We start from the raw sequence: 144,179 nt of genomic DNA, 5'->3' as shown, positions 1-144,179 counted from the left end.
CCCATTCTCAGCTGTGACACCATCCCTCACTACTTATTTTTGACAACCTTTTAAACCGCTATTTTAATTGCCATTTTAATAAATTAACAGCAAATATACGACCTACCTTTTATTAAATTTATACCAATTACTAATAAAAATTCTATTAAAATCAGCTATAGAGTGCCTGCCTATTTTTTACTTACTACATTTCATTACTTGCTAGTGGTTAGGTGAACCACTACAGACAGAGCACCACTCCAGGGGAAGAACTGGGAGAGCCACTATTATTCTCTTGTTTCAACTTCTCTTAACCCCTTAGGGACACAGCCTTATTTCACCTTAAGGACCAGGCCATTTTTTGCAAATCTGACCAGTGTCACTTTAAGTGCTGATAACTTTAAAACGCTTTTACTTACCCAGGCCGTTCTGAGATTGTTTTTTCGTCACATATTGTACCTCATGACACTGCTAAAATTGGGTCAAAAAAGTGTTTTTTTTAATAAAAAATTACCAAATTTAAAAAAAATTGGAAAAATTAGCGAATTTCAAAGTTTTAGTTTCTCTACTTCTGTAATACATAGTAATACCCCCCAAAATTGTGATGACTTTACATTCCCCATATGTCTACTTCATGTTTGGATCATTTTGGAAATGATATTTAATTTTTTGGGGATGTTACAAGGCTTAGAAGTTTAGAAGAAAATCTTGACATTTTTTTAGACATTTTCAAAAACCCAATTTTTAGGGACCAGTACAGGTCTGAAGTCACTTTGCGAGGCTTACATAATAGAAACCACCCAAAAATGACCCCATTCTAGAAATTACACCCCTCAAGGTATTCTAAACTGATTTTACAAACTTCATTTACCCTTTAGGTGTTGCACAAGAGTTATTGGCAAATGGGAATGAAATTAGAGAATTTCATTTTTTGGGCAAATTTTCCATTTTAACCCATTTTTTCCACTAACAAAGCAAGGGTTAACAGCCAAACAAGACTGTATCTTTATTGCCCTGACTCTGCCGTTTACAGAAACACCCCATATGTGGTCGTACACTACTGTATGGCCACACAGCGGGGCGTAGAGGGAACGGAGCGCTGTGTGGTTTTTGGAGGGCTGATTTTTATGGACGGTTAATTTACACTGTGTCCTGTTTTAACCCCCCTGATCAGGGCCGGTGTCATAACCCGGCATCCCCGGGCAAGTGCCGGGGCCCAATGCTCCTGGGGGGGCCCACTGAGCTGCTATGAGCACTTCCATCAATACAGATGGGAGCTCTCACTGCTGTCATTTCACTTACGCAGTACCCCCCTGGTTGGCCCTCTGAGCTGTAGAGACTCAGAACACGCCCCCTCTACACAGGACATGCCCCTCTACACAGGACACGCTGCCTGAGTTGAGAGACCGCAGGGCTGGAGCAGAGAAGTGTGAAGATAGTCTGTGAGTGAGCCTGCACTGTGACTGTCTCTTGTCTGTGGGATAGAAGGAAAGGGGGGGGACTCTTCGATCTGCTGCTGCTTCATTCTATTTAGTTGTTTTACTGTTTCATTAAGCAGTTTGTCTCCATGACACCTTCCCCCCACCCCACATATCCTGTCCTATCTCATCCTCATGGAGCCCCTGCTGTCTCCTTTCCTCCCTCATGTATCCAGAGCTCCTGTCCCACCCTCCTATCTCCTGTTGCTGCCTTGCACAGACCTCCTGCCACTACTTGTATGAATCTCCCTCAGAGCCCCTTCCACCTACTTGCTGTGTCCACCCCTCCTGTCCATCCAGGGCCCCTGTCTCACTCCTCTGCCTCTCATTATGGTGGCATCTGAACAGCATTCACCATAAGGACCTTCTAACGTCACAGGGTCATGTGCCTGTGCCCCCCACCCCGTACTGTGCCCCTTTATACCCTGCATTGTGCCCTCTTACCACACCCTGTGCAGTGCCCATAGTCATTCCCTGTACTGTGCCCTCTTATACCCTTTTATCCGGTCACTGTATGGTGGTTTTATCATTGTATGGCGGTGTTATCACTATATGGTGGTGGTATCCAATAACTGCATGGCCATAACTGTATCCCCTTCCATGCCCACACCACTTTTTTTAGACCTGGCATGAGCAGGAAAAGATACAGATTGCGGTGCTAAGGACCTTTGCACCACAATCTGTGTCAGAAATACGCCTAATATAGACTAATTTCTATATAATAAATGACCCCCTAATTGTATTATTATTCGGGGGTAGGGCTAATATCTTTATAGTATATAGATTCTAGTGTATTATACTGTGCCCTGTATTTCCCAGTAGATAAATGATCCTTGGGAAGCACAGCCCTCACCCCTGACCACCAGGGCCAGGTAGCGCTCTGTCAGTACATGGCGGCCTCCCCTCTCCGCCATACTGCTCCGCTGTGTACTGGGGCTTATTCTGACACTAGGGCTGGGTTCACATCCCATTTGTGCCATCCATTTAATGTATACCAAAAATGTATGCGTTACCAGATGCCTCAGACTGATGCCGTACAGTGGCGTCCGTTCACCATACAATCCTCAGACTGATGCCGTACAGCGGCGTCCGTTCACCATACAATCCTCAGACTGATGCCGTACAGCGGCGTCCATTCACCATACAATCCTCAGACTGATGCCGTACAGTGGCGTCCGTTCACCATACAATCCTCAGACTGATGCCGTACAGCGGCGTCCGTTCACCATACAATCCTCAGACTGATGCCGTACAGCGGCGTCCATTCACCATACAATCCTCAGACTGATGCCGTACAGTGGCGTCCGTTCACCATACAGTTCCATTGTAAAAAAACATATATGTTAACGTCTGCATTTTTTACTTGACTCTGCAGGATACAAAAACTTGGAGTGCTGCACATTTGTATACATCAAACCGATAGGAAAAACGTGATGTGAACACACATGGGGGGGAGGGGGGCGTACTAAAATATGCTGTGGGGCCCAGTCAGTTCTAGCTACATCACTGCACATCTCCTTCTCTCCTCCAGGCCTGGCTCACTGCTGCAGCGGCCACCGGAGAGAAGGAGCGCAGGGAGCTGCAGTTAGTGAATGACAGGACCACCAGCTCCCCTGCAATGATAGGTACAGGTATGTGAGGGGGCCACTGGGGGGTCATTCATCACACTGTGAGGGCCCCTTACACAGTATAATGACTCCCAGTGCCCCCCATTTAGTATAATGATCCCCATTGACCCTCCATTAAGCATAATGACCACCAGAGCCCCCATTAAATATAATAACCCCTCGTGCCCCCTCCATACAGTATAACCCCCAGTGTGGGGGCGACTGGGGGTCATTATTCTGAATGGAGGGTCACTGTACTGTCATTATACTGTGAGGGCCATTTACATAGTATAATGACCTCCAGTGTCCCCCATTTAGTATAATGATCACCAATGACCCTCCATTCAGTATAATGACCCCCAGAGCCCCCTCCATACAGTATTCCCCCAGTGTGGGGGCTACTGGGGGTCATTATTCTGAATGGGGGCGACTAGGGGTTATTATTCTGAATGCAGGGCCACAGGTGGTCATTATACAGTGGGGGGGGGGGGGGGGGTTCATTATACTGTGTGAAGGGCACTAGTAGTCATTATACTGTGTGAAGGGCCACTAGTAGTCATTATATTGTATAGGGGCCACTGGGGGTCATTATACCGTGTGGGAGCCACAGGGGGACATGTCAATGTAAAAAAATGCCTCATGGGGGCCCACTGGGATTTATCGCCCAAGGGCCCACATGAACCTGGAGCCGGCCCTGGGAAGACCGATTAATAATGATTTACAGTATTCAAGACAAGACTGGATTAGAGCAACAATTAGAGATTTTTGGTTTCCACACCAAGAAAAGGTTGAACTCTGAAGATGTTTTTGAGATGCAGGCGGCATGAGCAGGCAAATGATTGAATATAGGGGGTGAAGAAATATCAGCATCAAACATGACCACAAGACAGTGGGCAGTGCCACACACTGAGATGAAAAAATAAGGTTTCAGTAAGTTAGTACATTTTGGAAAGTGAAATACAGGAAGTTCAGTTTTTGAGAGACAAGAGACAGTTTCAGATAGTGAGAGGACCTGATATAACAGACAGGGGACATCACTGGAGTTTTGTAGTTGTTCAGGGGGTTAAAGGGTGAATGACAGGGAAAAACAAGGACAATGACCTTAGGTTTAGCCCACAGTCAAACTGGTTAGTTGGCACAGAGGGTCCACACTCACTGTCCATAACAATGGTGTTATCATTAATGGAGCGTTATTCTTAGATGGTAATCTTAAATTGGACCATGCCCATGTGGAATTTGACCTACTTCATATATCTGCTATGAGTCTGACATCACATATATCCTCAAGGTCCACCTCCAATAGTAGGTACTGTGTCTTATCATGGTTAAAGGGAGTCTGTCACCTTCTTTTTCACCAATATAACTAAGATCACTGCCCCATAGAAGATTGCAGACACATCCCGAACATACCTGTGTGCACTTTGTGCCTTTATTTCATGTCCAGGAAAAGCACTTTTATTCTGCTGGCAAACATCTCCTAAGTGCCCAGCTTTGCTGCTGCAAGTGCCCAAAGCAAACCAGACTGAAGAGGGGAGGGCTGCTTTAGTTGCTCATATCTTGGGATTGGTACCAGCTAGAAATATGAACCTGACCTTGTTTAAAGGTTCTAAGAAAAAGGGGGTCAGTCAGCACATCCCAATGCGCAGGTGCACACTGCCATGGCTAGAAACACAAAAAAAAACAACACAATGCAACAGCACTCTGCAAACCAAATAAAGTACAATAATACCATATTAATAGAATATATTCTGGTGCTAATGCTACGCTTATTTTGTAAATTTGGGATTCTGGCAAATATATTTTGTACAAAATTATTTGGGTCCGTCTGCCAAGCGTCAAGGCAATCTCTGTAAGACAGGAACCTAACACTAAATGCTACCTGTTATGTGCAATAATGACCACCATAAAATTCAGGGAGTGCAGGTTCCACATGTGTAACATCCCGAAGTATGTTACTAAACTCTCTTTCCCTGCTACAACATGTTAAGTGTAATTTTATTGTAACTATATTGTCATTAATGTCATTTAATGTATTTCTAGGCATGTTGTATATTATGCTGTAAAAAAAACAAAGTTTAATTCATATGCAAATGAGCACTCGCAAGTGCCCAAGGGCGGCGTTCGGCGCGGGATTTCGGCCGGACTGAAGGATGACGCAAGGGAATAGGAGGGCGGGCATAGGCATAGGCTGGGGCGGGGAAACAATGAAAAAATGCAAAGCAGCCTGGGCCCCAACACAGTGAATGCTGCCCCTGGGCACTTGCGAGTGCATACAAATTAAACTTCATTTTTCCAGCTTCTGCAAGTGTAAAGAAAAAGACAAAGGTACTATTACATTCATGTATAGGTGTGCTAGAGGACAATGTAAGCACTGTATATGGCCATATGGAGGAGCTAATTCTGGATTTTAGGAAGAAGAAACGAAATGGACACCATCCCATTAGCATTAAGGGTGGAAACGTGGAGATAGTTCAAAGTTTCAGATTCTTGGGAGTTCATATTAGTCAGGACCTGTCATGGATAAAAAACACAACAGAAATTACCAAAAAAGGCCATCAGAGGCTTAATTTTTTGAGGAGTCTGAAGAAAGCACAACTCCCAAAACAGCTGCTAGTCAATTTTTACAGGTGCACCATAGAATCTGTTATCACATACTGCATTAAAGTGTGGTACTCCGGCTGCTCTTCCGAGGACAAGAAGACCCTCAAGCGCATCATCAGAATGGCTGGCAGAATCACTGGTACTCAGTTACCATCACTGGATGACATCTTCACTGCTCGCTGCAGCAACAGGGCAAAAATTATCTGCAGGGATCCAACTCACCCCGGCCACAGCCTTTTCACTCCCCTACCCTCTGGTAGGTGTCTTAGAGCCCTACATGCCCGCACCACTAGGCTGAAGAACAGCTTTTACCCCAAAACAATCAGTCTCCTAATTGCTCTGAGATTATTGCCCCTTCCTAGGATAGAAGCTACCACAGACTGAAAGTGACTGCTGCATTCATGACCCCATGATGACCTCTTGTCTGAAGTGGTGTCTGAATCAGTGTATATATACTCACAAGCACTTCCTACTTTGCTCTTGCTATATATATGATGTGAACTGAATATGCTTGTAAGCCTACAATCAGTGTACCCTGCTGCCTCTATACCGCCATGACCAACTTAACCAGCACCTACTGTGTCCTTCTCCCATACCATGTAGATTGTAAGCCCTCACGGGCAGGGCCCTCTCTCTTTCTGTACCAGTTTGTAACTCATCTTGTTTATGATTAGTGCAATTGTCTGTATTATGTATGTGCATCCCTTATCATATGTACAGCGCTATGAAATAAATGGCGCTTTAATAATAAATCATAATAATAACTGTGAACTGTGAATAGTAATGCTTTCTAGTGCAATGTTTTTTTTTTTTTTCTTTACCATGCTGGGTGAGAGAAATATCTTGGCAAAAGACAACATTTCCCATTTTTTTATACAAAGTTGGCATTTGACCAAGATATTTATCTCACCCAGCATGGGTATATGTAAAATAACACCCCAAAACACATTCCCCAACTTCTCCTGAGTACGGTGATACCACATGTGTGACACTTTTTTGCAGCCTAGGTGGGCAAAGGGGCACACATTCCAAAGAGCACCTTTCAGATTTCACAGGCCATTTTTTTTACACATTTTGATTGCAAACTACTTCTCACGCATATGGGCCCCTAAAATGCCAGGGCTGTATAACTACCCCACAAGTGACCCCATTTTGGAAAGAAGACACCCCAAGGTATTCCATGAGGGGCATGGCGAGTTCCTAGAATTTTTTATTTTTTGTCACAAGTTAGTGAAATATGAGACTTTGTAAGAAAAAAAGTAAAAAATAAAAAAATAATCATTTTCCGCTAACTTGTGACAAAAAAAAATTCTAGGAACTCGCCATGCCCCTCACGGAATACCTTGGGGTGTCTTCTTTCCAAAATGGGGTCACTTGTGGGGTAATTATACTGCCCTGGCATTCTAGGGGCCCTAATGTGTGGTAAGTAGTTTGAAATCAAAATGAGTAAAAAATGACCTGTGAAATCCTAAAGGTGCTCTTTGGAATGTGGCCCCTTTGCCAACCTAGGCGGCAAAAAAGTGTCACACATGTGGTATCGCCGTACTCAGGAGAAGTTGGGGAATGTGTTTTGGGGTGTCATTTTACATATACCCATGCTGGGTGAGAGAAATATCTTGGCAAAAGACAACTTTTCCCATTTTTTTATACAAAGTTGGCACTTGACCAAGATATTTATCTCACCCAGCATGGGTATATTTAAAATGGCACCCCAAAACACATTCCCCAACTTCTCCTGAGTACGGCAATACCACATGTGTGACACTTTTTTGCAGCCTAGATGCGCAAAGCGGCCCAAATTCCTTTTAGGAGGGCATTTTTAGACATTTGGATCCCAGACTTCTTCTCACGCTTTAGGGCCCCTAAAAAGTCAGGGCAGTATAAATACCCCACATGTGACCCCATTTTGGAAAGAAGACACCCCAAGGTATTCAATAAGGGGCATGGCGAGTTCCTAGAATTTTTTTGTCACAAGTTAGCGGAAAATGATGATTTTTTTTCTTTTTTTCTTACAAAGTCTCCCTTTCCGCTAACTTGGGACAAAAAATTAAATCTTTCATGGACTCAATATGCCCCTCACGGAATACCTTGGGGTGTCTTCTTTCCGAAATGGGGTCACATGTGGGGTATTTATACTGCCCTGGCATTTTAGGGGCCCTAAAGCGTGAGAAGAAGTCTGGAATATAAATGTCTAAAAATTTTTACGCATTTGGATTCCGTGAGGGGTATGGTGAGTTCATGTAAGATTTTATTTTTTGACACAAGTTAGTGGAATATGAGACTTTGTAAGAAAAAATAAAAATAAAAATTTCCGCTAACTTGGGCCAAAAAAATGTCTGAATGGAGCCTTACAGGGGGGTGATCAATGACAGGGGAGTGATCAGGGAGTCTATATGGGTGATAACCCCCCTGTCGATGATCACCCCCCTGTAAGGCTCCTGTCACGGACGGTGTACAGGAAACAAGACAAAGCAACATGCATATATGACTCACTGGATCCAAAGCTAAGGAACCATAAGGGAGACCCCTGCACAAGACCTGAGACTTTCCCTGGCTGCTCAGCCTATGCAACGATCCCAGAGGTGGATGGTTGCATATCCACGTACCTCGACTATATAACCCCTGAACACCCTACAATAGTGAGGGGACACGACCACTGGCTCCCTACACCAGACACGAAGGGAGTCAGGGTCACCTGGGATCCAGCAAACAGAAAATAACAGATAAATGTTCAGCACTTAACTTTGTAGCAGACTGGAAAACAAGATCAGCATGCACACACACTCCAGGAAGTAGTATAAGCCGCCCAGTAATGCATTATGGGGCGGAATTTAAAGGGATGCAATCAGTCCAACTACATGACAGCTGAGAGAGGCTAACGAGATGAGGAACTGAACACCACAACAAAGAAAACTCAAGGAGGAAGTTCTGAAAGGCTTCTGTCAGAGCTTCTCAGCTGTCTGGTTGTGACAGTACCCCTCCCTCTACGAGTGGACTCCGGACACTCAGAGCCCACCTTCTCAGGATGGGACCTATGGAAAGCCCTGATGAGACGAGAGGCCTTAATGTCCATCACTGGGACCCACATCCTCTCCTCAGGACCATAACCCTCCCAATGAACAAGGTACTGGAGAGAACCGCGGACAAGACGAGAATCCACAATCCTAGAGACCTGAAATTCAAGATTCCCATCAACCATAATCGGAGGAGAAGGCAAAGGCGAGGGTACAATGGGTTGAACATAAGATTTCAATAAGGACTTATGAAAAACATTATGGATCTTCCAAGTGTGAGGAAGATTAAGACGGTAGGCAACAGGATTGATGACAGACAGGATTTTGTAAGGCCCAATAAACCTAGGACCCAACTTCCAGGAGGGAACCTTCAATTTGATATTCTTGGTAGACAAGCACACCAGATCACCAACATTCAGGTCCGGACCAGGCACACGTCTCTTATCTGCCACACGCTTATATCTCTCACTCATGCTCTTTAGATTATCCTGAATATTTTGCCAAATAGATGACAAAGATGAGGAGAATCTGTCCTCATCAGGTAAACCAGAAGACCCCTCTCCCGAGAAAGTCCCAAACTGCGGATGAAACCTATATGCACCAAAAAATTGTGACTTATCAGAGGACTCCTGACGACGGTTATTTAAAGCAAACTCAGCAAGGGACAAAAAAGAACACCAATCCTCCTGATTCTCCGCCACAAAACAGCGCAGATATGTCTCCAGATTCTGATTGACGCGCTCCGTCTGGCCATTCGACTGCGGGTGGAAAGCAGAAGAGAATGACAACCAAACCCCCAGGCGAGAACAGAAAGCCTTCCAGAATCTGGAAACAAACTGCGTGCCCCTATCAGAGACTATGTCTGAAGGAATACCGTGCAATTTGACAATATGATCAATAAATGCCTGCGCCAGCGTCTTAGCATTGGGCAAACCAGGAAAAGGGATGAAATGCACCATCTTGCTAAAACGGTCCACCACCACCAGAATCACAGTCTTCCCCGAGGAACGAGGCAGGTCCGTTATGAAGTCCATGGACAGATGTGTCCAAGGACGGGAAGGAATGGGTAAGGGAAGGAGAGGACCTGATGGCCGTGAATGAGGGACTTTGGCACGAGCGCAAGTCTCGCAGGCTGCCACAAAACCCTCAACCGACTTACGAAGCGCAGGCCACCAGAATCTCCGAGCGATGAGATCCAGTGTGGCTCTTGCCCCCGGGTGCCCAGCAAGGACCGTATCGTGATGTTCTTTAAAAATCTTGTGTCTTAAAGCGAGAGGCACAAACAACCTCCCAGGAGGACAAAGATCAGGAGCCTCTGACTGGGCTGCCTGCACCTCTGCCTCCAATTCAGAAAAAAGAGCAGAGACCACCACACCTTCGGCCAAAATGGGACCCGGGTCTTCAAAATTCCCGCCTCCCGGAAAACAACATGACAGGGCATCTGCCTTCACATTCTTAACCCCAGGGCGGAACGTGACAACAAAATTAAATCTTGAAAAGAACAAAGACCATCTGGCCTGTCTCGGGTTCAGACGCTTGGCTGACTCCAAGTAGGCCAGATTTTTATGGTCAGTAAACACGGTAATAGGGTGTCTGGCTCCCTCTAGCCAATGGCGCCATTCCTTAAAAGCCAACTTGATGGCCAACAATTCCCTATCTCCCACATCGTAATTTCTCTCTGCGGAGGAGAGTTTTTTCGAGAAAAAGGCACACGGTCGCCATTTGGCAGGAGAGGAACCCTGAGACAAGACCGCACCCACACCCACCTCAGAAGCATCAACCTCAACTATGAAGGGTAAAGAAATATCAGGTTGCACCAAGATGGAAGCGGAAGCAAAACTCTCCTTGATATTAGAAAAGGCCTTACGCGCCTCTACCGACCAAGAAGAAAAATCTACCCCCTTTCTGGTCATATCAGTGAGTGGTTTAACAATAGAGGAATAATTCAAAATAAACTTCCTGTAATAATTGGCAAAGCACAAAAAACGCATCAGCGCCTTCTGATTCTCAGGAAGCTCCCACTCAAGCACAGCGCGGACCTTCTCGGGGTCCATGCAAAAACCAAAAGCGGAGAGAAGAAACCCCAGAAATTGAATTTCTGGAACCGCAAACACACATTTTTCCAGTTTCGCATATAATTTATTCTCCCGCAGGATGAGCAAGACCTGACGTAAATGTTCCTTATGAGTTTTGAAATCAGGAGAAAAAATCAAAATGTCATCCAAATACACTAATACAAATTTTCCCATCAAATGATAAAAAATGCTGTTCACGAAATGCTGAAAAATGGCTGGGGCATTCATCAAACCAAAAGGCATAACCAAATTCTCAAAATGGCCCTCAGGGGTATTGAAGGCCGTCTTCCATTCGTCTCCTTCTCTGACCCTGACCAGGTTGTATGCCCCTCTTAGATCTAATTTGGAAAAGACTTTAGCCCCAACAACCTGGTTAAACAGGTCCGGGATTAGAGGAAGCGGATAAGGGTCACGAATAGTGATACTGTTCAGCTCCCTGAAATCCAGACAAGGTCTTAAAGAACCATCTTTTTTCTTAACAAAGAAAAAAACAGCGGCAACAGGTGACTTCGAGGGTCGTATGTGTCCTTTTCTCAGACTCTCAGAGATATAAGCACGCATAGCGATCCTCTCAGGTTGGGAAAGATTGTATAAACAAGATTTAGGCAGTTTGGCGCCTGGGATGAGATTAATAGGGCAATCGTACTCCCTGTGCGGGGGCAAATCCTGAACTCCACTCTCAGAGAAGACATCCGAAAATTCAGAGAGAAAAGGAGGTACAGTCTTAGTTGCAACCTCAGAAACAGATGTCGTGAGGCAATCCTCTCTGCAAAAGTCACTCCAACCATTTATTTGCCTCGCCTGCCAATCAATGGTGGGGTTATGTTTAGTGAGCCAGGGTAGCCCCAACACTAGAGGAGTAGGCAAACCGCTAAGGACGAAACATGACACATCCTCAACATGAGCATCACTCACAATTAAACGGATATTGTGAACTATGCCCTTTAATGATTTCTGAGAAAGTGGAGCAGAATCAATAGCAAAAACAGGAATATCCTTTCCCAAAGTGCGCGCCTGGAAACCATGAGTTATTGCAAATTGATTATCAATGAGATTGACAGCTGCTCCACTATCCACAAAAATCTCACAAAAAATGTTCTTGCTCTCTAGCGCCACCCTAGCCGGCAGGACAAAACAGGAACTACAAGCAAACGGAAAACCTTCAATCTCCGCCTCAACCCTGCCAATAGTAACAGACGGAAAATTTTTCAAAGATTTTTTCCTCTTTGTTTCTTTATTACTCCCAGAAAACTGCCTGAATCTCCTAGAAGGACAAACATTTGCCAAATGATTTATACCTCCACAACAAAAACAAACCCTCCCATGCGAGCTGAATCTTCTATTGTCAGAAGCAATCAACCCCAGCTGCATGGGCTCCTGCTCAGCAGGGGCTGACAGCGACCGAGACCCCTGCGCACAGAATGAGACCGCTGCACTGTCCTGGGACTGAGTATGACAGGAAGGGGACATCTCTCCTCTCTCTCTAAGACGCCTGTCAATACGAACGGCCTGAGACATAGCAAAGTCCAAAGAAATAGGCCTCTCATGAAAGGCAAATGCATCTTTCAATCCCTCTGAAAGACCATGGCAAAATTGACTTCGGAGTGCAGCATCATTCCAACCAGTATCAGCTGCCCATCTCCGAAATTCTGAGCAGTATATTTCTGCGGATTGTTTACCCTGGCATAATAGACGTAGTCTAGACTCAGCCAGAGCAATACGATCCGGATCATCATATATCTGACCCAGGGCTAAAAAGAATTCATCCACTGAACGGAGAGGCCGTGCCCCCTCCGGCAGCGAAAAGGCCCAAGACTGAGCGTTACCCCTGAGCAGTGATATAATGATCCCCACCCTCCGTTCCTCATCACCAGAGGAATGGGGAAGATGGCAAAAATGGAGTTTGCAAGCCTCTCTAAAACGCACAAAATTCTCACTACCCCCGGAGAACGTATCCGGGAGCGAGATCTTAGGCTCAGAACAAACTCCATGAACGCAAGCTGAACTGGTCACTTGAAGCTGAGAAAAAGTCTTACGGAGATCAGCTACCTCCAATGAAATACCCTGGAAGCGTTCAGCCAAAAGTGAAACCGGATCCATGCTTGAGACGGTTTTGGCGGCTTATAATGTCACGGACGGTGTACAGGAAACAAGACAAAGCAACATGCATATATGACTCACTGGATCCAAAGCTAAGGAACCATAAGGGAGACCCCTGCACAAGACCTGAGACTTTCCCTGGCTGCTCAGCCTATGCAACGATCCCAGAGGTGGATGGTTGCATATCCACGTACCTCGACTATATAACCCCTGAACACCCTACAATAGTGAGGGGACACGACCACCGGCTCCCTACACCAGACACGGAGGGAGTCAGGGTCACCTGGGATCCAGCAAACAGAAAATAACAGATAAATGTTCAGCACTTTACTTTGTAGCAGACTGGAAAACAAGATCAGCATGCACACACACTCCAGGAAGTAGTATAAGCCGCCCAGTAATGCATTATGGGGTGGAATTTAAAGGAATGCAATCAGTCCAACTACATGACAGCTGAGAGAGGCTAACGAGATGAGGAACTGAACACCACAACAAAGAAAACTCAAGGAGGAGGTTCTGAAAGGCTTCTGTCAGAGCTTCTCAGCTGTCTGGTTGTGACAGCTCCATTCAGACGTCCGTATGTGTTTTGCGGATCCGATCCATGTATCCGTGGATCCGTAAAAATCATACAGATTTTATTTTTATTTATTTTAGATTTTAGATTTTATTTTTAGGACATGAAAAGGCTTAGAATTTTAGAAGCAATTCTTAAAATGTTGAAGAAAATTTCCAAGACCCATTTTTTAAGGACCAGTTCAGTTCTGAAGTCACTTTGTGAGGCTTACATAGTAGAAACCACCCATTAATGACCCAATTTTAGAAACTACAACCCTCAAGTTATTTAAAACTGATTTTATTTATATTTTTCTGTCAATCGTCTTGTTCAGAGGCTTGTTTTATGCAGAAAGAGTTGAAATTTTTATTGGTACTATTTTTGGGTAAATATGATTTTTTGATCATTCAATATTACACTTTATGGAGCAAAATGATCAAAAAATGTGTTGTTTTGGCACGTTTTTTTATGTATTTTTACGGAATTTAAGTTTTACATTATGTTTTAGTGTCTCCATTTTCTGAGAGCCATATTTTTTTTATTTTTTGGGTGATTGTCTTATGTAGGGCTCATTTTTTGCGGGATAAGGTGGTATGGTTTGATTGGTAATATTTTAGGGTACATATGACATGACTTTTTGCGTGGCATTGCACTTTTTGTGATGTAAGGTGACCAAAAAAAAATTGTTTTTTTGGCACAGTTTTTATTTATTTATTTTGATGGTGTTTATCTGATGGGGTAGATTATTTGATATGTTTATAGAGACTGTCGTTACGGATGCAGTGATACCTAATTTGTGTGTTTTTTCTTCGATTTTTTTATTATAAAAATAAGCGAAAGGGGCATTTTTTTAACTTGTAATGTTATTTTTTATTATTAAAAATACTTTTTTAACTTTATTTTTGTCCCGCTCTGGGACTTCAACTTTTGGTGGCCTAATCTCCTCTGCAATACATTACAGTACATCTGTATTGTAATGCATTGCCTGTAAGTGTATTACACTGTGTAATACACTAACGGTTGGCTAGAACACCCAGCCAAGGGCTGGATATTCTAGGCTTCCATAGAAGACAGACTCCCTTCTCATCCATCAGGTCTCCGTCACCACAGAGCGGGGACCCAATGGGAACTGTCATCTGCCGCAAACAATTTCTATCCCACCAAAATGAAAGAAGAAAGACCGCGCTGCTCAGGAAATTCACACGGTATCCAAATTATAATGAAGTCAGGCACAGCGTTCAGATATAGACAAACATTGAAAAGACCAGAAGAGATACCTTTTGCCTTCAATTCATTCATTCTATAGGAACCAAAGGTTGTGCAAATAGTGAAGACCCATCAAGGATAAAATAAACTTTTTTATTATACTCATAAAAGTGACAAGGTAAAAGGCATATCATAAAGGCATATCATAAAACTGTGTGAACCTCATGCAACCTTTGTGTCTCTACTTTCTGAAAGCCATATTTTATATATTTTTTTCTGTCAATCGTCTTGTTCCGGATCTCGATTTATGCAGGAAGAGTTGACATTTTTATTGGTACCATTTTTGGGTACATATGATTTTTTGATCATTCAATATTACACTTTATTGGGCAAGTGTCACGGCTGAGGATGGGGAAAACCCTCAGCCGTGCGATGCCAGAAGATGTTAGGCTGCTCAGCCAGGACGACAGGATTAGGGAGCAGGTCACCTCCTAAAGCATCCCTAACCTGACCCTAACTCCTAGCTGCATGGGCCGACCTTGAAGGTAGGAGGGCCCATGCTCAGGAACCTCGGATCCCTAACTCACCCTCCGACCGGTCCCTGAACTAGGAGTCAAGGTAAGACGGCCTGTTCCTTCTGGACACGGAGGAACAGGGGTCTCACTGGCCAAGCTACAAGGAATGGGGAAACACATACAACATACAGATATGACAGGCGAACTACTAGTTCCACACGTACCTGTCAAAGCCATGCTGACTGGAACCCATGCATGCACTACTAATGTCCACAGAACAACTAGAGGACACAGCACACATAACACACAGGTAACCAGGACATCCATAGTTGCAAATAAACAGAGACAAAGGAAAACATCAACTGAACATCAAGACATAAACTTCACAGATAAACCTATGACCACAAGGGTGGCCCCCACTGGCAGATGATATACACAGGAGGCTGCTCCAGCTAAGCATGGCTGAAGCAACCCACTGACACATGCCAAACACTGAGGCTTTATAGGCCTAAGAGGCCACACCCACACAGACACACCCAGTGTCTCACACACACAGAAAGGGAGTTAACCCTTCCAACACCAGGGAAGGGAAAACACCACTTAAAGGGGAAGTGTCCAAACCAAGATCACACTGTGGCTGTTGCCGCAGGCAACGACATGGGTGGCAACCATGTCCTGGGAGTCAGCCCGAAGGCCGGGACACTGCCACCACATATACACATTCAACCAAACGTTGCCACAGGCAGCCACAGTGAAGGGAAGAGTCCTAGTGCACACACAACACAAAACACAGTGCACACCAGACAAACAAAAACAACACCCAACCTGAAGGTTGTTAGGTGCAACCGCATGCCATGCAGCAAGCTGCCCAGCACCGCTCAGGCTGCTCTGCTGAAACCAACACCATACAACTAGTTGCCCGCGGCAACCACAAGTGAGGCCACACACCCGCGGCCCTCACCTGTGATTGAACACAAAAACCAAACCGCAGGCAACCGCCTGCGGTTGAGGAGTCACGACCATAACCGTGGCCATGACAGCAAGGTGACCAAAAAATTGGTTGTTTTGGCACAGTATTTTTTTATGGTATTTAAGTTTTACACAATAAAAGCATTTTTGAAACAAAAAAAACTTATGTTTTAGTGTCTCCATTTTCTGAGACATATTTTTTTTTTATTATTTGGGCGATTGTCTTATGTAGGGGCTCATCTTTTGCGGGATAAGGTGAGAGTTTGATTGGTAATATTTTAGGGTACATATGACTTTTTGCGTGGCATTGCACTTTTTGTGATGTAAGGTGACAAAAAAATAGCTTTTTTGGCACAGTTTTTATTTATTTATTTTTACAGTGTTTATCTGACAGGGTAGATTATTTGATATGTTTATAGAGCAGGTCGTTTTTTTTTATTTTTTTCACATTTTTTATTATTAAAATAAGGGAAAGGGGCATTTTTTTGAACTTGAAATGTTATTTTTTATTATTAAAAATACTTTTTTTTTTTACTTTTTTTTTGTCCCCCTCTGGGACTTCAACTTTTGGTGGTCTAATCCCCTCTGCAATACATTACAGTACCTCTGTATTGTAATGCATTGCCTGTAAGTGTATTACACTGTGTAAGGCTACTTTCACACTAGCGTTTTTCTTTTCCGGCATAGAGTTCCGTCACAGGGGCTCTATACCGGAAAAGAACTGATCAGTTTTATCCCCATGCATTCTGAATGGAGAGTAATCCGTTCAGGATGCATCAGGATGTCTTCAGTTCAGTCATTTTGACTGATCAGGCAAAAGAGAAAACTGTAGCATGCTGTGGTTTTATCTCCGGCGAAAAAAAACTGAACACTTGCCTGAATGCCAGATCCGGCATTTTTTTCCATAGGGATGTAATAGTGCCGGATCCGGCATTCAAAATACCGGAATTCCGGACCCGTCCTTCCGGTCTGCGCATGCGCAGACCTTTAAAAATGAGAAAAAAATAAATACCGGATCCGTTTTGCCTGATGACACCGGAAAAATGGATCCGGTATTGCAATGCATTTTTCTGACTGATCAGGCATTTTTCAGACTGATCAGGATCCTGATCAGTCTGAAAAATGCCTGATCAGTCAGAAAAATTACATGCGTTTGCATACAGTTTGCCTGATCAGGCAGTCAGTTCAGGCAACGGAACTGCCTGCCGGAATCAAACAACGCAAGTGTGAAAGTACCCTAATACACTAACAGTTGGCTAGGAGACTAGCCAAGGGCTGGATCTCCTAGGCTTCCATAGAAGGCAGGCTCCCTTCTCATCCATCGGGTCTCTGTCACCACAGAGCGGGGACCCGATGGGAACTGTCATCTGCCGCAAACACTTTCTATCCCACCAAAATCAAAGAAGAAAGACCGCGCTGCTCAGGAAATTCACACGGTATCCAAATTATAATGAAGTCAGGAACAGCGTTCAGATATAGACAAACATTGAAAAGACCAGCAGAGATCCCTTTTGCTTCCAATTCCATCCTTCTATAGGAACCAAAGGTTGTGCAAATAGTGAAGAACCATCAAGGATAAAATAAACTTTTTTTTATTATACTCACAAAAGTGACAAGGTAAAAGGCATATCATGAAGCTGTGTGGACCTCATGCAACCTTTGTATCTCTACTTTCTGAAAGCCACATTTTATAATCAATCATCTTGTTCAGGGTCTCGATTTATGCAGTAAGAATTGACATTTTTATTGGTACCATTTTTGGGTACATATGATTTTTTGATCATTCTATATTGCACTTTATTAGGCAAAGTGGTTGTTTTGGCACAGTATTTATTTATTTATTTTTACAGTGTTTATCTGACAGGGTAAATTATTTGATATGTTTATAGAGCCGGCAGTTTTTTACATTTTTTTTTCCAATTTTTTTATTATTAAAATAAGGGAAAGGGGCATTTTATTAACTTGAAATGTTATTTTTTATTATTAAAAATACTTTTTTTTTTACTTTATTTTTGTCCCACTCTGGGACTTCAACTTTTGGTGGTCTAATCCCCTCTGCAATACATTACAGTACATCTGTATTGTAATGCATTGCCTGTAAGTGTATTACACTGTGAAGTCAGGCACAGCGTTCAGATATAGACAAACATTGAAAAGACCAGCAGAGATCCCTTTTGCTTCCAATTCCCTCCTTCTATAGGAACTAAAGGTTGCGCAAATAGTGAAGACCCATCAAGGATAAAATAACGTTTTTTTTTATTATACTCATAAAAGTGACAAGGTAAAAGGCATATGATAAAGCTGTGAGTCACAGCTTTATGTTATGCCTTTATGATATGTCTTCTCCCTGCAGCAGGAGCCCCACCAACACCAGCAGCACCACGACCAGGGTCACATCCCTTATTTGATGTTCTTCTCATTCTTTGAGGGCACCCACAAAAATAACAGACTAATTAACTTTTTTATTACAGGGTGACAGATGAAAAGGAGGTGTTTTACGCCCCAAAAAATGGGTTTATGTCACCGACAGAAATAACAGACTGATCTGATGAAAGGGGTTATTCAAGGTCTATAATGCCCCCTTTCCCCCTATGTCCGGGCCGCTCACAGAGGTTGGACTTACCTCACTTTTTATGGTGTTTATCTGACGAGACGGTCATTACGGATGCGGCGAAACCTAATTTGTGTGTTTTTTCTTTCAATTTTTTTTATTATAAAAATAATCGGAAAGGGGCATTTTTTAAAATTTAAAATGTTATTTTTTTATGATTAAAAATACTTTTTATTTTTTCCTTTTTCCTTTATTTTTGTCCCACTCATGGACTTCAACTTTTGGTGGTCTAATCCCCTCTGCAATACATTACAGTACATCTGTATTGTAATGCATTGCCTGTAAGTGTATTACACTGTGTAAGGCTACTTTCACACTAGCGTTTTTCTTTTCCGGCATAGAGTTCCGTCACAGGGGCTCTATACCGGAAGAGAACTGATCAGTTTTATCCCCATGCATTCTGAATGGAGAGTAATCCGTTCAGGATGCATCAGGATGTCTTCAGTTCAGTCATTTTGACTGATCAGGCAAAAGAGAAAACCGTAGCATGCTACGGTTTTATCTCCGGCGAAAAAAACTGAACACTTGCCTGAATGCCGGATCCGGCATTTTTTTCCATAGGGATGTAATAGTGCCGGATCCAGCATTCAAAATACCGGAATTCTGGACCCGTCCTTCCGGTCTGCGCATGCGCAGACCTTTAAAAATTAGAAAAAAATAAATACCGGATCCGTTTTGCCTGATGACACCGGAAAAATGGATCCGGTATTGCAATGCATTTTTCTGACTGAAAAAATTACATGCGTTTGCATACAGTTTGCCTGATCAGGCAGGCAGTTCAGGCAACGGAACTGCCTGCCGGAATCAAACAACGCAAGTGTGAAAGTACCCTAATACACTAACAGTTGGCTAGGAGACTCAGCCAAGGGCTGGATCTCCTAGGCTTCCATAGAAGGCAGGCTCCCTTCTCATTCATTGGGTCACCGTCACCACAGAGCGGACACCCGATGGGAACTGTCATCTGCCGCAAACACTTTCTATCACACCAAAATCAAAGAAGAAAGACCGCGCTGCTCAGGAAATTCACACGGTATCCAAATTATAATGAAGTCAGGCACAGCGTTCAGATATAGACAAACATTGAAAACACCAGCAGAGATCCCTTTTGCTTCCAATTCCCTCCTTCTATAGGAACCAAAGGTTGCGCAAATAGTGAAGACCCATGAAGGATAAAATAAACTTTTTTATTATACTCATAAAAGTGACAAGGTAAAAGGCATATCATAAAGCTGTGAGTCACAGCTTTATGTTATGCCTTTATGATATGTCTTCTCCCTGCAGCAGGAGCCCCACCAACACCAGCAGCACCACGACCAGGGTCACATCCCTTATTTGATGTTCTTCTCATTCTTTGAGGGCACCCACAAAAATAACAGACTAATTAAATATTTTATTACAGCGTGACAGATGCAAAGGAGGTGTTTTACGCCCCAAAAAATGGGTTTATGTCACCGACAGAAATAACAGACTGATCTGATGAAAGGGGTTATTCAAGGTCTATAATGCCCCCTTTCCCCCTATGTCCGGGCCCCTCACAGAGGTCGGACTTACCTCACTTTTTATGGTGTTTATCTGACGAGACGGTCATTAGGGATGCGGCGAAACCTAATTTGTGTGTTTTTTCTTTCTATTTTTTTATTATAAAAATAATGGGAAAGGGGCATTTTTTTAAATTTGAAATGTTATTTTTTATGATTAAAAATACTTTTTTTTCCCTTTTTCCTTTATTTTTGTCCCACTCATGGACTTCAACTTTTGGTGGTCTAATCTCCTCTGCAATACATTACAGTACATCTGTATTTTAATGCACTGCACATAAGTGTATTACACTGTATAATACACTAACAGTTGGCTAGGAGACTCAGCCAAGGGCTGGATCTCCTAGGCTTCCATAGAAGGCAGGCTCCTTTTTCATCCCTTTTCATCTCCTATGAAGCCAAAACTTTATGAATCTGGCATGGACAAGTCTTATTGATGTTTGTATGTGTGGACCTCATGCAACCTTTATATCCAATGATCCAGATGCTGGTAAATATCTGTGTTGAGGAGTAAACGACTTTGAAAAAAGATCCCCTCCCCATAAGTAAGAACGTATGCTCTCTGATTGATAAGGGGTGACAACATGACCCAAAGTCTATATTAATCCTCAACATGAGGTCAGCTAAAGCCTTACAGGGATGGGATGATCACTGATCATTCTCCACTCCCTGCATGCAGCTAGAAATTTCCCAATTGGCCACTGCCTCTTGTAACGGATCACCTGGCACCCCGACTGAGTGCCTCCGTTGCTAGATGCTCCTAGTGCTTTCCGAGGACTCCAAGCACTCCACTTGACACCGTACGCACTGCAGACCCCACGAACCGCCGTAGCTTGGTTGGGGTCTCACCGTCCTCCACCCACGCTGGACCTACTACAAGGCTCCAGTGGGTGAACCTCTCCTACAGCCGGAGAGCAGGAACAGCTCTTACAAGAGCTAGTAGTTATGCCAGGGGAGTATAGCAAATCTTCAGCGTATAGCAATCCCCCAGTTTGATCAGTTATCCAAACACCAGTCTCAACATGATGAAGGATAAAACAGGAACACTTTATTGAGGGCTACCCGCCCGTATTTATGCAGGTCCCCATCTGGTGGACACGCCCCCAGGAGACCAGAATGGAGACTGCGACACACCGAACAGATACAACACATCCCCACAATGCATCATGGTTTCCTCCTCTCTGCCCCAGAGACAACCGAGGGATAATCCAATTATCTCTCAGGACAAAGGGGAGATCGCCAATACACATGTGGGGACAACAGGACAGAAATCACCATTTAAACACACAATGTCACACCCTCCCAGCAACCACAGACATTTAACATATTCCCAGATAGCTCAAGTCTGAGTGCATATCATTAGGTGAATGGCACTCAGACCACACGAATACAATTAAACTAGCCATCTGGGTACCCTCACATAACAAAATACAATTCCAAAGACAGATTTAAGCTGTGCGGCCGGCCTGTCTTCTTTAAAGTTAGTATGGGCCATAATCCTGAGGCAGGAGGCTGGCAACTAGCCCCCTCCAAAACACAGTGGCGAGGTTGGTTTCGTCACACCTCTATTTTTTCATACAGACTAAATTTGCAGATCCCACTTTGACCTGCGGTAGCTCAGGCTAGATTGTGGCTAGAGTCACAGTAAACTCCAAATTAACTACTTGCTTTTATGTCATCGTCATCTGATCTGTTCCCTTTCTAGCCTGTTGAGGGCAATACCCAGGGCAACCGGCCCATTTATATTTTAAGTGATCCAGTAGACTATTTGTTATCTTCGTTTTAATGTTCCTGTCGGGCAGTTAAAGTAGATTGTGATTAAGCCACAATACTGGCCTTTCTTTGCCAAGATACGTCCTCATCCAGGGGCTTGTTCCCATGATCTTTTAAGATCTGCCTACAACTTTTACTGAAAAGATACATCTTGATACCGATGTTTCATGGAAAACAAAAGTGTAGTCTGCAATACTGTTCATCAATACCACAAAGCAGGAATCTGCTAAAGTACACATTTTTAACAATGTGTAAAAAGTCAATGAGTTATTGATGCATTAATTGTTTGCAGGTCCAGACTACTCTGTTTCTTTCCATAGTGACACCATCTACTCTTTCTCTACTGAACTGATCCTTTAGCACTGGTAAACATTAGTACAAATGTTATATGGTAGGAGGGAAATAAATGTATGCTCTGTTTCATACACTTCCTTGGGCAACACATGCAATAGTTAACCCCTTCAGGAACATGCCATTTTTCACCTCAAGGACCAGGCCATTTTTTGCAAATCTTACATGTGTCACTTTATGTGGTGATAATTTTTAAACGCTTTTACTTATCCAAGCCATTCTGAGATTGTTTTCTCATCACATATTGTACTTTATGACAGTGGTAAATTTAAATTAAAATATTAAATTAGTTTTTTTTAAATACCAAATTTACCCAAAATTTTGAAAAATTAGCAAATTTCAATTTCTCTACTTTTATAATAGATAGTACTACCTTCAAAAATAGTTATTACCTTACATTCCCCATATGTCTACTTCATGTTTGGATCATTTTGTGAATGCCATTTTATTTTTGGGGGACGTTCGAAGGCTTAGAAGTTTAGAAGCAAATCTTGAAATTTTTTAGTTCAGGTCTTAAGTCACTTTGTAAGGCTTACATAATAGAACACACCCAAAAATGACCCCATTTTTGAAACTACAACCCTCAAGGTATTCAACATGGATTTTACAAACTTTTTTAACCCTTTAGATGTTCCACAAGAATTAATGGAAAATGGAGATTAAATTTCAGAATTTCATTTTTTGGGCAGTTTTTTCATTTTAATCCATTTTTTTACAGTAACAAAGCAAGGGTTAACAGCCAAACAAAACGCCATATTTATTGCCCTGATTCTATAGTTTACAGAAACACCCCATATGTGGTCGTAAACTGCTGTACGGGCACACGGCAGGGCACTGAAGGAAAGGAACGCCATATGGTTTTTGGGAGGCAGATTTCACTGGGATAACTTAAGCTGCCATGTCACATTTGAAGACCCCCTGATGCACCCCTAGAGTAAAAACTCCAAAAAAGTGACTCCATTTTAGAAACTACACTCCTCAAGGTATTCAAAACTGATTTTACAAACTTTGTTAACCCTTTAGGTGTTCCACAAGAATTAATGTAAAATGGAGATGAAATTTCAGAATTTCACTTTTTTGGCAGATTTTCCATTTTAATTAATTTTTTTCCAGTAACAAAGCAAGGGTTAACAGCCAAACAAAATTCAATATTTATTGGCCTGATTCTGTCATTTACAGAAACACCCGATATGTGGTCTTAAACTGCTGTACGGGCACACGGCAGGGTGCAGAAGCAGAGGAACGCCATATGGTTTTTGGAAGACAGATTTTGCTGGACTGTTTTTTTGATACCATGTCCCATTTGAAGCCCCACTAATGCACCCCTAGAGTAGAAACTCTAAAAACATGACCCCATTTTGGAAACGACGGGATAAGGTGGCAGTTTTGTTGGTACTTATTTAGGGTACATATGATTTTAGTTGCTCTATATTACACTTTTTGTGAGGCAAGGTAAAACAAAATAGCTGTTTTGTCACAGTTTTTATTTTTTTTATTTAAAAAATTCATCTGACAGGTTAGATCATGTGCTATTTTTATAGAGCAGGTTGTTACGGACACGACAATACCAAATATGACAACTTTTTCTGGTTGTTTGTTACAGTTTTACATAATAAAGCATTTTTGAAAAAAAAATATTTTTTAGTGTCTCCACATTGTGAAAGCCGTAGTTTTTAGTTTTTTTTTTAACTGTCTTATGTAGGGGCTCATTTTTTGTGGTATGATATGACGGTTTGATTGGTACTATTTTAGGGTGCATAGGACTTTTTAATTGCTTGATATAACACTTTTTGTGATGTAAGGTGACAAAAAAATGGCTTTTTTGACACACTTTTTATTTTATTTTTTTACGGTGTTAATCTGAGGGGTTAGGTCATGTAATATTTTTATACAGCAGGTTCTTATGGACACGGCGATACCTAATATGTCTACTTTTTTGTTTATTTAAGTTTTACACAATAATATCATTTTTGAAACAAAAAATTTTGAAACAAAAAAATCATTTTATTATCTCCATAGTCTGAGAGCCATAGTTTTTTTTTATATTTTGGGCGATTGTCTCAGGTAGGGTATAATTTTTGCGTCATGAGATGACAGTTTGATTGGCACTATTTTGGGGTGCACTTGACTTTTTGGTCACTTGCTATTACACTTTATGTGATGTAAGGTAATAAAAAAAGGCTTTTTTGACACCCTTATTATTATTTTTTTTACGGTGTTAATCTTAGGGGTTAGTTTATGTGGAATTTTTATAGAGCAGGTTGTTATGGACGCGGCGATACCTAATATGTCTACTTTTTTTATTTATTTTTTACATTTAACACAATAAAAGCATTTTTGAAACCAAAGAAATCATGTTTTAGTGTCTACATAGTCTGAGATATAAATAGGTCTGGCAGCACTCCTGTTTCCAAAAAATCTGCCAATTTGGAAAGTCCATGCACTATACCTTAACCACGGTAGTATTGGTGCCAGCAGATCGGGATCCTGGCTGTTGATCCACCATCAAATAGCAATACGAAAAAATCCGCAGCACTCGTCGGTTTGTGGTAAATAAAGTGGATTTATTCCATAAAAAACAGCAAGGGAATGCGACGTTTCGACCGTTCCCGGTCTTTTTCCAGCAATAAAGTGAATACAGAAACATGTGTTTTATATAGTGCCTAGTCAATTGCCTAAACCCTCCCCCAGGTACATCCGTTCATTACATTGGTGCATATACATAGCCATTAATCAATGGCATCCTTGTGCAATATATCTTAAATTCCGTTACCTCTCCTCCAGGGAAAATGTCTATGGGGTCTACTTTCCTCTCTTCCGGATCGTCTTTAGAACGAATTTTGTTCGGCGTCCCGGGGTCTCCAATGCGCATGCGTCCCCTTTGATCAATAGCAAATAGAAAAAATTCTTTTAACTGACGTCACCAGTTGTCAATGGCGCCGAGGCAGACTTAGCTCCACGTCATTGTAGCGCATCCATTCTGTCCCTTGTTAGTGACGTAGGTGTCAGCATGGAGACGCGATCAGTTTACATAGCGCGCGCGTCACTCGACTCCTCCTCCTGCCATTATTCCAATGGTCTCCGGACACATCCCTGTAGGATTCACAGCTCTCTACAGCCACATTTTACTTGATATGTTTCCTCCAGAGTAATTGCCGTATCTCCTCAGCAATACACCCCTCTGAGGTCACCACATCCCAAACTGTCCATTCCTTTATGAAGGCAATCTTGTCTCATCAGTATCACTTGATGAGGCAGACGCCCTCCACTAGGAATTTTTTAGGGTCTCGTAGAGCAAGAACTGGCATTGTTAAACAAGGGTTTATCTTACTGCCCCACTATGTTTATTGACTGGTTTGAGTATGAGGTGGATCTGTACCGTTTCTTTAGACGCTTAAGATTGAAAGGCTTCTTTTCAGGGAAAGAGAGTGATACTATGAGGAGTGAGGGGGAAAGTATACATAATATGATGACCCTCAAAAAATATAACCTTTCCCTTAAAAGTAAGTTTCAACCAGCGCCTAACATCAATGTGATTGAGGCATATATATCGTTAGTCCAAAGAGACATACAGCAGCTAAGAGAACGGTCACAGATTAAGTTTAGATCTAACCTGACAAAAATGGAAAGAGATATATTAACAAGATTGAGTAACAGAGATGAAATTACTATCAAGCCGGCTGACAAGGGCGGGGCAATTGTCATTATGGACACTGTGAAGTATGAATGTGAGATAAAAAGACAACTCGATGATACCTCAGTTTACCATATGATTGATCATGACCCAAAGTTTGAAATATCTAGGAAGATCAAACTTTTGGTGGACGAGGCGTACGCTAAGTCTGCCTCGGCGCCATTGACAACTGGTGACGTCAGTTAAAAGAATTTTTTCTATTGGCTATTGATCAAAGGGGACGCATGCGCATTGGAGACCCCGGGGCGCCGAACAAAATTCGTTCTAAAGACGATCCGGAAGAGAGGAAAGTAGACCCCATAGACATTTTCCCTGGAGGAGAGGTAACGGAATTTAAGATATATTGCACAAGGATGCCATTGATTAATGGCTATGTATATGCACCAATGTAATGAACGGATGTACCTGGGGGAGGGTTTAGGCAATTGACTAGGCACTATATAAAACACATGTTTCTGTATTCACTTTATTGCTTGAAAAAGACCGGGAACGGTCGAAACGTCGCATTCCCTTGCTGTTTTTTATGGAATAAATCCACTTTATTTACCACAAACCGACGAGTGCTGCGGATTTTTTTGTATTGCTACATAGTCTGAGAGCCATAGTTTTTTTTATGTTTTGGGCGATTGTCTTAGGTGGCCCTCATTTTTTGTGGGATGAGGTGACAGTTAGATTGGTATGATTTCGGGGGGCATACGCCTTTTTGATCGCTTGGTGTTGCACTTTTAGTGATGTATGGTGACAAAAATATTTTTTTTAGAACAGTTTTTATTTTATTTTTTTGACAGTGTTCATCTGAGGGGTTACGTCATATGATATTTTTATAGAGCCGGTCGATACAGACGCAGCTATACCTAATATGTCTACTTTTATTTTTGTTCCCTTTTTAAAAAAAAATTTAAACTTTATTTTGGGAAAAGGACACTTTTTTTTTACTTGAAACTTTTTTAGTAAAACTTTATTTTTTAACTTTTTTTTACACTTTATTTTTTGTCCCACTCTGGGACTTCAACTTCTGTATTGTGATGCATTGACTGTAAGTGTATTACAGACTGTTATACGCTTACAGCCTGCTTGCCTGTGAGATCCAGGGGGCTGGATCTAACAGGCTCTCCCAGAAGGCAGCCACGATGCCTACGAAGGCATTGGGCTGCATTCCTTGCCATCAGGTCCCCATCACAGCAGCACAGAGACCCGATGGAAGCTCCGATCCCCGCACGTACATCGCATGTGCCGCGGTCAGCGCTGACCACGGCACATCAAGGGTTAATGCGCTGGCATCGGTGATTTCATCGATGCCAGCGCATTCAGCAGGGATCCGGCTATGAGTGACTGCTAGACCCTTGCCGCGGATCAGGCGGGCGCGTCTCCTGCACCCGCCCGATCACAGCTCTGTACATTTACGGCGCTGGTCCTTAAGTCACAAACATCTGCGCCGTACATGTACGGCACGGGTCCTCTACGGGTTAAATAAACAGGCATACCTGTAAATGTGTACCTTTTAACATCAAGTCTGTTTTTTTAGGTCCATGACTGTTCTTATTAACTTCTTAAAGGGCTGTGCCACTATTACCTTCATTGTAATTAATTATGTAGAACCCAGTATTTTAAAAATTTTAGAAATTTAGAACTATTAAAAATATTGCTTATTTGCAAAGTTAGGCCGAAGCCGAGAGCAGGAGCGCACGGCGTCATTGGTTGCTATGACGCCGTGCGCTCCCTACGCGGTTCCACGGACCTCTCATGGCCGTTAAAAAACGGCCGTGGGCATTCGGCCTTAACCACCTTTTATGCCAATGATGGGGCTCGCTTGTACTATTTTATTTATTAGTTCAATGCATAAACGGGAATGCAATATGCTTCTGAGTCCAACAGATTGTGCCTTTCTTGTTAAATCCATTTGTATTACAATTTCTTAATGTTATTATAAGTGTTTTTTGTAATTAGGGAATTATGCTAACTTTTATTAGAAAACTAAATCTAAAGTGTTTCCATAGCAACCCTATAAATGTTCCTAAGGAATTTCCACTTTCAATGTTTACTGAACACTAACTGTAAGTTGCAGAGGCAAGCTTCTCAGCCTGTCTCTCCTCTCCCTGCCCTATCCCTGCATCCCTACATTTGTAATATGTTACTAAAAAATATAATTTTACAAGCTTGCCTACATATTTTTTCTGCTGTCAGCTGTGATCACTCTTCCCTCTTTCTTTCCAGGACATCCCTGGTTAGTGCTGGGATGATAGTGAGGAACGATCATGCCAGATTATTGCTGGCAGCAGCGTTCCTCTCTATCATCCTGGCACTAACCAGGCACATGTAGGAAAAATAGAGGGGAAAGTTGCTGTCAGCAAATCAAATATACAGGGAAGCTTGTAAAACCATAGTTTTTTAGTAACATATTATACATGTAAGAAAAAAGTGACTTGGGTAGGAAAAGGAGAAGCAGGTTGAGAAGACTATCTCAGCATCTTACAGATAGCTGTCTTCAGCATTCAGTAGACACTGAAGACAGAATTTCCATAACAATGCTTACTTTATGAATCTCTCAGATCTAGTGAGCAACCAGTGCCTTGACAGTGATGTAGGTGGGGGTCTAAATTCATGACTTGCAGTCTTCTATAATGTGCCCACACTGCTGTTGCTACATAAATTACAGCAATAGAGAGAGGATGGCAAATCATTGCAAACTGTTATGTTACACTCAGATCAATAGCATTGTACCTTTCTCATTATTGAACAAGTCAGATCAATAGCATTCTACTGTTATCATTTTTCCTATAGAAATTAGATGAAGACAGGTGTGCTCAATGTATAGCAGCTCCATCATCGCATTCTGGTCACATAATAAGTTTTATGAACCTGTTTCTTTACAAAGTTGTGGATTCTCTAAGCCAAAATCAGTTTGCTATACTGAGGTGCTTCCACAATGGCAGTTTATGCCGCTGCTGTCCTGTGCGCACAGGCGTCGGCTACCTGTGTGTGAATTGGGACTATTATATCATGTATCGTTTGGTTGCAGTACTGCTAAGGTTAATCCTCCTTTGCTCTGTGTGCACGCGCTAGTTGTGTAGCACTGATTGCTTTGCTATATATTCTATGCTGTGTGTCCATCCCTTGCCTGATCAACAGGTTCTGTTAGCTTCTGAATGACCTTGCAAAACTATTGTAGGCCTTTGCCTCCTCACCGTTCTGACCCTGTGCCACCTGCTCTGACCTCTGGACTGAATTATGTATTTACACAAACTCTGCCTGCCCTGACCTCTGCCAGTTTCCTTGCCTGATCTATTAGTGCTTTGCTCTGGTGTCTATGATCCCCCTGGGTCAGCAGGCATCCACATCAGTGGCTTGACACAGTGATTCCACATCCACAGCCGTGACTGGTGCAAAGTCTAAGGAATCTGCCTTTTTCCTCCCTCCCTTTACGCTTAAACCCCACAACAAGGCATGGACTTCCCAGCTGGACTTGGAACAGTCAGTGAATCATGGCAGTAGCACTGATGGACCAAAAGAATTAGAACCAAGAGTTATCACTAGAAATGCCAGTGTCAACCTGTGGAACTCCATGCCATAGTCAAGCACTATTTTGTTATTTCCCATCAAAGATGTATACATATATATATATATATATATATATATATATATTTATTTATTTATTTATAGCGTTGGTTGACTTGACACTCACGGCACTTTAAAGAAGCAGTTGCAGATTATATTTATCTCAGGTTTTTTGCAATTGTTGTGTTAAGTGTCAAGGTCAAAATATATAGTTCTGTACACCAATAATCTTGTCTAATTAGACACTGGGTCTTGCTACAAACGGGCATAAAAATGCTTCCACTACGGCCCTATAAATGCTCTAGTTTAGACAGTATAGTTCTTGGTGATTGTTAACTGCTAGACATGTCTCTACAACATGTTGCTCAGTTGATGGTGGAGGCAAATCTGCCATAAGCAGGGCAGAGCGGAGGATGGAAGCGGTAGTGGCTCTGGCTGCAATAGTTATTCACAGTGACAATCAGGGGCGTTGCAAGGTTAAAACACTAGCGGCCTGGGCCCCTGAGGTTTTGTCCCAGGCCCCGAATGTCCTGCCTGCCAGCTAGATACAACTGTATTGCCATCCTCAGGACGGCAATACAGTTGAATCTAATGCACTGGAAGATCTGAAGAACCTGTGATGACATCACAGGTCATGTAACCAGCAAAACAGGCAGTGGTTGAGAAGGACCTGGGATGATGTCATCATCATGTGACCAGTGCAGGAGGCGACGGCAGTGAAGAGGAGAAGAAGCTGTGGTGATGTCTGCTACATGAGGAGAGGTAAGTGAAGGGAGAGGAAGAGCAATGCTAGGAGATGTGGTTATTTAACTGGGACTGTATGTTAGGGCTGAAGGTAGGGAAGTTATTTACATGGAACTGTGTGTTGGAGGTGGCTTGGGGAGAAGGTCATGTTATTTACATGGGACTGTATGTTGATGATGGCTGTAGAAGGGAGTGATCGTGACAGGAGGGAAGGATGTTATTTACATATTTGTTGAGGGGGTGATGTTTACATGGGATTGCATGTTGGAGGTGACTGGGGAGGATGCTATGTTATTTATATGGGACTGTATTTTGGAGGGGGCTATAGATAGAGAGGGATGTTATTTACATAGGACTTTATATTGGAGGGGGCTGGAGAGATGGTGTGATGTTATTTACATGGAACTGTATGGTTGAGGGACTAATATAACGACAGGGGGCACTGAAGGGGGCATTATAAATACTGGGGGCACGGGGCGTGGCCTGCACGCTGATGGCGCCGGTCGCATAGCGCTATTACTCCTGCAATCTACCGCAGCATATTGAGGCTCCACAAGGTGCTGCAGACATGGGGAAGGTCAGAAGGCGCCCTGCTCCAGCAAAATTGACCGAATTCTTCGGCAAAATGACTCCAGTAGAGCCCGGCCAGAAAGGGACTCCACCTCCGGCATGTACGTCGGCCTCACCAGCGGGAACGCCATTGCCATCTACGCGCGGCTCTGCTGATAGACGCAGGACTGAGCGGGAAACCTTCGAACCTACTCAGCTCACAGCGGACATTATGCGTTCCATGTTGGATAATCTGTGCTCCTCTATGAAAGAGGACATGCTGGGGCTCTTGAAGGACCTTCGAAAAGATATTCAAAGCATTTGACCTCCAAGTCCCACTTGGAGGTCAAAATGGCCGAGTTCGCTGCATCCCATAACACCCTTATCGATGCCCATGAGGCTATGGAGGATGATATCGCTAAACTTACAGCCAAACTGCAAGACCTGGAGGACAGACATAGGCGGAATAACGTTAGAATCTGCGGGATCCCAGAGTCTGTCGAGGCAAATGAGCTGGAACACCTCCTGCAACAACTGATTAAAGCAGCGCTTCCTGAGTCCACGGAAAGGGACTTAATAATTGATCGCATCCACAGGGTGCCTAAGCCTAAGGGGCTTGATTCATCTCTCCCCCGTGATGGTATTGCCCGGATTCACTTCTATACCATCAAAGAAGCGTTCCTAAGGGTCTTGCGGCAAAATCCGACCCAACGGAGGAGTTTACCGGCATAGCGGTCTACATGGATCTTTCTGCAGCTACCCTTGCGAAAAGGAGAGAATTTGCCCCGGTCACCGCATTGTTAAGGCAAAAGCAAATAAGATACCGCTGGGGGTTCCCAGTGAAGCTTCTGGTCACCTATAATGGAGGTCTGCAGATTTTCAACTCACCTCAAGTGGCGAATCGGCATCTAATCGAATGGGGCCTCATCACCGAAGATTCTCATCAGGCAAAAGGAACCGCCCCACGGCCAGACAAGATTCCTTCGGACTGGGACGTCGCCTGATGCGTGAGTTTACTCCGGTGTTGGGAGTAGTCGTGTGTTTGACTGCACTCATTGGTGGCAGGGAGCTTGGTTCTCTGCCCCACCTGGACTTTCTCTGTTTGGTCCCTTGACCGTTTATTACTTGGTCGGGCTAGTTAAGCCTTGCTGACCATGCTACAATTGCATTTAACTTTTCTTTTTCTTTTCAATGTATTTCGTTTAATTTTTTGGTTGGTTCCTGTGAGTACTACATGTTTACTATGTGCTATGTGTGTTCTAGCTTTCTGGAGCTTTTACGATGCAGTAGGGCAATGCGTGTTGAAGGGTAATTACATGTGTAAATTATGGGGGTAAAAATCTTCTCTCTCAATGTACGGGGGCTAAATACTCAATTTCGGCGTACGCAGCTCTGGTCTGAAGCCCTTAAGGCTAAGTGCGATGTGCTCTTTATTCAAGAGTCGCACCTGATGGAGAAGGATGCTTTTAGATGTAAACACAAAAACTTCCCTGTGATTCATCACTCCCATACTAAAAAGAAGAGGAAAGCAGGGGTATTCATTGGAATAAAATCTACGATCACCTTCTCCCTGAAGAAATGTGTAAAGGATTCAGCAGGGAGATATATTATTTTAATATGTACGTTAGATGGTAAACCATTCACGTTGGTTTCAGTGTACGCCCCCAATGTCGGACAGGTGGCCTTCTGTAGGAGGTTTTTCAACAAAGTGGAGAAAATGGCAGAAGGGGAGGTGATAGTGGGTGGAGATTTCAACATCCCGATTAATATCGAGTTAGATTGCAAATCCGCGCAGAGATGCCGCCGCGCAGAGTTACAGACGACTCTGTATGAGTCCGCCTTCCATGATATATGGAGGTATCAGCACAGTGATGAGCGAGACTATACTTTTATATCTACCGCACATTTATCTCAATCTCGTATCGATTACATTTTAGTGTCCAAAGGCCTTCTGCATAGGGTCACAAGGTCTGACATTGGGGGAGCGACGTGGTCAGACCACGCCCCAGTGAGTATTGTTATTGAAGATGGTCTCCCTAATCTCCCAAGTCCTCAGTGGAGAATGAATACTTACCTGCTTAAGTGCCCACCCAGCCGTCTGTTGAGTCAATCTCGGCATATCTAGCTTCTCTTAAGCTCCCCACAGTGTCTTCAGATGATCTAAGTGTTCTGATCAGACCAATTACCGCTGCAGAAATTCTCACTGCGGTTAAGACTACCCCATCTAATAAAGCCCCAGGACCAGACGGACTCCCAGTGGAGTACTATAAAACATTCCAAAGCACATTGCTTCCCCACTTGACTAAGTTGTACAACGCATTCTTGACTACTGGAGATATCCCACCTGAGATGTTAACAGCCATGGTAGTTACTTTACCTAAGCCAGGCAAGACTCTTGATGCGCCCGAGAATTTCAGATCAATCTCCCTGTTGAATGCGGACCTTAAGCTGTTTGCTAAAATAATAGCCTCCCGCCTTAAATGTTCTGGACTGACATTCTGCTGTTTGGCCACAAGATGCCGCTATTTCCTAAACACAGCTACAGACTGCACATATATCTCCTGTAACTGATCTCCTGGCACCCCGACTGGGTACCTCTGTTTATGGATGCTCCTAGTGCTTTCCGAGGGCTCCAAGCACTCTGCTTGACACCGTAACTACCACAGGAACAAGGATCAGGAACAGCTCTTACAAGAGCTAGGGGTTATAGCCAGGGAAGTATACAGCGTATAGCAATCCCCACACACATGAGAGAAGGCTCCCTCTTGAAGGTAAAACAGATACTCACTTTATTGAAGATCAACTCAGTATATATACAGTTCAAGAAGTCTAACAACATAAATCAATCAACCATGAACAACATGCAAACAGACATCTTCAGGGAGAGAGGAGACACATGTGATGGGATTATCTCCTGAGTGTATCATAGGGTGATCTACTCATCTAGGAGTCGGCTGCTCCTAGAGTCACCTATCTTAATCCAATCACTAACACAATCAGTGGGCGTCTCAGTGCAGAGTTAACCTTTTTGTGTTGCTAAATTCACACCCTGCACCTGGGAAATAGGAAATATGTGGCCTATAAATTCCACACATAACTCAGGGTTCATAGTTGCTTGTAACCCCAAAAGGTCTGAGGGGGTCTCCATAGTTCTGGATCCATAGTCCATAGAAAAAAGGCTGGCCCTCAGGCTTCTCCAGCAGCCCCAGTGACGGTTTAGTCCGTCACATTTCTCCCCCCCCCAACAGTAGACTAACCAGGTACCTGACCTACTGTCGGGCACCGGGGGTCCTGGCCCCGGTGGAGTAAGAGCCGGAAAAGTGCATTTTGCAGCGGTTATGCTGTTAACACAGCCTATCCGGGCCGGCTCTTACTGGGAGCAGGCAGATATACAGGTGGTTGCCTGTCCCCCCACGGTCCAGGCCAGGTTTTGCAGGGAAGGATTAAAACCCGAACAGCAACAAGGGTGTGGTGCGCAATGTGGAGCTTCTTTGTTCTCTGGCTGTGAAAGTGAGAAGTGAAGGTGAGCTGGGCTGTGTGCTGAGGCCTGTAAAGGAGTGTGCGGGAACCGGCAGCTGAAGCCAAGAGGGATCCGTGTTCCGAGGCTAGAAGCTGGACCCAGGGACTTACTTCACCAAGGAGAAAAAGGTGACATTACTCCTGGCTTTAAATAGACTTTGCTTTAAGTGACGGAAACAGGCCTCAAGTAACCTGCAGCAGGGATTTGCTGTGTTTGAACTATTATTTTGCTGTTGTGTGTGACCACCCTCCCTGTGAACTGCACCCTTATTCACTTGTATGCACCGTGTGAATAAACAAAGCATCGTGTTTTACACCAAGACCGGTCTGTGTTGCCTCTATACTGCACTCGCTACCACTGCCTACCAGAGCGGATCCCCACAATTAGTGGCTTGCAGTGGGCATACTGCAGTGAGGCTGGCCAAGAATATTTATCCGGTTGGTGCACGGCTGCATATCATACATTAAACCAGCCAGCTTGGTCATCTGGGACAAAATGGAGGAGCTGGTTAAGCAGTTGGTGCAGAGCAATGCACAACAGCAACAAACAGTTTGCTGGTACAACAAATGGCGCTTATGCAAGAGGCTCTGCGTGTGTCCCAGCGAGAGACCCCACCGGCAGTGATTCCATCGCCGTCGGCTCCCAGGGATAAAGTCCGTTCAGCATTAAGGAAAATGGCTCTGGAGGACGATGAAGAGGCCTTCCTGAAGTGTTCGAGAGGACCGCGGAACTGGAGAACTTACCGTCGGGACAGTGGGCTGAAGTGGTGGTGCCATTCCTAGTCGGAGACGCCCAAAAAGCGTACTTCGACCTCAGCAGGGAGGATGCCCAGAACTATGGGAAGCTGAAGGCTGAGGTGATGGCGCGCTTGGGGGTTACTACCTATGTGCGAGCGCAGAGAGTACATCGGTGGGCGTTTTCTGAGTCCAGACCCGTCCGGTCTCAGGCATATGACCTGGTACATCTGGCGAGGAAGTGGCTCCAGCTGGAAACTTTGAGCCCCTCCCAAATGGTCGAGCGAGTGGTCATGGACCAGTTTAGTGCGGACACTGCCACGGGCCATACAGCGCTGGGTTGGTCAGGGAGACCCCGGCAACCTGGATCAGTTAGTAAGCCTAGTCGAGAGGTATGTGGCGACCCAGGATTTGGTGCGGGACTCAACGCAGGCACGGAAAACCCGTCAGGGTCCCTCTCAGGCTAGAGATCTGGAAAAAGGGACCCAACCACAAAGGGGGGGGGAGGCTAGTCCTACTCCGGGGAAGAGAGACCGGTGACGGACCACGGGGATCCAATGTTTGCACTGCCATGGCCTGGGACATAGGGCAGCGAACTGTCCTCAAACACCTGAACCCATGGACTGCGGGTTCGCTCGCCGGTCCTCTTTCTTTGCCCGGCCTGTATGTACTGCGGATGCCCGGCCGGCCGCCGATATGCCGCCTCTGTGCCAAGTCTTGGTCGATGGGCATCCGATTAATGCTTTGCTGGACTCTTGGAGCCTGGTAACCCTAGTGCATGAGTCCTTAGTGTCTGAGACACTCGCAGAGAAGCAAACCCTGTCCATTGTCTGTATCCATGGGGACCGCCGGGAGTACCCCACTGCCAGGGTTACCATGTCTGTGTTGGGCCAAGAGGTGCAGCATGTCGTCGGAGTGGGACGCCAAATCCCTTATGCCACCATACTGGAAAGAGATTTTCCTTTGTTCTGGACTCTATGGAAGAGCGATATGCCTTCTCTTATACGGCATACATATTAGGACATCGATGTCCTAATATGTATGCCGTACTCTTAGGGCCAGACGACAATCTGGCCAAGTGCCCGAAGATCCCGATGCGGGGATATCAGCCGTAGGGGTCAACACATCACCTGTAGAGTGTCATCCCGATAGGGTTCCCCTAGAGGTGTTGGCAGGCGAATCCGTGCAAACCCCGCCCATCCCGGACCTGGAGGTATCCCGTGACAAGTTTCGGGACCGCCCAGCTCCAGGATCCGACATTATTGCGGGCGAGGTAAATGGGGTGGCTCAGCATCCAGGGGCCGACTCAGTGTTTCCCCATCTGGATTTTAACCAGGACCTGCTGTACAGGGTGGACAAAGTGCAGCAGGAGGTAGTGGAGCAGCTGGTGGTACCCCAGCCATACCGCCGTGTGGTACTGGACTTGGCCCACCTGCTGGGAGGACATTTGGGTGTAAAAAAAAAAACAAGAGCGGATTCTGCAAAGGTTCTATTGGCCCGGGGGTTTATGAGGAGGTCAAAAGGTTTTGCAAATCCTGTCTAGTGTGTCAGATGACGAGCCCCCAGCCCCACTATCACAGTCCTCTAGTACCCATGCCCATCATCGAGGTCCCCTTCGAAAGAATAGGGATGGATCTGGTAGGCCCCATAAACAAGTCGGCCAGAGGGCACCAGCATATCTTGGTGGTCCTAGACTATGCCACCAGATATCCTGAAGCGATCCCGCTACATCATACTTCGGCTAAGCTCATAGCTAAAGAACTCATGGGTATGTTCGCAAGGGTGGGGATTCCGAAAGAGATCCTGACCGACCAGGGAACCCCCTTCATGTCTAAGGTGACGAGGGAGCTCTGCAAGATTTTAGGGGTTTAACGGTTACATACGTCCGTATACCATCCTCAAACCGACGGACTAGTGGAGTGTTTTAACAAAACCCTAAAAACTATGCTCAAAAGAACCATAGCCAAAGACTGAAAGGATTGGGATCTGTTGCTGCCGTATGTATTGTTCGCAGTGCGAGAAGTGCCCCAGGCATCTACGGGATTCTCGCCCTTCGAGCTATTATACGGTCGTCGTCCAAGAGGGTTGCTGCACATCGCTAAAGAGATGTGGGAGCAACAGCCCACCCCACACAAGAGTATTATAGAGCATATAGAAAAGATGCAGGACCGTAATAGAGACAGTCCTACCAATCGTCCGGGAACACATGGAGGCCGCCCAACTGGCACAGAGCCGGGTATACAACCAGAGTGCCCAGGTCCGGACACCGGGTGACCGGGTACTGGTGCTAGTCCCCACCATTGACAGTAAGTTTTTGGCACGGTGGCAAGGTCCCTACGAGGTGAAAGAGAAGGTAGGGTGAGTGAATTACAAGATATCCCAGCCAGGTTGGCGGAAGCCAGAACAGGTATATCATGTAAATTTACTGAAATCGTGGAGAGATAGGGAGTGTCTCGTTGGGGACGGCCCAAGCACTGTCTTGTCTGCGAGGAAGATCCCATCTCCACCCGAGGTCCCGGAGGGCACCTCCGCGGTAAAGATAGCGGGTGGTCTGTCGACCAAACAAGCTCAGGAAGCCAAAGAGTTGGTGAGTCGAAATAGGGACGTGTTCTCTGAGCTTCCTGGTCGAACTTCGGTAGTCCGACATGACATTGTCACCGAGCCCCACGTCAGTGTACGGTTAAAGCCGTATCGTGTCATTTCAGAAGAAGTAAGGTCCATGTTGAGGTTAGGGGTTATTGAGGAGTCAAGGAGAGAGTGGGCCAGCCCCATAGTCCTCATCCCAAAACCTGACTGTACTCTGCGCTTCTGCAATGACTTTAGAAAGCTCAACGAAGTGTCGAAATTTGATGCCTACCCCATGCCCTGGGTAGACGAGCTCATAGAACGGCTAGGGAAGGCTTGCTATTTCTTGGTCCTCAACCTCACAAAAGGATATTGGCAGGTGCCTCTCATGGAGGCGTCAAAGGAGAAGACTGCCTTTGTCCCCCCCGAGGGGTTATTTCAGTACCAAGTTTTGCCCTTTGGCCTACATGGCGCTCCAGCCACCTTCCAGCGATTGATGTGCGTCATCCTACGGCCCCATCGTCCATATGCTTCGGCATATCTGGACGACATCATCGTGTTTAGCCAGGACTGGGAGAGTCACCTGCCCAAGGTACAGGGCGTAGTCGATTCACTTAGAAAAGCCGGACTGACGGCCAAACCAAAAAAGTGTTCCATCGGGTTCGAGGAGGTCCGGTACCTGGGATACGTCAAACCTCAGGTAGACAAGGTTGAGGCGATCAAGAGCTGGCCCAGACCTCTTACCACCAAGCAAGTACGTTTGTTCCTAGGGATGATAGGATATTACATGCGCTTTATCCCCAACTTTGCCACATTAGCGGCCCCGTTGACAAGATGTCATGGCGGACGTGCACTCAGTCTAACAGATAACGCACCAACCAGGCTCTGGACGAGAGACAGGGGAAGGGTCATCTCCTAGCTTATCCCTGACCTCTTTCCCTGCACTGCTCAGCCCACATGCAGACCTTTAAGGTAGGTGTGCTGTGTCCTCCAGCCTGGGCTGACAAAACCCTGAATTCCCTGAGATGGTGAAGTGGGGAAATAGGAGCAGCCTGCTCGCACAGAACCTGGATGGGATAGATGACACAAACAACCAAACTAGAAATGACACTTATCTTTGAGAGCAGGAACTGACAGCCAACCTTCCCTCCAAGCTTCCCAGACCACAATGATCAGTATAATCCACTCAGAGCACTTAGCTGGAGGACATTTAAACTAATGACGCCACCCAGTGCACCTGATGAGAGGCGGATCCAGCACCAAAACAAATTCTAAACTCGTGCTGCTATCCTGGCCGACCTCCGCACATCGTCAGAGTGGGGCATGACAGTACCCCCCCTTCTACGGGTGACCTCCGGACACCCCGGACCAACCTTATCCGGATGGGACCTATGAAAGACCCTCACCAGTCGGCTGGCGTTGACATCTGACGCTGGAACCCACATCCTCTCCTCAGGACCGTATCCCCTCCAGTGTACCAGGTACTGGAGGAAACCCCGAAGAACTCTTGAGTCGAGAATCCTGGAGATCTCGAACTCCAAGTTTCCCTCGACTAGAACAGGAGGAGGAGGCAATGGCGATGGTACCACCGGTTTAACATATTTTTTTAGTAAAGACCTGTGAAAGACATCATGGATCCTCCAAGTCTGAGGAAGATCCAGCTGAAACGCCACAGGATTGATCACCGCAGAAATTTTATACGGACCAACAAATCTTGGACCCAATTTCCAAGATGGCACTCTCAACTTGATATTCTTAGTGGACAACCACACCAGATCACCCACACACAGGTCCGGACCAGTCACACGTCTCCTGTCAGCCATTCATTTATACCTCTCACCCATCCTCTCCAAATTCCCTTGAATCCTCCGCCAGATAGAGGACAAGGCAGAAGAGAATCTCTCCTCCTCTGGCATCCCGGAGGAACCAGACCAAGAAAAGGTACCAAACTGAGGATGGAAACCGTATGTGCCAAAAAATGCTGACTTACCCGTGGACTCCTGCCTATGGTTATTCATTGCGAATTCTACTAAGGACAAGAATGAGGACCAGTCCTCCTGATTCTCAGCCACAAAGCACCTCAAGTAGGTCTCCAGGTTTTGATTGGTACGCTCCGTCTGACCATTCGACTGCGGATGAAAAGCCGACGAGAATGAAAGTTGAATGCCAAGCCGAGAGTAGAACGCCCTCCAAAACCTGGAGACAAACTGCGTGCCCCTATCAGAGACCACATCCGAAGGAATACCGTGCCATTTCACAATATTATCCACAAAAATCTGCGCAAGAGTCTTAGCGTTAGGAAGACTCGTTAGTGGTATAAAGTGAGCCATTTTACTGAAACGATCGACTACCACCAAAATCACTGTTCTCCCGGAGGAACTCGGCAGGTCCGTAATAAAGTCCATGGACAAATGCGTCCAAGGACGAGATGGAATAGACAATGGAAGAAGTGAACCAGGCGGTCGAGTATGAGCAACCTTTGACCGAGCGCAGGTTTCACAAGCTGTCACATAATTCTCAATCCTCTTACGTAACCCTCGCCACCAGAACCTCCGGGACACCAGATCACAGGTGGAATTACCACCAGGATGTCCAGCGAGAACAGTATCGTGATGTTCCTTGAACACCTTGTATCGTAGGCCCTCAGGAACAAACAACCTCCCTGAGGGACAAGAACCAGGAGCCCCCTCCTGAGCTCCCAACACCTCCATCTCCAATTCAGGGTACAGAGCGGAGACCACCACCCCATCCGCCAAAATCGGCGCTAGATCTTATGAATCACCTCCCCCAGGGAAGCTGCGAGACAAGGCATCTGCCTTGACGTTCTTGACCCCTGGGCGAAAGGTAACCACGAAATTGAACCTGGCAAAAAACAGTGACCCTCTGGCCTGCCTAGGGTTCAGACGCTTGGCAGATTGCAGGTAAGCCAAATTCTTATGGTCTGTATACACCGTAAGGGGGTGAGACGCCCCCTCAAACCAGTGACACCATTCCTCAAAGGCCAACTTGATAGCCAACAACTCCCTATCTCCAACATCATAATTCCTCTCGTCGACCGAGAGCTTCTTGGAGAAGAAGGCACACGGGACCCACTTGCCAGGAGAAGAACCCTGTGACAGCACTGCCCCAACCCCCACCTCTGTGCATCAACCTCCACCACGAATGGCTGAGACACATCCGGCTGCACCAGAATGGGAGCAGACGCAAAACGCTCCTTAATAGCCGAAAAGGCCTGCAATGCCTCATCTGACCAGACAAAGACATCGGCGCCCTTCTTGGTCATATCAGTAAGAGGTTTGACTAGGGTGGAATAATTCGAAATAAATTTTCTAAAATTAATTCGTAAACCCCAAGAACCGCATCAAAGCGTTCGATTTCTCCGGTCGGTCCCACTCCAGAACCGCCCAGACCTTTTCGGGGTCCATACGAAAACCGGAATCAGAAAGCATGTATCCCAAGAACGGAAGCTCTTGCACCGCAAACAAACATTTCTACAATTTGGCATATAACTTATTCTCCCGAAGGATCGTCAAAACCTGTCTCACATGATCCTGATGGGTCTTCAGATCAGGAGAATAAATTAAAATGTCATCTAGGTATACTACTATGAACCTCCCCACCAAGTGATGAAAAATGTCATTGACGAATCGCTGAAATACTGCTGGCGCATTCGTCAACCCAAAAGGCATTACCAGGTTCTCAAAATGACCCTCGTGCGTATTGAAGGCCGTTTTCCACTCATCCCCCTCCTTGATCCTGATCAGATTGTATGCTCCTCTCAAATCCAACTTGGAGAACACCTTGGCTCCAACAATCTGATCAAAAAGATCAGAGATCAAAGGCAGGGGATATGGATCCCGGACTGTAATACGGTTCAACTCCCGGAAATCCAAACACGGTCTCAGTGATCCATCTTTCTTCTTCACGAAGAACAAACCTACTGCCACTGGAGACTTAGATGGTCTAATATGACCCTTTGCCAAACTCTCGGCGACATACTTTCGCATGACCTCTCTCTCGGGTTGAGAGAGGTTGTAAAGCCGAGACTTAGGCAACTTAGCCCCCGGAATGAGATTCACTGGACAATTATAGTCTCGATAAGGGGGCAATTCCTGAGCCCCACCCTCCGAAAAGACATCCGAAAAATCTGAGAGATACTGAGGCAAGGCCGTAATGGACACATCAGAGATAGATGTGACAAGACAATTATCCGAACAAAACTTGCTCCAAGCAATGATTTGTCTCGCTTGCCAGTCTATAATTGGGTTATGTCTAGACAACCATGGCAACCCCAAAACTATTGGAGCTGGCAAATCCTTCATGACAAAACAAGAAATAATTTCAGCATGTGAATCACCCACCCTTAAATGAATACCATGAACAATGTGAGTAAGGCTCCTTTGAGAAAGAGGGGAAGAATCAATTGCAAAAACACGAATCTCGTTCTCTAACGTGCAAGTACTTAGTCCTAGGTCTTGAAGAAAAAGAAAGTCAATTAGGTTTACCCCAGCACCACAATCAAGGAAAACATCAAAAAACACATTTCCAGACTCTAGCGCCACCATAGCTGAAAGGAGAAAACGGGAACTGCGGGGAGCTTGCATACCCGTCTGCTCCACCCCACCATTCATACTACCAAGTGTGAGGGGATTTTTTTTTTCTTTTTTCTTTTTCTCTTCCACCTGTGGTTTAACATAAGGACAAGAAAAAATAAAATGACCCCTCTTCCCACAATAGTAACATAGATTGTGCACTTTTCGAAATTCTCTACTATCAGAATGGCAAGATATCTGACCTAGCTGCATGGGTTCCTCCCCTACCCCAGAGTAACAAACAATATCACCCTGGGCAGCTGGTGAAACAAAACCACACGCGGGAGGAATCCCCTGCACGGAGGGACCCTTACACCTCTCTCTGATACGTCTATCCAAACGTATAGCCAAAGACATTGCATTCTCCAAAGTATCTGGGTATTCATGAAAAGCCAGGGCATCTTTCAACCTTTCAGATAACCCCTGACAAAACTGACTACATAACGCGGGGTCGTTCCACCCCGACTCAGTAGCCCACCTCCTAAACTCTGTGCAGTAAACCTCAGCAGTATGTTTACCCTTTAGTAAGTTACGTAATTTTGATTCTGCCATCGAGACTCGATCTGGGTCATCGTAAATCAATCCCAGGGCTTTGAAAAATTCCTCCACCGACCGGAGGGCCAGAGAACCGGGCGGCAGATAAAAAGCCCAGGATTGCGCGTCCCCTTTAAGCAAAGACATGATGATACCAACCCTCTGAACTTCATTACCTGACGAAAATGGACGCAATCAAAATTACAAATTGCATGACTCTTTGTAGTGGAAAAAATCATCCGTACCCAGTGTAAATTTCTCGGTAAGAGCGCCTTTAGGCTCCCCAACAATTTGACCTGTACCTGATGCCAGAACCCTCTGACACTGTGTGACCGAACTACGCAGATCCGCAACCTCTAGGGATAAACCCTGCATGCGGTCAACCAGTGCATCAATTGACGCCATCACAAAAGCGCTGAGCAATGGCAGTCACAGTATGGCGGATCCAGCACGGCACCAAAACAAATACTAAACTCGTGCTGCTATCCTGGCCGACCTCCGCACATCGTCAGAGTGGGGCATGACACAAGACTTTTAAATGAGAGGAAGATGGTGATGGTCCGCTGGGATGAGCAGGCGGAAGAGGCGTTGTCCCGTTTGAAGTCGGCTCTGTTTGGGTCCCCGGTTTTGGTGACACCCGACTTCACACAGGAATTTGTCGCTCAGACGGACGCCTCTGGAGTGGGCCTAGGAGCAGTACTCTCTCAGAAAATCATTGGGGAAGAACACCCCATTGTCTTCCTGAGTCGCAAACTCACCCCAGTGGAAACCAGGTACAGCATGGTAGAGAGAGAATTCCTGGCCATTAAGTGGGCCCTCGAGTCCCTTAGGTACTATCTGTTAGGGAGAAGGTTCCGTCTGGTGACTGACCATTCCCCTCTCCAGGGGATGAGCCAGGCCAAGGAGGGGAGTGCCCGGGTCACCAGATGGTTCTTGCCCCTCCAGAATTTTAAGTTCAGTGTCGAAAACAGGGCATGCCGCTTACAGGGGAATGCCTATGTCCTGTCCCTGGTACACTGTTGTACATGTGTCCAACCTCTCAGGATTGAACAGGGTGTGTAACCCTTCAGGGTTGAACAAAAGGGGTGGGATATGTAGGAGAGTATCTGGGGTGGTGGTAGACGGGAGGTACGTGCCACCGGGGGTCCTGACCCCGGTGGAGTAAGAGCCGGAAAAGTGCATTTTGCAGCGGTTATGCTGTTAACACAGCGGATCCGGGCCGGCTCTTACTGGGAGCAGGGAGATATGCGGGCGGGTGCCTGTCTCCCCACGGTCCAGGCCAAGTTTTGCAGGGAAGGGTTAAAACCCGACCAGCAACAAGGGTGTGGTGCGCAATGTGGAGCTTCTTTGTTCTCTGGCTGTGAGAGTGAGAAGTGAAGGTGAGCTGGGCTGTGTGCTGAGGCCTGTAAAGGAGTGTGTGGGAACCCGCAGCTGAAGCCAAGAGGGGTCCATGTTCCGTGGCTAGAAGCTGGACCCATGGACTTACTTCACCAAGAAGAAAAAGGTGACATTACTCCTGGCTTTAAATAGACTTTGCTTTAAGTGACGAAAACAAGCCTCAAGTAACCTGCAGCAGGGACTTGCTGTGTTGGAACTATTATTTTGCTGTTGTGTGTGACCACCCTCCCTATGAACTGCACCGTCTTTCACTTGTATGCACCGTGTAAAAAAAAAAAAGCATTGTGTTTTACACCAAGACCGGTCTGTGTTGCCTCTATACTGCACTCGCTACCACTGCCTACCAGAGCGGATCCCCACACCACCCATAAACAAACACTGGTCCTGTTGAACTCTGGGGCCTGGCTCTGTTCTGTATGTCCCCAGCTGTTGAGTGGGCGTCTGCCACTCCTTGCTTCATTGTTGTTCTCTAGCTTGGAGCTGTGGGTACTTGGTAGGCAGAGGCCAACTGCGCTCTGCCAAGATGCCAGTTCTTACGCTGGGGTAGCCTGTGGAGAGTCCACCTCTGGACAAGAGGATAGGGGAGAGCAGAGGCCAACTGTGCTCTGCCCAGATGCCAGCTCTTCCGCTGGGGTAGCCTGTGGGGAGTCAGCCTCTGTACAAGAGGATAGGGGAGGGCAGAGGCCAACTGTGCTCTGCCCAGATGCCAGCTCTTCTGCTGGGGTAGCCTGTGGAGAGTCCGCCTCTGGACAAGAGGATAGGGGAGAGCAGAGGACAGCTCTTCCGCTGGGGAGCCTGTGGGGAGTCAGCCTCTGGACAAGAGGATAGGGGAGGGCAGAGGCCAACTGTGCTCTGCCCAGATGCCAGCTCTTCCACTGGGGTAGCCGGTGGGGAGTCAGCCTCTGGACAAGAGGATAGGGGAGGGCAGAGGCCGACTGCACTCTGCCTAGTTGCCAGCTCTTTTGCTGGAAGGGGGTCAGTGGGTATAAACGTCTCCTCCACTACCCCCAGGACTCGGTTGAATAGCTGCTGCTGGAGAGGGGGACCAGTTGTCCCCTCTCTCTGTAACGTACACGGTCGCTGGGGAATGGGACTGACTGTATAGACTCCGGGTAATGCTGCTTGGGGATTAACCGCCTGCTGCTGCTGGAACGTGGGACCGACAATCTCCTCTACATGAAATCCTGTCTGCCTCTGGGGAGAGAGACCGGTTGTCATCTCTCCCTGTAAGGTAAGCTGCCGCTGGGGAGTCAGACCGACTGTCGGGACTCCGGGTAACACTGGCTGTAGTTTGGGATCTGGGCTGGCTGCCCAGCATCCCTGTAGGGCCGGTGGAGAGACTTCGGTCCCATCTCTACCTGGCGTCGGGAGGTCTTCCCAGAACCAGTCCATGAAGTTCCCTACTTTGGGAGTTGGTAGAGAAGCAGGTTGTATCATTGCCAAGTCTTCCCAGCTGTAGAAGGGCAGATTTGGCTCTGCTTGTCGGGTAGGTTGGGGATAAACGGAGCTGAGCAGGTGTTGGTAGGTCTGTTCCAGCTCCCACTCCCTTTTTACCAGGTGGGTCATGTCTTTGCTCACCTCCCATCCGTCAGCATAAACATGCACGCCCATCCAGTAGTCGTAGATATCCCAAAACCTAGACTCCTCTATGCTGCCGAGATTAATGTCCTCCTCCAAGGCCTCCCATAGTAACCCAGGTCCATCATAATCCTTCCCTTCAGGTAAGTCGTGCTCGGCTGTCCAGGGGGAATGCTGAATGACATGCCACCTTAAAGCCCGGTATGCATCCTCTAGCCAAAGCTCCTTACATACCAGGCTCTGGAGCTCTGCTACCCACTCATCCAGGGGCTGCTCACCCAAGAAACACATCCGCATCGCCACACGCTTCTGTAGCCGCTGCTCATAACTGGGGAGACTCTCACCTCGCCACTGCTGGGCATTTTTTAGGGCATCATACCAGACTTCCTTTCTGTCTGCATCCCTGTAGTCCGCGGCTGCCTCCTCCTCCTCGCCATGGAATGCTGACCGAAGACTAGTTGATTCCATCGTGCTGTATACAGGGGCGCTGTACGAATATTAGCATTGCCCTCAATATACTCCATGAACGGTGTCTCCGAGCTGCTTCTCCTCGCACTAGGACGCCAACCCACTGCTTGCCACCAATGTAACGGATCTCCTGGCACCCCGACTGGGTACCTTCGTTGATGGATGCTCCTAGTGCTTTCTAAGGGCTCCAAGCACTCCGCTCGACACTGTAACCACCACAGGAACAAGGAACAGGAACAGCTCTTACAAGAGCTAGGGGTTATAGCCAGGGGAGTATACAGCGTATAGCAATCCCCACACACATGAGACAAGGCTCTCTCTTTAAGGTAAAACAGGAACTCACTTTATTGAAGATGAACTCAGTATATATACAGTTCAAGAAGTCTAACAACATAAATCAATCAACCATGAATAACATGCAAACAGACATCGTCTCCCCCTCCATAAAAAATGAATAAGGAGAGAGGAGACACATGTGATGGGATTATCTCCTGAGTGTTTCATAGGGTGATCTACTTATCTCGAAGTCGGCTGCTACTAGAGTCAGCTATTTTAATCCCATCACTAACACAATCAGTGGGAGTCTCAGTGCAGAGTTAACCCTTTTTGTGTTGCTGAATTCACACCCTGCACCTTTAATGGTCAATAGGAAATATGTGGTTCATAGTTCCTTGTAACCCCAAAAGGTCTGAGGAGGTCTCCATAGTTCTGGGTCAATAGTCCGTAGGAAGGAGGCTGGCCCTCAGGCTTCTCCAGTGACGGTTCAGTCCATCACATCTCCATATTCATGAGTCTGCAGAGAGCAGCCATCTTAGAGAGAGGTGAAACTAAGGAGCTGTGTGAGCAGAGAATTTGATGGCATCCAGGTGTGAGAGCATCCTTCAGTGACTAGAGCTGCAGCTAAGTTAAGCTGATCATGTCCAAGATCCTGATTCTGTCCAGAGGAAGGAGGATTGCTTCCAGAAAAACTGATGAGAGCAGAGGAACAAAACAACATATACTGCGGTACCGCATGCTTGTTGGAGAGACCTTTGTTCTGTTCAGAGTCACCAGCAGATGCAAAGCAAACTGGGTCGGTAAGATTGTGCACGCATCTCATCACCGTGTTGGCGCCTAGAGACTGAGACTAGTCCTGTTGTTAGTTAGTTAGGATTTCTGTTTGTGTCAGGCTACAAGTGTTACTACTGTTCATTTCAAGGACTCCATAACCTAAAGTGACATTTCAAATTGGAGAGCTGATAAAATTCTCTGAAACTCAAGCCAGGCTGGCGTTTTCTTGCTCAGGGAGAATACTAAGGCACGTGCTACAGGACCAGTTATGGGAGGGGGAATACTGTAGAACTTGGTAAGACTGTAAGCTGTTGTGCTGCACCGCATGATCGCCCGTAACACACACCCATACAGTGGTTCTTGATTTTAGTATAATAACAGGTAAGGTGTGGCAGTTTAGTTGTGGCCGCCAGTAGGTAAATTACTGCACTTTCCTCCTTCATATATCGGAGGGCGCTGTGCTGTGCAGGCACAAGGGTCTTAGCCTTCGGGCTGGGTGTATGTAAATTGATTGTATGTTCCCAGCATTTGTGGTTGTGTTTATTGCCATATTTAAGTAAAATTCTGTTTTGGCAAAAGCTGGTGCTGGGGTTGCTTTCCATGTTCGTGACTTCACTGTATCCTGGGGAGCCCACCCCAGTACACGGCTTACAATAAACCCACTACTAAAGAAACCATCTCTTGACCCGACCTGTGCTGCTAACTACCGACCTGTTTCTAACCTCCCCTTCATCTCTAAACTCTTTGAACGTCTTGTCTACTCTTGGTTAATAAGCTATCTCTCTGCAAACTCTCTTCTTGATCCCTTACAATCTGCCTTTCGCCCTCTTCCCTCTACAGAAACTGCCCTTACTAAAGTGTCTAACGATCTCCTAACAGCAAAAAGAAATGGTTATTATCTACTGATTCTGCTGGATCTCTCTGCAGCATTTGATACCATGGACCATAAACTCCTCCTCACCATGCTCCACTCAATTGACCTTAAGGACACTGCTCTCTCTTGGTTCTCTTCCTTTCTCTCTGGCCGCTCCTTTAGTGTATCATTCGCTGGCTCTTCTTCTTCTCCTCTTCCTCTTGATGTTGGTGTTCCCAGGGCTCAGTTCTAGGTCCTCTACTCTTCTCCCTCTATACAGCTCCCAACGGACAGACTATCAGTAGATTTGGCTTTCGATACCATCTCTATGCTGACGACACCCAACTATACACTTCATCCCCTGACATCACCCCTGCTTTAATCCAAAACACCAGTAATTGATTCCTGTGCAACATGCCCGCTGTCTTGGAGCCACATTTGACTCTGATCTTTCCTTTGTTCCCCATATTCAATCACTTACATGCTCTTGTCTTCTGCACCTTAAGAATATCACCAGAATCCGCCCTTTTCTTATGGTGGAAACGGCAAAAACTCTTATTGCCTTGATTCATTCTCGTCTTAACTACTGCAACGCATTACTAATCGGTCTCCCTCTCACTAAACTCTCCCCTTTCAGTCTGTCCTAAATGCTGCAGCCAGGTTCATCTATTCATCCAACCGCTACACTGATGCTACTAGTCTGTGCCAGTCTCTTCACTGGTTGCCCATCCACCACAGAATACAGTTCAAACTTCTCACCCTCACCCACAAAGCTCTCCACTGTGCTACACCTTCATATATCTCCTCCCTCATCTCCCTCTACCACCCTACTCCTGCTCTCCATTCTGTTAGCGACCTAAGATTAATAACCTCTATAATTCGTACCTCTCACTCTCGTCTTCAAGACTTTACTCAAGCTGCACCTACTCTCTGGAATACTCTGTTCCAGAATATCAGGTCAATTCACAACTTCTCCACCTTCAAACGTGCCGTAAAAACACATCTTTTCAGGCAGGCTTATCATAGAAACATAGAATGTGTCGGCAGATAAGAACCATTTGGCCCATCTAGTCTGCCCAATATACTGAATACTATGAATAGCCCCTGGCCCTATCTTATATGAAGGATGGCCTTATGCCTATCCCATGCATGCTTAAACTCCTTCACTGTATTTGCAGCTACCACTTCTGCAGGAAGGCTATTCCATGCATCCACTACTCTCTCAGTAAAGTAATACTTCCTGATATTACTTTTAAACCTTTGCCCCTCTAATTTAAAACTATGTCCTCTTGTAGCAGTTTTTCTTCTTTTAAATATTCTCTCGTCTTTTACCTTGTTAATTCTCTTTATGTATTTAAAAGTTTCCATCATATCCCCTCTGTCTCTTCTTTCTTCCAAGCTATACATGTTAAGGTCCTTTAATCTTTCCTGGTAAGTTTTATCCTGCAATCCATGTACCAGTTTAGTAGCTCTTCTCTGAACTCTCTCCAAAGTATCAATATCCTTCTGGAGATATGGTCTCCAGTACTGAGCACAATACTCCAGATGAGGTCTCACTAGTGCTCTGTAGAGCGGCATGAGCACCTCCCTCTTTCTACTGGTAATCCCTCTCCCTATACACCCAAGCATTCTGCTAGCATTTCCTGCTGCTCTATGACATTGTCTGCCTACCTTTAAGTCTTCTGAAATAATGACCCTTAAATCCCTGTCCTCAGATACTGAGGTTAGGACTGTATCACTGATTTTATATTCTGCTCTTGGGTTTTTACTCCCCAGGTGCATTAAATTTTACTTGCCAGATATTTGACCATTCCTCTAGTTTTCCTAAATCCTTTTCCATTTGGTGTATCCCTCCAGGAACATCAACCCTGTTACAAATCTTTGTGTCATCAGCAAAAAGACACACCTTACCATCGAGGCCTTTTGCAAATTCGCTGATAAAGATATTAAACAATATGGGTCCCAGAACAGATCCCTGAGGTACCCCACTGGTAACAAGACCTTGGTCTGAATATACTTCATTGGCGACAACCCTCTGTTGTCTGTCCCTCAGCTACTGCCTAATCCATTCAACAATATGGGAGTCCAAGCACAAAGACTGCAATTTATTGATAAGCCTTCTAGGTCGGACATTATCAAAAACCTTACTAAAGTCTAGATAAGCGATGTCTACTGAACCTCCACCATCTATTATTTTAGTCAACCAATCAAAAAAATCAATAATTTGTATATTAACCAGTTACTTTTGTTTTGTACATGAACCCTATGAATTTGTAAAGCGCTGCAGAATATGGTTGCACTATATAAATAAATATTATTATTATTATCCTGTCACCATTGTACCCTGCTGTAAAAACAAAAAGGTAGTGCTACTCTTCATAACATTGATGCAATCCTCAGAAAATGAGCTAGCTAATAAAATAATAGCAATAAAATAGTACGATAATAAGGAACAGCATAATAAATATATGGTCTATCAAATAATGAGATGAAAATATAATCCATGCCTCCAGGTCAACAATGATCAAAAAAGCATTGTATCCAGGATGAGAATCTGGTGGCCGCCAACTCAGATGCAAAACCTCAACAATAAAGAAACAGTAAGTAAAAGTACAAAAAAAATACAGGGTCCCAAAAATTTCTCTAGCGCTCTATCATTCCCTCTTTCTGACCAGAAATATGGTCAATAATCTAAACATCTCAAATGTTTCTTATCATGGTCTACTTCAGTAAAGAGATTAGTACAAGGAGATCTATTCTCTTCTTCCTGATGGTATACATATGATTAGTTAGTCTTGTTTCTTGGTCACTTGTGGTTTCACCTACAGTACATGCTGTAGGTGACATGGACACCACTATACATAAAAAACATATTCAGAGTCAAAAGTAAGGAAATGCCTATACGGATGTAGTAGAGTTAACACTCATGATTTATGAGACGTGTTATCTAAACTAAATGCGTTAAGCAAACACCTTCAATTGCTTTTCAATGGCTTTTGTCTCAAGATAACGCAATGAGTTAAGAAATTTGAGTTAAGAGCTTGACTGCTAACCCTGCTACATCTGTAGGTATGAGAATGCATACTTACCAACACTCCAGTTGGTAAATTAGGGACAAATAGGCCCTGCCCTGGGAACACCCAAACCAGGCTGCCCACCCATTCATGTGTGGGGCTTACACAAGCTCTGCCCTCTTTTGGCCCAGAACAGCCTGAATTTTCAGGGACTGACTCTGAAAATTAGCGATGGCCCTTGCAAATATTGGATTATAGGGGTATTTACACATACTACCCTTATTAATTACGGGGCAATTGAAGACACATGGGACGTCAGCAGTTGGATCCACTACTAGTGGGCAGTGGAGGGCAAGTGGTTCCTGACTGTCAGGACAGAGGAGGCAGGGTGAGTGACAAGGCGCCTGTGCCCGTCTGGAGGAGCAGGACAGCGGTGGGCATGGGCCACTATTGCAACACAGCCCAAGAGATTGTTTAAAGGGCAGATTCTACTTATCCTCATATTTGAATTCACACTGCCTAAGAAAATGATTTAAAAAAACAAATCAAGGAAAAAAAACATGTGTTAAAACATTGTGCTGTCTGCTCTATTATATTATCAATACAGGCTCAAATAGGGAAAGGACCCGGGGAAGACAAACAGCTGAATCAAATATCACTATCTTCTCGCAAGTCAGCCAATTTGAAACAGCCTTCAGTATTGGTAGAGCCTTGGCACTGATTCTAGACTGGTTCCTACCATTTGCAAAAATTTGAAGCAACAGCAACAAATAAACCTACAAATACTGCACATTCACTATCACTAAACACAGGTAAACCTCACTTGTTCTACACCTTTTTGCATCACTACATACCGTCATTAGAAGATGGATCTGGGGGTCCATTCTCCTGATCTGTGCCTGGTGCTAATGGCTCACCAAGCATGGTGGACAATCCTGTTTAGAAGCTTGGTCAAGAGCATCTGGTATGAATACATACTAGTGCTGGATGCTTTGCTACTACACACCATCAGTTGCGGTTAGCTATACAAACGTGTTTATGTACTGACTTGCTGCTCGTAATGACGTCACCATTATGTAGGGGAAAAATAAGCACAGGCTGAACTCTACTTAGTGATTGGGAAAATTCATCTTTAGCTTCACATTATTGCACAGGGTAGGAACCAGTCATGGATCAACCAATATTGACGTGCCTCTGTGTAATTTTTTGCGGATCCGTCATGGATCTGCAAAAACACTTCCGTTACAATAATACATAGTGTTGAGCGCGAATACTCGAAAAGCAAATTTTTATCGCGAATATCAGCACTTTGAGAATTCACGAATATTTAGAATATAGTGCTATATATTCGTAATGATGAATATGAGTTTTTTTTTTTTTTTTAACACAGTACACATCAGGTGATCATCCCTCCCTTCTTCTAGCTTGTGGGCCAATGAGAAGACTTTGTCACAGCTTAGCAACATCCCTAGCAACCAATAGGAAAGTTGCCTACCCCTTAGTATATAAGAACCTCCCCAGCAGCTATTTTCTAAAGTTTATTGCAGTTATGAAAGATACAGCAGTGTCCTTGCTGTGCTCTGTGCTTTGTTGTATTACATTAGACAGTTAACTTATAGTTAGTGGGAGATAGTCAGTGTAGGTTAGACTGATCTATAGTGTAGCTGATAGGTTCCAGTGCAGGGTGTTAGGCAGTGTGATAGGTTCTGCTGTCCTTACATACATGCTACAGACATAGTGCTGTGATGTCTCAAGTTGCACGGATTGTGAAAAAATATGCGCATCATTAATTGCTGAAAATTCTCAAGCGCAAATATATTGGAACACTCTATTTGCATATAAAGCTATTGTAATGTTCTGCAGTGCCAACCATTTTCTCCAGTCTCAGGAAACTTATAGCAGTTTGAAAAATGTAGCATAAGTGACCCACGTCGGTATTTTGCGTGCATTGCGCGAATAATACATTGATGATTTTCGCAATCAAGAATATAATCTCGAATTCGCAAATATATGACGAATATTCTACAAAATATTTGCAAAGTATCACAAATTCGAATATTGCCCCTGCCGCTTATCACTAATAATACAACCTCATGCATCTGTCATGAACGGATCCGGTTGTATTATGTCTTCTATAGCCATGACGGATCCGTCTTGAACACCATTGAAAGTCAATGGGGGACGGATCAGTTTTCTATTGTGCCAGATTGTGTCAGAAAAAACGGATCCGTCCCCATTGACTTACAGATCTGTTTGGCTCCGCTTTGTCAGACGGACAGCAAAATGCTGCAGGCAGCCTCCAGAGCGGAATGGTGACTGAACGGAGGCAAACTGATGCATTATAAGCAGATCCTTTTCCATTCAGAATGCATTAGAGCAAAAGTGATCCGTTTTGGACCGCGTGTGAGAGCCCTGAATGAATCTCACAAACGGAAAGCTAAAACGCCAGTGTGAAAGTACCCTAATACAGATTCGTAGGCAGAGGAGCTTGTGTGAGTGCATAGCTAAACCCCCTGCAGTGAAGTGCAGATTTAACTTAGCAGTAGGAATATAGTGGTGATATTTGTTTCAGCTGTTTTCCTGTGTTCTTTCCCCACTTAAGCCTGAATTAATATTGGGACAGTGCAGATAGCTCCATGTTTAAACAAGTCAAATTGATTAAGCAGTTTATTTGCTTTGGCATTCATTCGCTAGTTAGATGTACTAGGTGAACTAAAGTATTTAAGCACCTACACAGGAGCATTTATGACATGCCATTCTAATTCCATAGACATTAATATCTCTAAAAACAGCTTCCTTTCTTCTGAGAAGGCTTTCTACAAGGTTTTAATGTGTGTCTGTGGGAATTTTCGCCCATTGATCCAGAACATTTGTTGGATTATAGGGTCTACCTCAAGCAATTAGATTAATTCCCAACATTCACAGTTTTAGGCTCCCTAAAAGCACATATTTTTAGGGTGGCCTAGTACATCCCCTATTATAATTTCTAAAGGATTTGAAGTGTGTCTGTGAGGATTTTGACAATTGAGCCAAAATAACTTTTGTTGGATGATAGGGTCTGGCTTGCAATCTCTGAGCTTCAGTAGTTCATCCCAAAGGTGTTGGGTGGGGTTGAGTTCAAGGCTCAGTGTGGATCATTGAAGTTCTTCCACATCAAACTTGCCTAACCTCACATATGCCTTTATAGGGCTTGCTTGGTGCACTGAGGCACAGTCATGCTCGGACAGAAAAGGACCTTTCCCCAAACTGTTCCCACAAAGTTGGAAACATACAATTGTCCAACATGTCTGTGAAGCTTCTCATTCACTCAGGTCACAGTATAACATTAGTAATAAGCCAGAGGAACTGAACTTGTTGTAGTTGTCCACTGGTCCACAATGACTTGGTATGCTGAAGCATTAATATTTCCCTTTACCGGAACCAAGGATCCTAGGCCAACCCCTGAAAACAACCATATAGTATTTTCTGCCTTACATTCCAGGTTGACAATGCAGTCATGCAGGTAAGGTTCTCCTGGCATTCACCAAACCCAGACTCCTCCACCAGACTGCCAGATAGAGGAGCCTGAGACATCACTCCACAGTACATGATTCCACTGCTCCAGAGTCCAGTGGTGCCCTGCTTTACACCACTCCATCCACTTGGCCTTGTGCTTGGTGATGTAAGGCTTGGGTTCTGCTGCTCGACCATGGAAGCCCATGCCCTGAGGCTTCCAATGTACAGTTTTTGCACTTTATCTAACTATCTATCTATCTATATATCTATCTATCATCATATATCTAACTGTCTATCTATCTATCAGTCTATCTATCATCATATATCTAACTGTCTATCTATCTATCAGTCTATCATCTATCTGTCGATCATTCTATCTATCTCTTTATTATCTATCTATCTCCATTATCTATCTAATCTATCCAGTTCCTTTTTTTTATTTTTATTTTCACAATCTTTCAGGCTCTAATGCCTTGGATGTCTTCCAGTTTGCCTTCTAAGATTTTATAGTAGTTGATCTTGGTCATGAGAAACTCATTACATTTATTAAAACTGGGCTACAAGCCAGAGTCAATTGCAACATAGGCGTGTGCACGGGGTGTGCCGGGTGTGCCTGGGCACACCCTAATCACACCTCTGTGCTCCTGCACCGCCGCCTGCCGCAGCTGCCTCTTAAACTCCGGCTGCCCCGCACACTCGCACAGCTTTAATGACATTTGCTCGACTGCTCCTGGGGAGTCCTGTGCTCCGTGTCCCAGCTTCATAACGTCACTCACTCCGACGTCACGCGCCTGCTCCGCCTGCTTCATTAATAAAGTGGGAGGAGCAGGCACGTGCGGCGTGAGTGACGTCACGTTACGCTGCCGCCGGCCTAGTTTGAATGTTTGAGCCCGCCCAGTGCCTGTGTGAATACTAGCTGGAGGGAGTCCCACTGTCCCAGTAAGTTAGTAATAGTATTACAACTACAAGTTTACAACACTTTGCCAAAGGAACGAGGCGGGGTCTATAGTTGCCGGCCTGAGGCATCCACCCCCCCCTGTTGGGGGTCACTATCAGGGACACTGTTATGGGGGGGGGGGGGAACTGTGGACACATATATAGCACAAGATGCTGCTATATATGTGTCATCCACAGATCCCCCCGGCCCCCCATAACAGTGCCATCCACAGATATCTCCTTAATAGACTGTTAAGGGGATATCTGTGGTCTGTGGATGACACTGTTATGGGGGCATCTGTGGAATATGACACTGTTATGGGGGCATCTGTGGATGACACTGTTATTGGGGCATCTGTGTGGAATATGACACTGTTATGGGGGATCTGTGGATGACGCACTGTTAATAACAGTGCGTCATCCACAGATGCCCCCATAACAGTGCCATCCACAGATATCCCTTTTAATTGACTGTTAAGGGGATATCTGTGGTCTGTGGATGACACTGTTATGGGGGATCTGTGTGGAATATGACACTGTTATGGGGGGATCTGTGGCTGATACTGTTATGGGGGGGATCTGTGGATGACGCACACTGTTAATAACAGTGCATCATCCACAGATGTCCCCATAACCGTGTGTCATCCACTGATGCCCATAACAGTGCATCATCCACAGATATCCCCTTAACAGTGCATCATTCACAGATGCCCCCATAACTGTGTGTCATCCACAGATCCCCTCCATAACAGTGCACCTGCGCACTGAGGAGAGACTGAAAGCAGGGGAAGATCCGCGGAAGCAAGCAGAGGACGGCACAGCAGACTGAATAGCTTCTTTTGTAAGTAAATTATTTTATTATAGTGCTGAAACAGCTTTAAACTCTAAAGAAAAGTTTTGGAGAGTGTTTCTCTCTTTCTCAGGTCTGAAGCAATACCGAGGAAGAAAGGAAAACTCTTGAAAGCTTGTCTTTTAAGTATTAGGATAGTACAATAAAAAGGTATCCCTGCATACCGCAATACTCTCGTATTTTGTAATCTTATTTATATGTACTTATTTGTTTTTTTTTCAGTAGTATGATTAAGTGGTGAAAATTATTAGTGCCCCCCCCCCCATTTTTGACTGTGGTATCTTATGTGCCCCCCCCTATATATTGTTCCTAGAGTCGCCACTGCGCAGAGGCGGAGTCATGGCAACGCTAGGGTATACATACACACGTGCGCGGGGTGTGTGTGTTTGTACTTTATGGTGCACACCCTAATGCAATAGGCTGCGCACGCCTATGAATTGCAACATTTATGTCATGGTCCTGGTGCTTGAAATTCTGTGCAGTCCCCATTAGTTTCACTCATTAACCTCTAATGATTAACAGGTGATTAAAGAGACAGGAACATCTAGAAATGAAAAGCACTCCTATAAATTAGACACTACAAATCTCTGTAAAGATTTTCTTTGTAGCAGAATATTACCAATATGAGGATAATTATTTTGGTATAGCACTCATAAGCTCAATAGAACAGCGGCGTGCTGGATATCGACATTGTGCTATAAATCCCCGAACAACTGCCCATCTGCCAAAAGAGCTTCTGTCATTATTTAATTAGGACAAGAAGCGCTAATATATAAGAGTGCAGAGGTAGAGCTTTTCAGGGCTTAGACAGTACACTTACATTAAGGCACCGGGAGCGCACACATGCAGGAAAGCGGCGCTATGACATCACCACTGACCGCTTACCTGTCAATCAAACAAAAGGTTACTGATCTCTCAGCAGACAAGAAGCTGGGCGATCTGATGCTCCTGAAGAGGTAAATAAAGGAGATAGACAACTCCTTTAATTTGGAGAGGGGTTAGAGCAATTCTATGCCATTTTAAAGAAAATAATGACTCCCAGAACCCCTGTTAACACCAAAATTGAATGAACTATACCAAAGTCATCTTCAAAAGTGAATGTCTTCAGCTGGACCGAGCCCTGCCTGGAGAAATGTTCATGGAGCATTTCATGACCAGAGCGAAAAAGATGAAGCATACTGTAGATTCCCAAGTGGGCCACTCCAACCAAGTTGAAATATATACTTTATATCTATATCATTGGCTTCCCAAACTCAGATGCCAGTTAGAGAATGACAAATACAATCAAAATAAGTTTACTTTTTATCAAGATAATCAAGCAATAATGTGTGTAATATTATATATTCATGTTTTTTTTCTAAAGTAGAAACGACACAAGCAACTTATCACAATTAATGGCTAAGGGTATTGTTAAGAAGAGCTCCAACTTTTTTGCTTTTACGTTCTTCCAATACTCATTGCTCAATAAAATGATGGACGCCTTTGTTTTTGTATTTGCAAGCCAACAAGAGATTGTTCTTTGAAATGTTACAATTCTAAAAAATGACACGGAAATATCTTACCTAATAACCAAAATTACGATTATCTCGCGGAAGACTGAGCAGAAAGAACCAGGAGGCAACTGGAAGTCACTGCAGTACCATTCACATCATTTACAATGTACATAGCAAACTATCAAACGGTTTATATCACTTAATACCAGTGAGCTGTATACTTTTTTTCAAAAAAAATCTCTGAAAATAATACGCTAACACAATAGATGCAAGCATTATATATGGACTAAGCCCTCATTCTGGTATGATAAAATCTGAGACTCTCAGCCAATATATTTTGATCAAAACACATCTGTGCCTGCCTACCAGCACCAAGGTGGTCTCAGTCAGGCAGGTCCTACTCTAAACCTGCCTATACTGTTGGGCATCTACATTCAGGAGTACATTCAGGAGAGCAGACCCTGCACATACTGTATAGTGTGTTGCTTCTTGTTACCTCTGCTTCTTGTTACCTCTATGTGCAGTAAAGCATCCAATGAGAGAAGGAGCACGCACAGCTATATGTACCACCTAATCAAGGCCGTCTGTGGGATATGCGTGGCAAAAGTGCACAAAAATGCTGCTCTTCCCAGATAAAATAGAGGCGCATCCACACTTGAAGGTACCACTCCTTCAAGAGTATACTACAAACTAAACAAAAATCACAGAGAAAGATAAAAAACATCCTGCACAATATGATAAATGAATATGCGGATGTGCATGGTTACATTTATGAAAAACAAATCACAGAAAATAATGCACTAACGCAATAGATGCAAACATTATATATAAACTAAGCCCTCACTCTGACATGATGAAATCTGAGACTCTCAACCAATATATTTTGATCAAAACACATCTGTGCCTGCATACCAGCACCAAGGTGGTCTCAGTCAGGCACAGGTTTAGAGTAGAACCTGCCTTGCTAAGACCACCTTGGCGCTGGTAGGCGGGCACAGATGTGCTTTGATTAAAATATAATGGCTGAGAGTCTCAGATTTTATCATATCAGAATGACGGCTTAGTTTATATATAATGTTTGCATCTATTATGTTAGTGCATTAATTTCTGTGATTTTTCCATAAATGGAGCCATGCACAGCCACATAATTATTTATCATATTGTGTAGGATGTTTCTTTTTTGTATCTTTCTCTGTTATTGTTGTTTACTTTATATTTTTATTCACTGTCCATTTTTCCCCCCTTGTTTTGTGGTTATTTATTGGGTTTGGATGTCATGTTATTGTAATTGTTGTTGCATTTTACCTTACCCATGCAATACACTCTGCAAATGATCTAAGACTAACATAATCAGAACCTCTCACTCCTGTCTTCAAGACTTCTTTCGAGCTGCACCAGTTCTCTGGAATGCCCTACCCCAAACAATTAGGTTAATTCCCAACATTCACAGTTTTAGGCTCTCTAAAATCACATCTTTTTAGGGTGGCTTAGTACATCCCCTAATACAATTCTTCTCCATTCACCCCCTTCCCCCCTTTTAACCTCAACTTTCAGAACCTGATCCATCAACCAACGCTATCCACCACTCAAAATATACCTCTGACACTACAGATATCGGCTGGTAACGGCTCATGCAGCTTTATATCTACTCCCCTATTTTGTCAAGATGGCCAGACCATAGTATAAAACAAGTACTTTTTACCTTATTTGTCACTCCTATCTCCTCATAGATTGTGAGCTCTAGCAAGCAGAACCCTCACTCCTCTTGTTTTAATTGTTGAATTGTTTGTTGCTAAGAATGTATTATTTTGTTTGTACATTAACTATCTGATTTTAAAGCGCTGCTGAATATGTTGGTGCTATAGAAATAAATATTATTATTTTAAACTTTTTTTCTCAATTTTCCATGAGGGAACTAACTACACTGTATGATAAATTCTGTGTGTTTTCATGAAAAAGAAAACCAATAATGCAACCTTTACACTGACTGCCCTGCCAACCACTGGCCATACTGGTGACACACCTTAACCAATGATTGGCTAAATAGGCAGTCTGAACCATTTCCTATATGCCCACACAAGGAAGTGAAGAGCAGCATAGACTAGAGCAGCGTTGGAATGGGAGTGGTGGGGATCGGGAAGGTCAGTAATCATTATCATTAATAGTTTTACACCCTTTTTTTTTATATAAACTTATTCCATAAGAAAATCCCTTTAAAGAGGTTATCCAAGAGTAAGACAGACCTCCCAGAGTGGCCGGCTGCAGAGAGCCCCTGTGGAACCGGTGCAGAGGATGGTAGTAGTAGTGACCCTGATGAGATGTGTCATGTGTACTCCCTTAGGCCGTCGGTCCCTGGGGTTTGATGGAGTGAAAAGGTGACAGGAAAGACATAGAAAAACACTAAAATTTTTCTTTACTGAGTGCAAAGGATGAGTTACAGTACATCCAGCTATCTTCTGTAATATATCTATTGTGAGATGATGAGGTATGGTGGCAGGCATGATGGCAGAAATCAGTAGTTGACAGACATCAGTAGATGGCAGTAGTAATCCTACTCTCTCTCTCCTGATTTCCCTTCATTATGGCTATAAACTGGCACCTGTGTCTGTAGATGTTCACTTGCTAAATACAGGCATTTGGGTTTGCCTGAGCTATGCCATGGTGATAGGTATCCTAACATGCCCTCTCCTTACCTGCAGCAGGATCTGTGAAGCTTCAGTTCTGGTAACCCCACTGACTGTAGCGCCATTGCTGCGAAGAATATCCACAGTCTTGGACCTTCAGTTTCCCTGGAACAGTGTTCCTCACAGTTGAGCTGATTCTTTGGCCCCAAAAGACCCTTGGAGTGGGAGCAGATGTCCATGCTTCCTCACTTCTAACTAGTCTAGTTAGCTCTCTCTAGGACTCCCCCTCCTGTAAGGAAATCAGGCCAGCCTACTCCCACCAAGAGAAGAGGAATAGGATGGTAAGTCCTATTCCTAACCATACCTTATCGTTGCTGATGTACATGACATTACAATATAACATATAAATAACATTGAATTACATAGAACAATTGCAGATACCTTGAGGTGTGAGGTACTGCATGACCTGCAGTAGAGACTGTACTTACCTGTCCCCTGTCGTTGAGTTCTGTGTCTAAAACTCCCAGGCCAGCATTTCGTCTCCCGGCCACTCTGAGATCCACATCCATCAATGGAGGGACACGTGACAACCGCAACCAATCAGGCTGCATCAGTGACCTGCTCCCCTTGTGTCAGGACAACTGGTCATGCTGCAGCCAGTCACAGCTGCAGCCTGCAATTCACGGCTTTAGCAGTGACGTGAGCTCTCGTCAATGGCTGTTGATCTTTGCATGGCAGGTAGAGGAAGAGCTGGCCCGGGAGCGTTAGACACCAAACCCAGCAGTCGGGACCAGGTAAGTGTGATCTCCACCACAGGTCGGCCACTCTGGGAGGTCTGTCTTAGATAACGCCTTTAAGGACAACCTTTAGAATGTTATCAGTCTGATGACATTTGTTACAAATTTTTTATGTGGCCAATATTAAACAATTATCAAAATAATTTTGGCAAACTTTCAAATTCTTTAGACTTCATTAACATAACCTCTAAGTTTATTAGATTTACAAGTTATATTTTAAGGACAATTTGCAGTAAAACTTGGAATCTCTTTTTCATCCAAAGAATTTTTTTTTAAATATTCTGCATAATTTAGCAACAAGATCAATGCTTCTTTGCATGCATCAAGCAATATTTAACATGTCTCTCTCTGCAGAGAACGGAGCTGGAAAAATGCCCAAACGCACAGCTGTTTTTCAAAGATAGTGTCGCTGTAACAAATATTGATGCGACTTTGAATTCATCAATATACAATTTGGCCGCTTTCCATATAATGTACCTAATAATGATATCCGTGTAAGTGAATCTTTTTAATTGGTCACAATTTATTACTTTGATATAAACTACTGAAGTACTTACTCTTATCTGAGTGAACAGCTTTAAAGAGACCAAAAATGCAAACTCAGAAATGGTGACTTTAGAGCATTAGGTAGAGTTGGCATGGTGTCCTAAAAATTTTAAGTATTTTGTTGCATTAAGTATTCCATTTATCAGAGTATATTCTGTGTACTGTACACATAGGCCACCGCTGCATGCTTCCCTTTGCTTTAGCACACATGCAGCGTCCCACTACGTGTGTGTGGGCACTGCTTAAAAAGCACTTTTTACATTATTAAAAGCACTAGGTTGTAATGCATGATTTCGTATGTATGTTTCTGCAAAATCCCTGTTAACAGGCCTATTAGGTGTAATTTATACATCCCGCCACTAGATGGGGATAAAGTTCAGGTCCTATATATATCGTTGTTGCTAAGAATGTATTATTTTGTTTGTACATTAACTATCTGATTTTAAAGCTGTCATGTTACATGATATTATTTTTTATTATGTACTGTCTCTTTAATGCCTATCTAGTTTGTCTCTTGTGGCATTCCTTAGTTTGCATGCTGCTCAGTCTCCTCCCCCTCTTTGCTGTATCAGCCATTTTAATGCTGTAATTCATCTGACCTGTGTCTATTCTCTATACCTGCATGGAAGAATCGTTCTTTTACCTGTTGTAACTTGCATTCTACGGATCATACGACGAATAAACATCGCCAGATCTTCTTTCATGTGAGTTGGGACTGAGTAAGCTATCTGGAAAGGTGATTTGGGATGAATAATCTCTTCAGGGCAATGAGCTCCATGTGCTACTGAAAACCACATTCATAGCCTTTGCAGCCGATTCAGAATAGTAAAAGAACGTATCCAGCAGCCTGCACAGAGATAACTGCGTCACAGGACAGATCATAGTGAAGTGTAACTGTGTGTATTGCACGAGAATTCTGCATACAACCCCAGCACAGCTTGTTACAGCTCCTCACAGTATACAGACCCTCTTCACTGCTACAGTCAAGCCTGTGTACTGCAGGCCATCATGAGTGGAAAGGGCTCAGTGTGTGATGAAACACCACAGCATGCTTCACACAGAGAAAGTCAGGATGAGGACCCAGAGTTCACTGCATCGACCAAACGCTCTGTGAAACCCACTTGGAAGGTTAAAGAGAACTATGAATCCATGAGAACTGAACTAGCAACCAGTCTGAAGCAGATTTGGGATAAAATCCTCACCCACATTGATGTGATTTCATGTCCCAGCCATGAGGTACTGCAACTAGAGGGCGCCATAAAGCATCTCTCTGCTTCATACGAACTGTACCAGACTACAAGCAACAAATATAAAACTATTCTGCAAAGCATCAACACTGAGGAGTCCTTAGAGCAACTTAACAATGCCCAGCTTCTTAATGAGGAAAGAGAAAGCTTTATCCAGCGAACTAAAGCAAAGGCAGAAGCAAAATTAATGCTGCCACGGGACACTGTATCTCACAAATCTGTATCCACCAGACGTTCTAAAGGTTCCTCTAGATCCCGAAGTTCAAAGCACTCAACGCTTAGTGAACAGCTAATGAATGCCCGCGCCGAAGCAGAGGCTATCAAGGTACGGGCCGCATATGCAAAAAAGAGAGCAGATTTGGAGACCGAGGTTGCAGTAATGGAAGCCGAGGCAGCGCATCAAAAGGCAGCAATAGAAGCTCAAACGGCACGTCAAAGGGCAGCAATTGAAGCTTTAAAGGAACAGAGCAACTACGAGGCAGCTGCAGCAAAACTAAAGGTTTTGGAACAAGCTATCGGTGCAGATGAAAATGCTAGCGAAAGGGTCAGCGTCAAGGCAGATGTAGCAGATCCTTTTGAACGCACTAAGAACTATGTTCTAAACCACAGCAGTGAACACTCAATTACCTCCACGTTTCACGGCAACGCAAGGACTTCACCACATCATCAGGTAAAAGCCGTTCCAGCCACTTCCTACATGCAAACCCACCCCAGTGCAGCTCCCGACTGTCATGCTGATCCCGCATATGTCACAAAATGGCACACTAAGCCGCAAGCAAGTCGCCAGCCTCCTGCTAACAGTACTGTTCCAGACCTTCACCCAACAATTCAGCTGAATGCCCTTGCTGCACCATATCTTCCCACGTCTCTTTGCAACGATACCATAAACAATGCGATCCACAACAATCAACCAGCAACCTCCTATGTAAAGTCAGAGGCAACCGATACAACAGAGGTAGTAAAGTACTTACTTCGACATGAACTCGCCAAGTCAGGCCTAGTAAACTTCGACGACCATCCTGAAAATTATAGAAGCTGGAAAGCCGCTTTCAAAACTACATTAGGCGGTATCGGTCTTACTGCCGATCGTGAGCTGGATCTGCTGATCGGGTTGCTTGGCCCACAGTCAACAGAACGTGTCAAGAGCCTCAGGTCAGTTTACATCGACAATCCAACTGCAGGTCTCACCGCAGCATGGGAGCGTCTAGAACAGACTTACGGTAGTCCTGAAGCCATAGAGAATGCATTGCTCAAACGATTGGAAAATTTCCCAAGGATATCTGGTAAGGACAATATAGAGTTCCAGAGACTCAGCGACCTTCTTCTCGAAGTCCAGCTTGCCAAAACTGACCCTAAGCTACCTGGCCTCAGTTACCTGGACACTGCTCGAGGAGTTAACCCTATCATTTGCAAGCTTCCGCATGGCCTACAAGAAAAGTGGATCCAAGTTGGGTCATCATACAAACGGGAAAACAAGGTTTCCTTTCCCCCGTTCTCCTACTTCTGCAATTTCGTCAGGAACATTGCTGACACCAAGAACGATCCTAGTTTTGCATTCAAAGAGTTCAATACTCCCTCACCTAAAGGTGACAACCTACATACTAGCTACAGGAACCGCAGAGGTCCCGTGTCCGTTAGGAAGACAGACATTATTCCCACTCCCGCCCCAAACAAGAGCGGCAAGATCGAAAACCCAAACCGATTATGTCCCATCCACAAGAAGCCTCATCCCCTCAAAAAATGTATCGGTTTCAGAAAGAAGCCCCTACAAGAACGAAAGGAACTCCTAAAGACTTTTGGGGTATGTTATAGATGCTGTGCTTCCACCGATCACTTTGCCAAGGAATGTAAAACTCCTATCAAGTGCATAGAGTGCGGTTCCGAGGACCATGTGCAAGCACTCCATCCCCTTGAGTCCAATCCTTCACAACATGCAGACCTTCCTCCTGGGCAGAACCACAGCGGGAAGAGTACAGATCACGTACCTAATTCCACCATGGTATTTTCTTCGTGCACTGAAGTCTGTGGGGAAGACCACTGTGACAAATCTTGCGCTAAAATATGCCTAGTGAATATTCATCACAAGGATCAGCCAGAAAAGACTTTAAGGGTGTATGCTATCTTAGACGATCAAAGCAATCGATCGCTTGCACGATCCGAACTGTTCGATCTATTTTGCACAAAAGGAGAGGTTCACCCTTACACCTTAGGCACTTGTAGTGGAACTACAGAGGTTTTTGGAAGAAGGGCTCATGGATTTATTGTGTCCTCCCTAGAAAATAACCTACAATTACCCTTACCTACACTTGTAGAGTGTAACCAGATACCAGCCAACAAAGAAGAAATACCTACACCAGAAGTTGCCTTCTACCACCCTCATCTAAGGTCAATAGCCAGTGAAATCCCACCACTTGACAAAGATGCTAAAATCCTTCTTCTGCTGGGAAGAGATATTCTAAGGCTCCACAAGGTACACAGGCAGGTCAGCGGACCTCCAGAGGCCCCATTCGCCCAGTACCTGGACTTAGGCTGGGTCATCATAGGCAACGTCTGTATAGGCAAAATGAAAAGGCCTACTAACATTTCTTCATTCAAGACAAATGTATTGCCAAATGGTCGTAATACTCACTTTGAGCCATGCCCACATCACTACTGGGTGAAGGAGAAGGTAACTAGCTGCAAGTTGCAACATCGCAACACAAACCTTTCCCCCACCTACGATGACAGCTTTGGTTCTACAGTTTTCAATGTAAGCAGTGAAGACGACAAGTTGGCTCCTTCGGCAGAAGACAAAGAATTCCTTAAAGTAATGGACAATGAGTTCTTTCAGGAAGATTCCAATAGCTGGGTAGCACCCCTACCCTTTCGCCTCCCGAGAGAGAAGCTACCAAACAATCTACATCAAGCAGTCAAAAGATTCTCCTCCTTAAAGCGTACCTTAAGCAGGAAGCCAGAGATGGAAAGACATTTTGTGGACTTCATACAGAATATCTTTGACAGGGGTCATGCCGAACCCGCACCCCCATTGAAAGAAGGAGAAGAATGCTGGTACCTCCCTTCCTTCGGTGTGTATCACCCACGAAAGCCAGACCAAATCAGAGTTGTCTTTGACTCCAGTGCCCAACATGAAGGCTTCTCACTTAACGACATGCTCCTCACAGGGCCTAACTTGAACAACAACCTCATTGGAGTCCTAATTCGCTTTCGTCAAGAACCTGTAGCGGTGATGGCCGACATTCAACAAATGTTCCACTGCTTCATCGTCAAGGAAGATAACAGGAATTACCTCAGGTTTCTATGGCACAAGGACAACGACATCAACAAAGAGGTAATTGATTACCGAATGAGGGTACATGTCTTTGGGAACAGCCCTTCCCCAGCTGTAGCAATCTATGGACTAAAAAAGACAGCTCAGCTTGGAGAAGCTGAGTATGGATCCGATGCTCGTCAATTTGTTGAAAGGAACTTTTACGTAGATGACGGGCTCAAATCCTTTCCTACTGCTAAAGAAGCAATTAATCTTCTTACCAGAACAAAAGAGATGCTAGCTGTAGCAAACTTGAGACTTCACAAAATTATATCTAACAGCCAAGAGCTAATGAATGCATTTCACCCTGAGGACTATGCTGCCAGTGTGAAAGACCTTGACCTTGGGTCAGACGCACCCCCTATGCAGAGAAGTCTAGGTCTGCTGTGGAACATCAAAGTAGACACATTCGCCTTCCAGGTGTCAACCTGTGACAAACCCTTCACCAAGAGAGGAGTCTTGTCCGTAGTGAACAGCATCTACGACCCACTGGGATTTATAGCCCCAGTCACCATCCAAGGTAAGATGTTATTAAGACAGCTTACTACTGATAACATAGATTGGGACACTCCGTTACCTATTGAGAAACAACGAAGATGGGAGAAATGGAGAGGTTCTCTGAAGACATTAGAACAGCTCCAAATTCCACGTTGCTATGCCCCAGTCTCCATCTCAGCCGCTGTCCAGAGGGAAATCCATATTTTCTCTGATGCATCAGTTGAAGCTATAGCTGCAGTGGCCTATTTGAAGACCTCAGGCGTCAATGGAAACGGGTGCAACACCTAGCCAATGTGTTTTGGCACCGCTGGAGAATGGAGTACCTGCATACCCTTCAAAGCCGTTCCAAATGGCAAACACCCAAGCCTAACCTCAAAGTAGGAGACCTTGTTCTTCTGAAAGATAAAGAAGTCTGTCGCAATGAGTGGCCTATGGGTCTTGTAACAGGCGTAATGCCCAGCGATGACGGAAAGGTTCGAAAGGTTGAAGTTAAGATAACTAAAGGAGGTTCTGCTCGGACTTTCTCACGACCAATCACGGAATTGGTGCTTCTTCTCCCAAGTGAGTGACTTAGGCAGGAGTACCGGCTATACCTGTTATGGCGGGGAGAATATCACTATCACTATTGACTGTGCTACTGTTGAAGTCCCACCATTACAAACGATAGACCGCAGGACTCAAGCCATCTGTTTTTTGGACGTCATGTTTCATTGTTCATTTACTGCATACCTTCTTGTGTTTGCGGGTATCTCGTATCTATGGTTTACACACCAGTTTTACCTTTAACGTTTCTTCCCCTACAGGTTCAAGTTGGACTTATCTTTATATATGTAATAGACTTTGAAATCTAAAGATTTCAGGCGGGGAGTGTCATGTTACATGATATTATTTTTTATTATGTACTGTCTCTTTAATGCCTATCTAGTTTGTCTCTTGTGGCATTCCTTAGTTTGCATGCTGCTCAGTCTCCTCCCCCTCTTTGCTGTATCAGCCATTTTAATGCTGTAATTCATCTGACCTGTGTCTATTCTCTATACCTGCATGGAAGAATCGTTCTTTTACCTGTTGTAACTTGCATTCTACGGATCATACGACGAATAAACATCGCCAGATCTTCTTTCATGTGAGTTGGGACTGAGTAAGCTATCTGGAAAGGTGATTTGGGATGAATAATCTCTTCAGGGCAATGAGCTCCATGTGCTACTGAAAACCACATTCATAGCCTTTGCAGCCGATTCAGAATAAAAGCGCTTCTGAATATGTTGGTGCTATAGAAATAAATATTATTATTTTAAACTTTTTTTCTCAATTTTCCATGAGGGAAGTAACTACACTGTATGAAAAATTCTGTGTGTTTTCATGAAAAAGAAAACCAATAATGCAACCTTTACACTGACTGCCCTGCCAACCACTGTAGTCAGAGAAGAGAGCAGATCTGAGGAGGTCAGATCAGATTAGTGGGAGAAAATGTAGAGTGAAGACTTCATGACACAGATTAGTGAGTGGAGCCAACTTCGCTAGAAGGTGTTTACTCAGATGTGAGGCGCAGAAGAGCGTTTTCCTTCTGTAGCTGGACTATAGACTTGCATCCCTGACCAGTAGGAGAAGAGTTTGCCTCCCTAGAATAGAAACAAGCATTCCTAGGAATTCATTGGTGATAAGAGACATTATTGAGGGCCACAGACACCTTTGCATGGTGGAGGACTTATAGCTTCTGGCAGCCACACCAACCTTCTGAGGGACAGTTGAGTTTTCCTGTCTAAAATATTCAGCTTGTAGGGAAAGACAAGGAATAGGATCCCACACATCTAAAGGAACCAGGTACACCTAACCCACTGCTCCAAAACCAAGAAACCTAAACAGCCTAGAAACAGTGGATTTGCAGAATTAACTCTGTATTATCTAGAGACTGCATATTTGTACTGCTGCAACTAAAAGACATCCAAAGTAAAAGTTGTGAGTTGCATCTTACCACTGTCTACCTCATTATTACTACCTATGGTTGTACCACCATTAACGGTACTGGCGTCACAACAAAAACCATCAAGGGACTCAGCCGCAACAAGCACCCTAAGCACCCCTAACATCAAGAGCACCTCAACCACCATCTTGGCTGATGCTTCCTACCACAGAGCGTGCCCCGGAGGATTTCGTGCTGTCCACCTCAACACTGTGCTGCCAGCCCAGAGAGGCATTCTGCTAACCGTGAGTAAACTGATGAACTGTGTGTTATACTATTTGGCCCTTCATCGGTCCACCGTGCACCTCACGTGTTGCCCCTGCGACTGGCTGGCTGCACACACACATTTGGGCAGTGGCGTACATAGAGAGGTAAGGGCCCCATAGCAAGGATCAAACCCGGTCCCCCACACAGGACAGAAGGGTTTCGGTTTCTGCCTAAACCCCTTTCAATGACCCTTGGCCCAGTTTTCCAATGCCTCATTTGCCAAAAGTTGTTCCTTTAGAGGGTAGAGTCCTGACCAAGTTTTCACCTCCAGTACAAGAAGAGATAATCCCAACTGAGACTGGGCCCCCTCTTGCCCTGGGTCCCATAGCAGTTGCATGGTCTACGCTATGGTAGTTACTCCCCTGCCTTTGGGTCTACCACAATGTACTTTAGTGAAAAGACATTGGCATAAAATACACTGTTGTAAAGCTTGCCCATTGGCAGCATGTCCGGATCTGTAAATTCCTTCTGGGAACGACCCCTGTGCAAAATACGGCATATCCTCACATGGAATGGTCATAAGCAAACAAGGATGACAATTGTTATATGTGTTAAAATGGCTCCATATTTACAATGGATGGAAAAGTAGGAATTTGAAAAATTACAAAGGTTATCAAGAGTATGCCATTGGGAAATGTATCAAGAGAGTCTATGATCAGATGGTTACATAAGGAAGAAGGAAGCATTCATCATAGACAGGACCGTTTGTCAGGTATCTCTCTCTCTCTCTCTCTCTCTCTATATATATATATATATATATATATATATACATGGAAAGAGTCAGGCAGCACTCCCTCAAGTGCAGATATAGCTGTGTGGGTGCCCGCGGTGGTCCCTCGATATGGGACAAATTCAATAGAGAAAGAAAGTCCGCAGCACTCCTTCAAGTAAAAAAGTGTAATTTATTCACACATGTCAGACAACGTTTCGGTCCTCTCACAGGACCTTTTTCAAGTCAAGTCACTTGACTTGAAAAAGGTCCTGTGAGAGGACCGAAACGTTGTCTGACATGTGTGAATAAATTACACTTTTTTACTTGAAGGAGTGCTGCGGACTTTCTTTCTCTATATATATATATAGATCACATTTAATTTCACCCATTATACAGGACAAGAGAAGTGGTACTGTGCAATGTCCATAAATACAGAATAAGATCTGATATTAACCTCCTCCCGTCTCGCTAACGCCGAAAGGCGTCAATGCTGCGGCGCTGCCAGGTCACACTAACGCCGATTGGCGTCATCTCGCGTGAGCCGAGATTTCCTGTGAACGCGCGCACACAGGCGCGCGCGCTCACAGGAACGGAAGGTAAGCGAGTGGCTCTCCAGCATGCCAGCGGCGATCGCTCGCTGGCAGGCTGGAGATCCGAATTTTTTAACCCCTAACAGGTATATTAGACGCTGTTTTCATAACAGCGTCTAATATACCTCCTACCTGGTCCTCTGGTGGTCCCTTTTGTTAGGATCGACCACCAGAGGACTCAGGTAGGTCAGTACAGTCGCACCAAACACTACACTACACCCCCCCCCCCCCGTCACTTATTAACCCCTTATAAACCCCTGATCACCCCATATAAACTCCCTGATCACCCCCCTGTCATTGATCACCGCCCTGTCATTGATCACCCCCCCTGTCAGGCTCCGTTCAGACGTCCGTATGATTTTTACGGATCCACGGATACATGGATCGGATCCGCAAAAAGCATACGGACGTCTGAATGGAGCCTTACAGGGGGGTGATCAATGACAGGCGGGTGATCACCCATATACACTCCCTGATCACCCCCTGTCATTGATCACTTCCCTGTAAGGCTCCATTCAGACGTCCGCATGATTTTTACGGATCCATGGATACATGGATCGGATCCGCAAAACACATGCGGACGTCTGAATGGAGCCTTACAGGGGGTGATCAATGACAGGCGGGTGATCACCCATATACACTCCCTGATCACCCCCCTGTCATTGATAACCCCCCTGTAAGGCTCCATTCAGACGTCCGCATGCGTTTTGTGGATCCGATCCATGGATCCGTAAAAAATCATGCGGATGTCTGAATGGAGCCTTACAGGGGGGGTGATCAGTGACAGGGGGGTGATCACCCTGATTACCCTGATCACCCCCTGTCATTGATAACCCCCCTGTAAGGCTCCATTCAGACGTCAGCATGCGTTTTGTGGATCCGATCCATGTATCCATGGATCCGTAAAAAATCATGCGGATGTCTGAATGGAGCCTTACAGGGGGGGTGATCAGTGACAGGGGGGTGATCACCCTGATTACCCTGATCACCCCCTGTCATTGATAACCCCCCTGTAAGGCTCCATTCAGACGTCAGCATGCGTTTTGTGGATCCGATCCATGTATCCATGGATCCGTAAAAAATCATGCGGATGTCTGAATGGAGCCTTACAGGGGGGTGATCGATCAATGACAGGCGGGTGATCACCCATATACACTCCCTGATCACCCCCTGTCATTGATCACCCCCCCTGTAAGGCTCCATTCAGACATCCGCATGATTTTTTACGGATCCATGGATACATGGATCGGATCCACAAAACACATGCGGATGTCTGAATGGAGCCTTACAGGGGGGGTGATCAGTGACAGGGGGGTGATCAGGGAGTCTATATGGGTGATCACCCCCCTGTCATTGATCACCCCCCTGTCATTGATCACCCCCCCCCCCCCCCCCCTGGTAAGGCTCCATTCAGACATTTTTTTTGGCACAAGTTAGCGGAAATTTTTTGTTTGTTTTTGTTTTTTCTTACAAAGTCTCATATTCCACTAACTTGTGTCAAAAAATAAAATCTCACATGGACGCACCATACCCCTCACGGAATCCAAATGCGTAAACATTTTTAGACATTTATATTCCAGACTTCTTCTCACGCTTTAGGGCCCCTAAAAAGCCAGGGCAGTATAAATACCCCACATGTGACCCCATTTCGGAAAGAAGACACCCCAAGGTATTCCGTGAGGGGCATATTGAGTCCATGAAAGATTGAAATTTTTGTCCTACGTTAGCGGAAAGTGAGACTTTGTGAGGAAAAAAACAAAAAAAAAATCAATATCCGCTAACTTATGCAAAAAAAAAAAAAATTCTAGGAACTTGCCAGGCCCCTCATTGAATACCTTGGGGTGTCTTCTTTCCAAAGTGGGGTCACATGTGGGGTATTTATACTGCCCTGGCTTTTTAGGGGCCCGAAAGTGTGAGAAGAAGTCTGGGATCCAAATGTCTAAAAATGCCCTCCTAAAAGGAATTTGGGCCCCTTTGCGCATCTAGGCTGCAAAAAAGTGTCACACATGTGGTATCGCCGTACTCAGGAGAAGTTGGGGAATGTGTTTTGGGGTGTCATTTTACATATACCCATGCTGGGTGAGAAAAATATCTTGGTCAAATGCCAACTTTGTATAAAAAAATGGGAAAAGTTGTCTTTTGCCAAGATATTTCTCTCACCCAGCATGGGTATATGTAAAATGACACCCCAAAACACATTCCCCAACTTCTCCTGAGTACGGCGATACCACATGTGTGACACTTTTTTGCTGCCAAGGTGGGCAAAGGGGCACATATTGCAAAGTGCACCTTTCGGATTTCACCGGCCATTTTTTACAGATTTTGATTGCAAGGTACTTCTTACACATTTGGGCCCCTAAATTGCCAGGGCAGTATAACTACGCCACAAGTGACCCCATTTTGGAAAGAAGACACCCCAAGGTATTCCGTGAGGGGCACGGCGAGTTCCTAGAATTTTTTATTTTTTGTCACAAGTTAGCGGAAAATGATGATTTTTCTTTTTTTTTCTTTTTTCCTTACAAAGTCTCATATTCCACTAACTTGCGACAAAAAATAAAAAATTCTAGGAACTCGCCATGCCCCTCACGGAATACCTTGGGGTGTCTTCTTTCCAAAATGGGGTCACTTGTGGCGTAGTTATACTGCCCTGGCAATTTAGGGGCCCAAATGTGTGAGAAGTACCTTGCAATCAAAATGTGTAAAAAATGGCCTGCAAAATCTGAAAGGTGCACTTTGGAATATGTGCCCCTTTGCCCACCTTGGCAGCAAAAAAGTGTCACACATGTGGTATCGCCGTACTCAGGAGAAGTTGGGGAATGTGTTTTGGGGTGTCATTTTACATATACCCATGCTGGGTGAGAGAAATATCTTGGCAAAAGACAACTTTTCCCATTTTTTTATACAAAGTTGGCATTTGACCAAGATATTTTTCTCACCCAGCATGGGTATATGTAAAATGACACCCCAAAACACATTCCCCAACTTCTCCTGAGTACGGCGATACCAGATGTGTGACACTTTTTTGCAGCCAAGGTGGGCAAAGGGGCACATATTCCAAAGTGCACCTTTTGGATTTCACCGGTCATTTTTTACACATTTTGATTGCAAAGTTCTTCTCACACATTTGGGCCCCTAAATTGCCAGGGCAGTATAACTACCCCACAAGTGACCCCATTTTGGAAAGAAGACACCCCAAGGTATTCCGTGAGGGGCATGGCAAGTTTTTAGAATTTTTTATTTTTTGTCGCAAGTTAGTGGAATATGAGACTTTGTAAGAAAAAAAAAAAAAAAAAATCATCATCATTTTCCGCTAACTTGTGACAAAAAATAAAAAGTTCTATGAACTCACTATGCCCATCAGCGAATACCTTAGGATGTCTACTTTCCGAAATGGGGTCATTTGTGGGGGTTTTCCACTGTTTGGGCATTGTAGAACCTCAGGAAACATGACAGGTGCTCAGAAAGTCAGAGCTGTTTCAAAAAGCGGAAATTCACATTTTTGTACCATAGTTTGCAAATGCTATAACTTTTACCCAAACCATTTTTTTTTTGCCCAAACATTTTTTTTTTATCAAAGACATGTAGAACAATAAATTTGGCGAAAAATGTATATATGGATGTCGTTTTTTTTGCAAAATTTTACAGCTGAAAGTGAAAAATGTCATTTTTTTGCAATAAAATAGTTAAATTTCGATTAATAACAAAAAAAGTAAAAATGTCAGCGGCAATAAAATACCACCAAATGAAAGCTCCATTAGTGAGAAGAAAAGGAGGTAAAATTCATTTGGGTGGTAAGTTGCATGACCGAGCAATAAACCGCTAAAGTTGTGGAGTGCCGATTTGTAAAAAAGGGCCTGGTCACTAGGGGGGTATAAACCTGTGGTCCTTAAGTGGTTAAAAAGTACACCCAGTATACAGGATATATGGTACTGTGCAATGTCCATATATACAGAATAAGAGCAGATACCGAGAAACCCACCCAGTACACCACTGACGTGTTCTGACCACAGATCTATGCCAGGATTAGCTGAGCGGAGCAGGCTCCTGCTTTGCTAAGCTAAGAGAACTCTATGTCAGCTCTCTTAGGGCTCTTTCACACTTGAGTTGTTCTTTTCCAGCATAGAGTTCCGTTGTCGGGGCTCTATGCCTGATCAGGATTATCCCCATGCATTCTGAATGGAGAGAAATCCGTTCAGGATGCATCAGGATGTCTTCAGTTCCGGACTGGAACGTTTTTTGGCCGGAGAAAATACCGCAGCATGCTGCGCTTTTTGCTCCGGCCAAAAATCCTGAACACTTGTCGCAAGGCCGGATCCGGAATGAATGCCCATTGAAAGGCATTAATCCTGATCCGGCCTTAAGCTAAAGGTCGTTTCGGCGCATTACCGGATCCGACGTTTAGCTTTTTCTGAATGGTTACCATGGCTGCCAGGACGCTAAAGTCCTGTTTGCCATGGTAAAGTGTAGTGGGGAGCGGGGGAGCAGCATAGGGTCCATTCACACGTCCGTTTTTTCTTTCCTGATCTGTTCCGTTTTTTCAGGAACAGATCAGGACCAGATCTGGACCCATTCATTTTCAATGGGTCCTGGAAAAAATCGGACAGCACACATTCCGTTGTTCCGTTCCGCATGTCCGTTTAAATATAAAACATGTCCTATTCTTGTCCTGAAAAATCGGATCCTGGTACAATACAAAGTCAATGGATCCGCAAAAAACGGATGACATTCGGATGTCATTCCGTATGTCATCCGTTTTTTGCGGATTCCGTTCCTGGAAACACATAACAAATTTTTTTTTTTTTTTTTTCTTCAATTTTTTTTCAAAGAAATCCAAACAACTTTATTTGATTATTGAAATGTATACATGTTCCCGTTTTTTGCGGATCCGCAAAAACGGATGACATACGGATGACATACGGAAACATTTTCAGGAACAACGGATCCGCAAAAAACGGACCGTTTTTCAGGATGAAAAAAAACAGGACGTGTGAATGGACCCTAATTCTACATAATTAAAAAAGTCATCTTTATTTCATAATGAAATAACCTTTGGATGGTAATATATTTTCCTCCAAAAAGCATTTTATATTAAAAAATCCGATTTAAGTAAAAAAAATCAGATCTTTTTCGATTTTTAAAAAAACATCATTGATTTTTATCCACCCTGGTTGAGATGTAGTTTTTATTTTATTTTAAAGGAGAAAACTGTGAAACTACGGTACGTTATTCTTTACATGAAAAGTCCTCAGCCCATGTAGAGCCAGGGTTGCCAACCGTCCCGAAATTTCTGGAGAGTCCGTAAAAATAGGTGACTTTTTTCCTGTTTCCTTGAAAAAATATATCAGTGATTTTTTTTTTAGGCTGTTGGTACATGACTAGACTATTTTTGTGGTAATTATCATCAAATTACTGCTCACAGTAAATGCTGGTAAATTAATGAGTTCTTATAAGTATAGTTTTCCAATCTATCAGTAAAAAAATGTTGTCTGTCCGTGATTTGGGGATAAGGTGTCTATAAAAAAGAAAAATTCTGGTTGGCAAACCTGTGTAGAGCCTGGCGTGGAACTAAAGGGATCTTCAGCTTAGTCAACAGTGCCACCTGCTGGATTCCTAGGAGAATGCTGGCCGAGCAAAATGTAATATAAGCACAGTAGGAGGGGGTTGTTTAAACCACCCCAGTGCCCCCAAATGTGATAAAATAATAAAAATAACATATACCACTTAGTCTTTGTTTACAGGGTGCAGCAGTGATCTAGCTGTATATACAGTATGTTACCACTGCAGCCAATCCTTGGCCTCAGTATATCATGCAGGAGACACACACTAATATTTAAAGGGGTTCTGCAGTTTTTTTAAACTGATGATCTATCCTCAAGTGAACAGAGCTTAGCGCCGTCTAGGCCATTGATACTAGTCATAACGTCACTGGGCCTGCGGTAAACAGCGAGAAGGCCGCGGTGCTACTGCCAGCGCCAACGCCTTCTCAAACAGCTGATCGGCAGGGGTCCAGGGTGTCCGACCCACGCCGATCAGATGCTGATGATCTATCCAGAGGATAGATCATCAGTTTCAAAAAAACTGCAGGACCCCTTTAAGTGATTTTAAAATCTCTAATCCCGCTGCGATGGAATCAGCCGAGCCCCCCCCCAGTATATCTCAATGGCTACAAAAGGTCAACTATATATTCCTCATGGAGGAACTCTCGGCTTGGAAATTACGTTCACATACAAAGTTACAATCGATATGGAAAGATTGGATTACTTTCAGCTCAACCTCATTTCCCCTCCAACAATTAGCTGATGAACCTCAGGATACAATCGATTAACTATTATAAGATATCTATTCATTATGAGCCCCCCCTTCCCTCCCCCCCTCGCTCACCGTCCTCTTCCCACCTCCCCTATTAGCACGCCCCCTTCACCCAAAACATTTATTACCTTTAATATTTTGGTACAATATGTCTATAATATCTGTGTGCATTGTCAACATACTTAGATACATGATGTCTTTGTTACTCCTGCCAATCGTTCATCCTGACAACAATGTACCACTTGTTCAATTTGTGTTCTATTTTGAAACATCTATAAAAGGAGAATTGAAAATATAAGAAAAAAAAAGTAAAAAAATAAATAAAAATGGCATAACTTTCAAATGTTTTTCATAGAATTTATGGTCGTGTCTTTTATTTTGTTACAGTTGATATATATATTTTTTGGGCATTTTTCAAGTACAGAGAAGCCCCCAAAAAACTTAGGGGGTTTTCCAGCTTTTTTCTTTTTTAATTTGCATTCCAGCCTGGAATTTATGATGAGGTGCCTGCCTTGTCATAAATTATGAGCATCCTTTGGCAACATAGGCGATATCAAAGACCAGAGTAAAAAGCCGGTCTTTGATAGATGACCCCCATTATTTGTTAAGTTTGATGCATGTCTAAACCTAATACTTTCATTTTTTTTTATTTTTTTAGGGGCGGATTCCAATTTTATCAGCACAACTTTTTAAAAAGTAGCAAAAAAGTAGCATACTTAGGGCTCATGCACACGACCGTTGGATGTTTTGCGGTGTGCAAATTGCGGATCCGCAAAACACAGATACCGGTCATGTGCATTGCGCATTTTGCGGAATGGAACGGCAGGCCTCTAATAGAACAGTCCTATCCTTGTCTGTAATGTGGACAATAATACAGACTGTGTAAAAGTAGCCTAGAAATGCTACTCGAGTTTTGCAACTAGAGTGAAACGAAAGCTTTGTTCACATCATGGTTTTGCTTTCTGTTCTTCTGATCTGTCAGAAGACAAATACTATAAGCCCCTGCTTGAAATACAATACACAGGTGTACGGTCTCTCTCTAAATGACCTCAAATTCACCCCAAAAGACCTGGACTATTATTACTAAAACTTAACTTTTACTTATTATAATTAAAATAGGTGGAAACTGTTCTATTGATAATACGGTGAGATATTCCAAAACTAAAACTAATAATAATAATACGACAATACCATATGCACCTGCACACAAGTAATTCCAGGATAGTAAATGGATAGTACAGGGACAGGTTCCTGACGGGGTCAGGGCTATCAGGGCAGGTGCTCTGTATTTTGCTAGGCAGGGACTATTAGCCCCCTACCCATATATAGGCAGGGACTTGAGTTAGGGCCTAATACAGTAGGTCTTGCCTTGTTTGAAGCAACCTTGACATAAGCACCCGTTTCTCCAGTGGCGTACACACAATCCATGGGGCCCCGGTGCAAAACTGATCCATGGGGCCCCCTCCCCGTCGCCGCCCCCCCCCCCCCAACCTCCCTCCACCCCCAAACCGCCTAAATTTGTACTTCCACCAGGTCTAGAGAGCCACAGGCTGAAGACTAATGCAAGAACAAGAAGGTATACCACAATGTGCGCAGTCTGTTCATCCCTTTATAAGCAGATGTAGCAGAGTTAACAAGTGGCCTCAACCATAACTATGTACTTTTACTCAGAACTGCAGGTGTCAGCATCAGGTACCAGCAATGCATTTCCCACGTAAAACCAGCTACATTATGTAGCAGAGCTGGTTTTGTCATGCATTTCTTTTGTCTTCATATGGTAAAATACTCCATTGGCCTATCAATGGCTTTATAACTAAGGCTACTTTCACACCTGCGTTAGGTGCGGATCCGTCTGGTATCTGCACAGACGGATCCGCACCTATAATGCAACCACTTGTGTCCGTTCAGAACGGATAAGTTTGCATTATTCTTTTTAAAAAAAAGTCTAAGTCAAAACGGATCCGTCCTGACTTACATTGAAAGTAACGGCTGGGCCAAACTGAACGGAGCCAGACTGATGCATTCTGAACGGATCCTTTTCCATTCAGAATGCATTGGGGCTGAATTGATCAGTTTTGAATCGTTTGTGACGTCCCTGAAACGGATCTCACAAACGGAATTCAAAACGCCAGTGTGAAAATAGCCTTAGGCTATTTTCACACTGGCGTTTCTGGGTCCGCTTGTGAGATCCGTTTCAGGGACATCACAAACGATTCAAAACTGATCAATTCAGCCCCAATGCATTCTGAATGGAAAAGGATCCGCTCAGAATGCATCAGTTTGGCTCCGTTCCACCTCCATTCCGCTCTGGAGGCGGACACCAAAACGCTGCTTGCAGCGTTTTAGTGTCCGCCTGACGATGCAGAGCCAAACGGATCCGTCCTGACTTACAATGTAAGTCAATGGGGACGGATCCATTTTCACTGACACAATATGGTGCAATTGAAAACGGATCCGCCTCCCATTGACTTTCAATGTAAGTCAGGACGGATCCGTTTTGACTTAGACTTTTTTTTAAAAGAATAATGCAAACTGATCCGTTCTGAACAGATACAAGCGTTTGCATTATCGGTGCGGATCCGTCTGTGCAGATACCAGACGGATCCGCACCTAACGCAGGTGTGAAAGTAGCCTAACTCTGCTATATTTCTGTAGCCTGCAACCTCTGACTGCCCAGTTGGGCTGAAACTACTACACCCAACATGTTCTGGCAGTAATAGTAAATGGATATTGGTGCAATTCTGAGCTACTAGTCTATATAATACATTATGTATTATATAGACTAGTAGCTCAGAATTGCACCAATATCCATTTACTATTACTGCCAGAACATGTTGGGTGTAGTAGTTTCAGCCCAACTGGGCAGTCAGAGGTTGCAGGCTACAGAAATATAATAGAGTTAAAAGCCATTGATAGGCCAATGAAGTATTTTACCATACAGTACCACATGAAGGCAATACAGACAGTAACATTGCCCAGTCAGCCCCCACTCTGAGTCTGAGCTCAGTGACCAATTTATATATTTATTTTTTTTACAAATCTTTATAATCTTATCTAGTTGTTCCTTCCAATCCGGACGGTCGGCACCGGCTTCTGTGCGCGCTCTCTTCTCCCTGGCCCTGCTGCGTCTCGGCGTCGTGCGCCTGCGCAGCCTAGGGAAACGTCATGTCCGGTGCCTAACAGTTAATGACGAGGCACGCCACACCGCCGCACCAGCACGGGGAGGAGACTGACGGGGGGAGGAGACTGACGGGGGGAGGAGACTCAAGGGAGGGTAGGCCTGGCTCTGCAGAAACGGAACAGTGGGCGGTGGGCCCCGGGCCCTGGGCCGCCCGCCCGGGTTATTATACAGGCAGGCGCAGCGCCAGCACACACAGTACTACTGCAGGGCGGGGCCAGGGGTCCACAGGCGGCCGGGCCCCCTGGAGTGCCGGGCCCGGTCGCAACTGCGACCCCTGCGACCCCTGTATGTACGCCCCTGCGTTTCTCTACTGCTACCAAAGGACGGAACCTGGTAAAGATACCAATGACAGCTTGTTAATCCGGGTCAGGTAAGATCATTCCATTTACTATCCTGGAATTACTTGGGTGCAGGTTCATATGGTATTGTAATATTATTATTATTAGTTTTGGTATATTTTACCTTATTATCAATAGCACAGTTTGCTCCTATTTTAATTATAATAAGTAAAAGTTCCTTTTTAGTAATAATAGTCCGGGTCTTTTTGGGAGAATTTGAGATCTGTCAGAAGAACGGAAAAATAAAGTCCTGCACGCAGGACTTTTTCTCCTGTTGAAGATAATGGATCTCTGATGGCAGGGGCAGAGTGGTAAGTTAAAGAGGTGAAAATTAAAGGGGCAGTAACATATTAAAATAACTTTTAATGGTATAAATTACAATATCCCAAAAACAGGGAAGAATGACCCCTTACAAACATAAATGGACAGACACAGTCGGGACCCTAAGCGCGTGTATCCCGTGGTGAAACGGGTCACGCTTTGTGGGGTCCCACTGTCAGACTCTTGTTGTGGGGGTGTTGGGTCTGACTAAACACCTAAAAAGACGAGAAATGCAAAGACGAGAAATGCAAAACCTAAGATATGTGGACCCCAAGAGTCGAATGGAGCCACACGTAATGGTGAAGACTAATGTCAGAGTCCTGTGGACCTATGCAAGGACTATGACGGTGCCTTATGTGGGTAAGATAACAAGGAAAGATCTTACTGGTAAAGATTCATAGGCAGCGTTATTCACCGAGCACAGGATGTCGCTGGAAAGGAAGGTCTTTTCCATTTCGTAGATTCTGAGTCAGGTGTCCTTTTTAGTGGGAGGTCTTCGGGTAGTCGGTCATATGTCGCAGAGAGCCTCAGGGAGGTAAACTGCCCCTGTTGCACCCTACTTGACCTGTTAGGCCCTAGTGCCCTAACACGAGATCCGTGCCCCACAAGGGGTGGTCCCGTCCGGAACCTCACCCTGGTCTAAGGTCCCTGTAAGACCCTGCCGGGGTGATTGGATCGTGGATGGACACCTGGTATAGTAGTAGTAAAAACGTAACGTAATGGAGTGGGTATATTCACCTTTTCCCTTCAGGGACCCTCTGGACCCGGGATTTAAATTAATAGGGTTCAGATAGCCGAACGGCTAATAGTTTCCCGTTTAAGGTCAAATTATAAAATATAACATTTATTAGATATTCATTAAAAAGAACGGGAAAATAGAAAAGAAAAGGTGTTTAAAATTACAGTGTTCTAGTGCATGGTGACAGTATACACTTGTTTATATTACTGGTGTCTGCTTATATTTGCAGTTTTTCCATAGTATATTTAGATCCTGAGGAATAGAATCCTATTAAATTTCCCCTCCTCCGGTCTAATAGGATTGTGACAAGATGTTGCTATCTGTCAGCCCTGCACCGGAGTGAATAGAGTACATGTAACTCTATCCCTAAATTCCTCTTTAGGAACGAGTAACTGTTGAAATCGGTTACACCTAGTGTCTGCAGCGCACCAGGGCCCGATAACAATGCACACTACACTGATCTAAAAACCTAAACTTGCAGCTCCCCCGACATGTTTCACCACGGATGTGGCGTCTTCAGGGGCTATGGAGCTACTATCAACACGATCGCTCTGCAAATCGGCCTTTATAAATCATATGGGTGGTTCTTTCCTGTCCCTTATTGCCAATGATTTGCAGGCGATCGGTTGATAGTCACATGATCTGGCCAATTGCAATCCGCTATCTGTCAGAAGCGGATTCGTCAATGTTTATGACGAATATGTTGCTGGGTGTGGGATTGCAGAATCATTCCACCCACCTTTTCGAGTTCCGGTGAGTGTCTGACAGGGATGATTTCTTCGTCCCGATACTAAGTCCAGACGCATGCGTCCTCATCCCCACATCACCTCCCTCCAGATGCTGAGTCTGGGCGCATGCGCTCCGATCTCCATATCGCACTCTCACAGTTTACCCCTACTGCGCATGCCCACATACTTAGTTGGCGAATCTATAAAGTCTCAGTCACAGTCTTATAGGCATGCGATTTCTATTAGATTAAATATTATTCAAGATAAAAATCGACCATTCACATTAGAGAGACATACTAACATGCTATATAGTAAGCATATGAGAATAACAGTCTTAGAATCACGATCTCAGTGCGCATGCAAATTCTGTTGTATTTAGTACTCTACAGAAGAAATTCGCCCACTATATTTTAAGAGGCATACTCTCATACTGATTGTATATAGGGGTCACAGTCCCAACTCAGACACTTATGATCTCAATCCCACATTAGGCTTGTTCAATGTATCTTTTTTTACATGAATTAATTGATTATTAACAAGCCTATATATAGCAACATACTAGATGGCAATGACCATAATTCCTTTCTAAAATTCTTCCTTTTATCCTTATATTTTAGTTTGTATATGTATCCTAAGATATATTAGGTTTCCTTTTTACATATATATGGATTTATGCTAAATGAATGCTGCAAATGAGAAGCCTTCATTCAGTCCATAAGGACTCATGGTGTTTAATCTATCAATCCACCGTGCTTCAGATTGTAATAATTTTTTATCTAGATTCCCTCCTCTTGGTCCCATGGATATTTTTTCTATTCCCCAGAATCTTAATATAGAACTCTGGTTTCCATGTATGTATTTAACGTGTCTTGCCAGAGGGGTATCTTTATCTGTTTCGATGGTACTTAAATGGCCAGATATCCGGCGTCTCAACTCTTGTATGGTTTTACCCACATACAGTTTTGGACATGGGCAGGAAGCTATATAGATAACTCCTTGTGTTCTGCATGTTATCAGTTGTCTAATTTCATACTCCTTTTTGTCTCCAGGGTTCGTGAATTTTTTGATGCGAGGTATATATTTGCAAAAGGAACAGCTCCCACAAGGTGATGATCCCTTATATTTTTCCTTTTCCCTTGTAGATTGGGTCTTATCCTCTCCCAGATGACTATGGACAAGCTGGTCCTTCAAGTTCGGACCTCTCCTGTATGTTATGGATGGATATGGGGTAAGAACCATCTCTAGATCTCTGTCAGATCGTATTATGTGCCAATATTTTTTAATTATACGACATATCTTATCATTATACCCATCATAGGTACCAATACACCTGATGACTTCACTTTTTTTTATTGTGAATTGTTGTTTTCAATAGTTCTTCCCTGTTCAGGCTTTTAGCTCTATTATAAGCTTTCTTCAGGGGTCTGGTCGGATAACCTCTCTTCTTAAACCTCTGAAATAGTTGTTCACTTTCTCTATCAAAGGAGGTTTCATCCGAACAGTTCCTGCGTGCCCTCAAGTATTGGCCAGTTGGTATCCCTCTTTTCAGGGGAGGTGGGTGCCAGCTGTTCCAGTGTAAATAGCTGTTAGTTGCCGTCGCTTTTCTATGAACCTCTGTAACGAGATGACCATCTTCTGATTTTTTTATTTTGAGATCAAGGAATATTATTTCCTCATTCTGAACCTCAAAGGTGTATCTCATCCCTATGTCATTGTTGTTAAGTCTCTGAGTGAATTCCTGAAATAATGCGTGACCGCCATCCCACAAAATGAGAATGTCGTCAATATATCTGCCCCAAAATAAAATGTGGCAGACATATGACGACATCTCATCTGTGAAAACAAAATTATTTTCCCACCACCCTAGAAATAAATTTGCGTACGTCGGGGCGCATGACGTCCCCATCGCGGTCCCATTTATTTGGTGATAATAGTGTTCCTGAAAAACAAAATAATTGTGCTCCAAAATAAATCTAAGTGCTGATAAAACAAACTCATTATGTTTTTGGAAATTTTTACTTTTAGTATTCAAATAATATTCCACCGCGTGTATTCCTAGTGAGTGCTGAATATTGCTATAAAGTGACTCGACATCTAGACTTGCTAGAATAGTGTCAGATGTAACAGTGATGTCGTTAATTTTTGAAAGTAAATCTTTAGTGTCCCTTATATATGAGGGTAAAGCGGTCACGAAGGGTCTCAATATTTGGTCCACATATTCACTCAGAGCTTGTGTCAGGTTTTCATTCCCTGAGACTATTGGTCTCCCAGGGATGGGTTTCTTGTTCTTGTGCACCTTCGGTAAGGCATAGAATGTGGAGACAGTGGGAGATTTGTTAAAAAGATACTGATATTCATCCTTGGAGATGATATTTGCCTCACGTGCATTTATGAGGAGATTTTTTAATTCACTCGTAAATTCTTTTGTAGGGTCTTGAGATAAGACTTTATACGTTTGTCTATCCTTGAGGAGTCTAAGAACCATCTCAACGTAATCATTTTTATCTTGTATAACTATATTACCCCCCTTATCGCTAGGTTTTATTATTATGTTGCCATTTTCCTTTAGGGTCTCTAGGGCTTCTTGTTCCTGCTTACTCAGATTGGGGCTTATATGATCCTTCCTCATTTTGAGAGATTTTATATCATGGGTGACTAATTGCACAAAAGTTTCTATCTCCTGAAACTGTGTGAAATTGGGAGTGATCCTTGATTTGGGTTTCAGGGTAGAGAAAGGTGGATCTGGAATAATCTGATAGCCCTCATTCTCCTTTAGTAAATCCTCTAAGGCCTCTACACATCTTTTTTCATTTTCAAATGTCTTACGTACATCATTTTGTTCTTGTTTGTGTACTTTGTGTAGGGCTAATTTACGGGCGAAAAGATTTATATCCTTAACCCACAGAAACTTGTCGCATTGAGGGACTGGCGCAAAAGTAAGGCCCTTACTAAGAAGTGTCTGTTCTGAGGTGGTAATCATATAAGTAGATAGATTTATAATCTGTTTATCCTCAGAAGCCATTTTTGATGTTATTTCAGTTACTTGCTGTAGCCCCATTTTTCTCTGTCCTTCGGCTGAGCCCCTGGCTGCCCTAAAAAAAGGGGGGCAATAGGGGGATCTCTCTCCTTTGCTCCCATGTTGATCTGTGATGGAGGTGTAGGGATCTGACGAGATGTACCAGGAGGCTGATAAATCATTTGAGTCTGGCCCATATTCTGCCCCTGAGACAGCCCAAAAGAAAAAGGTTGTGAGGATAACGAAGAGTAAGTCAACATAGGGTTTATATTTGTATTTGCCGTTGAGGTACTCAGATTTGTGATAGTTGGTTTCCTTATTACTCCTTCCGGGCATAATTGAAAAGATTCTCGTCTCTCCAAAGATTGTTTTTTAGGGGGGTACTGTCTTTTTTTAGTTTTTCGTTTAGTACCCTTGCCTCGATTTCCCTGTGTACTTGAACCGTAGTTTGATCCCTCTGTGCCTGAGGTCTCTGTTTCAGAGTTTTCAAAATATCTGTGTTGTGGGGTCCTATTTGTCCCTCTATTTCTCCAGATATATACCCGGTCCGTTTCAAAATCAGTACGGTCCCTAATATATTTTCTATGCTTTCTTTCTTTGATCTCGTTTTGCAATAGATCTATATTTTTCTTTATTTTCTGTTCCAGATCAGGGAACTCAGGATGCTGATTGAAATCTTGTATTTCGTGTATTTCTTTCTCTAGTTGTTGGTCTATCTTTTGAAAGAACCCTTTCTCATAATCTGCCAGATATTTTAACAGTCTTAGTGAGCACTCTGTTAGCAGGCTTTCCCAGCCCTTCGTGAACTGTGTGTCCTCTAAATGGAGGGAATCTAGATAAAAAATTATTACAATCTGAAGCACGGTGGATTGATAGATTAAACACCATGAGTCCTTATGGACTGAATGAAGGCTTCTCATTTGCAGCATTCATTTAGCATAAATCCATATATATGTAAAAAGGAAACCTAATATATCTTAGGATACATATACAAACTAAAATATAAGGATAAAAGGAAGAATTTTAGAAAGGAATTATGGTCATTGCCATCTAGTATGTTGCTATATATAGGCTTGTTAATAATCAATTAATTCATGTAAAAAAAGATACATTGAACAAGCCTAATGTGGGATTGAGATCATAAGTGTCTGAGTTGGGACTGTGACCCCTATATACAATCAGTATGAGAGTATGCCTCTTAAAATATAGTGGGCGAATTTCTTCTGTAGAGTACTAAATACAACAGAATTTGCATGCGCACTGAGATCGTGATTCTAAGACTGTTATTCTCATATGCTTACTATATAGCATGTTAGTATGTCTCTCTAATGTGAATGGTCGATTTTTATCTTGAATAATATTTAATCTAATAGAAATCGCATGCCTATAAGACTGTGACTGAGACTTTATAGATTCGCCAACTAAGTATGTGGGCATGCGCAGTAGGGGTAAACTGTGAGAGTGCGATATGGAGATCGGAGCGCATGCGCCCAGACTCAGCATCTGGAGGGAGGTGATGTGGGGATGAGGACGCATGCGTCTGGACTTAGTATCGGGACGAAGAAATCATCCCTGTCAGACACTCACCGGAACTCGAAAAGGTGGGTGGAATGATTCTGCAATCCCACACCCAGCAACATATTCGTCATAAACATTGACGAATCCGCTTCTGACAGATAGCGGATTGCAATTGGCCAGATCATGTGACTATCAACCGATCGCCTGCAAATCATTGGCAATAAGGGACAGGAAAGAACCACCCATATGATTTATAAAGGCCGATTTGCAGAGCGATCGTGTTGATAGTAGCTCCATAGCCCCTGAAGACGCCACATCCGTGGTGAAACATGTCGGGGGAGCTGCAAGTTTAGGTTTTTAGATCAGTGTAGTGTGCATTGTTATCGGGCCCTGGTGCGCTGCAGACACTAGGTGTAACCGATTTCAACAGTTACTCGTTCCTAAAGAGGAATTTAGGGATAGAGTTACATGTACTCTATTCACTCCGGTGCAGGGCTGACAGATAGCAACATCTTGTCACAATCCTATTAGACCGGAGGAGGGGAAATTTAATAGGATTCTATTCCTCAGGATCTAAATATACTATGGAAAAACTGCAAATATAAGCAGACACCAGTAATATAAACAAGTGTATACTGTCACCATGCACTAGAACACTGTAATTTTAAACACCTTTTCTTTTCTATTTTCCCGTTCTTTTTAATGAATATCTAATAAATGTTATATTTTATAATTTGACCTTAAACGGGAAACTATTAGCCGTTCGGCTATCTGAACCCTATTGGTATAGTCACCTGTTCCTACGCGTTTCATCAAATGAACATACCTATGGGTTAGTCACAATAAACTCCATTAATCATCAGGGGACAAGGGGTGACACTATTGGAGCTGACCTCAACTGCAAAGTGTAAATAAAGTTTTGCTAAGCAGGAGGGGGCAGACTGGCTCAGACCACTTAATAGTATGTGGCGTACTTTCACAGTATACCTGGAGCGCGTATGGCAAATATCCAGGAACACATTCTACCTAGAGTGCGTATGGCAATAGTCTAGGTGAGCCGGCGCGAGAAGAGATCTGTCATGCCGACTTAAAACTTGATAGGAACACATATCCTTTTTTTCTAATCTGTTTACATTTTCTGATTGTAGATTTTTTAAATTTTATTTTCTAAACATTATCTTGCCTGAGCCGTTCTTAACAGCATTTAAAAAATTGCTTTACGGCAGCCCCATGGTCTATAGACACAATGGGCAGGAGGGGACCTAAGTGACTTCTATGGGGGAGTTTTCTAGGCCTGCTCTGTGACCTGTGCAGAGGTTATTGTACAAGGAAAGAATAGATAAGATGTGACAATCACCTAATGTGAATAGAAGATTCTGTCTAGAGATGAGCGAATTTTTTTAAAATTCGATTCGCCGGTTCGCCAATTATATATATTTTTTAAAAGGTTCGATCCGAATATTTTCGCAGCAAATCATGTTAAAAACTCCTATTTCAAGGCTGCAGAGAGCCTTTATAGTGGTGTAGAACACTGCGCCTTGCAGTAAGGGCTCATGCACACGACCGTATGGCCTTTTCAGTGTTTTGCGGGCTGTTTCTAATGGATTAGTTTTAATTTTTTGTTTCAGTAGTGTTTCCGGTTCCGTTTTTATGTTCCGTTTTTCCGTATGGCATATACAGTATAGAGTAATTACATAGAGAAAATTGGGCTGGGCATACAATTTCCAATAGATGGTTCCGCAAAAACGGAACGGACATGAGACATACAGAGTACATTCCGTATGTGTTCCATTTTTTTTGCGGACCCATTGACTTGAATAGAGCCACGGAACGTGATTTGCGGACAATAACAGGACATGTTCTATCTTTGAATGGAAATACGGAAATGGAATGCACATGGAGACACTTCAGTTTTTTTTGCTGACCCATTGAAATGAATGGTTCAGTAATGCATACTGAACTAAAAAAAGGCCAGTATACTGAACGCAAAAAACATTTGTGTGCATGAGCCCTAACACGCATAGGGAGTCTTCTGTGGTAGTGAAATAATACTGTGAGTCAGTATGACATGTAGATGACAGGTGTCGCTCTTAGAATCACTGCGCACTTTACTTACTTGGGCAGTCACGGGGCCAAAACTGAAAAAATAAAGGTACTTTCACATTAGCGTTTTTGTTTTCCGGTATTGAGTTCCGTCCTAGTTTTATCCTAATGCATTCTGAATAAAGAGCATTCCGTTCAGGATGCATCAGTTCAGTCCCTCTTATGTTTTTTAGCCAGAGAAAATACTGCAGCATGCTGCAGTTTTCTCTCCGGCCAAAAATCGTAAACACTTGCCGGAATGCCGAATGCATTCATTTTCATTGAAATGCATTAATGCCGGATCCGGCCTCAAGTGTTCCGGCAAAACGGATCCGTTCTTTCCGTCCGTGCGTGCGCAGACCATTAAATCTGCGGGGGGAAAAAATACCGGATCCGTTTTTCCGCATGACAACCGGAAAGACGGATACTGTATTGCAATGCATTTGTGCAGATCCGTCTCAAAAATGCATCCAGATTTCTGGAATCCTCTGTCGCAATTGTGAAAGTACCCTAACTCAAGTGTGAACTCAGCCTTACAGGTCGATTTTAGCGCCAAGAAGAAGCACACTCCTTTTACACCGTCATCAGCGGATTCCATATAGATGTCTAGATAGCCTGTTCTATTAAATCGCTTATACAAGTAGAACCCCCGACAGAGTGGAGATGGTGTCAGCAGTAAGTTTGTGTTGAAGTCACTGATTATTTTGCCCTCCCTCTGATCCGTCAGAACAATAACCCCCAAAAAACGGATCCTGTCTGTGGAGCATCCGCCTTCACTCGGTCAGCATTTGGTCAGTAATCCATACGTATTGCTAATGCCCAAAAAACAGGAGTGGATCCAAAACAGAGATGACACGTGAATGGCATATTTGCATGTCTTCTGTGTTTTGTACCCACTTATTTAAAATAAGCCTTAGTATGTGCAGGTCTCACAGCCGCTGTAACAGAACAGTAAGAAGCGGTATAACATGTAGTAAGTAGAGTTGAGCGGACACCTGGATGTTCGGGTTCGAGAAGTTCGGCCGAACTTCCCGGAAATGTTCGGGTTCGGGATCCGAACCCAATCCGAACTTTGTCCCGAACCCGAACCCCATTGAAGTCAATGGGGACCCGAACTTTTCGGCACTAAAAAGGCTGTAAAACAGCCCAGGAAAGAGCTAGAAGGCTGCAAAAGGCAGCAACATGTAGGTAAATCCCCTGCAAACAAATGTGGATAGGGAAATGAATAAAAATAAAAATAAAATAAATATAAATTAACCAATATCAATTGGAGAGAGGTCCCATAGCAGAGAATCAGGCTTCACGTCAGCCACCACTACAACAGTCCATTGTCATATATTTAGGCCCCGGCACCCAGGCAGAAGAGAGAGGTTCCGTAACAGAGAATCTGGCTTCATGTCAGCAGAGAATCAGTCTGCATGTCATAGCAGAGAATCAGGCTTCACGTCACCCAACATTGGAACAGTCCATTGGCATATATTTAGGCCCAGGCACCCAGGCAGAGGAGAGAGGTCCCGTAACAGACAATCTGGCATGGGCGTGTCTGTTTCCTGCAGCTGAGGTGGAAAGGTGTGCGTGCAGCAGCTCCAGGAGACTTCCACCTCGTTAAGGCCCCAGGGAGATTTTTCATCACCTTAATCCCCTGGGAGGGACCAGGCTTGTGGGGAGGTTTTCCACCTTTCTCCCCAGCCCAGGCCCTGCCTCTCCCTAGGGAGCTGGTAAGGGCCTGGGCTATGCGCTCAGGCAAGGCCCAGGATCCTGCTTCCCGGGGTAGGCCGGCGGGAGGTAGGGGAGGTGAGTTACCGGCCTCTGCTCCATCTTCCGCTCCGGGGGTCAGAAGATCAAGCAGGGGTCATGTGGAAGTGTCCCCTGTGGCCCCCAGGGGCGAAGCCGTGAAGATCGCCGGCAAGTCCAGGAGAATGGAATCTCCTAAAGGTACGCAGGGTGCTCCTGGAGGTGGGTCGGGAACGGTGGAGGCCGACTGGGGCTGCATGAGGCCCAGGGAGCCTGTCGCCATATATAGCTCCCGTATAGCAGCCTATCTCCAGGAGTACGAGGAGGCTGGAAAAGCCTTAAAGAGGCTCAGAGGCGAGCTAAAGTGTGAAAGACGAAAAGCGGACAAAGCCTCTAAGGTGAAGAGGCCAGAAATATCGGCTAAGATTAGAGTCCTAAAAGACGAAATATGCATATTGGAGGACAGGAGGGCCGCTATCCTCAAGAATAGTGGTCCTTTTGAGGAAAAACTTAAAAATGAGAAAAGGTTTAAAGGAGAACTGGAGGAGGAAAAAGCAATGGACCCCTCAGATAATGAGGAGGAAAGGTCTGTGGTGAGCCTGGGGGGTCAGTCTGCAGGGCCTGCGGACTCAGGGATCCGGCCTGAGCAGGTCTGTCTCCCCCCCACAAGCTCAGAGGAGGAGGAGGATAGTGAGAGCAGTGGGGTAGGGGGGCAATTAATGGAGCAAATTCGTAACCTAGAATCCCCCCGGGCTCACCTTGAAAACTTTGTTTTTGGGAATGAGCTCCTGGAGGACGAGCCTGCAAGAAAAAAGAAAAGGAAAAAGGCAAAGAAACAAGAAAAGAACAAAGAAATGAAATTGGTCTATGTTTCTCACCCACTGCCCTCTGGACTGACTGCAAAGTCAGTCCAGGGGGCTAACCCCACTACCCCCCCTAGCCTGGTTTCTGAAGTGAGACCAGAGCGTGGGAGTGGGGAAAGTATAGCTATTAAAAAGATGGCACAGGACACCGTCCTTGTTTGCAGTAACAGGGGCGGTTTGATGTTTGTGGGTGGAGCGGCTGAAAAGCCGAACAGTGAGGAGTCAGTGACGAGGGGAGATGGCGTGGCTACATCCGGTGTGGCTCCGCCCACCGTCGCATCAGCTATAGCACTGGAAAAGTGCTCGGTTGAATTGCGGCGGTGTGGTGGGGTTACCTCCTCCTCCCCTGTGTCTGCCCGCAAATTGGAGGATGGTCCCGCCGGTTCTGCGGCTCCCGCTGTGGCTCCCGTTGCCCCCTCTGCTCCTGGGGTCCCCGGTACCCCTCCCCCTGCTGTGTGTGGGCGGGTGGAGAGGGTTGGGGATGAGGGGGTGTTGGGGGTGCATCGGGGGAGATCGCGCTACCGGGGGGCGTGGCCGGGGGCGTGGCCAAGAGCGGCGACGTGGCTGGAGCAAGCATGGAGCACTGGCTCATAGGAACTGTTAAGGACGTGATAAAAAGCACTGCAAACACTAAATTAAGTGAAAAAAAGCTAGCTAAGCTAGCAATGAAACACCAGAGGTACAAGGTTCTCAGGGCTGTGGACGCCGCTGCATCCTCTCTGTCCTCCTCTAAAGAGGGGGGGAGGGGGATGATAGTGGCGGAGGCCATGGTCCACCACAATGCAAATAATGCCAATGAAGCCAAGGAAGTGGTGACAAGGGCTACTGAGGCTGAGGCAAAGAATGTGAATATTAATAATAATAAGAATGTTATGGTCCCAGCTGGCCCAGCTGAGTGTTTGGGGGTGGGAGAGGAGATGGAGGTGGCTACTGAAAAAGTGGTTACCCAAAAAAATGGTTACAGAGGGAATGTTAGGTCAGGGGTCACTCCGGATCCTGATGGGGGGGTGAATGCGGGGGGTTGTCCTGCTGCTGGAAAAGTGGCGGGGTCCCCCCGTATGGCCTCCTCAGAGGGGTCCGGCGTGACAGGTAGGGGGGGGGGGGAGCCGGTTCTGCTGCCCCTCCTGCATCCATGGCGCCTGGCAGAAGTTATGCCAGTGTGGCTGCGGCTGTAGGGGGGGAGGGGCTGACTTCTTTGGCTTCCTCGCTCTCAGGGTCTGGTAACGGTGACTTGCAGCGGCGACTGCTGGAGGCCCTCAAAAAAGGGGAGAGTTCCTTTTCCGTAGAGGGAGAGAAGGTGGAATGTTCATTCTGGTTCAACAGACATGGCGTTCGGACCTTCCGAGAACAGAACGGGGGCGAGACCGCCTGGTCTTCACCCACAACCGGCCCTGGAGCCAGACGGAATGTGGTCTGTCTCAAGTGGAGTAGCGATGAAGCTTGCCCTACTAGAAAGAGGGTAGTGGAGCTCCTGCTTGGGATGGGTTTCAAGGCTACTGACATTTTTGCCTTGATCCATCCTTTTGGCTCCAAGGAGTTTGACATCAGCTTTGTCCGGCCGGAGGGGCTTGAGCTCTTCTGGTCCGGATATGAGCTGGTGAAGAACATGCCGGACTGGCGTGGTTTCGTTGCAAAAGCGATAACCCGCCAGAGTGAGGTCAAGAGAGTGACCGTGCTGACCCGTAACGAGTCTCTCTCTTGTATTGACATCATGACCTGGCTGGGAAGGTACGGAGAGGTCCAGGGAATACCAGCTAAAAACCTGGACGAGTTTGGCATTTGGTCGGGTGCCTGGACGTTTAATATCAAGCTTAGGCGTCTGGGTAGTACAGTTTCCCACATTCCATCATCTGCCTTTATCGGCCGAGACAGGATCTTGGTTTTCTACAGGGGGCAGCCTAAGCTCTGTCACGAGTGCGGCAGCCCCACACACTTCAGCGCCAGCTGCCAAGTGCAGAAGTGCACGTTGTGTGGGGGGACAGGTCATCTTGCTGCATCTTGTGAGGAGATAAGATGCAACCTGTGTGGGGAGCTCGGGCACCCCTTCAGTCGCTGTCCTCTCTCTGAGGCCAATGCGGCCCGAGCTCATGCAGGAGCGGGCCGGGAGGTCCCTTCGGCTGAGGCGGGTGCTGGCAAAGGCAGTGGAGTTAAGGGGTCAGTGAGGAACCGGAACAACCCGTCCCGGCAGAGGCGGAGAGAGAGGCGTCAGGCGGAGAGGGAGGGGGAGGAACCCCGTCCTGGGGTGATGCCCGCTCCTTCCCAAGCGACTGCCCCTCCTGAATCCGAGACCCTAGGGGGCAACGAGCTGGAGGAGGAGATTGAGAGACTGGATCGGGCCGAAGAGACTCTGTCCTCGCACTACGAAAGTTCTGCAGAGGGTAGTGGGGCAGAGTCCCAAAGTAGACGGAAACGGCGTACTAAAAAAAGATCTAGCCCGACCAAAGTTGCCAGGGAAGGTGTAACCGGCTCCCCTCTGGAGCTCTCCAACCGGTACCTCATCTTGGATGAGACCTCTGCCTCCTCTGCTGAGGAGGAGGTTGAAGGTGAGGGGCCGGAGGCGAAGGAGGGAGGGCCTTCAGGGGGCCCCGCGCCCCCCTCTGGTGGGGATGCAAGGTCCTCAGGAGGGGTGGCAAAACCGGGCCCTGAGACTGAGAAAGCCAGGAGTGGTGCGCAGAGGGAGGTGGTGGTGGCAGAGATGGATACCACTATCTCCCTCAAGAGAGGTCGTGCTGCTCTAGAAGGCAGCCCCGGGAGGGGGGAGAAGGATGGGAAGAAGGCCGTCTAATTTAACTACTCTTTATGGCGGTACCCGCTCTGCTGACTCTGGCGACCATTAATGTCGCCAGCATTAAGTCGGATGCGGCTCGTTTCACAGCCTTCGATTTTCTCAGCCGTGTTGAAGCTGACATTTTGTTTTTGCAAGAGACCAGGCTGCCAGATTTGGCAGTGATTTATAAAGCCAAGAGGGAGTGGAGACCAGGGCCCTCCTACTGGTCTCTTGCGGCTGAGCCGTATAGCGGAGTGGCGGTCCTTTTTACCGCACCGGTAGAATGCCGACGAGTAATTGAATAAGAAATGGGGAGGTGTTTGATCTTGGATGTCCTCATGAAGGGACAGGAACTGCGCCTGATTAATATCTATGGGCCCCAGTCCAGGTGGGACAGGAAATGTCTCTTTATGAGGATTAAGCCTTTCCTTTTTACAAGCCGGCAGGTGGTTTTTGGTGGGGACTTTAATACTGTCACAAGGCCCCAAGACAGGGGAGGCACCAGAAACCAGCTGACTTATGATAGTATTTTTCTGAATAGAGTAGCTAGTGAGGCTCGTCTGGAGGATGTCCACATTAGGCATACCCCAGGCCACGGGGGTTTCACTTTCTATAGAGGTAGTCAGGTAAGGTCTAGAATAGATAGGTTTTATTTGAAGGAGGAGGCTACCTTTTCGCCCTTAAGGGTTGTGGAGGTGGAATTCTCCGATCACTGTTTGATTATGTTTTCTCTGAATATTTCAGAATCCCCCCAAATGGGAAGAGGTTATTGGAAGCTGAATTCGGGTGTCTTGGTGGAAGCGGAGGTGAGACAATCCTTTGAGGACTTCCTTCAGAGTCAGGTACCTTTACTGGATCTCTGTGATACTAAGTCAGAGTGGTGGGAGATATTCAAAGATCGGGCTGCAAGGTTCTTCCGCCGGCTCTCGAGCCTCAGGTCCCTGGACAGGTACCGCCTGTATCAGGGTCTGAGGAGGAAACTCGAGCATCTGGTCTCGACTGGTGGTAGCCGCGAGGATATCTCCAGGGTGAAATCTTTGCTCAAGAGGTGCCAGTATGATAGGCACACATCTTTAGTTTTTGAGAGGGACTTTGGGAGGTACCGCTCGCCCGACCCCTACAGAAATTGTAAGATGTCAGTGAAGAGTAAGTTAATAACAGGACTGGTCGATAGTACGGGATCTCTGAGCAGGTCCAGATCAGGGATCCTGGAAGTCGTTAGATCCTTTTACTCGTGCCTCTTGGGGAGGAGGGATCTGGATCGGGACAAGATGTCGGCTTTCCTGGCTGGGGTCACCCCTGAGTCAGGAGCTCACCTCTCTTTTGACGGTTTGGTAGAAGAGATCAGGAAGGAGGAAGTTATCCTGGCGGTGGAAGGGTTAGCTCTGAAGAAGTCGCCAGGCCCGGATGGCTTAACATCTGAGTTTTATAAGACCTTTAAGGACTCTTTATGTCCCCTCTTGACTGAGGTATTCAATGAGTGTTTATCCTCGGGCACTCTGCCTCGGTCAATGAGGAGGTCAGCTTTGATTCTTCTATCAAAGGGTAAAGATCCGAGCCGTATTGAGAACTGGCGTCCCATAGCACTTCTTAATACGGACAGAAAGATTCTGGCCAAGATACTTTTTAATAGGCTGGTAAAATTTGCACCCCAACTCCTTTCGGTGGCCCAGCATTGCTCGATTCCAGGCCGCAGCACTTTTAGTGCTGTACTCGGTGTCCGAGAGGCAGTGGAGCAGAGTAGAGCAGGCTACTGGAGGGGGTACATGCTGTCCTTAGATCAAGCAAAGGCGTTTGATCGGGTGAACCATGAGTACCTCTGGTCGGTCCTTCTGAAGTATGGCCTGCCGGGGGGGTTTGTCGATTGGTTAAAGATCTTGTATGCAGGGGCAGAGAGTTTCCCGCTTGTGAATGGTTGGTCTGGCTGCTCTTTTGAGGTTGGGTCTGGCGTCCGCCAGGGTTGTCCTTTGAGCCCGCTTTTATACGTGTTCGCGATTGATCCCTTTCTTAAGCGGATCGATCGTGGACCGTTGGTGGGAGTCGGGATGGATCGGACGGCGCCGGAAGCCACTCTGAGGGTAGTAGCGTACGCTGACGATGTCACCATTTTCGTATCCTTGAGAGGGGAGGCGGAGTACGTGATGTCTGAAGTGGATCGCTACTCGGAGGCATCCGGGTCCATGATCAATCGGGATAAGTGTGAGATTCTCTGGCTGGGAGGGGGTGATCCAGTTTTTGATCTCCTGGACACCCTCCCAGGGCCCAAGTCGTCAGCCAAAGTCCTAGGCATCCATTTTGGCCATGGGGACTATCCCACTCAAAATTGGGACAACAGGCTTAGGATCGCCGCTCAGAAGGTCGACCAGTGGAAGGGTTGGTCTTTGACCCTCAGGGAAAGGGTAAACCTGATCAAGGCCTACTTACTCCCTTTGCTTATCTATTTGGGTAGCGTGTGTATCTTGCCAGAGCCTCTCTGGACTCGGGTTTATAGTCTGTTCTTCCAGCTCTTATGGGGGAATAGACTGAACCTGATCAAGAGAGAAGTGACTTACCGCACGAGGAGACTAGGGGGGTTATCTATGGTCAACCCCGTGGTGTTTCTTGTAAACACCTTTGTTAAAGCGAATCTGGCGAACCTCTGGATGGAGAGGGCTTCTCCGTGGGTAGTCTCCTGCCGGGGGTGGTTTCGGCCTTTCTTCCAGGAATGGGAGACAGGAGGGCAAGTGAAGGACTTGCGTACGCCTCACGGATATCTTCCGACTTACGTCACCCCGATTCTGAAGGTGATCCGCCGGTGGGGTTTGGAGGTGAGGGAGATCAGGACTCTGTCAAGGAGGTCTTGTTGTCCCACTTCCAGAAGCCCCTGGCCCTCAGGGATTGCCCAAGCCGGGATCTAGACAAGGGGTTACAGTTGCTAAATTCTGCAAGGATCCCCTTGAAGTTTTGGGACTTGGCTTGGCGCTGCTTTCACGGGAGGCTGTATGTGAGGGACAACTTGAAATACAGGAACTCTGATGAAAGGGGTTGTCCCCGGGAGGAGTGTGGCTCCATACTGGAAAGTATGGATCACTTCCTGATTCAGTGTCCCTTTAATACAGAGGTTTACCAACGGGTGGGAGCTTCCATTGGCTGGCCTAGGCTAGCCAGCCTCTCCTATGCGGAGTGGGCTTATGGAGTGCTCAGAGACATTGGTAGAAGGGACCTGTGCACATGTTTTTTAGTCAGTATAGTGGTTAGGTTCTACACGTGGAATGCACGGTGCTTAGTTTCAACGCAGCAGAAAGTCCTCCCAGTGGACGTGGTATGTAGGAACATTCTGGGTGACCTGGTGAAGGTGCGTTCTTTGGAGTATGAGAGACTGGGTACCAGTAGGGCCTCTCTCCTCTGGAGAGGCTTTGCTTTTAGCGTACCCTAGCCTAGTCATACGTTTCCTGGTGGTGGGCTGATGCTTTCACCGTAGATTTTTGTTTTGTGGGATGTTGAGCTTTGAAGAAAGGCTTACAGAGACCGAGCTTGGGCCTTCGGGTAGTTCTGTATATTAAAATATTTTGCAGTGTGTGTTAAATAGTTATGTTGTTTATGGTGTTTATTAGGATAGAATGAGTTGGGGCTAGTTAGGTTGGGTGGGTGAGGGAAGGGGTCTTTTATTTGTGCTTTTAAGTGTTTTATGTGTGTATTGAAGTGGGAGGCCTGCATCTAGCCCTGGACTATGCGGACATGGGTGGACATGGGGCGAGGGGCTAGATGTGGGTGGTGGAGGTAGGGCTGGCCTCGGACTATGCGGACACGAGAGAGACGTGAGGCGGAGGTCAGCCTTGGGTGAAGGGTGATGGAGTAGGTAGTGGGGGTTAGGGCTAGATTAGCGAGGTGAGGTTTGTTTTGCTTTATGTGTTATATTAAAAAAAAAAAAAAAAAAAAAATTGGTGATGGGAAAAAAATAAAAATAAATTTTTTGTTTGTTTTGTACTATTATTATTATTGTTATTATTGTTTTATTTGTCTTATTTGCGTTTCTGTTTTATTGACGAGTAGTCAAGTTTTTCTTTCTTGGGTTTTACAGCTGAACCGGCTAAGTAAGTTTCATTTCTTTTTTAGCGTTTGTATATAGTTTGTATATAGTTTTTATAGGGTGTTGGTATGAATGTGAGTATGAGTGAGGCTGGGCCAGCTGAGAAGCTGTTCTGTTTTGTCTTGTTTTTTTTCTTGTCTGTTAAGTTTTGTATTTTTCTAATAAAAAAGAGTTCCCGTAACAGAGAATCTGGCTTCATGTCAGCAGAGAATCAGTCTGCATGTCATAGCAGAGAATCAGGCTTCACGTCACCCAACATTGGAACAGTCCATTGGCATATATTTAGGCCCAGGCACCCAGGCAGAGGAGAGAGGTCCCGTAACAGAGAATCTGGCTTCATGTCAGCAGAGAATCAGTCTGCATGTCATAGCAGAGAATCAGGCTTCACGTCACCCAACATTGGAAAGGTCCATTGGCATATATTTAGGCCCAGGCACCCAGGCAGAGGAGAGAGGTCCCGTAACACAGAATCTGGCTTCATGTCAGCAGAGAATCAGTCTGCATGTCATAGCAGAGATTTAGGCTTCACGTCAGCCACCACTGTAACAGTCCATTGTCATATATTTAGGCCCAGCACCCAGGCAGAGGAGAGAGGTCCCGTAACAGAGAATCTGGCTTCATGTCAGCAGAGAATCAGTCTGCATGTCATAGCAGAGAATCAGGCTTCACGTCAGCCACCACTGTAACAGTCCATTGTCATATATTTAGGCCCAGCACCCAGGCAGAGGAGAGAGGTCCCGTAACAGAGAATCTGGCTTCATGTCAGCAGAGAATCAGTCTGCATGTCATAGCAGAGAATCAGGCTTCACGTCAGCCACTACTGTAACAGTCCATTGTCATATATTTAGGCCCAGTGTAACGGTCAGCAGAGGAAGAGACCGTAGAGCAGGACTCAAGTACAGTGCAGCAGACAAGGAGGCTGAAGTAGAAACCGGCTTTATTAAAGGAGAACTCTAACTGCCGGAGAAGCAGATTTACAATATGAACAGCTTGAGAATTCACAACAAAGATAATGGAAATTTGCATAAAGAACACAAATGAATCACAAACACAAGTACAGACAATAGCAGGCTACTCTCTTCTTGGTAGTCCTATCTGTCCCCGCTACCCGGGGTGCACCTCTACGGTGCACTAAACTAAATCCTATTCCACTATGTCCTAGCTCCGGTTAGCATCAGTGCACTCACAGTTCGGTGTCCGGCACATGCAGGCAGATATAGTCTGGGTCCCGATCTGGTTGCTTGCTTGCTTGCTTCAGCGTGGCTCAGCTCTGGCCTCTCTTTGTAGTCTCTGTAACTCTGGTTAGAGATAATCAGCAGCTCTGGACGTGTAATCAGGCAGGGCCTGGAATTCACTCACAGTTCCTCTGGTAAGTCCCTCACACTACAGCAGTCTCTCTTCTACACCAGGACACATCAGGTCAGTCAGAGAGCAAACACACTCTAATGTCCCAGATACCATGTCACAGCAGGTTGGCAGGGAGAAATCACTCTAATCTTCCCTGTGGATCTCCCTCTCAGTGCACAGCGTCCTTCTTCCTGTGTACTCAGACACCTGCACCCCAGGCTCTCTGCTCAGCCCGGGAAAAACACTTAACTCCTTGTCCTCTGGAAACAACTCCTCACACTGTCCTACTCAGCCACAGTGGCCTCTGGTGGCTGGAGGGAAACATGACAGTCTGCTATATATATATGTGTTGGAAATGTTGCTGGATGATCAGGGCTGCCTCTTACACCAGCACCCAGGCAGAGGAGAGAGGTCCCGTAACAGAGATTCTGGCTTCATGTCAGCAGAGAATCAGTCTGCATGTCATAGCAGAGAATCAGGCTTCACGTCAGCCACCACTGTAACAGTCCATTGTCATATATTTAGGCCCAGCACCCAGGTAGAGGAGAGAGGTCCCGTAACAGAGAATCTGGCTTCATGTCAGCAGAGAATCAGTCTGCATGTCATAGCAGAGAATCAGGCTTCACGTCAGCCACCACTGTAACAGTCCATTGTCATATATTTAGGCCCAGCACACAGGCAGAGGAGAGAGGTCCCGTAACAGAGAATCTGGCTTCATGTCAGCAGAGAATCAGTCTGCATGTCATAGCAGAGAATCAGGCTTCACGTCAGCCACCACTGCAACAGTCCATTGTCATATATTTAGGCCCAGCACCCAGGCAGAGAAGAGAGGTCCTGTAACAGAGAATCTGGCTTCATGTCAGCAGAGAATCAGTCTGCATGTCATAGCAGAGAATCAGGCTTCACATCACCCAACATTGGAATAGTCCATTGGCATATATTTAGGCCCAGGCACCCAGGCAGAGGAGAGAGGTCCCGTAACAGAGAATCTGGCTTCATGTCAGCAGAGAATCAGTCTGCATGTCATAGCAGAGAATCAGGTTTCACGTCACCCAACATTGGAACAGTCCATTGGCATATATTTAGGCCCAGGCATCCAGGCAGAGGAGAGAGGTCCCGTAACACAGAATCTGGCTTCATGTCAGCAGAGAATCAGTCTTCATGTCATAGCAGAGAATCAGGCTTCACGTCACCCACCACTGTAACAGTCCATTGTCATATATTTAGGCCCAGCACCCAGGCAGAGGAGAGAGGTCCCGTAACAGAGAATCTGGCTTCATGTCAGCAGAGAATCAGTCTGCATGTCATAGCAGAGAAACAGGCTTCACGTCAGCCACCACTGTAACAGTCCATTGTCATATATTTAGGCCCAGCACACAGGCAGAGGAGAGAGGTCCCGTAACAGAGAATCTGGCTTCATGTCAGCAGAGAATCAGTCTGCATGTCATAGCAGAGAATCAGGCTTCACGTCAGCCACCACTGTAACAGTCCATTGTCATATATTTAGGCCCAGCACACAGGCAGAGGAGAGAGGTCCCGTAACAGAGAATCTGGCTTCATGTCAGCAGAGAATCAGTCTGCATGTCATAGCAGAGAATCAGGCTTCAAGTCACCCAACATTGGAACAGTCCATTGGCATATATTTAGGCCCAGGCACCCAGGCAGAGGAGAGAGGTCCCGTAACAGAGAATCTGGCTTCATGTCAGCAGAGAATCAGTCTGCATGTCATAGCAGAGAATTGTAGGATTTTACTAGTTTATGACGTAAAGTCATGATTTTATAAAAGACACGGAGGCGAGTATTGCTTAACTCTTTCTTTGCTTAAAATAGCAGCAAAGAAGATAATCAGAAAAAACATTTCCCTCCCCCTTAGCTCCACATAAAGGGACCTCCTTCACATCTTCACTTCCTCTTTCTTTGGTAACGTATCTGCAAAACCGGAAACTGGAAACCACCGAGAATCAACTGGCGAGACTTCAAACGATCCCAAAACACGGAATCATCCCCAAACTGCCACCTGGTAGGATGCGCCAACACTGGGGAAATTCAACCACCGAACTGCAGGGCCTTGGACTCAACCTGGAAAGAAGCATAGAGACAAATAGCAAGGAGCCGATGACAACTCCAAATAATCCTATTGATGCAGTAAAAGAAAAAGGACGCAGTAAAAGTCGATCAAACATATATATATATCTATATACAGCATACCTGAATAGAATCAAATATAAATATAAATAAACAGAGGGGAGGGAGACAAATATGGGTGGGACAATACTCGCCTCCGTGTCTTTTATAAAATCATGACTTTACGTCATAAACTAGTAAAATCCTACAATTTTACCTCAAGACACGGAGGCTCATATTGCTAGTTCAAAGCCGATTGACAATGGATGAAAACACATGCGGACCCGGTCTGAAATAGAACTCCCTGAAAGTAGAAACCCGAGACCAGTCCGCCAGTCTCATGACATCTTCCAATTTGGCCCCAGAGAGGGCTAAGGACGTAGCTGAGGCACCTCGAACTGAATGTGCCGTGAAAATAGAGGTGTCAATCCCCGCCAGGGATAATATCCACTTCACCCAACGAGACAAGGTGACACTGGTGACCGGGAGATGAGGACGACGAAAAGAAATAAACAGTTGTGAATGAGAAGTAGTCCGCAGGGACGAAGTCCGAGCTTCGTACTCCCTAAAGCATGCCACCGGACAAAGGACCAGGGACTCCGGAAAAACCGGATAATCCACCGACCTAATACTGGTTTTAGTACGACGTGAAATATTAAAGGTCACGCCTTCCGGGGTGAACGAGCGAGCGTCGTAGTCCAACACCCGCACGTCCGACACCCTTTTGCAGGAGACGAGACAAAACAATGTAACTAGCTTGGCCGAAAGCTGGCGCAAAGAAAGCTCCGAATTGACCGGCCAAGACGACAGAAAAGATAGGACAATAGAAACGTCCCATGAACTCGAGAACCGAGGGCGAGGTTGGCGGGTCAGGCGCGAGCCTCTGAGTAAGCAACAAATAAGGGGATGACGTCCCGCCAGACAGCCCTCGAACCCCCTATGGCCGGAGGAAATAGCCGACCTAAACACATTAATGGTGCGATAGGCCTTACCATCCTTGTACAAAGAAGAAAGGAAAAGGACAATATCATTCACAGAGGCTGTAACGGGATCCAGGTTCCTGAGCAGGCACCAAGAAGACCATGACTGCCATGCAGACTTGTAAGCTCTTCTGGTTCCGGGGGCCCATGCGCTTTCCAGTAGGAACCTAGCCGTCTCCGAAACATCTGCGGATAAATCGGGGTCCCCGAAATCCTGCAAGCCAGCAGGCGCAAAGAGTCCGATACTATCAGAGGGTGCGGTTGACCCACCGGACCCCGCAAAAGAGTCGCAGATTGTGGCAATAGCAGGGGATAGTCCACCAACAACTCTAGGAGTTGTGGGAACCAAGACTGAGTGTTCCAAAATGGAACCACCAAGACCATGTCCGCCGCCTGGTAACGTACCATGGCGAGAACCCGCGGGATCAGGGAGAAAGGTGGAAAAGCATACGTCAGGATCCCCGACCACGGCTGCAGGAAGGCATCCACCGCCTCCGCGGATGGGTCTGGCCTCCAACTGAAATATCTGGGGAGTTGGGCGTTCCACCGAGACGCAAAAAGGTCGATGGACAAAGGACCCCAGCGGGATAAAACGGAGTCGAATGTTTCCTCGTCCAATTTCCAGTCGCTGGAATCGGACATGAAACGAGAGCTCCAATCGGCCCGAGTATTGTGGAGCCCTGGTAAATACTCCGCCACCACCGACACATTGTTGGAAAGACAAAACTCCCAAAACTCCTTGGCCAGGTGGGTTAGCATTCTGGATCGGGTACCTCCCATGGAGTCGATATATCTGACTGCCGAGACGTTGTCCATCCGTAGACGCACACACGCCGTGGCCTTCCCGTTGACAAAACTGCGGATCGCAAAAGATCCCGCCAGGAGTTCCAGGGCATTGATATGCAGCGCAGTCTCCGAAAACGCCCAAGGGCCCCCGGTGGAGACCCCCTCGCAATGGGCACCCCAACCCAGGAGGCTGGCGTCGGACTCCACTATCAGGTCTGGACGAGGGCCAAAAATGGCCCTCCCATTCCAGGCTGACAGGTTGGCGATCCACCAAGCTAACTCGTCCCGAGTGTCCGAGTCCAGAAGGACGAGGTCCGCATAAGTCGCCCCCGCCTGCAAGTGGGCTATCTTCAAGCGTTGTAAGGCCCGATAATGCAGCGGGGCCGGAAAAATCGCCTGGATGGAAGACGATAAGAGACCTATCACCCTGGCTAGCTGACGAAGGGACACCTGGGGCAAAGACAACGTGCGGCGCAATTCCTTGTGAATCGTACGCACCTTCACTGGGGGAAGACTGAGAGTCAACGCCTCTGAGTCTACCATGAAACCCAGGAACTCCAAAGTCCTTGACGGGGTTAAACAGGATTTTTCCCGATTGATAATAAAACCCAAACTGGTGAGAAGAGACATTGCTAAATGTAGGTGATCCCGGATGGTGGCATAATCCCTGGCCATGATCAAAATGTTGTCTAGATAGACTATGAGCCTCACACCCCGCCTGCGGAGCCAGGCCATGACCGGACGAAGTAACTTCGTGAAGCACCACGGGGCGGATGACAGGCCAAAGGGAAGGCACGTGAAACGCCACAGGGCGTTCTGCCAACGGAACTGCAACAGATTCCTTGAGGACAGAGCAACCGGTACCGTGAGGTACGCATCTTTTAGGTCTAGTTTCACCAACCAGTCGTGAGGGAGGAGCATATCCCGAAGGAGGTGGATGCCCTCCATCTTGAAATGACGGTATCTCACAAAAGAATTTAAGGCCTTCAGATTTATAACTGGTCGGAATTGACCCCCTTTCTTCTGTACGAGGAACATATTGCTGACCACTCCCCGAGGGGTCTGGGGAGCTGGCTCTATGGCCCTTTTTTGGAGCAATTGGGCCAGTTCCTCGTCGATGAGGGATTGGGCGGACAGGGTCGTATGAAAGTGTGGAGGGGATCCTAAGAGATTCGGCTCCGACACCAGCTCTATGTGGAACCCTAGTATCGTGGACAAAACCCACGGGTCTGAGGTGATCGTGGCCCACACATCTGAAAAGAAACGGAGTCTGCCCCCCACACATTGATCCAAAAAATGGGGAAGGAATTGATGACTTACTGAAAGAGCGTCGAAGGTTAGGCTGTCCCCGGTATGGTCTGCCACGTCCCTGGAAGCCCCGCGACGGGAAGAAGGATGGGGGTTGTCTCGGGTCGGAACAGGAGGACCGGAAAGATGATGTTGTTGAGAGACCTCGTCCCGAGCCACGGGACTGATAGGAAGAACGGCCGGCCAGACGGCCTCTCGAACTGCCGGCCCTGGAGGAAACCCGGTTGCTGAACACTTTACGCATGGAGGTCTGCGCTTTGTCTAGGGCCGTAAACGTGCCCACAAACTTTCCCAGCTCCTTGATAAAGGGGTCACCAAATAGGAGCCCCTGGGCGTCTTTGCCCGACTCGGTGAGGGCCATGCTGGCCAATTTAGGTTCCATCTTAATCAAGATGGCCTTCCTGCGCTCAATGGCGATAGACGTGTTGGCGTTGCCCGCCAAACAAATGGCTCGTTGGACCCAGCCTCTAAGCTCCTCAGGATCCACCAGCCGGCCCTCAGATATTGCTGATTCCGCCAAATCGAAGATTTTGGCCAGCGGCCCCATAATGTCTAACAACTTGTCCTGGCATGCCCGAAGGGCAGAGTCCAGGCCTCTGCGGGGGCTAAACCCCGACTTGGACAAAAATTGTACGACCTTCGGGTCGACTGTGTGGGTTTCACACACCTTATTTGATATAGCCGGACGGGGACACTCGGCCCGCATTTTGTTCCTGGCTTCCTTGCTAAGCGGCTTGCGAGCCATGGATTCAATATAACTAGCGACATGGGGAGCCGGTAGCCATTCGGATGACCTGGGGTGATGTAGCGAGTCCGGGTCAAATAATGGAGTACCCGATGGGTCCAGCAGGGGTGTCTGCGCCTCGGTCGTCGCAGACGACTTAGTCGCGGTCCGGCGGGTAACCGGGTCAGGATGCCCCTCATCCAAGTCGATCTCATCCCCCTCAGAGTTAGCTGGGGAAAGTAACTCAACCTCCTCCTCAGACTCCTGAGAGTCAGATTCTGGTTGCGGCTGTGATCTAGCCGTCTTCCAGTCCGTGCACGTTCTGCCTGGCGCGGACAGGCTCTTTTGCGCGACCGGGGCGCGCTGTCAGATGATGGAACGAGGCCATCTGTCAAGGGGTTTCTGGAGGCATTAGGTAACGATACCGTGGTATCATGAGTCATAGTAACTGTCTGGGCACATAGGACCTGAGACAGGGAGCTGGTGAGGGCCGAAGAAACAGAGCCCATAGCGGACACAATGGCGTCCGAAATGGACTGCTGTAAAGCCCTAGCCTGGGCATCTGCCGCAGAAGGGGTGACAGAAGGAAGCACCCTCTGGGGAACAGCCTGGCTGACATCAAGTGAGGGACTGCTACCTAGCAGAGAAGAGGGGGTTGGGGCAGACATGGTTGCTACACTCCAGGAGTAAGAAAGTAATAGCAAGCACCTAGTACCTGGAACAAATCTAAGGCGGCGAGACCAGACAGGAGCGCGGCAGAACGAGGTGACCGTTTGGTAATCGGCACAAGCGTCTGACAATCTCGCGAGATCTCGCGGAGGAAACAGGCAGCAGCCGCAGAAAAAACGCGCGCGCCCGAAATCTTGCGGATCGCGAGACCTCTGGCTCATCCAAGATGGCCGCCGAAACCTCGCGATGTCGGGAGTGCCCGAAGCAGAAGGTGGGAGGAAAGAAAATGGCGACCGGAACGTGACCGCCGAACAACAAGGCCACCCAGAGGACGGTAAGATCCTGGAGCGGACAGGACTGACGCAGACACTAGAAATACAGGCGAAAACCGCAAGAAGCTAAGAGAAAATCCGGAATGACCGGAAAGAATAGGGAAAGGATAGAAAAAGAGATAGAAAAAGAGATAGGGGGGAAAAAAAAAAAAAACAAACAAAAGAGAATAAGACAACGATCCTCAGATATAAGACCTAAAGGAATGAAAAAACCCTTGACAAATCCATATATAGAGAGAAAATATATATATATATATATATATACCAATCCACAGCCCAGAGGACTGTGGTGGGGTACTTATCTCATCAACAGCAGCAAAGAAAGAGGAAGTGAAGATGTGAAGGAGGTCCCTTTATGTGGAGCTAAGGGGGAGGGACTTATGTTCTCATTGGAGAAATGTTTTTTTCTGATTATCTTCTTTGCTGCTATTTTAAGTAAAGAAAGAGTTAAGCAATATGAGCCTCCGTGTCTTGAGGTAAAATCAGGCTTCACGTCAGCCACCACTGTAACAGTCCATTGTCATATATTTAGGCCCAGCACCCAGGCAGAGGAGAGAGGTCCCGTAACAGAGAATCTGGCTTCATGTCAGCAGAGAATCAGTCTGCATGTCATAGCAGAGAATCAGGCTTCACGTCAGCCACCACTGCAACAGTCCATTGTCATATATTTAGGCCCAGCACCCAGGCAGAGGAGAGAGGTCCCGTAACAGAGGATCTGGCTTCATGTCAGCAGAGAATTAGTCTGCATGTCATAGCAGAGAATCAGGCTTCACGTCACCCAACATTGGAACAGTCCATTGGCATATATTTAGGCCCCGGCACCCAGACAGAGGAGAGGTTCATTCAACTTTGGGTAGCCTCGCAATATAATGGTAAAATGAAAATAAAAATAGGATTGAATGAGGAAGTGCCCTGGAGTACAATAATATATGGCTAAGGGGAGGTAGTTAATGTCTAATCTGCACAAGGGACGGACAGGTCCTGTGGGATCCATGCCTGGTTCATTTTTATGAACGTCAGCTTGTCCACATTGGCTGTAGACAGGCGGCTGCGTTTGTCTGTAATGACGCCCCCTGTCGTGCTGAATACACGTTCAGACAAAACGCTGGCCGCCGGGCAGGCCAGCACCTCCAAGGCATAAAAGGCTAGCTCTGGCCACGTGGACAATTTAGAGACCCAGAAGTTGAATGGGGCCAAACCATCAGTCAGTACGTGGAGGGGTGTGCACACGTACTGTTCCACCATGTTAGTGAAATGTTGCCTCCTGCTAACATGTTGCGTATCAGGTGGTGGTGCAGTTAGCTGTGGCGTGTTGACAAAACTTTTCCACATCTCTGCCATGCTAACCCTGCCCTCAGAGGAGCTGGCCGTGACACAGCTGCCTTGGCGACCTCTTGCTCCTCCTCTGCCTTGGCCTTGGGCTTCCACTTGTTCCCCTGTGACATTTGGGAATGCTCTCAGTAGCGCGTCTATCAACGTGCGCTTGTACTCGCGTATCTTCCTATCACGCTCCAGTGCAGGAAGTAAGGTGGGCACATTGTCTTTGTACCGTGGATCCAGCAGGGTGGCAACCCAGTAGTCCGCACACGTTAAAATGTGGGCAACTCTGCTGTCGTTGCGCAGGCACTGCAGCATGTAGTCGCTCATGTGTGCCAGGCTGCCCAGGGGTAAGGACAAGCTGTCCTCTGTGGGAGGCGTATCGTCATCGTCCTGCCTTTCCCCCCAGCCACGCACCAGTGATGGGCCCGAACTGAGTTGGGTGCCACCCCGCTGTGACCATGCTTCATCCCCATCCTCCTCCACCTCCTCCTCATCCTCGTCCTCCTCGTCCTCCAGTAGTGGGCCCTGGCTGGCCACATTCGTACCTGGCCTCTGCTGTTGCAAAAAACCTCCCTCTGAGTCACTTCGAAGAGACTGGCCTGAAAGTGCTAAAAATGACCCCTCTTCCTCCTCCTCCTCCTCCTGGGCCACCTCCTCTTCCATCATCGCCCTAAGTTTTTTCTCAAGGAGACATAGAAGTGGTATTGTAACGCTGATAACGGCGTCATCGCCACTGGCCATGTTGGTGGAGTACTCGAAACAGCGCAACAGGGCACACAGGTCTCGCATGGAGGCCCAGTCATTGGTGGTGAAGTGGTGCTGTTCCGCAGTGCGACTGACCCGTGCGTGCTGCAGCTGAAACTCCACTATGGCCTGCTGCTGCTCGCACAGTCTGTCCAGCATGTGCAAGGTGGAGTTCCACCTGGTGGGCACGTCGCATATGAGGCGGTGAACGGGAAGGCCGAAGTTACGCTGTAGCGCAGACAGGCGAGCAGCGGCAGGATGTGAACAGACGGCCCGCACTTTATGCAGCAGCTCTGACATGTCGGGGTAGTTGTGAATGAACTTCTGCACCACCAAATTCAGCACATGCGCCAAGCAAGGGATGTGCGTCAAACCGGCTAGTCCCAGAGCTGCAACGAGATTTCGCCCATTATCGCACACCACCAGGCCGGGCTTGAGGCTCACCGGCAGCAACCACTCGTCGGTCTGTTGTTCTATACCCCGCCACAACTCCTGTGCGGTGTGGGGCCTGTCCCCCAAACATATGAGTTTCAGAATGGCCTGCTGACGTTTACCCCGGGCTGTGCTGAAGTTGGTGGTGAAGGTGTGTGGCTGACTGGATGAGCAGGTGGAAGAAGAGGAGGAGGAAGCTGAGTAGGAGGAGGTGGCAACAGGAGGCAAAGAATGTTGCCCTGCGATCCTTGGCGGCGGAAGGACGTGCGCCAAACAGCTCTCCGCCTGGGGCCCAGCTGCCACTACATTTACCCAGTGTGCAGTTAGGGAGATATAGCGTCCCTGGCCGTGCTTACTGGTCCACGTATCTGTGGTTAGGTGGACCTTGCTACAGATGGCGTTGCGCAGTGCACACTTGATTTTATCGGATACTTGGTTGTGCAGGGAAGGCACGGCTCTCTTGGAGAAGTAGTGCCGGCTAGGAACAACATACTGTGGGACAACAAGCGACATGAGCTGTTTGAAGCTGTCTGTGTCCACCAGCCTAAATTACAGCATTTCATAGGCCAGTAGTTTAGAAATGCTGGCATTCAGGGCCAGGGATCGAGAGTGGCTAGGTGGGAATTTACGCTTTCTCTCAAATGTTTGTGAGATGGAGAGTTGAACGCTGCCGTGTGACATGGTTGAGATGCTTGGTGACGGAGGTGGTGGTGTTGGTGGTACATCCCCTGTTTGCTGGGCGGCAGGTGCCAACGTTCCTCCAGAGGCGGAGGAAGAGGCCGAGGCGGCGGCAGCAGCAGAAGAGGCCGAGGCGGCAGCAGCAGAAGAGGTAGCAGGGGGAGCCTGAGTGACTTCCTTGTTTTTAAGGTGTTTACTCCACTGCAGTTCATGCTTTGCATGCAGGTGCCTGGTCATGCAGGTTGTGCTAAGGTTCAGAACGTTAATGCCTCGCTTCAGGCTCTGATGGCACAGCGTGCAAACCACTCGGGTCTTGTCGTCAGCACATTGTTTGAAGAAGTGCCATGCCAGGGAACTCCTTGAAGCTGCCTTTGGGGTGCTCGGTCCCAGATGGCGGCGGTCAGTAGCAGGCGGAGTCTCTTGGCGGCGGGTGTTCTGCTTTTGCCCACTGCTCCCTCTTTTGCTACGCTGTTGGCTCGGTCTCACCACTGCTTCTTCCTCCGAACTGTGAAAGTCAGTGGCACGACCTTCATTCCATGTGGGGTCTAGGACCTCATCGTCCCCTGCATCGTCTTCCACCCAGTCTTGATCCCTGACCTCCTGTTCAGTCTGCACACTGCAGAAAGACGCAGCAGTTGGCACCTGTGTTTCGTCATCATCAGAGACATGCTGAGGTGGTATTCCCATGTCCTCATCATCAGGAAACATAAGTGGTTGTGCGTCAGTGCATTCTATGTCTTCCACCGCTGGGGAAGGGCTAGGTGGATGCCCTTGGGAAACCCTGTCAGCGGAGTCTTCAAACAGCATAAGAGACTGCTGCATAACTTGCGGCTCAGACAGTTTCCCTGGTATGCATGGGGGTGATGTGACAGACTGATGGGCTTGGTTTTCAGGCGCCATCTGTGCGCTTTCTGCAGAAGACTGGGTGGGAGATAATGTGAACGTGCTGGATCCACTGTCGGCCACCCAATTGACTAATGCCTGTACCTGCTCAGGCCTTACCATCCTTAGAACGGCATTGGGCCCCACCAAATATCGCTGTAAATTATGGCGGCTACTGGGACCTGAGGTAGTTGGTACACTAGGACGTGTGGCTGTGGCAGAACGGCCACGTCCTCTTCCAGCACCAGAGGGTCCACTAACACCACCACGACCATGTCCGCGTCCGCGTCCCTTACTAGATGTTTTCCTCATTGTTACCGTTCACCACAATAAGAAAAATATTATTTGGCCCAATGTATTGAATTCAAATTCAGGCCTTTTTTTACAGACACCTAACACTATCTGGCTATCTATTTAGGTACCGTATTACACTAATACAGGCACAGCAGTAACGACAGATTTAGCTGGATATAAATTTTAGGCCTATTATTTAGGCGCTGGGTGACAGGTATACGTTTACTGACAGAATTAGACTTGAAAATGCACAGTAGCGTGTGTGTGAAGTTATTCAGAATGACCCTATGTGCACCTTGAATCTTATATACCCTTTTAGGGATAGATTTAAAATAGCTCCGATACAGCAGAAACCACTAAATTAGGAAATTGCTAAATTGGGAATTGTATTTCAACCCAGAACAAAAACTGTGCTTTGACGGACACTAAATAACTTGACCAGCCACAGCAGTACAGCAGTAACGACAGATTTAGCTGGATATAAATTTGAGGCCTAGTATTTAGGCGCTGGGTGACAGGTATAGGTTTACTGACAGAATTAGACTTGGAAATGCACAGTAGCGTGTGTGTGAAGTTATTCAGAATGACCCTATGTGCACCTTGAATCTTATATACCCTTTTAGGGATAGATTTAAAATAGCTCTGATACAGCAGAAACCACTAAATTAGGAAATTGCTAAATTGGGAATTGTATTTCAACCCAGAACAAAAACTGTGCTTTGACGGACACTAAATAACTTGACCAGCCACAGCAGTACAGCAGTAACGACAGATTTAGCTGGATATAAATTTGAGGCCTAGTATTTAGGCGCTGGGTGACAGGTATAGGTTTACTGACAGAATTAGACTTGGAAATGCACAGTAGCGTGTGTGTGAAGTTATTCAGAATGACCCTATGTGCACCTTGAATCTTATATACCCTTTTAGGGATAGATTTAAAATAGCTCTGATACAGCAGAAACCACTAAATTAGGAAATTGCTAAATTGGGAATTGTATTTCAACCCAGAACAAAAACTGTGCTTTGACGGACACTAAATAACTTGACCAGCCACAGCAGTACAGCAGTAACGACAGATTTAGCTGGATATAAATTTGAGGCCTAGTATTTAGGCGCTGGGTGACAGGTATAGGTTTACTGACAGAATTAGACTTGGAAATGCACAGTAGCGTGTGTGTGAAGTTATTCAGAATGACCCTATGTGCACCTTGAATCTTATACAGACGTGGACAAAATTGTTGGTACCCTTTGGTCAATGAAAGAAAAAGTCACAATGGTCACAGAAATAACTTTAATCTGACAAAAGTAATAATAAATTAAAATTCTATAAATGTTAACCAATGAAAGTCAGACATTGTTTTTCAACCATGCTTCAACAGAATTATGTAAAAAAATAAACTCATGAAACAGGCATGGACAAAAATGATGGTACCCCTAGAAAACACAGAACATAATGTGACCAAAGGGACATGTTAATTCAAGGTGTGTCCACTAATTAGCATCACAGGTGTCTACAACCTTGTAATCAGCCATTGGGCCTATATATATGGCTCCAGGTAATCACTGTGTTGTTTGGTGATATGGTGTGTACCACACTCGACATGGACCAGAGGAAGCAAAGGAAAGAGCTGTCTCAAGAGATCAGAAAGAAAATTATAGACAAGCATGTTAAAGGTAAAGGCTATAAGACCATCTCCAAGCAACTAGATGTTCCTGTGAGTACAGTTGCACATATTATTCATAAGTTTAAGATCCATGGGACTGTAGCCAACCTCCCTGGACGTGGCCGCAGGAGGAAAATTGATGACAAATCTAAGAGACGGATAATCCGAATGGTAACAAAAGAGCCTAGAAAGACTTCTAAAGAGATTCAAGGTGAACTTCATGCTCAAGGAACATCAGTGTCAGATCGCACCATCCGTCGTTGTTTGAGCCAAAGTGGACTACATGGGAGACGACCAAGGAGGACACCATTGTTGAAAACGAATCATAAAAAAGCAAGACTGGAATATGCCAAACTACATGTTGACAAGCCACAAAGCTTCTGGGAGAATGTCCTGTGGACAGATGAGACAAAAATCGAAGTTTTTGCCAAGGCACATCAGCTGTATGTTCACAGACGAAAAAATGAAGCATATCAAGAAAAGAACACTGTCCCTACTGTGAAACATGGAGGAGGCTCTGTTATGTTCTGGGGCTGCTTTGCTGCGTCTGGCACAGGGTGTCTTGAATCTGTGCAGGGTACAATGAAATCTCAAGACTATCAAGGAATTCTAGAGAGAAATGTACTAGCCAGTGTCAGAAAGCTTGGTCTCAGTCGCAGGTCATGGGTCTTGCAACAGGACAATGACCCAAAACACACCGCTAAAAACACCCAAGAATGGCTAAGAGGAAAAAATTGGACTATTCTAAAGTGGCCTTCTATGAGCCCTGACCTCAATCCTATTGAGCATCTTTGGAAGGAGCTGAAACATGCAGTCTGGAAAAGGCACCCTTCAAACCGGACACAACTGGAGCAGTTTGCTCATGAGGAGTGGGCCAAAATACCTGCTGAGAGGTGCAGATGTCTCATTGACAGTTACAGGAAGCGTTTGATTGCAGTGATTGCCTCAAAAGGTTGCGCAACAAAATATTAAGTTAGGGGTACCATCATTTTTGTCCATGCCTGTTTCATGAGTTTATTTTTTTACATAATTCTGTTGAAGCATGGTTGAAAAACAATGTCTGACTTTCATTGGTTAACATTTATAGAATTTTAATTTATTATTACTTTTGTCAGATTAAAGTTATTTCTGTGACCATTGTGACTTTTTCTTTCATTGACCAAAGGGTACCAACAATTTTGTCCACGTCTGTATACCCTTTTAGGGATAGATTTAAAATAGCTCTGATACAGCAGAAACCACTAAATTAGGAAATTGCTAAATTGGGAATTGTATTTCAACCCAGAACAAAAACTGTGCTTTGACGGACACTAAATAACTTGACCAGCCACAGCAGTACAGCAGTAACGACAGATTTAGCTGGATATAAATTTGAGGCCTAGTATTTAGGCGCTGGGTGACAGGTATAGGTTTACTGACAGAATTAGACTTGGAAATGCACAGTAGCGTGTGTGTGAAGTTATTCAGAATGACCCTATGTGCACCTTGAATCTTATATACCCTTTTAGGGATACATTTAAAATAGCTCTGATACAGCAGAAACCACTAAATTAGGAAATTGCTAAATTGGGAATTGTATTTCAACCCAGAACAAAAACTGTGCTTTGACGGACACTAAATAACTTGACCAGCCACAGCAGTACAGCAGTAACGACAGATTTAGCTGGATATAAATTTGAGGCCTATTATTTAGGCGCTGGATGACAGGTATAGGTTTACTGACAGAATTAGACTGGGATATGGCCAAAAAATAACCACACTATTGATGGTTAAATGCACTTGGTGTGACAGCTTGACCAACCACACTATTGAGGGTTAAATGCACTTGGTGACAGGCTCAGCTTGCCCCTGATGTAGTATATGGCCAAAAAATAACCAGACTATTGATGGTTAAATGCACTTGGTGTGACAGCTTGACCCTGATGTAGGATTTAGCCAAAAAACAACCACACCATTGAGGGTTAAATGCACTTGGTGGCAGCTTGTGCTGGCACACCACAAGACACAAAATGGCCGCCGATCACCCCAGAAAAAAGTGACTGAAAAACGCTCTGGGCAGCCTAAAACAGTGAGCAATTCAATAGCAGCAGTTCAATCATCCACAGCTGCAGATCGATCTCTGAATGAAGTCTTTTGGAGGAGTTAATCACTGCCTAATCTCGCCCTAACGTCGCAGCTGCAACCTCTCCCTATGCTGATCAGAGCAGAGTGACTGCTGCTGATATGTGACTCCAGCTTAAATAGAGGCTGGGTCACATGGTGCTCTGGCCAATCACAGCCATGCCAATAGTAGGCATGGCTGTGACGGCCTCTTGGGGCAAGTAGTATGACGCTTGTTGATTGGCTGCTTTGCAGCCTTTCAAAAAGCGCCAAGAAAGCGACGAACACCGAACCCGAACCCGGACTTTTACGAAAATGTCCGGGTTCGGGTCCGTGTCACGGACACCCCAAAATTCGGTACGAACCCGAACTATACAGTTCGGATTCGCTCATCCCTAGTAGTAAGCACTGCAGGGATCATGTCTAACACATGTAAGATGTCCGGGGGGTCCCGAACATTGCGGACTAGGTCCGAGATGAGAGTTGTCCATGTGTTTAATACTGGATGTTATGAATCCCAGCACTCGGATTAGGTAGTCCTTACCGTGGAACTTGGTGGCCACCCGACAGTTTAGGGAGGGTGGGCAGGGACTAGTGGTCCCCCCCCTTTTTCCCCACCTTTGTATGGGTTACTCCTAGCCCCCATTTGGTAGATACAGGCTGGGGTTAATGCTGGGATCCGGTTTAGGGGGGAGGAGGCGGGCGCCCAGCAGGACATATAAGCCACTGTCCCGCCTCTTCTCTCCCTCTTTGAGCAGAAGTGCTGTGTGGGTAAGCTAGCGCTCTGTCCGCATAGAGATGTTCGCAGCAGATACCCCCCTGAGGGAGGCTTTGATGGCGAGAATGGCGGAGGGGAATGAGGGATGGCTGCGCTCCTTTTGAGCAGCCTCGCTCCTCCCCAGGCTTCCTCCTCCCCTGGCTTGGCGTGCACCCCTGGGGAGGAATTAATGTCCGGCTCAAGGGCTTCAGCGGGGGGCAAGCGGTCCGCTCGGCTCATCCGCCCCCCCCCCCGCTAGGCTCAGGCACAGTCCCCCCCTCTTTCCCTCGTACCCTGGCTGGGGGGTTCCCTGTGCTGTCGTTCCAGTGGAGGCTCCGCCTCTTCCTGCCTCCTCTCCTCACATGTCCCATCCTGCTGCCGCTTGTGTGAGTGCGGCGTGGGGCAATGGTTTACTGTCCGTCATGGGAGCGCAGGCAAGCAGCTCCTCATCTCAGGAACTCCCCCTCACCCCTCCAGTTACCCAGCCCTTGGTTCCCCCTGTACCTCAGGAGCAGCTACAAGATGAGGGGGCTTTGCCACCAGCGGCAGCTTTAGGTGATGTCGCCCCCCCCTTCTTCCATTGATAGTGGAGCGCAGGTGGACCCCCCTCCAACCCCTACGTTGAGTTCCCATACGCTGCCAGTACCCCCCTCAACTCCCCAGAGGTCACGCCAGTGCAGGGTTTGATCTAGTTCATCATCCTCCTCTCGGGAGAGCAGGAGACGCGGTCGGCGCGGTTCCCGCAGGCGTCACTCCCCCCACAGGTCTTGCGACTCGGCGTGGAGCAGGCGCTCCTGATCCTCCAGGTGGCACTTGCCGTCTTCCTCTAAAGGGTCGTTGGCAGCCACGGTGGAGTCTAATCGAGCAACGCGTTCGCACCGCAGGAGGCGGACGCGTCGTCATTCATCCAGGGTTCGTAGCCTGGTTCCTGGGATGTCTCTTCAGCTCGAGGTTCCGGTGCCTGTTCCTCCAGTGGTGCCAGTCCCGTCTTCATCCGGTGATTACCAATTTACGGGAGCGTGGGGGGTAGGTATGGGGGATGCGAACACAGCTGAGTTGTTGAAGATGCTGTTAGAGCGGTTGCAACAGTCTGCCCAAGCTCAAGGGCCCCCTCCTCCCAGTGTTAAGCAAGCGCCCATGTTGGAGGGGGTACATAAGGATTCAGGTTTTTCCTTTGGGTTTTTTATCCCCTTTGTTTTTAACCGTTTCCCGTTTTTTTTCTCGAATAACCTAAAATCGGCTTGTGAGCTTCCAGAGGTCCTTAGGGAAAAGGTCTATAAGGAGGTTTCTTTGGGTAGGATTAAGGGTCCATTTGATGACGTACCGTTCTCTAATTTACAGGTCTCCCTGCTTGGCGTGGTCCCTAAGAAAGAACCGGGTAAGTTCAGGTTGACACATCACTTATCCCACCCAAAGGGATCATCGGTGAATGATGCCATTAATCTGGAGGATGCTTCTGTGTCTTATGTCTCCTTTGACCGGGCGGTTGCGTTGGTCAGGGCGGCAGGCAAGGTGGCTCTCCTGGCCAAGGCTTTCCGTCTTCTCCCTGTTCACCCTGATTGTTTTCACTTGCTAGGGTGGGGTGAAAGCAGTCTAATTGCCAGTTAATAATCCACAGCTGAATCACTGCTTTTACTCTGTATATAAGATTTGTCAGTCTTATTCTCTGTGTCATGAGGAAGGATCTGTAATATATGTTGATCCGAAACATGTGCAACACGCCAGACCTGCAGGGTATGACGAAGTGAGGTCATGGTTATGGGCAATCGAGGGTACTCACTATATTTGGAGATCCCTGGGCAGGCACGTGGCAGTGAAGGAGAGGTAGACACGGTTCCTCTGGGGCACGCTCTGTAGATAGGGACCAGGCCTGATGGTGGATGAGGTGCCCTGGATGTTACAGGTATTTTGTGTGCCTGGGGCAAGGTCCCTGTGGTATTCGTGACGCCAGTGCCTTTGGACGGTGGCACGCCGGTTGGTGGTTGGAATGATGGAGGTACACAAGTATATAGTGAACCAAACGTAACTTTACTGGACAATCCAACTTTGTACAGCAGGTGTAGTACAGTCTTTATATTACAGTTCCACAAGGGGGCTCATTCACAATATGGCAGGCAATAGTATATATGCAAGATACGCAGAGGGTAAACTTCACAAGCACTCAGCAGCAGGTTGTACCTTTCCTCAGAATCAATGTACAGTGTCCTTTCTAGAACTCCTGCTCTGGCTTTATATCTCCCAAGGCCCGGATGCCTAAAAGGGTGGCTTAAATCCTTGGTTACTTTCTTCCTCAGGTATTATATTCTTGCTACACTTTTCTAAGGTCCTCTGCCCATCAGGGTCACTTAGCTTACCCTGGGTCGCCTTCTCCTATAAGGTGGATAACTGTAGGTTTCTCCCAGGAGGTTGGTTCCTGCAACTGGGGTATCTTCAGAGCTAACTTAGGCTCTCTTGTTCTCAGGCAGGCTGGAGCTTCTCAACAGCCTCCTGGACATCACTAGCAGCCAGGGCTATCCAGCTGCATGTCAGGAGCAGGCTTTCTGGCCTCTGTCTTCTCAGACTCCTGATTCTGCACTAACTCTCCCTGTCTGGGCCTGGACATTTATACTAGGGGCTCCCTATCTCCCTCTAGTGTCTGGGATGTCTAACTACACCCAACTAGGCCTGCTGTTACATCATACAGGGGTACATTGCATGTAAAAACACATTAGAGCATACATTAAATGCAGAATTAAATATAACACTTCTGTTCCTTGTGAGTAGGAGTAACGCGCACACCAATTGACCCTTGTGTACTGCCCACCCCTACCTAGTGGGACACTACACATGTTGAAATGAGCCTGATGTTTGGTTTTTCAAGCACATTTCCTAATAAAATACGCACTGCGAGGTGAAGCTGGACAATCTACTGTTTTCGTGTTTTCACTTGCTAGGTTGCTGTGTGGACGGTCAGTTTTACTATGATACGTGTCTCCTTATGGGTTGCTCCATTTCGTGTCATTATTTTGAGTTGTTTGGTTCCTTCCTAGAATGGGTTGTTCGTTATGAGTCGGGCTCTACGTCAGTTCTGCATTATTTAGATGACTTTCTTTTTGTTTCTCCGGGTTCAGGTAATGGTTGCTTGTTCTTGCTGAATATTTTTTTAGAGAGAATGGCTCAGTTTGGGGTTCCCATTTCCGCGGGAAAAACGGAAGGCCCGGTTACGTGTTTATCGTTTTTGGGTATTGAAATAGACACAGTGGATATGTGCAGCATACGGGTAGGCTACCCGACACTGCTAGATTTGAATGTGTAGTTCCCTTTAAGCCAGTCAGGCCGGTTACCGGCAATCCTTATCACAGCCAGCAGAGGGAGCCCCCAGTTCAGTATAAATAGGCTAGGGCCTAGCTCAGGAAGTTAGAAGTTTCCAGACTCAGTGCAGAGAGGGTTCCCTCCTGAGTCCGTATGCATAGAAGTCAGAAGGGCATAGCTAATCAGCCTGAAGACACAGAATACCACAGAGGCCGATCAGACAAAGCAAGAGGTACTCAAGACAGCAGAGGAGGTACTAGATAAGGACAGCTTCAAGGGTACGCCAGATAAAGGGCATTAGACCTTGGAGAGAAAGTCACATGTAGCAGGACCAGTCAGGAATAGTGAGCAAGCCGCCTGTACTGCATCTCCTGTAATCAACACTCTGTATAATACATTGCTAAGACCGGCCATTCTGTACTCCCAAGAACCAGCTGTATTCACTGATATTCAGTAAATGTTCCAGTTTTTGTTGGCTATCCTATGCTTGCTTCATTCTTTTACCATACCCTACACGGCGTGTCACCGTTTAATTGACACTGGCGTCACGAACTTTTAATACCTGCCTGTTCCAGTATTTGACCAAAATTGAAGACGACAGTGGATCCCAGGTTAGTGGTCAATCTGCACTACAAAGCCCAGCATACACTACTGACCCCCTGGGACACTGCATCGCTCTTTTTGGCGTCACGAACAGGATCCGCATACTTCTACAGTGCAGAGAAGTGTGAACTGTGTGCTTTAACTATTCCACCACCGTATTGCGAGGACTGTACCCTTTATTTCCAAGCCGGTGGATTGAAATTGTGCCTGGGAGGAATCAGAGGCGCTGTACTGTGTTGCGCTACCCCCAGAGAGAAAATCGTATTTGTGGACTGTGATTTATTGGACTTTGCAACACCCTGCTTGCTGTCAGGGAATCGTGATCAAGATGGCCACCGGCCGCCTGGAGTAAAGTTTCCCGCGCTGCTGAGGACCTCCGTGGGCGGATCCCTTCAAAGACACAGAGAATCCCGCCCCTCTTCATCATCACACCGCCGCGGCCCTGCTTCTCCTGCGTCAGCAACGTCACCGCGTACACAGGACGTCCGGAGTCTCACGAGATTTGGCCTGCGCACACCCGGCGAAACCGGTAAGAACTTGTATCCGGAGGGAAGGGGATTTTTCCGGCCCCTTTAGTCACCAGCGGCCACCTTGTAATAAGGTAACATGTCAGATCCGGGAGTTGCCGAGCGGCCGGACCCGGGAGAGCTTGCGGCTCCTAATCATCCTATAGCCCCTAGCATGATGCCCTTTACCATGCCTTACTACTTTGGGGCCCCATGGTTTCCCCGCTATAACGGAGAGGTCCATACCCTAAGAGACTTTAAAGAAAAGTTGCTGGCCTTATTCAAACTGTACCCCATAAATGCCGATCAGCAAATGGAAATCTTGCTAGCGCAACTGGAGGGGGCTGCCCGCAGAGAGGTATTATCCTGGCCTGCTGCTGAAAGGAGTACTCTGGAGCAGATATTCACCCGCCTCAGGGCCACTTTTGAAACGAGGACTGCCTCAGAGATAAATATGCACTTCTTTGGCAAGAAACAGAAGTCCGGTGAGTCCCTCCGCGACTATGCCCTATCACTTCAGGAGGCTTTGGGGGCTGTAATCCAGATAGATCCCAAGGAAGCTGATAACCAGGATCAGACCCTGAGGGAACAATTTATTACCGGGGTGTCTAGTGAGCAAATAAGGACCCAATTAAAGATGCTGTCCGCCCAACACCCTAACAGTACCTTTCTGGACTTTAAAGAACTGGCTATAAAAATTCTGGGGTCAGCAGTATCTACAGAGTTGAGCACCCCACCTGAGTTATCAGCCTGCAGGTCAAAACCGTTTATTATTAACCGAGCTGAGGCCGGTCAAGCTGTTCAAGCTACAGCTACCGATACTATCGCCATGCTGACAGAGCAAGTAAATCACCTCACTAAAAGCCTAGAGAGAGTGTGCAGAAAAATGGAGGAATGGGAAAAACCTATGATGTCAGAAGAGGAGTTCCTGTCACCCTCTAAGCCGTTCCCACCTCCATACCAAGAGACTCACCCCAGGGATCCTGGGAGGCGCAATAGGGGTCGCCAGCGGCCCGTGTGTACATACTGCAAAAAGATGGGACACACAGAATCCACTTGCTGGCAGTTAAACGGGCAACCCCTGAGGCTGAGGACCACCCCTCGGGAGGTAGAACACTAGGTCCAAAAGATCCAAATTGGATGCCACGGTATGTAGGATCCCATCCTAAAATCAATGTGGAGATTAACGGGGTCCCCTTTGAAGCCCTATTAGATACTGGGTCTCAGGTCACTACTATTCAGCTGCCCGCCTTTGAAAGATTCTGGGACACCAATCAATTGACCCAGCCGCCTGAATCCTGGGTAGAGATTATCGCCAGCAATGGCAAACCAGTAAAGATCCATGGATACTGGGAACCCACCCTGCAGGTGGGAGAAGTAACCTTGCCTCAACAGGGGGTGATAGTAGTACAGGCTGGCGACAGAGGAGGACATCCTGTCATTCTAGGCACCAATGTCTTCAAAAACTGTTATGCTGAAATACTTGCCGTATTACACCAGACTCTGCCCACCGCTTCCTCTGCGTCCAAGAGGGTGATTCAAAAGACTATCACTGTGTTAAGTGCCCAGCAGAGGTTTGCTAACGGGAAAGGAGAAATTTGTACTGCCAAGATTCGTGATAATAAGCCTGTGACTTTGCCTCCTAATTCCCAAACTCTCTTATGGTGTCGTGCTGTCCTGGGAGTCCAAGGCCAAGATTATCCAGCCCTGGTGGAGCCAATCCAGATGGAGAACTACCCTTATGTGAGAGCTGCCAAGTGCCTGGTGAACGTCTCCCAAGGTAAAGTACCTGTCCGTCTGATTAACCTGAGTGATCATCCTGTTGCGCTTACTAAGCATTACCCTGTTGCCCAGCTTTCTCAGGTGTTCTTCCAAGACATCATCCGTCTTCCAGTGACAGAAAAGCCGCCAGCTGCAGGCAGCGGATGTCCGCCGGTGCCCCAGTCACAGGTACCCTGGTGGGAAGAGCTACATGTTGGGGACGAGACTACCCCCCAACATCAACAAGAAGGGATACTACGGCTTGTCAAAGAGCACCACCAGGCCTTCAGTAAACATGCTGCTGATTATGGAGAGGTTAGTGCCATACAACACACCATACCTACTGGCTCTCATCCTCCTATCAAGGAGAGATACCGACCCTTACCGCCTACTTCATATCAGACTGTAAAAGAAATGATCCAAGAGATGAAAGACTCTAATGTAATCCGGGACAGTCGTAGCCCGTGGGCGGCACCCCTGGTCCTTGTAAAGAAGAAGGATGGTGGTATCCGTTTCTGCGTGGACTATAGAAAAATTAACCAAATAACCCACAAAGACGCGTACCCACTACCCCGCATTGAAGAGTCACTAACTGCTCTGGGCTCCGCTGCCTATTTCTCCACATTGGACTTGACCAGTGGCTACTGGCAAGTACCCATGGCCCCGGCAGATAGGGAAAAGACTGCTTTCACCACTCCCATGGGCCTGTTTGAATTTAATTGTATGCCGTTCGGGTTATGTAATGCCCCAGGAACTTTCCAGAGACTAATGGAGCGGTGTTTGGGTCACAAAAACTTCGAAACAGTGCTGCTGTATCTAGATGACGTCATTGTGTACTCAAAAACATATGAAGACCATCTGAAACACTTAGCAGAGGTCTTTGAAATCCTTGTCAAATATGGCCTGAAGGTAAAGCCATCTAAATGCCACTTGCTCAAACCTGCGGTAAAATACCTGGGGCATGTGGTAAGCGGAGAGGGCGTACAGCCTGACCCTGATAAGTTAGTGGCTGTCCGTAACTGGCCGGTACCCACTACCGTCAAAGAGGTGAGGGGTTTCCTGGGTTTTGCCGGCTACTATAGACGTTTCATCCCCCATTTTGCTCAAATAGCCGATCCTATCCAGGAACTCTTGAGGGGGCAGCCCAAGAAAAGTCCTAGAACTCCAGTGCTCATTGAGTGGAATGAAGAGAGAGAGATAGCGTTCCAGTTGTTAAAAAAGAAACTGACCGAGCCTCCCGTGTTAGGTTATCCCGACTACAGCAAGCCCTTCCATCTGTATACTGATGCTAGCAAGCGAGGCCTGGGGGCTGTGTTAGCCCAGATTCAAGAGGGAAAAGAAAGAGTGATAGCTTATGCAAGCCGCTCCCTGAAAGGAGCTGAGAAAAATGACCAGAATTATAGTTCCTTCAAACTAGAGTTCCTGGCATTAGTGTGGGCAGTGACGGAAAAATTCAAAGATTATCTAGCCGCTACCCCATTCATTGCATTCACTGATAATAACCCTCTGGCACATCTAAATACAGCTAAATTGGGGGCTTTGGAGCAAAGATGGGCCTCTCGTCTCGCCAACTATGATTTCTCTGTAAAATATCGCGCTGGACGTACTAACGACAATGCTGATGCTTTATCCAGACTTCCCACAGAGACAGCTCCTGATGATGTGCGAGATGCTTGGGAAGATGTAGAAATGCCGGCCTTCTACCATAAATTTGCTCAACAGGATCAGGCTCGGGCTACCAGTAACAGAGCTGCAGTTCCTTCACCCCCCAGTAGGCCTGAACTCAAAGAAGAAAGGTGGGTGAAACTACAGTCTGAAAGTAGAGTGCTGGGTGAATTGTTGGACTTCATTACCAGTGGCAGAACCCCTGAGAGGATTCGGCGTAAGAGTACAGATCCTGAGCTCATCAAACTGTGGAGACAGCGCCATCAACTCTTCATACAAAAGGGCCTGTTGCTACGGAGAAGCCTAGACCCAGTGTCCAACGAAAGAGTTCATCAAATTCTCATACCCCGACGAGATGCAGGTATGGTGTTGGAGATGTACCACAATCAATCCGGTCACTTTGGGGTCCAAAAGACTGAGGCAAATATCCACCAGCGGTTTTACTGGGTGGGCATGAGAGAAGACATGGAGAAGTGGTGTCGGGAGTGTGTAGCCTGTGCCTTGAAACGAGGTGAACACCATGATCAGAGGGCACCACTGAGACCCATTGTAAGTACTCGTCCTCTTGAACTTGTCGCCATCGACCATGTGAAACTGGAGCCTAGTCGCTCAGGGTATGTGTACGCTATGACTATTATTGACCATTTCACTAAGTTTGTTGTAGCGGTGCCTGTGAGAGACCAGACAGCCAAGACTACAGCCGAACTGTTCTGGAAACACTTCCTCCTGCCCTACGGTTGTCCAGAAAAGATCCTCACCGATCAAGGTCCTGCTTTTGAGTCCCACCTGTTCCATGAACTGTGCCGCCTGCACAACTGTAAGAAGATCCGGACGACGGCCTACCATCCGCAAGGTAATGGATTATGTGAAAAAATGAATCAGACCTTGATAGAGATGCTGAGGACCGTGCCTCCTGAAACCAGGGGAGATTGGCCTAATCTGTTGCCACAGCTCATGTTCACATACAATCATACCATACACTGTTCCACCGGGTATACCCCCTTTTATTTGATGTTTGGGCGCCAAGGGTTATTGCCTGCTGACCACTCCTTGGATGTACTCGTACCTGATTGCATCAACCCATTCCCTAATACCGACTGGGTTGCTGAACACCAAAGGCGATTGAATACGGCCCAAGCTATTGTTCAGGAACGTATGGACTATGCCAGAGACCGGCAGCAGAGAGACTATGACCAAGCAGCCCATGCTGAACCCTTGACAATAGGGGCTGTGGTATGGTTAAAAAATAACCGCCGTACCAGTAAACTGGACAGTAAATGGGAGCAAAGCCCTTATGTTGTCACTGCAATCCCAAATGTTGGAACTCATACTTATGAGATCACCCGGGAGGACAGGGGATCCCAAATTGTACACCGAAACCGGTTAAAGCTCTGCCTGACACCAGGACCCAGTGCCGAGAGTTCTATATCTGAAACCCCTGTGTCAGAGTCATCGATACAGCCCGAGGATCCTATGCAGGCTGTCCGAAATCTAAGGTATGACGCTGATCCCATGCATTGGCTTCTGACACCATGGTTGAACTTGTTGGTGCCCGCTCCGGCACCTACTGTACCTTTACTTCCAGAAGAGCCGGTTCAAGATGCCCCGGATCCAGTTCCCCCTCTAGTGGATCCTGTTGTTCCTGTTGTTCCTGTTGTTCCCGTTGTTCCTGACCAAGGTCTCACGGATGGAGATCCTCCTGTTGCTCCTCTCTCTTCTACCTCGGTGCTAAGGGAAGAGGAAACCCCTGTGTTGAGAAGGTCCACCCGGATGACCAGGGGACGTCCGCCAGTCCATTTAAGAGACTTTGACTATGCTGGTGGTGTCTCCTCCCGAACAGTTACTATCGGAAATAGCCTGCTTGATGTTTGTGCGCAAGAATGGACTCCTCCACGTGAGCCCTTGCCTGTTCTACACCCACGGGGAAACCCTGTGTAGTTCCCTATTATACTTCAGTCAAGAAAAATAGACTAACCTGGTTCACCTTAAGTCCGCTGTGCCAGGTCAGCGGCCGTGCCTAAGAAGAAAGAAGACGCCCCTTTTTCTTGCGTCATTTATTGCAAATGTTATATTTTTATGTGAAATAGTTGTTTATTATATTTATAATGTAATGTTTAAATTATGCATCAGCTTATGTTGGTTCAGGCATGTGTGTGAGTACGAGACCTTACTCACGTTAAAGTCTGGGGGTGTGCAGCATACGGGTAGGCTACCCGACACTGCTAGATTTGAATGTGTAGTTCCCTTTAAGCCAGTCAGGCCGGTTACCGGCAATCCTTATCACAGCCAGCAGAGGGAGCCCCCAGTTCAGTATAAATAGGCTAGGGCCTAGCTCAGGAAGTTAGAAGTTTCCAGACTCAGTGCAGAGAGGGTTCCCTCCTGAGTCCGTATGCATAGAAGTCAGAAGGGCATAGCTAATCAGCCTGAAGACACAGAATACCACAGAGGCCGATCAGACAAAGCAAGAGGTACTCAAGACAGCAGAGGAGGTACTAGATAAGGACAGCTTCAAGGGTACGCCAGATAAAGGGCATTAGACCTTGGAGAGAAAGTCACATGTAGCAGGACCAGTCAGGAATAGTGAGCAAGCCGCCTGTACTGCATCTCCTGTAATCAACACTCTGTATAATACATTGCTAAGACCGGCCATTCTGTACTCCCAAGAACCAGCTGTATTCACTGATATTCAGTAAATGTTCCAGTTTTTGTTGGCTATCCTATGCTTGCTTCATTCTTTTACCATACCCTACACGGCGTGTCACCGTTTAATTGACACTGGCGTCACGAACCTTTAATACCTGCCTGTTCCAGTATTTGACCAAAATTGAAGACGACAGTGGATCCCAGGTTAGTGGTCAATCTGCACTACAAAGCCCAGCATACACTACTGACCCCCTGGGACACTGCATATGGTTTTCCGGTTGCCACGTGAAAAGCTTTAAAAGCTTATGGGTTTGATTGATAAGTTTTTAGTAGTCAAAAAGGTTACCCTCCTACAGCTTCAGTCTCTTTTGGGCCTTTTATGTTTTGCATGTAGGGTGATGCCCATGGGGCGAGTTTTCGCCCGGGGTTTGTCATTAGCTACTAGGGGTGTCAAGTCTCCCCAGCATCGCATCCGACTCACTACTTCACTGAAGTAAGACTTGCGGGTTTGGAAGGCCTTTTTACAATCCTACAATGGCCACACCTGTTACATGTCCGGGGTGACCCCCAATTCCGAACTGTCCCTGTTTTCGGATGCTCCCGAGTCATGCGGTTTTGGGACGATTTTGGAGGCTGAATGGTGTGCCGCTGAGTGGCCTGATTTATGGCGGTCCTCTGGATTGTGTAAGAACCTCACTTTATTGAAGTTGTTCCCGATTATCGTGTCAGTGGAATTATGGGGGGACAGGTTGTCCAATAGGCATGTTTCTTTTTGGACGGACAATTTGAGTGTGGTCTACGCTATCAACAGCTTGTCTTCCTCTTCCCTCCCAGTTTTGGCTTTGCTGCGGCATCTAGTGCTGCGATCCCTCGAACGTTGTATCTATTTTAGGGCTCGTCATGTTCCAGGGGTTGATAATAAAGTTGCTGATGCCCTTTCCCATTTTCGTTGGCAGGATTTCCGGTCCTTTCCTACCGGAAGCGGATCTGGAGGGCAAGAGATGTCCGTTGTACCTGTGGGACTTGGTGGACAGCAGCTGATGACGCTGGTCAGATCTTCAGTCTCCCCTGCCACATGGCAGGCGCATGGTAAGGCATGGGCTGAGTGGTAGGAAATGGTGGACAACAGAGACGTGGGCTCCCGAGATGACCTGCGCTTGGAAGTTACAACTGAGTTTTGCGAGCTACGCTTGTTTCTGCGGTGGTCGCGCAACGACGCCTGTCGGGTATCGCCTTTCATTTCAGGTTGCGCGGCTGGTTAGATGTGACCGAGCAGTTTATTATTCGTCAGGCTCTAAGGGGTTGGAAGAAGGAGTTTGTGTCACAGGAGAGTCGGCGGCCGATCTCGTTTAACCACTTCAGCCCCGCTAGCTGAAACCCCCTTCATGACCAGAGCACTTTTTACACTTCGGCACTACACTACTTTCACCGTTTATCGCTCGGTCATGCAACTTACCACCCAAATGAATTTTACCTCCTTTTCTTCTCACTAATAGAGCTTTCATTTGGTGGTATTTTATTGTGGCTGACATTTTTACTTTTTTTGTTATTAATCAAAATGTAACGATTTTTTTTGCAAAAAAATTAAATTTTTCACTTTCAGCTGTAAAATTTTGCAAAAAAAAACGACATCCATATATACATTTTTCGCTAAATTTATAGTTCTACATGTCTTTGATAAAAAAAAAATGTTTGGGCAAAAAAAAATGGTTTGGGTAAAAGTTATAGCGTTTACAAACTATGGTACAAAAATTTGAATTTCCGCTTTTTGAAGCAGCTCTGACTTTCTGAGCACCTGTCATGATTCCTGAGGTTCTACAATGCCCAGACAGTAGAAAAACCCCACAAATGACCCCATTTCGGAAAGTAGACACCCTAAGGTATTTGCTGATGGGCATAGTGAGTTCATAGAACTTTTTATTTTTTGTCACAAGTTAACGGAAAATTATGATTTTTATTTTATTTTTTTCTTACAAAGTCTCATATTCCACTAACTTGCGACAAAAAATAAAAAATTCTAGGAACTCGCCATGCCCCTCACAGAATACCTTGGGGTGTCTTCTTTCCAAAATGGGGTCACTTGTGGGGTAGTTATACTGCCCTGGCAATTTAGGGGCCCAAATGTGTGAGAAGTACTTTGCAATCAAAATGTGTAAAAAATGGCCGGTGAAATCCAAAAGGTGCACTTTGGAATATGTGCCCCTTTGCCCACCTTGGCTGCAAAAAAGTGTCACACATCTGGTATCGCCGTACTCAGGAGAAGTTGGGGAATGTGTTTTGGGGTGTCATGTTACATATACCCATGCTGGGTGAGAGAAATATCTTGGCAAAAGACAACTTTTCCAATTTTTTTATACAAAGTTGGCATTTGACTAAGATATTTTTCGCACCCAGCATGGGTATATGTAAAATGACACCCCAAAATACATTCCCCAACTTCTCCTGAGTATGGCGATACCAGATGTGTGACACTCTTTTGCAGCCAAGGTGGGCAAAGGGGCACATATTCCAAAGTGCACCTTCCGGATTTCGCAGGCCATTTTTTACACATTTTGATTGCAAAGTACTTCTCACACATTAGGGCCCCTAAATTGCCAGGGCAGTATAACTACGCCACAAGTGACCCCATTTTGGAAAGAAAACACCCCAAGGTATTCCGTGAGGGGCATGGCGAGTTCCTAGAATTTTTTATTTTTTAGGGGCCCGAAAGTGTGAGAAGAAGTCTGGAATATAAATGTCTAAAAATGTTTACGCATTTGGATTCCGTGAGGGGTATGGCGAGTGCATGTGAGATTTTATTTTTTGACACAAGTTAGTGGAATATGAGACTTTGTAAGAAAAAACAAACAAAAAAAATATATATTTCCGCTACCTTGGGCCAAAAAAATGTCTGAATGGAGCCTTACAGGGGGGTTGATCAATGACAGGGGGGTGATCAATGACAGGGGGGTGATCACCCATATAGACTCCCTGATCACCCCCCTGTCATTGATCACCCCCCTGGTAAGGCTCCATTCAGACGTCCGTATGATTTTTACGGATCCATGGATACATGGATCGGATCCATGGATACATGGATCGGATCCGCAAAACACATGCGGACGTCTGAATGGAGCCTTACAGGGGGGTGATCAATGACAGGGGGGTGATCACCCATATAGACTCCCTGATCACCTCCATCATTGATCACCCCCCTGTAAGGCTCCATTCAGACGTCCGCATGTGTTTTGCGGATCCGATCCATGTATCCATGGATCCGTAAAAATCATACGGACGTCTGAATGGAGCCTTACCAGGGGGGTGATCAATGACAGGGGGGTGATCAATGACAGGGGGGTGATCACCCATATAGACTTCCTGATCACCCCCCTGTAATTGATCACCCCCCTGGTAAGGCTCCATTCAGACGTCCGTATGATTTTTACGGATCCATAGATACATGGATCAGATCCGCAAAACACATGCGGACGTCTGAATGGAGCCTTACAGGGGGGTGATCAATGACAGGGGGTGATCAGGGAGTGTATATGGGTGATCACCCCCCTGTCATTGATCACCCCCCTGGTAAGGCTCCATTCAGACGTCCGTATGATTTTTACGGATCCATGGATACATGGATCGGATCCGCAAAACACATGCGGACGTCTGAATGGAGCCTTACAGGGGGGTGATCAATGACAGGGGGTGATCAGGGAGTGTATATGGGTGATCACCCTCCTGTCATTGATCACCCCCCTGTAAGGCTCCATTCAGACGTCCGTATGATTTTTACGGATCCATGGATACATGGATCGGATCCGCAAAACACATGCGGACGTCTGAATGGAGCCTTACAGGGGGTGATCAGGGAGTGTATATGGGATGATCACCCCCCTGTAAGGCTCCATTCAGATGTCCGCATGTGTTTTGCGGATCCGATCCATGTATCCATGGATCCGTAAAAATCATACGGACGTCTGAATGGAGCCTTACAGGGGGGTGATCAATGACAGGGGGATGATCAATGACAGGGGGGTGATCAATGACAGGGGGTGATCAGGGAATCTATATGGGTGATCACCCGCCTGTCATTGATCACCCCCCTGTAAGGCTCCATTCAGACGTCCGCATGTGTTTTGCGGATCCGATCCATGTATCCATGGATCCGTAAAAATCATACGGACGTCTGAATGGAGCCTTATAGGGGGGTGATCAATGACAGGGGGGTGATCAATGACAGGGGGTGATCAGGGAATCTATATGGGTGATCACCTGCCTGTCATTGATCACCCCCCTGTAAGGCTCCATTCAGACGTCCGTATGTGTTTTGCGGATCCGATCCATGTATCTGTGGATCCGTAAAAATCATACGGACGTCTGAACGGAGCCTGACAGGGGGGGTGATCAGTGACAGGGGGGTGATCAATGACAGGGGGGGTGATCAGGGAGTTTATATGGGGTGATCAGGGGTTTATAAGGGGTTAATAAGTGACGGGGGGGGGGTGTAGTGTAGTGTGGTGTTTGGTGCGACTTTACTGACCTACCTGTGTCCTCTGGTGGTCGATCCTAACAAAAGGGACCACCAGAGGACCAGGTAGTAGGTATATTAGACGCTGTTATCAAAACAGCGTCTAATATACCTGTTAGGGGTTAAAAAAAATCACATCTCCAGCCTGCCAGCGAGCGATCGCCGCTGGCAGGCTGGAGATCCACTCGCTTACCTTCTGTTCCTGTGAGCGCGCGCGCCTGCATGCGCGCGTTCACAGGAAATCTCGGGTATCGCGAGATGACGCGCCGATGCGTCCAGGAGGAACAAATCAACCACCTCCCGGACGCATCGGCGCGTTAGGCGGTCGGGAGGTGGTTAACCTGCTAGGTAGGCTTATTGCCAGGCTTCCTGAGGTTTGCGCTTTGCCATTTGAGACAGCGTTGTTCTCGTGTAGTTTTAATATAGCCTTTTTGCGGCCCTCCGGGTGGGTGAGTTGGTTGCCCCCTGTTGTCGCAGATCGGGGGGTATTTCTTGTCAGGATGTTGTGCTAGGCAGTTATTCTTTGAGGATTCGGGTCAGTTGTTCTAAGACAGACCAGTTTGGTAGGGGTTCCTGGATTCCTCTACATCCGGTTCCTGGAATAGCTTGCCCGGTCCGGCTGGTAGGTAGCTACAGTGCACTGCGCCCGGTGGGCCACAATTTATTTGCGCATGCAGATGGTTCCCCTTTGCAAGGTATATTAGGCCGGATCTTTTGTTATAAAACAAAAAAAAATAAAAAATGTAATTAATAACATAGCTGTTTTAATTCCAGGAGACATTGGCCGCATTGTTCCTCTTGTGTATGATTTGTGCAGTGGCCTGCTTGGTTCAAATTCTGTTTTCTTGCAGGTCCGGGGCGTCCGGCTGTATGGATGATCGGCCATTCCTACTGTCACCGCCAGTTCTGTGAGAAGGTCTGGCAGACGTTCTTCTCTACCTCTAGTATGATGTTCTTTGTTTTGGTTTCACTTTCTTATCTCCTTTCCTTCTGCCAGATGTCACTTATTTAGACTAATCGTCTTCCTTTATATTCCCTCCCATACTGTCTCACTTTGCGGTTTATACTACTTCCTGGATTAAGTGTTCACTGCTGGAGGCTGCCTCTGCTGTTTGCTCAGATAAGTCCTTTACTTTATTGTGTTTCCTTGCTGGCTTGATTCTAGGTGACCCTAACTCCGTCCGTATTAAGTGCAGGGAGCCGGTGGTCGTGTCTCCTCACTATTATAGGGTTTTCAGGTGTCACACAGACTTAGGTACGTGGGCATGCAATCAGGGCCGGTGCAAGGATTTTTGTCAACACAAGCGAATCTACATTTTGGCGCCCCCCCATCATTTCACATTTCTGCCCCTCGTGATTCATATCCATTTCTTGCCCCCCCCATCATTTCACATTTCTGCCCCTCATGATTCATGTCCATTTCTTGCCCCCTCATCATTTCACATTCCGGCATAAAAATAAAATAAACTTTTTTACTTACCTCTATGTGAGCGATGCGATGCTGGCCTCTTCCTCTTCCTGTGTTCCCAGCAGCCTCTAGTGTTGAAGATTTGGTGCTCGTGTTCTTATTTAGCCTGTCTTTCAGAAAAATTTGTGATAGGATTCGAACCCATGACCTTTAGTATAAAAGGCAAAGCATTTCCCCACATAGCTATGAAAGCTGTATAGCTAGTTACTTAAAAAATAAAAATAAAAATAAAATGTAGATAACTTTGATACCTATGGTACAAACATACACATGACAGTTGCCCCAACACACCCAGCTCTGCTACATCCATACACAGTGTGCTGGGGCAGCTGTCATATATATGTACACTAGGTATCAAAGTTACCTACAGTAGAAGTTATATATATATATATATATATATATATATATATATAAAAAGAAAAATGTGTGGCAGCACCAATCTATACCAAAGAGAGAAAATAGGGTGCTAGGTCCAGGGAATTCACTGCTTACCCTTGTATTTAGACGAAAACGGACAGCAACTCCAGGTAGTACAAAAAATAATAATTTATTGGGCCACAGTGGCACAGAGGCGACGTTTCGGCTCAAAATCCAGAGCCTTTCTCAAGCATCACAATACAAAGGTGAGTGCACATATAAATAGGTGTACACAATTATAACATTATAATCAATTAGGTTTCACAATTAATATCAAAGTAACAAATACATCAATAAATAGTGTTATAAAAAATAATAACATACAAAGATGAAGCTAGTAATACATAATAGTGACATTCACTATTATGTATTACTAGATTCATCTTTGTATGTTATTATTTTTTATAACACTATTTATTGATGTATTTGTTACTTTGATATTAATTGTGAAACCTAATTGATTATAAATTATAATGTTATAATTGTGTACACCTATTTATATGTGCACTCACCTTTGTATTGTGATGCTTGAGAAAGGCTCTGGATTTTGAGCCGAAACGTCGCCTCTGTGCCACTGTGGCCCAATAAATTATTATTTTTTGTACTACCTGGAGTTGCTGTCCGTTTTCGTCTATATATATATATATATATATATATATATATATATATGATGTGAAAGGTCGCGAGTTCGAATCCCAGGAGAAACTTTTCTGAAAGACATGCTAAATGAGATTTAAATACACCAGGGTCTAGTAGTTCAGAGTGTGTGTTTCTGCGGCTGCTGCCTCAGCCTGTCAGCTGCGTGCCGCTCTGTGACTGAGACAGTGAGTGAGGGTGGGGTGGCTCAGCACACAGACTCAGCGAGGTAAATGCAAGTTAGCAAGTTAATTGCTTTCTGCCGCTTGGGCTGCCTTATGATAGAGCTGGCCCTGCATGCAATCGAAAGCTGTATAGCTAGTTACTTAAAAAATAAATAAATATAAGACTTCTACTGTAGATAACTTTGATACCTAGGGTACAACCATACACATGCTGTGTGGGTAAATCCCTTGCATGTGCATAGCAGTCAGGGAGAGCTCTTAGGGTTTTATAGGGCTCACCTATAAGCTCCTTAGTTTGGGATCAAGCCAGTCGCTCGTTTATTCATAAGTTCCAGCTATCTGCAAACTTCACCCGTGACATTATAAACCACCATAACCGTCTTAAGCATGGATCCGGTTTCAGCCTTGATTGACCGCATGCAAGTTCTTTCGCTGGAGGTAGCAGATCTTTGTAAAACTGTGTCTCAGTTTCAGGTGACCGGTTCTGCTGGCGTTCATGGAGTTTGTTCCGAGCCTAAGATCTCGCTTCCGGATACGTTCTATAGAACGTTGCCAGTATAGGAAACTCTGGCAGAAGGTACTCCAGTTCGTACTTGCTGATAAGATTCGCCTGATAGGCCCTGTCGAGAATCTGAGACAGTTGTTTTTCAAAAGCTGGCGTTGGATCATTAGACAACCGTCTATATGTCCACGTGTCGTTCAGGATTCTCAGACGCATGTCTCGATATTGTATATGGTCTAGAACAGGCATCTTCAAACTGCGGCCCTCCAGCTGTTGCAAAACTACAACTCCTAGCATGCCCAAACAGCCTAAAGGTATCAGCCTACAGCAGGGCATTGTGGGAGTTGTAGTTTTACAACAACTGGAGGGCCGCAGTTTGAGGATGCCTGGTCTACAACAACAATGTTCCCCCTTTATCGGAGGGTTTGATGAAAATCAAGGTGTCTTGTTCAAGTGCTTTTAGCGCTTCCCTTTCTTTCCTATTCAGATTGTCAGGGCCTGATCTAATGTGTTCTAAATGGCGCAATTTATCAGTAACCACTGAGACAAAGGTGTCAATAGGGGTATTGTCATTTAGTGGAGGATATTTTATAGAAGGCATTCTGAGACTAGTAATGGGACCCTCACCCACACCTTTTTGCACTTTTACATATACTGTTTAACTATTGCACCCTAGCCTGCATTTGACGCTTCAGGTGGGCTGCACTGCCCCAGATTTTAGTATTGAATCCGCAATAAAGTTAGTTTTTGCTTTATTTTAACGTTCGTTACCAGGCTGAGAATTAATGACAATTGTGAATGTCTACTTTTAACACAGATTTATCCTGCTAGCATCCATGTTCCCTAGGAACAGCAGGCAGAGGAGGAGAGGCTGGGAGAGACCTAACAGACAAAACAATGAGCACTCTGGCAGCCATGCAATGTGAAATTTTCCTTTTACCTCACTTTTGGTAGATTTTTATCAGCATTCTTCAGTTCTATGTTTTACAACAACCTTTCTCTGTTGCATTTCTAAAACTTTTTGCACAGAGGAAGGTCCTGGATGCTCACAGTAGGTACAGTTGCAAGAAAAGGGAAGCAAAATGTCAGCATTAATTACTAATAAAATGTGGTTTGATTGTTGTCTAAGTCACAGTCAATGTTGTCTATAAAAGACATGGTCGGAAGAACTGTTTATAATTTAGTTACATTGTGTTTGTCTATAATTATGACTTAGGTAACAATCTCAGCACATTTCTATTAGTAATCAGTGCAGAAATCCAGACTATTTCAAAGAGTTCACTTAATGTTTCTTGCAACTGTATGTATTTCCTGAATACAGCCACCTACTGGTTTGAATTACGTGCATCACTACTCTGGAATAGCCAGGACATGTTTTGTTGTCTTAGAACTATGTCCTCATTAATGGTATATATGAAAGGATCTGTCATTGAGGATGAATTGGTTTACATTATGCAATGTGCAGCCCCCAGGGTCAATCAGGTCCCAGTGTTCAGGAATGCCGAGTACTATGTTGTGGCCGTAATAGTTTTGTGCCATCGGGCTCCTACCTGGATACTGTTGCTCCCCGGAGTTAGGCTCCACAGCAACAAAGGAGTTGTAATTGGTGAAGTAAGTAGAGTCCAGACTTGGTAAACTTTGACGGGTTTTACTTGAATAAACTTGCAATAAACTTGTGTAAACCAAACAGTACTTGATTTTTTTCTCTTGTATCCAGCAGGGTAAGGGTAAACTGGCAGGTAAACTTGAAAACGTGGCTTTCTCTCTCTCTCTGTGCTATTCTCTGGCATCAGTCTGGTTCCTATCCGCTTCAGTTACTGTTTCTTGTGAGAATGAGGTATCCTTTGACCAGTTTTGCTGAGCAGGGGTGTTTGGCTCAGTTTTACCTCTCAAAGGTACTAAGTCTCTTTATAGATCAGAAGTGGGCTCCTCCTGCAACAGTGAGGGGAAACACTCCCTCACCAGTCACCACACCACACTGCTTCACCCTCTAGCTCCAACTCTAAACTTTACTTCTCAACTTCTTCACTCTCGACTCTACTATATCTTCCTCCAACCCCTCCCTTCATTGGAAACAGATCTAGCCCACTTCTGCCTGAAAGGGGGAAGAATGGAATGGTAAGTTCCATTCAATATAAAAGTACTCTCTGTCAGATACACTGCCACCTGCTGGACAACCAGGCACAGTGCATGACAGTTACATAGCAATAATATTAACCCCTTAGTGACCAAGCCTGTTTGGGCCTTTATGACCAAGCGTTTTTCTTCCTTTTTTCATGGTCTCGTTCCAAGAGCTATAACCTTTTTATTTTTTCGTCTATATAGCTTTATGAGGGCTTGTTTTTTTACGGGACAAGTTGTAGTTTTTAATGGCACCATTTTGGGGGTACACATAACTTTCTGATTAACTTTTATTAACTCTTTCTGGGAGGGAGATGGGGAAAAATATCAATACTGCCACTGCGTTTTTACATTATAAATTTTACGGCGTTCATTTTTCGGTACAAATAACATAATATCTTTATTCTCTGGGTCAGTACGATTACAGTGATACTAAAACTTATATTTTTTTTAACGTTTTACTACTTTTTTTTCCAATAAAACCCCTTTTATTAACCAAAAAAATGATTTTGCATTGCCACTTCACAAGACCCATAACTTTTTTTTTTCTATTTCTATGGAGTTGTGTGAGGGCTTGATTTTTGAGGGATAACTTGTATTTTTCATTGGTATCATTTTGGAGTAAATGGCGCTTGTTATTACGTTTTTTTCGGTGGAAACTAGGAATAAATTAGAAATTCAGTCTTTTATTTTTTTTTTTTTACGGCGTTCACCATAGGGGATAATTTATGCAATATTTATGTAGTCCGGGTCGTTACGGACGCGGCAATACCAAACATATGGGGGATATTTTCTTTTTGCTATTTTTTTCATTGAAAAGCGTATTTTCAATGGAAAAAAAAAACATTTTTTTATTTTATGGAATTTTTTTATTTAATAAATGTGTATTTTTTTCTATTTTTTTACTACTTAAAAGTTCCACAAGGAGACTATAATATACAGTATTTTGATTGCTTTTAAAATGTAATGCATTATCTTTATAAGGCAATACATTTCAAAAAAAATTTGGCATTCACCTGACATAAAAGAAATTGTGATTATGTGGCTCGAGGTACATTAGGCGGTCACTGAATAACAATTTTACTGTAGCCCACTGGAGTACAGGCCCCAAACATTAGGCATTCACCGTAAAGAGAAGATTAAGGGATTATGTGGCTGGACGTATATTAGTCGGTCATTGGATAACAATTTTACTGCAGGCCAGTGGAGTACATATCCCAAACATTAGGCATTCACTGTACAGGAAAGAACAAGTGATTATGTGGCTGGAGGTACATTAGGCGGTCACCGTATAACAATTTTTCTGTTGGCCAGTTAGATTACAGGCCCCAAAAATTATACATTCATCGTACAGAAAAGATCAAGTAATTATGTGGCTGGAGGTGTATTAGATGGTCAATGAATATCAATTTTACTGCAGGCCAGTGGAATACAGGCCCCAAACATTAGGCATTCACTGTTCAGAAAAGATCAAGTGATAATGTGGCTGGGGGTATATTAGTCGGTCATTGGATATCAATTTTACTGCAAGCCAGTGGAGTACAGGCCCCAAACATTAGGCATTCACTGGACAGAAAAGATCAAGTGATTATGTGGCTGGAGGTACAGATGTGGTAGAGTTAACACACATGCTTTATGAGACCTGTTATCTAAACTAAATGCGTTAAGCAAACACATTCAATTGCTTTTCAATGGCTTTTGTTTCAAGATAATGCGAAGAGTTAAGAAATTTGAGTTAAGAGTTTGTGTGTTAACCCTGCTACATCCATATATTAGCTGGTCATTGGATAACAATTTTACTGCAGGCCAGTGTAGTAAATAGCCCAAACATTAGGCATTCACTGTATAGAAAAGAACAAGTGATTATGTGGCTGGTGGTACATTAGGCGGTCACCGTATAACAATTTTTCTGTTGGCCAGTTAGATTACAGGCCCCAAAAATTATACATTCATCATACAGAAAAGATCAAGTGATTATGTGGCTGGAGGTATATTAGACGATCAATAAATATATAAATTTTACTGCAGGCCAGTGGAGTACAGGCCCCAAACATTAGGCATTCACCGAATAGAAAACATCAAGTGATTATGTGGCTGGAGGTATATTAGATGGTCATTGGATAACAATTTTACTGCAGGCCAGTGGAATACAGGCCACAAAAATTATGCATTCACCATACAGAAAAGAACAAGTGATTATGGGGCTGGAGGTATATTAGACGGTCAATGGATATAAATTTTACTGCAGGCCAGTGGAGTACAGGCTCAAAAAATTATGCATTCATCGTACAGAAAAGATCAAGTGATTATTATAGAGGTATATTAGACAGTCAATGAATATCAATTTTACTGCAGGCCAGTGGAGTACAGGTCCCAAACATTAGGCATTTACTGGACAGAAAAGATCAAGTGATTATGTGGCTGATGGTATATTAGACGGTCATTGGATAACAATTTTACTGCAGGCCAGTGGAGTACAGGCCCCAAACATTAGGAATTCACCGGACAGAAAAGATCAAGTGATTACGTGGCTGGAGGTACAAACCGGATTCCAAAAAAGTTGGGACACTAAACAAATTGTGAATAAAAACTGAATGCAATGATGTGGAGATGGCAAATGTCAATATTTTATTTGTAATAGAACGTAGATGACAGATCAAACATTTAATCTGAGTAAATGTATCATTTTAAAGGAAAAATACATTGATTCAAATTTTCACGGTGTCAACAAATCCCCAAAAAGTTGGGACAAGTAGCAATAAGAGGCTGGAAAAAGTAAATTTGAGCATAACGAAGAGCTGGAAGACCAATTAACACTAATTAGGTCAATTGGCAACATGATTGGGTATAAAAAGAGCTTCTCAGAGTGGCAGTGTCTCTCAGACGCCAAGATGGGTAGAGGATCACCAATTCCCGCAATGTTGCGCAGAAAGATAGTGGAGCAATATCAGAAAGGTGTTACCCAGCAAAAAATTTCAAAGACTTTGCATCTATCATCATCAACTGTGCATAACATCATCCGAAGATTCTGAGAATCTGGAACAATCTCTGTGCGTAAGGGTCAAGGCCATAAAACCATACTGGATGCCCGTGATCTCCGGGTGCTTAAACGACACTGCACCACAAACAGGAATGCTACTGTAAAGGAAATCACAGAATGGGCTCAGGAATACTTCCAGAAACCATTGTCAGTGAACACAATCCACCGTGCCATCCGCCGTTGCCAGCTGAAACTCTACAGTGCAAAGAAGAAGCCATTTCTAAGCAAGATCCACAAGCTCAGGCGTTTTCACTGGGCCAGGGATCATTTATAATGGAGTGTGGCAAAATGGAAGACTGTTCTGTGGTCAGACGAGTCACGATTCAAAGTTCTTTTTGGAAATCTGGGACGCCATGTCATCCGGACCAAAGAGGACAAGGACAACCCAAGTTGTTATCAACGCTCAGTTCAGAAGCCTGCATCTCTGATGGTATGGGGTTGCATGAGTGCGTGTGGCATGGGCAGCTTGCATGTCTGGAAAGGCACCATCAATGCAGAAAAATATATTCAGGTTCTAGAAAAACATATGCTCCCATCCAGACGTCATCTCTTTCAGGGAAGACCCTGCATTTTTCAACAAGATAATGCCAGACCACATTCTGCATCAATCACAACATCATGGCTGTGTAGGAGAAGGATCCGGGTACTGAAATGGCCAGTCTGCGGTCCAGATCTTTCACCTATAGAGAACATTTGGCACATCATAAAGAGGAAGGTGCAACAAAGAAGGCCCAAAACGATTGAACAGTTAAAGGCCTGTATTAGACAAGAATGGGAGAGCATTCCTATTTCTAAACTTACGAAACTGGTCTCCTCGGTCCCCAGACGTCTGTTGAGTGTTGTAAGAAGAAGGGGAGATGCCACACAGTGGTGAAAATGGCCTTGTCCCAACTTTTTGGGGATTTGTTGACACCATGAAATTCTGATTCAACATATTTTTCCCTTAAAATGTTACATTTTCTCAGTTTAAACTTTTGTTCCGTGATTTATGTTCTATTCTGAAAAAAATATTAGAAGTTGGCACCTCCACATCATTGAATTCAGTTTTTATTCACGATTTGTATAGTGTCCCAACTTTTTTGGAATCCGGTTTGTATATTAGATGGTCATTGGATAACAATTTTACTGCAGGCCAGTGGAGTACAGGACCCAAACATTAGGCATTCACTGGACAGAAAAGGCCTTTTATGCCTCTGTATTTACATAATACAGGGACCATTCTTTGTTCTGGGTGGTGGCGGATATGTGTGGGCTGGCATTAGAAAATTCAATTAAACGTGGTCGTCACACGTGTTGAATTCCTCCGATATCCATGTTTCATTCATTTTTTTACAAATGTGAGGTAGTCCTCACTGTCGTGAGCTAGGCGAGTGCGCTTATCGGTCACGATCCCCACTGCTGCGCTGAGCGTCCTTTCGGACAGGACATGCGACGAAGGGCAAGCCAAGAGTTCCATGGCAAATTGTGCCAACTCTGGCCACAGGTCAAGCCTGCACATCCAGTAGTCCAGGGGTTCCTTGCTTCTCAGAGCGTCCACATCGGCTGTTAACCCGATGTAGTCGGAACCCTTTCGGTCTAGGCGTTCTCTGAGGCTGGATCCGAAGGGCGGCTGTCGATGGGTTAGCTGCAAAAATGATCTCATATTCGAAGTGACCAACACATCTTCAAACCGCCCTCTTCTTGCATGCGTGGTAGAATTGGTACCCGCAACTATTTCTCTGTGGGTGGAAATTCCTCTGCCAGTGCCTGCAACAGCAGAATGCAGCATCTCTCACAGCAAGGCCTGGAAATGCTGCATTCTGACAGCCATATGTGATGCTTGTAACATGTCTGCCATTTTGTGTTTGTACCGGGGGTCTAAGTACGTTGCCACCCAGTACTGGTCCCTGCCCTTTATGCTTTTTATATGGGGGTCCCTCTTTCAATACTGGAGCATAAAGGACCCCATTTGCACTAAATTGGGGTGCCCTGGCTCCTGCTTATCACCAAGGAGAATGTCGCCCTCGGCCTTCTCCCCCCATCCACGGACAACACCAGGTATCCCCGAAAAGTTTAACGCCTGCTCTTCTTGCTCCTCCTCCTCCCCCTTCCCCCAGGCACCATCCTCCTTTGACTTCTCTTCAGACTCATGCTGACTTGTCTCAGATGAAGTAGCCCCCCCCCTGGGAATTTATTCAGCATTGCGACTTCCTCATCTTCCAGCTCCTGCTCCTCGACGGCTTGATCAACGACACAACGCAATGCACGCTACAGAAAGAAGGAGTAAGGTACGATGTCACTGATGGCACCCTGGCTGCGACTGACCAGTTTGGTGATCTCATTAAATGGCCGCAGAAGTCTGCATGCGTCACACATTAGCAGCCACTGGCGCGGTGAAAAGAAACCAAGCTCCCCAGAACCTGTCCTGCTGCAGAGTTCGTACAGGTAGTCATTAACGGCACGTTGCTGCTGGAGTGGCCTATCAAGCATATACAAGGTGGAGTTTCAGCGCGTTGTCACAAATCAGACGTCTGACAGGCAGGTGGTGTCGCCGCTGAACGTCAGAAAGGCGAGCCATGGCCGTGTAAGATCTTTTAAAATGGCCAGAGATTTTCCTGGTCTGCCGCAAGACGTCCTGGACCCCGGGGTATTTGGCAACGAATCGCTGCAAGACTAAGTTCAGGATGTGTGTAATGCATGGCACGTGTGTCATTTTGCCCTGATTTAACGCGCTCAGCAGATTGGCACCATTGTCGCACACCACTTTACCCACTGTCAAATTGAACAAGGTTAGCCACTGATCGGCCTGTGACCGAAGAGCTGAAAGCAGTGCAGGACCGGTGTGGCTCTTGGCTTCCAGGAACAACAGCCACAGCACAGCATGACAACGTCTCACCTGGCACATCTAATAGGTTCTGGGGAGCTTGGGGGGTGCAGCGAAAGAGGCCATAGCAGTGGAAAAGGAGGAGTCAGAGGAGGAGGAGACGGAGGATGGAGTAGCAGGAGGAGAAGAAAAGGCAGGCCTGCATGCAATCCGTGGCAGTAACACCAAATTTACACGGGTTGCATGCTTGACAGCCGTCATAAAGTTCACCCAGTAGGCAGTAAAAGTTATGTACCTTCCCTGCCCTTGTTTGCTAGACCACGTGTCTGTGGTCAGATGTATCTTGGCACCGACACTGTGTCCCAGAGATACATTCACTTGCCGCTGAACGTGGCTATATAGCTCTGGGATGCCCTTCTGGGAGAAATACTTCCTCTGCCTGTCATTTTCAAAATTAGCCTGTGACAAAGTCTCTATAGAATATCAGTATTTGTGGAAGCAGGTATATTGCAGGCCTCAATCAATATTTGGTGGAAGCCGGTATATCAATCCCCTCTATCAGTATTTTGTGGCAACAGGTATATAGAACCCCTTAATGAGTATTTGCTGGAAGCTGGACACTGTGTCCCAGAGATACATTCACTTGCCGCTGAACGTGGCTATATAGCTCTGGGATGCCCTTCTGGGAGAAATATTTCCTTTCGGGGACCTTCCAATGAGGTGGGCCGTTGCTACCTTCTCTTCCTGATCCGATGCCAAGAATGGCTGTGCATCGGTAAGGTCTGGGAATGGATGGGAAAATAATTCCTCTGACTTGAGTGGAGGGGCTATGGTGGTGGTGTCTTTGGGGTTGCACACAGCAGAGAGTAAGGAGGAGGCAGATACAGAGGATGAGTAGGGTGCAGAAGTGGAAGGCTGAGTGAGCCACTCAACCAACTCTGGTGCGTCCTTTGACGTAATCACATGCACCTTCTAGAACTTCATACTTAGGCTCCAGCCTGGTGCACCTGCCCGACCCCTACCATCCCCGCGGAATGGCCTGCCTCTTCCTCTGCCTGTCATTTTCAAAATTAGCCTGTGACAAAGTCTCTATAGAATAGCAGTATTTGTGGAAGCAGGTATATTGCAGGCCTCAATCAATATTTGGTGGAAGCCGGTATATCAATCCCCTCTATTAGTATTTTGTGGCAACAGGTATATAGAACCCCTTAATGAGTATTTGCTGGAAGCTGGTAAATCAAACCCCTTAATCAATATTTGGTGGAAGCCGGTGTATCACAAGCCTCAATCTATATTTGGTGGAAGTCGGTATATCAATCCCCTCTATCAGTATTTTGTGAAAACAGGTATATAAAACCCCTTAATGAGTATTTTCTGGAAGCCGGTATATCAAACCCCTTAATCAATATTTGGTGGAAGCCGGTGTATCGCAGGCCTCAATCAATATTTTGTGGAAGCTGGTGTATCACACCCCTCAATCAATATTTTGTGGAAGCTGGTGTATCACACCCCTCAATCAGTATTTTGCGGAAGCAGGTATATCAAACCCCTTAATCAGTATTTTGTGGAAGCAGGTATTTGTAGTTTCTCTTTTACTCTCGCCAATGACCAGACAATTATTATGGGGGAAATGAGAAGGAGGCTGTATGTTCTCTTGGACAGAGGTGGATTCCTCTTGGAGACTTGAAGAATTCCAGAATCTTTTTAAGACCTATCATTTTAGATGTTTTATCGCTATTATAGGACAGTGTACACTGGCTTGTTTCAATTTCAGGAACGATGTAAGCAGCAATAGAGCATATTTTGTATTTAGGATTCTCATAGTAGATTTAAATAGCATCACGCATCTGGAGCAACAAATTGAGAAGATGCAAAAGTTATCTGGCCCTCTAAGTGGCCTGCATAAAGCTATAAATGTCCAGAGGGTCTGCAAACTCCATCTTGAGAGCTAACATCCAGTGGCAGCTAGCAGATTATATGTTCCTGCTATGCTGAAATGTTTTTTAACCACGAAATTCACTTGTGATGATTGCTAATGAAATTTATGGTAATACAAATCCATACACTACAAGCACCAGCAGGGGGCAGCAGAGTCCAGGGAGAAGGTCTCATCTCACAATTTACTAAAGGCACGAGTAGCATTAAGTGCACTTGACTTGGAAATCAATTAATGCTGCATACATTTTAGAAGATGGCGAATCCTGTCAAATATCCTCAGTGGATATTTATTTGAAGCCCTCCTTTAAATGTTATTACTGTATTATATTGTTTTCTCTTGTCTTTACAAATTACCCCCAAGATTTGCAACGAGAAATTCACGACATGAATAACCTTTATTCAGACTAGGGCTATACGGCTTGGTTGCAACTGCATACTGCTCCGTACAGTATTGGAACAAAGTTTTATGCTCATCCCTAGTTGCAGTGGCCGCAACAATGCAATGGCTTGGATTTCTTGCGAATCTAGTGTCACAGTCCTGGCAACCCACAAGTCACTACTAGAGATGAGTGAATTTCTCAAAAATTCGATTCGTCCGGTTTGCCGAATTTTCCAAAGATTCGAACTGAATTCATTTGCGGTGAATCGCATAAAAAACCTGCTATTTCTTGGCTGCAGAGAGCATTTATATTGGTGTAGAACACTGTGCCTTGCAGCAACATGCATAGTGAGTCTGCTGTGGTAGTG

The 144,179-nt window shown here is 45.7% G+C and overlaps 1 protein-coding gene across 1 annotated transcript; it reads left to right on the top strand.

Annotated features, from left to right (window-relative positions):
• The first annotated feature begins 63,498 nt into the window (after nt 1-63,498).
• On the top strand, nt 63,499-131,238 carry LOC122944157. Its single transcript, XM_044302387.1, has 5 exons — nt 63,499-68,134; nt 83,299-83,384; nt 116,688-116,724; nt 126,772-126,904; nt 131,174-131,238. The coding sequence occupies exon 1, from the start codon at nt 63,499-63,501 to the stop codon at nt 67,297-67,299; it is 3,801 nt and encodes a 1,266-aa protein (XP_044158322.1). The 3' UTR covers nt 67,300-68,134; nt 83,299-83,384; nt 116,688-116,724; nt 126,772-126,904; nt 131,174-131,238.
• The last annotated feature ends 12,941 nt before the right edge of the window (nt 131,239-144,179 follow it).

This window comes from Bufo gargarizans, chromosome 7 (genome assembly GCF_014858855.1).
Source record: "Bufo gargarizans isolate SCDJY-AF-19 chromosome 7, ASM1485885v1, whole genome shotgun sequence".
Classification (NCBI taxonomy): Eukaryota; Metazoa; Chordata; class Amphibia; order Anura; family Bufonidae; genus Bufo; species Bufo gargarizans.
This window is presented reverse-complemented; position numbering and strand designations above follow the sequence as displayed.

Bases quoted from the DNA above. Each gene is read 5' to 3' on its own strand.
- LOC122944157 (XM_044302387.1), top strand. From the start codon at position 63,499: ATGAATGCCCGCGCCGAAGCAGAGGCTATCAAGGTACGGGCCGCATAT.